Below are 137306 nucleotides of genomic sequence, written 5' to 3'. Positions count from 1 at the left end.
AGCATCCAAACAAGTCGTAATTCATTTGGTGGGAGAGAATTCACTTCTCAGCACAAATACATTGCATGTGAGTTTCCTTTATGTGTATTATCACATACACAAACCTCCCACATTTCTCTCATGAAATAAAACTGTTTTCCATTGACCCACCCCGACTCCTATCATTTTGCTCCTCACCTTTTCTTTCCTCTCATTTATTTTCTCTACTTTTTTTTTCCCTATCTCATAGAATTTGCATGTGGGTTTCTGTTTTTGTTGATAAAGCTCTGTATGAAGAGATTTTGACCGTTGTCTTCTTTGGTTTTCTCTTTTTTGCTCTGTTTGGAGGGTTTTCTGATGGAAAATGGTGCGGATTCAACCTCTCGGGATTTTTTCAGTTGTATCCATGTCTAACATCTTCGGTTTCAGTGGTAAACTCTCGATTGCTTTAGAAAAACATAAATGATATACTTTAAGTGTTCTTCTAAATAACATACTTAGTAAAGAATTCATCAAAATTAAGCCGTTAACCTCTTTCACTCTCTCTCTCTTTTTCAACAAAAACGGTGACTCTCTGTTTTAGACCAGACAATTCTGATCTGTAAGATTTTTACAGGTCTTCTGTAGCTGTCAGGCGCTGCAGCTATGATACTACATCGCTCTTCTGTATCTATCAGGCGCCGCAGTTATGATGCTACATCTCTTGTCTCTTGTAGAGAGATGCTTCATGAAAGATATTATGAAGCAATAGAGAGATACTTTGTCATAATTTTCTCTATAAAAGAATTATTTAGCTCATCTTCTTTTACATCTCATCTTCTTCACTTTTCAGAATTTAGTCTGCATTCTTACTCTGCAATCTCTTTCTGTATTCTCACTCTGCAATAGCTCAGCAATCTTCTCATAACTAATATATGAGGTATTCTGCACCTCGTTCACCAATTGTTTTTGCTTCTACCATAGGTGCTATAATGTAATACAATAATGATTTGACTCATAAGTCAGATGATGAAATTATCTACAAGCTTGTGAGTCTTGGTACTCGATACTCATCAACCATTGTCGCATTTTCTCAGCGACTACAATCCAAGACTGGTGGGGTTAACAAACTCAACGAGAATATTTCTATCCTTCAGTGGCTTCTTCTGGAGTTCAACATGAAGATAGAAACACTAAAGCAAGAAAATAGAAATTTAAAATCCTTGCTTAAATCTTCTTTTCGAGTGCTTACTCTTTTAGATAGGAGGGGCATGCAAATTTTTGAAGAGCAAGAGCGTTTAAGCAATGAGGCGAAGAGCCTCAAATTTCTATAATTTTGTTTCGAGATAATAAAATAATATTTCACAAATATTCATATTTATGTTTCTATCTTCTGGTAGATGTTCTATGTGTTCTATTTTATTTCTCTTTTAATAATGCACACTTTCTTACAAAACCGTAATATGAATATGAAATACTAATTGTATTTAAGAGATGATATTTTAGATCTAATAATTTCATTCATCATCTCCCCACTGAAGCCGCAAGAGTTTCAAATTTATATTTCAAATATGTGCAGCTTTCATGAGCTCTTTTGGAGCCTCAATGTATGTCATGATCCCATGATCCATACCAATTAAGCTAGATCATGAGTTCATGAGTGATTTCATTTGAGGTCTCTAATTATTTGATACAACCTCATATCGTCTCAGTGCCGTCGAATTCAAGCACGAACTTGGAGAAGGTGAAGAGCGAGCAAGCACGACTCGAACCCCATCCCAGCTCTTGGTTTCTGATCTGACGGTGGATATCAAGAACCAAATGTCGGAGAAGAGGAAGGAGCGGGAGAAGAAGGTAAAATCCAAGGTTTTGTTTTTGTCTTTTTTTTTTTTTAGGGAATTCATTTTCGGTAATTTCCATCACTTCCGTATCTGAACTTGGACCAACTTTCAGCTTTTGGGGGAAAAATTCAGGGCAAACGGTGTACGAAGAAGACCAAGATGGAAATCTCCCAAGATGCTGATAAGCTTCCTTACGTTCACGTTAGAGCTCGTCGCGGTCAAGCTACCAATAGCCATAGCTTGGCAAAGCGAGAATTCTCTTAATTAAAGACTAATTACGACTTAATTATTATTTTGCTTCCGACTTAATTATTATTTTGTTTTCTAAAAATTTAATCACAATTAAAGTCCAAAAACTTTCTCCCTCCATGTGCTAATGATCTTTTCATTATTAAACACTAATATTTAGAAGATGATATTGACAAATCATGATTATCTTGATTTTATCATTATAAAAAATTGCATTGTTTATAGGAAATGTTAAAGCAGTTAACAAGGTCCCTCACTAATTAATCTCTACGATGCTTGTATCAATAATTCACAAAAGATATGCATGAATATAATATAAAGGATACCATATCGACGCATAATATTTGAAAAAAAAAATGCTTTAACTTTTGTGGGTTCGGAAGAAATAAAAAAAATCTGGATCTCACATGTTTGAGTTGCCACTTTGTCGCTAATTACACGAAAGTTAAAGGAAAATTGTGTTTCTATCTAACTAATTTGCTTGGAAAGCTACACTAATTGATGTAGGTAATAAAATACCCTTTGTACTGGAATCCAAGGAGAAAAGAAGAACGATGAAATATGTCTATGGTACAGTTTTTCTTTTCTTTTTTTTTCTTTTTTTTTTTTTTTCTGCGTGCATGTGGGTACGTGTGTTTTGAGAAATCTCTTTATCTTTTCCGCAATATTTGACTTGCTTGATGATTGAGATAAGCTTTGAAAGTTTTATTGTAATATATTGCCATTGTCCAAAACAGCCAAATGCGTATCTTTCAAAAAGGAAAAAGAAAACTCTCCCTTGTGTCCAAAAGCTGAAAGGGACCTCCATACCATTGACATAGACGATTTAACTTTTGACAAATTAATTTTAAGGGAACTAAATAATTATAAAGAGGACAAGGAACTTAAAATATTGGAAATCAGTCGGCAAGAGCAGAAAATAACAACAAATTAGGGAAAAAGTAGACATGATTAAGAATAAAAAATTAAAAAAAAAATCACCTAACCACTATAATGAGTTGATGCCTGCTTGGTTGTCGTTTGGTAGAAATTCTAATAAATATGTTATCCAAAATCATTCTTTAAATCTAATGCGATCTTAAGGTTATATTCTTTTAATAATAACAATTTAATTTAGTCATACAAATATGAGAATTAATTACCAGTTAAATATATTGACACAACTAATTTGTTTATTAAATTATTTTTTTTATAGAAACTAAATTATTTGGAGTGATGGAGTCTGGAAATTGATATATTAAAACTTAGTTCAATAATTTATTTCAAGAAGTTGATGTCTAATGTCAACAACCAAGTTAATTTATATTATATAGATGTATATCTATATATAAAATACATATTTGATGCTTCTATTTTAATTTTTGATGCTGCCTTTATCATTCCCCCTTATCATTATTCTATTCATGTTCTTGCATGTGACTTGGTTCCAGCCTTTGATGTGTCCATTTCCCATCCTCCTTCTTCACCAATAAAAAAAATAAGTTTTCTTTACCTGCAAGTGGAGACCTCGAAGTCAAACTGCCAGGACTGGCTTATTTGTTGTTACATGACTGTCTATCTAGAGTGAGCTAGACAGACACAAACCAGTATACATCTCGATGTCACCCTCTACAGTTCCCACGCCTTTCCTCTAAAATCTTCCGAGACTTCCACTTTTGCATTATTGATATGCCTGTGCTCGAGATCTGTGTGATATCTTCTCTGTCTGATTGAGTTCAATCTTCTTGATCCATTCCAATCTATGTCATAGATTTAAATAAAGAGGCTTTATATAAAACTTCTTTATCTCAATCAATTATAACAATATTAATAATAAAAACACTGTATGTATATTGCCATCTTCCACTAAATTTTGTCTTCTGTAATGAAAATAATGGTGTCAAATAATTGGCTAGACATCATACAAATATGACTAAAGGTATATAGTAATAGATTATAAGTTATCATGAATCTATAGAAAGATTTGGTTGCAGCAGTGGTTTTGATAGGACATTTGGATGATTGAGGATAACGGGCACCTTAAAACGGTCGCTCATTTGTGTTCACTTCTAACTTAGTCTCGTATAGCTGATTCAGATTTTGTTTCAGAAGGTACGTATTTGTTTAGTTTTATTTCTTTCTTCATGGTAAGAAAAATCTGTCTATACATAATCTGCCTGTGTATATATATATATAATACAATTAAAACTTACAACGTCTTTTGTGTCTAAACAGGAATTGTCCTTATCAAGAGATCTAAATGTATAAAAGGCTCTCTATTGTTCATTTCAAAACCTGTAAGTGCCTTTATATATATATATTATATTTCTTTTTGCTGGTCCCTACTTATAACTTTTTTGTGGGTATTTGCTTTAAATGACAAATTAATTTTGAGAAATATTTTATTCGAGAATTTTGATATGTGATATTGATCTATCCTTTTTATAAGTTCCATTTTTATGGTATTTTTTTATTCCATGTGTTATTTTCTTATCTTCATTTCCTTATTGATTTAAAGTATAAATAATTTGGTTGTATGTATTTTTCAACATATGAATCAACGAAATTGTTTATAGCATTTAAAATGCATCATGGAAGTATGAATTTCGCATTAAGCAATTGTTATTTATTCATTTAGTTTTGGTTGTGTGGAACAGTACTCAACTTTTGGAAGAATTATTTGTTTCGTTAACATAATGAGAAGTGGTAAGATTGTGTTAATAAGTTATGTAGCATTTATTTTGAAATAGTAATATTAATTTTGTAAAAGTTAAGTTTGGAGACTATTTTTTGAAGATCATAGAAAACAACAAGCGGAGAATACCCCGTATAAAGATTTACCAGAAGAGAAAAAGAAGAATTCCGTAGAAAACAGAGAGAAAGATATGCTAAAAAAAAGGCATCTAGCAGCAATTCCCCCCAATTAAAAGATTCAACTTCATTTGATGGTAATCAACTGACTACATCAATTGATGAACGTTCAAATGATGATGTCCAACATATAAACATCATTTAAGACTTTACTGTTCTACAAAAGGTGTCAAAGAGACAACGGATTTTCCATGCTGATGTTGACATCGGTGAATTGATTTCATCTCATGAAGTATGTGTTCCTCCTGGTGTAAATGTCTGTGTGGTTGATTCAAAGGCAACTTCATCATTAAACAATGTGACAGATCGTTCTAATTGTCTGAGTGATTCTATGGATTTTCTGACATGTAAATCAGGAAATACATGCATAGATGAAACAACCGTCTCTAATCAGTTTTTTATTCAACAAGTTTTCCTGAAATTATTTTGTCATCTTTCGTATTCAAACATCCTTCTATTCTTTTTCATTGAAATTTGAGAACATTCTATTCAAATAGGCTCCATGTGTTGTTCGAGAACAGTCAAGTTTTGAAACAAGTATACCGCCACCTTGTAGGTGTAAGAAACAAGTATAATTATATTATTCATTCTTCTGATTCCATTGTCAACTCTTGCCACTGTTCCAGTAGTGTCCTTGGTCAAATCATTCAAAGAACAATTGATGAGTTTATACCTATTGTCTTATATTCACTTTTGAACTCAATGGGTGAGGGACATCGCCGCTCAGCTGGACTTAGGCAATTATTACAAATCGTGCCATTTGAAGCATATTCTTTGCCGTATGTGCCTTGTTGTAGACATTGTAAAGCAAAGCGATTCTATCATGAAACAAACGGATTTTGTTGTGCTGATGGGACAACTTCTTTGGCCACAAATGCTGTCCCTGATCAGCTTTATGATCTTTTCACCTCTAACACAGATGAATCTGTGCATTTTAAGACCTATGTTTGGACTTATAATAACAAGTTCACGTTTACATCTTTTGGAGTTAAATTCGATAAAGATCTTTCCAGACGGAATAGAAGAATTTATACCTTTCAAACTCAAGGACAAATCCATCACTATATCAATGATTTAATTCCTTTAAATGGTCGTCCTTCTTATCTTCAACTGTATTTCTATGATACGGAGCATGAATTAGAAAATTACATTTCTGATTCAGACAGAATGAATCCATCAATTATAGCTTAACTCATTGATATTCTTCACATCAATCCATATTCTATGTTCTTCCGATCTCTTGGTGATTTGTCAAATTTGAAAAATCAAGTAATCCATACAAGATCAGATGTTGGTCTAGATTAACGTGTATTCAATGCCCCAACATCTTCAGAAGTTGCAGCAATATGGGTTGAAAATGAAGATGCAGATCAGCTAAGAGGACGAGACATTTGTGTCTTTAGTCATTCTGGTGGAAGTCATATAGTTCAATATTATTTTGGCTGCTATGATCCACTTCAGTATCCATTGTTATTTCCTCTTGGCGATACTGGTTGGCACTAAGGCATTCAAAGGGTCAATAGAGGAAGCACATTAACAAGTAACGAAACAACCCGATCAATAGATCCTCACCGATCAATGTCTGCAGAAGAATTACTTAGAAGAAAACAACGAGGTTATAGTGTAATCTTAATATTCTCATTTTGTACTTAGTTTATAGACATCCAATTTTGTAATATTTCATTCTCCTACAACTTTTGCAGCATTAAATAGAAAAAGGAAGGATTCAATTGTTTCGTGTCGTGAATATTATTGCTACAAATTACAAATTAGAGAAAATGCCAGATCAATTTTGTTATTGTCTGGTTGCCTGTTGCAACAATTTGTTGTCGATATGTATGTAAATATCAAGACGTCAAGATTAGATTATTTCCGTAGCAAACAACAATATATTCGATCTGAGTTATATCAAGGTATTGTTGATACCATTACACTTGGGGAAACTGATGCTTCTAATGTTGGAAAACGGATTATTCTGCCTTCATCATTTATTGGGAGTCCAAGAGATATGCGAAAAAGATATATGGAAGCAATGGCTTTATTCAGCGTTATGGTAAATTAGACATTTTTTTAACAATGACGTGCAATCCAAACTGGCAAGAAATTTCAAATGAATTACGCCTGCATGAGGAGAGTCAAAATCGGCCTGATTTGGTTGCTCGGGTCTTTCGTGCAAAATTAGAAGAATTAAAGGATCGATTATTCAAGCAGCATATATTTAGAAAAGTCTCGGCATATGTTTATGTTATTGATCACAAAAAAAAGGGCTTCCACATGCGCATTTTTTAATTATATTATAGAGAGATTGGAAACTCTATGTGCCTGAATCTTTTGATGAGATTGTATCAGCAAAAATACCTGATAAAAATACAAATTTGCACTTGCATAATGCTGTTATCAAGCATATGATGCATGGATCATGTGGAGTGTTGAATCCAACAAATGTTTGCATGAAAAAAAATGGTTGTTGCAAGAGCCAATATCCAAAAAGTTTTGCATCAGGTACGACAGTTGGAAATGATTGCTTCCCAATATATAAGCGTTCTGACAATGGAATAACTGTCAAACTGAGAGACCATAATTTAGATAACCGTTGGGTCATTCCATATAATCTATATTTGCTTGCAACATTTGACTGTCACATTAATGTCGATATTTGTTCTACGATAAAAGTAGTCAAATATCTTTATAAGTACATTTACAAAGGGTATGATCGTGTTGCTTTCAATTTGGTTTTCAAACAAACCAATCAACAAATTGATGAAATCCAACAATTCCAATCGACCCGATGGATTGCTCCACCTGAAGCTATGTGGAGAATATACGGCTTCATTGTTAATGAAATGTACCCATCAGTATATAACTTACATTTACATATTGAGGATCAACACCAAATAACTTTTCGAGTAAATGAAGACTTAATCAATGTTCTCAACTCTGATCGATCTGGAAAATCAATGTTAACAGAATTCTTTGCATTAAACCGAGTGGATGAAAATGCCAGGATATTGTTGTATAAAGAATTTCCAAAATTTTATGTTTGGAGCCAACAATACAAAGAGTGGACTCGTCGGAAAAAAAAAAAAAAAAAAAAAAACTGTTATAAGTTGAATTGTTACAGCAAATTCATTTGAAGGTGAGAGGTATTATCTGCGGATATGGATAAATCATATAAGAGGACCTTTGTCATTTGAAAATCTTAGGACAGTTGATGGTATCGTGGCTCCAACATTTCGTGAGGCAGCAACTATGCATGGTTTGCTACAAAGAGACAGTAGCTTAGAAGATTGTTTACATGAAGCATCTCTATATCAAATGCCGTCCAGTTTGAGACGACTATTTGCAACTATTTTGGTTTAATGTAATCCAACCAATCTGAGAGAGCTTTGGAAACGTTTTGAGCAAGATATGTCAGTTGATTTTAGGTTGACTGAAGATTCTATATTGAATGTAAGAATGCAAGTTTTGCGCTCAATCTCTTTTACACTTGAATCAATGGGGAAAGACATTAATTCGTTCTATCTTCTTGATGATGACATTTGTTTTGGTGAAGACCAACTCAAATTTAGGAAAATCGATGATGAATTGGCTGTTGAAATTTCAGAAGAAGATATTGTTGCATCAGAAGCCCTTAATAGTAAACAACGACATGTCTATAATTCAGTTTTGGGAAAGGTTTTTTCTAATAAAGCTGCTACATTCTTTGTTGATGGCCCTGCTGGGACGGGGAAGACATTCCTGTACAAGGCACTTCTTGCCGCAGTAAGATCAAGAAAATTAGTCGCAGTTGCAACTGTTTCATCTGGTGTTGCTGCATCAATCCTTCCTGGAGGTCGAACAACACACTCGCGCTTTAAGATTCCACTGGATACTGATGAACATTGTATGTGTTGTGTCAATAAACAAAGTGCCATCGCAAAGTTACTACGTGTGGCAAGGTTAATTATATGGGATGAGGCCCCTATGTTAAAAAAACAACATATTGAAGCATTAGATAAAATGCTACGATACATTAATGATTCAGAGTTAACATTCGGTAGAAAAGTTGTCGTTTTTTATGAAGATTTTCGCCTGGTTTTACCTGTGGTTCGTAAAGGAACAAGACAAGAACATGTTGAAGCCAGTTTAGTTTCTTCTTACTTGTGGCCTACATTAATCAAGTTTCATTTGACTGAAAATATGCGAGCAAGATTGGATCCAGTCTTTTTAGAATATGTGTTAGAATTGGGCAACGGAATGCCACCAATCACAGTTGATGAAACTATAAAAATTCTTGATGGCATGCTTGTTCCGTACAAAAATGACTGTACTTCTTTGGATCATTTAATAGATGCTGTTTTCCATGATATTCATGAATATTCAATAAATATTTTAGTTATGATGAATCGGGTCATATTAACACCAGAGAACAGTTATGTTGATGAAATAAATGCATTACTAATTCATAGATTCCCTGATGAATTTAAGCGATATTATAGCTTTGATAAAGCAATAGATACATCTGAACAGTCAATTATAGAAGATTTTTTAAATACTCTAACCTCAAATGGTCTTCCTCCTCATGAATTGTTACTGAAGATAAACTGTCCTATCATGCTGCTTAGAAACATTAATCTTTCAGAAGGACTATGCAACGGAACATGTCTAATTTGTCGGGCTTTGGATTGAAATATCATTGATGCAAAAATTGCAGTTGGGCACCACAGCGGAAAAATGGTTTTTATTCCGAGGATCCCATTCTTATCAAATGTTGATGAAAATAGTGGCTTCCCATTCAAACGAACTCAGTTCCCTATCAGATTAAGTTTTGCAATGACTATAAATAAGTCACAAGGGCAAACATTGGATTTTATTGGAATATATTTACCTCAACCTGTTTTCTCACATGGTCAATTATATGTGGCTTTCTCAAGGGCAAAGACTGCATCTACAGTAAAGATTTTAATACGGCCAGTGTCAACTGAACGATCAGAAAAAAAAACTGCACAAAAAATATTGTCTATACGGAATTATTAAGATTAGCATCTTTAGATTAATGTTAAATGGGTAATGATTCAATTGTATAATTTCAGTTTAATAGAATTTACAACATTGTGCACTTAATAGAATTTTCTTTTCTGTATATTTTGTATTGTGTTTTTTAATTTATTATACTCTTAAATTTTCTTTGCAATTTTTTTTTTAATTTAGTATTGTGTTTATTATACTTACACATTTAATATCTTTGTATGTGAACAGCTTTAAAGATGCAAACGGTTTATACATCGATAGAAGATATCACTCCAAGTACAAGAGACTGGAAAATCAAAATGATTGTGGCAGAAAAGTCACCCAAACGAACAGGCCAATGCTCACCAGTGAAGTACCAAAGCCTAACATTGATTGATCGAGAGGTATAGTATTTATTTATATCTATTGTCTTATATTTTTTTTAGTGGATTAAAAACTGCTAAATGATTTTGTTATTTTTGCATTCTATCTATTAAGTTTTGTTTTTATTTTTTATTTTTTTACTACTAATTTGTTGGGTCTTTTGATGTTTGACTTTTTAAATCTTTGGTTTCCTTATATAAATGTCGATGATGTTCTATTAATTTAGTTATCTTCCTGTAACATATTTAAAAACAAAAATTTTACACATAACTCAAAATAATTTAAAAGTAAAGAAAATCATTATACTCAATTATTTATTACAATCTATTTTTTGTAAATTATTTGTTACAATTTTTTATATTATACAGGAAAATCAACTGCAAGCTACGATATTTGATAAAGATATTAACTCGCAACAAGATACTTTGCATATTTTTCAGTCATATTACATCAGTAATGATATATGAAGCCATTGGATGCAAAGTATAGAATTGAAACACATGAATATCAATGGATCTTGAATGCTAAAACGATAATTGATGAAGTTCCAAAGGATGAAGGACAATTGGAGCCACCAAAGTACCAACTCATTCCATTCAATGAATTAGATGCTTACAAGAATTCAATTGCAGAAATAGGTAATTCACTCTTTATTTTAGAATATTTAATTATCAATATACTAAAAATTTAAATCTTATTTGTCAGACATTTTAGTTGTTGCAATCCAAATCAAGCCATGTAGAGAGATAACTTTAGCGCATGAACCAACAACTATTCAAGAGATATATGTTATCGATCAAGGGTAAAAATATTTTTTGAATAGTTCACTCTTTTTTAATTATGTTTCAATTTTTATTTCTTGTATATTCTGCTAATTCTTTTATTTTTTTAATTCCAATTTTGTAGCTTAAATCCCATATGTTTAACTATGTGGGGTCGATTCGTGCAAGATGAATGCAAAAAAATTTCGAAAATAATTTAGACGAAACCAATTATACTTGGAACAAAAATAAGAGTTCGTTCTTATAATGGTATTTTTAGTAATTAACAATCTTATATTTTTTTTTTTACATTGTATATGCTTGCATTAATTATGATGCCTATTTCTAATAAAGGATTATCTCTTCTATCACGTCCGAAAAGTAAATTTATGATCAATCATGTTATTCCTGAGGCAACTTCATTGCAAGAGTGGTAATCATTACAAATAAGTTATTATTTGTTTCATACAATTTGAATATTGAAATTTTCATATTTTTATTTCTTATGTTGTATTTGTTTTTATGAATTTTAAGGACGGCAATTAATAATTTATTACTCAAGAGTATTATTGCAAAAAGCTTGACATACCCATCTGCATTTCTATCTTCTGTCGACATTCAGAAAATAATCAAGAATTGTGATGTTGCTAAATTTATCAAAAATTTGCAACCCATGGCAATAAAATCCTATTCTTAGTAACAGATTTAAATATTTATACAATCAATTCTTCTAAAAAATTGTCTCTAATGTGATGCAGAAAAAAAAATTTTGGATAAAGGCGAAAATAATTGTGGTTGATTTGCGCCAGATATTTTTTTACATGTCATGTATTGGCTGTAATAAAGGAATTGGATATGATAATGATACATTCATTTGTTACCATTGCAAACACCAAAGTATTTCCCAACCATGGTATGTATCTTTCAAATCTTTTGTTTGATAATTTATGTAATAGATTTAATGTATAGTTTTTATTGATTCTAACCTAAAATGATATTTCCAACAAATTTATAGCTGCCGAGCATATGTTGAACTCGACGATAGTACAGGAAGATTATCTGCTGTTATGTTTGGTGAAGTTGTAGAAGAAGCATTCGGTTGTTCAGCAGTTGAGTTTATGAATCATACTGGAGATGTACGCCTTCTTATTTTCCATTTGCTTTATTGTTGCGAGTAGAAAAGTCTATCTCAAAATTTTTAATATATTTAATACATTATCTATAAATACATTGAGGTTTATATTAAAAAACTTTTAAAAGTAAATTATAACAAAAATTGTTGAAATTGATTTTTATATACTTCTTTATTACTTCAATTTTATTTTTATTTATAACATGCACAGTAATTTAATTAAAAATATTGCATTCAAAAATTTGTGTTAATTTAGAATACATAAATTTTCAGCATATAAGGTATTTAAATTTTTATTAATTGTGCAATTATAATTAAAAATTCTCTTTGCAGGAACATTTGTCATATATAAAAAATCTTGTGGCACAAGTTTCACAAAAAGAGTGGAGGATTGAACTTTTAGTAGACCTTGATCGACTCAACCAAAAGCAGTACAAGAATTTCAATGTCGTCTCTATTGATGCTGTACAGGATGATACAAAATGATGGATCAGACTAAAAACATCAAAGGACTCATATTTTGAACTGATGTTTTTGTTAGGCTCGTATTAAACTTATCACATGTGTTGCACTAAGTTATGTTTTGAACTGATGTTTTTGTTGGGCTTGTAATAAACTTATGACATGAAACTTTGCTAAAACTATCGATGTTATAAATATCTGTAACTGTTAGGCGCCACACTTATGATACTACATCGCTCTTATGTAACTCTCAGGCGCCGCAGCTATGATACTATATCACTCTTCTGTAACTGTTAGGCGATGCAGAATTATGATGTTACATCTCTTGTCTCTTGTAGAGAGATGCTTCAAGAGAGATGCTTCAGTTTTCCATCAGGTTGAAATAATCGACTTACTTGTTTATTTTCTAGGCACCAAAGCTCTTCTTTACTTTTCAAAATAGTACCTGCCACAGTTGTAACTAGGTTTTGCAGATCTTCCATGTATCCAAGCACAAAATTACGAACAAAATAAAACTTTCCATGATTGTATTTTTAAAGTAATAAGTAAAAATATAATTGAATATAAATTGATAACTATTTGCATAGTATGCAAGGAGATCTGCTTAAAATAAAGGAATTTCCTATGCTTTAAGTTATTACAACTTTAATACCAAAACCTTTATATTATATTGTAATGAATATATATGTATATATATATTTTTTATCATTTTGTGTTGATTTAGCAGTGAAGATTGTACATCAGGCTTTCGACTATGGTCTATGTCTTTGGGTGCCACAATCTATTATTATTGTAGAAGACAACTTATTATGTTCCAATTTCTCAGACTTACAGTTGTTTTAATACAATTGCTGTATTTTTCTTTTATACTATTATTTACTTTCATGAGAAAGTTTTACATTTATATTTTGCCTCCACTAGGCAAATGTCCCTTGGACGTTTTGATTCTACTAGTATATATATATATATGTATATATGCATAAATAAAGAATATATTACTCTTATTTAAGAAAAAGATGGAGATGGTGCACTACTAATCTTTGCTTCGTGACTGGTGAGGAATTAATTAGATTATTTTGATAATTTCATTTGTCAAAAATAATGTAAAGTACTGATTAGAATATTTCATATTTTATACTGAATTAATGCCAGAAGCTGATTCTTTTCCAACTATTTATCCTATATCCGCTAATTATTCGTTCTTTTCTTTCCATGGCGCTCACGGCCGCTCAATCACTTGCAGAGCCCTTTTATCATCCAGTGCATGTATTTTGAATTAATAACTATATATGTTTAGTAAGTTCTCTTGACACAATCGGGCTAATTTACCATAGACAACGTTCAATATCGATCCAAAGATTTTTTTTTTTTTTTAGAAGAGCCGGCAGCCACCCACATAGCAGCCCCGTCCCAAATTTATTAATAAACCCTCACTTATGGTGGAGGAAAACCGTGATTACAACCCGAGGCCTGAGGGATACAAAAAACCAAAACCCAGGCCTTAAAACACCAACCAAAAACCATAACTAAAGTTTATACAAAACAAAGAACCAACACAAGAAAACCTGCACCTGCAAAAACAACAAACCAACCACACAAACAAAAATATAGCACTTCGAGAATAGAGAGAAGAAAACCAACTTACCAAGATCAAAAACTACGAGATGCGTAAATAAAGAAGACCAAGCCTGTCCGTCCAAATAAGACCTCTTAGTTGAGTAGGAATATCATCATCATCAGCCCAGTTTGTAGTTAGGCCCCTAGCACCTCGCTTAGCAAGATAATCAGCCACAACATTTCCTTCATGAAAAATATGACGAACACGATACTCCATGCACATAAGGTATGCATTTAATTCATCCCAGAAATCCTCTAAATACCAGATATTACAAGAACCTTTAGTAATCCAACTAACCAGAAGCTGAGAATCAGTCTCAATCTCAACGTGAAAAAAGCCAAGATGGAAGCACCTGCGAACCCCTTCCAACACACTACGTAACTCAGCATAATTATTAGACCCATGACCTAGCGACACAGAATACGCCATACAAAGCTTGCCACCATGATCACGAATAACACCCCCAGCACCAGCCGGCCCCGGATTTCCTAAACTGCTACCGTCAGTATTAAGCTTCACCCAACCAAATTGAGGCCTAGACCATCTCACCACACGAACCTTCTTAGGCTTAGGAGCTAAAATAGGAATATCAAGCCTATTCAAAATAGCAACATCCTGAGTAGAAAGCTTGGAAACTTTCATGATCAAGTGCAGAATTCTACGGATCCAAATTTTAATAGCTTGCCAAACTGACTCAGCGTTAAAAATCTTATCTTCATAACGTGCTTTGCACAGCCAATCCCAAAGTTTCCAAGAAACAATAGAATGAAGAAGGCCAAAAATATTCCTAATTTGTGAAGACTTACTCGCACGACGAAACCAAAAATTAATCTGATCCTGCCAGGTATGAAAAACCCCCATGTGAACACCTAACTGAATTGCAGCCATACGCCAGATCTAACGAGCAAAGTCTCCAGTACAAAGCACATGATTTAAGTCCTCAGCGTGGCCTCGAGTGCAACAATGACATTTAGAAACCAAAGGAACCTAACAGTTTTAATCTTCTCATCAACACTCAAGCAATTATGAAAAGCCTTCCACATCATAATAGAAATTTTCTTAGGAAGATTATGATGTCAAATCCAGTTAGCCCAAGGTAGAGGAGACGCCCTGATCCTTATATAGTCCCAAGCACTCTTAGTAGTAAAATTACCGTTTGTGTCCTTTAACCAAATTAAAACATCCTACCCATCCCTCCTCCTAGCCAACAACTGACATAAATCATAAGCTTTTTGAGGTCCCACAAGCCCTTCCAAAAGAGAAACATCCCAACCATTATCAAGGCGACACTCTTTGATCTTCAAAAGGGGTTGGTCTATAACCTGATAATGAACACTAAGCGGACCACCCTCCGCCCAATTATCATACCAAAAATAGATATTACCCTCTCGAACAAGCCAATTTGAGTTATTTAAAATGTCGGGAATACATTTAACAATAGATTTCCAAAACCGAGTGCCCTTGTCTGGCTGCAAAAGAGAAATATGATTACCTCTAATATATTTGCCCAGAAAAAACTCTGCCCATAAAGACTGGCCCTTAAGAAGCCAAGTGAGTTTCAAATGTAAAGCTTTCTGAATATCACCAAAGTCACGAATACCCAATCCCCCCTCCTCAATAGGCCTACAAATATTTTTCCAAGCAACCCATTTCCTCTTACGTTTACCTTCAACATCACCCCAGAAGAAAGAACTCAAGATCCTGTTCAAGGCTGTAAGAACAGATTTAGGAACATTTAAAACAGCCAATAGATGAGTAGCCATACTAGACAAAACATGATGAAGAAGGATGGTACGACCACCACCAGAGAGCATCTTCATCTTCCAACCCGCTATCTTCCTTTGAACCTTACCGAGCAACTCACCAAAGTCCCCAACTTTAAGCCTTCCATCAACAATAGTAACACCCAAATATTTAAAAGGAAACGTACCTTCAGGAAAACCAGTGATACGAAGAATAGAAGTTTTCCTAGCAAGGGGAATTCTTTTAGAGATATACATAGCACTTTTATCTTTGCTTAGAACTTGCCCCGTCCAATCTTCATAAAGATTCAAAACCTGCATCAAACCCTTCATGGACCTCTTACCACCATTAGCAAAAATAACAATATCATCCACATACATAAGGTGAGAAATGAGAGGGGTACCTCTAGCTTGAACAAAAGAACCAATTTTTCCATTTCCAAAAAAATTCTTAAGAAGGAGGGAAAGCACCTCTTGCATAATGATAAATAAGTAAGGAGAAAGCGGATCCTCTTGCCTCAACCCGTGCTTACCCTTAAAGAAACCCAAAGAGGTGCCATTCATTATAACAGAGAACCATGGTGTGGAAATACAAGATTTTATCAACCTATATGATTGAGGGGAAAAACCAAAAGCACCCAAGACATGTAAAAGGAAATTCCAATCTACCCTATCATAAGCCTTGGACATGTCAAGCTTGACCAAAACATTCCCCCCATTAATATTTTTATGAATAGAGTGGACCATCTCTTGGGTAAGGCTAATATTTTCAAAAATACTCCGGCCAGGAATAAAAGCCCCTTGCTCTTGAGGGATAAACTTACCAAGTAAGCTCGTCAAAAGGCCCACAAGAATTTTTGCACAAATCTTATACACCACTGAACAAAGACTAATAGGCCTAAATTTATCAAAGCCAGACGGTTTATCCACTTTAGGAATCAAGACAATAAAGGAAGCCGTATAAAATCTAGGAAACTCATTATTCTAGAAGAAATCAGATATAGCATCTAATAAATCCTCTTTAACCACATTCCAACAGACCCTATAAAAACCAGAGCCAAAACCATCCAGACCGAGACTATTATCAATGGGAATACTAAAGAGAGCCTCCTTAAGTTCCTCAAAAAATGGGACTCTGCAGAGATCCGCATTCTCCTCAGCAGTAATCACAGGATAAATTAAATAAGTAAGATCAGGCAAATCCCTAGTACCTTGAACCCCCAAAAAATTCTTAAAGTACTCAATAACCGCTTGATGAATCTCCAGAGGGGAATTAAGAGAGGTACCATCCAACAGACACATCTCAGTAACTCTTTTATTATTCTTGACATTCAAATAAGAATGAAAAAATTTTGAATTCTGGTCCCCATCTTTAAGCCAGCTTTTCTTAACCATATGAGAGGCGAGTGTCCTCTCTATTCATCCAGGTTAGAAGATCCATTTTAGAGCTCAAGAGATCAGTCTCATCCTCAATATTAAAACAAGTTTGCAGCCTATTTTCCAACCTCTCAATACGATATTCTAAATCTTTAATCATCACCTCCGTTCTACCAAAAACAATCCGATTCCAATCCCTTAACGCCACCCTTACCCGTTTCAATTTAAGAGAAGATTTAAAAGCCCAGAACCAGTTCCCCCTATACTCCACACACTCTCTACAAGACGAAGGAAGTCAGGATGATCCGTCCACATAAATTGAAACCGGAAGGGGCTAGGACCATTCCTGAAAGGATCCTCTCCCATTTGGATAACCAACGGAGAATGATCAGAAGTAGTGCGGGCTAAACTTGAAAAAACACGTTAGGAAAATAGTTAAGAAAATTTGAATCAATAAAACACCGATCTAACCTTGCCCATTTGCAAGCCAAACCGCCTTGGCCGTTACACCAAGTCATCTTCGGGCCTTTTGAGCACATATCTAGCCAACCATTGTTGTGAATGCACAATTTGAAATCTTCCATAGCAGAAAACGAACGTGGATGACCTCCTCGTCTTTCCGAATCATCCTTGATAATGTTAAAATCCCCACAAATAACCCAAGGAAGGCCACTACATCCTAAAACCTCAAGAGCCTCCCAAAGCATCTTTCTCTCAAGTTGATTGCACTTAGCATAGACAACAGTAAGAACAAACACGTGACCATTCTCCTCAACTTTAACAGACACAAATTGAATAGATGCAGCCAACCATTGAACCGAAACATTCGAATCCCACAATATCCAAATTTTCCCTTCTTGTGCTTCATTAGTGATAAAACACTCACAATGAAGATGCCCCAAAAGTCTAGGAATATTCTCTTCCATAAAAAACGGTTCGGCCAAAGCAATTATATTAGGCTGAAATTTTTTTATAATTTTTTTCAAATGCATAAGAGAAGTACCAACACCTCTAATATTCCAAAAAATAATTGGACTTATCGTAAGTTTAATTTAGAGGGACGAGTAACCACCCGGGTGGAATTTCTTTTTTTCAACTTACCAACAACAATTTTTGCTCCTTCTGATTCAGAACGATAATCTTTTTCCATATCATCTTTAATCGTATCCCTTTCAATGCCACAATCAGATTGAGTATCAATAGCCATATCAGACTCAACAACAATCACGCACCCATCTTGGACAGCTTCTTCCCCACACCCATCCTCCATTTCCTCATTTTGCATATGTTCTTGGTAATTCGTCAAACTGGGCCCTGCCTCTCCAAGACCCAAAACATCACCCGTAGGCCCAACTACCTCCACCATTTTTAGACCCAACATAAGACCTTTCTCCACCGAACCCACTCCGTCAGCACACTCCTCATGCTGGACCCCATCACTGTCAGGCGCACCAGACCCCTCACACGTCCCACCACTAATTTTACACCCAACCTCAGCATGCACAAAAGCAGCGTCAGCTTCCTCCCTTTGCAGTGTATCAATCAGTTGCAGGTCTTGAGAAACAACCCTCTCATCTTCACACTCTTTCGTAACAGGACCTACTATAGTCAAAGGCTCTTGGTCTGAATTCCGTTGTACCTCCTTCATAGCTCCATCAGGTTGCTCTCCGGGTTTTACAACAAGGTCAGAATTCGGTAAACTGGTGTCCATCATGGCCGCTCCTTCTGCATGCACTTCCAAATCGTTGTCTCCCTTTTTAACCACCCACTTCTTTCCTCCTTGACCCTTCTGTAGTTGATCACAGCCCCGTCTACAAGTTTTATGGTTATGTCCCTGGCACTTACAGGTGGTGCAATACACAGGTAAAGTTTCAAAGACAATTTCTTGTTTTCGGCTATGTGGCAAACCTGGTTTTCCAATCCAGAAGTGGGAGATCGGCTCTTTAGAGGAATCAATCTCAAGACAAATCCTTGCTCCATCGGTTCGAGTCGCACAGGTTGTGGAGTTATCACAGCGAATAAAGTTTCCAATCGGGGCTGTAAGCATCTTCAAAATAGAGGCATGATAGAAATTCAATGGAAGGCCAAGCAAGAAAACCCACACCGGTACTCTAGGCGGTTCAAAGTCTTCATCAAAATCTGGAGTCCATGCGAACGATCGATAAGAGATGCCATTTACTTCACATGACTCTCTGGACAAAGATTGATGGAAGTCATTTTCATTGGACATCCGAATAAAAACATGCAGAGGCTTGCGCATGGCAGAAACGACTGGCATACAAGACAACCCCCAACAACAATGGATAAATGCTCTGATGGCGTCCAAGGATGGCCACTGCCGTAAGAATTTAAGCACCATAGAATATCTAAAAGGTTCAGCAGTTTTCTCTAACTCCTCCACTGAGAACGTAAAGAATAGTTCTCCATCAATAGTTTTTGGTTGACGGAAAGGAACAGCCATCTCCGGCAGGGGTTGAGGAACCACCGAGACCAGATCTGCAAACGACCAAGGATTGACAGATGGCGGTGCACCAACGGAAGAATACAATTATGTGAATTGGACATCATCAACACATGGGCACACATGGGGTGGACCCTTAACAATCACCTCCTCTACCCAAGTGTGCCATACTAGGATACTACATATTATATCCTTCTAATGATTGCATCCCTTTATCGAAATGTTCATTTGCCATGAGAGATCTCCACTATCAAATGTGCCCTAAGGCGCCAATGCACCCGTAGGTGCTTAGAAGTGTAAGATATTAATCAAGTCCAAACAGTGTTGGAACTTGATCCCAGTGACGACTTTCGTCAACATATTTGCTAGTATCTTCAGTGCCAATCTTTTGAAATAGAATGTCTCATTCTTCCAATATCTCACGTACGAAGTGGAAACAGAGATCTATATGTTTTGTTCGAGAGTGATACACTTGATTCTTGGCCAAATGAATTGTACTTTGACTGTCATAGTAAATAGTAACCTCTTGCTGCTTAAAACTCAAATCTGTTACCAATCCCTATAACCAAATATCTTCTTTCACGACTTCTGTTACAGCCATGTATTCAGCCTCAGTAGATGATAGTGCAATTGTCGACTGCAAAGTTGATCGTCAACTGACTGGTTCTCTAGCCATAGTGAACACATATCCAGTTGTCGATCAGCGTTTGTCAAGATCACCTGCATAGTCTGAGTCAACATATCCAGTTACTAGACTATCTTCACTCTTCTCAAACTTTAAACCAATATCTACGATTCCTAAAATATACCGTAGAATCCACTTAGCTGCATGCCAATGAACCTTTCCAAGATTATGCATATAGTGACTAACTAAGCTAACAGTCTGGGAGATATCAGGTCGTGTACACTCCATGACACACATTAAGCTTCCAACAATACTTGCATATGGGACATTTCTCATGTAGTCCCACTCTTCATTATCTTTAGGAGATTGCAATGCACTAAGCTTGAAATATAGGGCCATAGGAGTACTCACCAGCTTCATCTTCGAGTCGATGTTGAAGTATTGTAGTATTCTCTTTTGATACTGCTTCTGAGTAAGGTGAACTGTACCTTTCACCCTATCTCTGCTGATCTCCATCCCCAATATTCTCCGTGTTTCTCCTAGATCTTTTATTTCAAACTCATGACTTAACTAAGTTTTTAAACGATTTATCTCCCCCTTGCTTTTACATGCAATTAACATATTATCTACATATAAAAACAAATAAACGAAAGATCCATTTGCAAGTTTTCTGAAATACACACAGTGATCGTATTGGCAACAAGTGTATTTCAGATCCATCATAAAGCGGTCAAACAGCTTATACCATTGCCGAGGTGACTGCTTTAAGCCATAGAGAGACTTCTTAAGATTGAATACCCAATTTTCTTTTCTAGCTTCCTTAAAACCTTCTAGTTGTGATAGATAAATCTCCTCTTCTAGATCACCATATAAGAAATTTGTTTTCACATCAAGCTGTGTTAACTCAAGATCATATTGTGCAATCAAAGCTACCAATATCCGAATGGATGAATGCTTCACAACAGGAGAGAATACTTCACTATAGTCAATTCCCTCTGTCTGAGTGTAGCCCTTGGCTACCAACCTAGCTTTGTATCACATTCCATTTTTAGCAGCTTGATCATCTTTCTGATTGAAGATCCACTTAAAGCCAATTGTCTTATTTCCTTTTGGAAGCGGCATAAGCTCCCAAGTCTGGTTCTGCTGAAGAGACTGCATCTCTTCATTCATCGCCTTTGTCCATTCAACTTGTTCACTGGACTGTATGACTTCTCTGTAAGTGGTTAGGATCTCACCCCTTTCAGCTGGTAATGCATATATCATATAGTCTGTAAAACGTGTCGATACACGTTTCTCTCGTCTCGGTTTGTTGGTTGCAATTGATTCAGGTTGACATGGAGGTATTGTGACTGGACTATCAACCTCATCTTGTCCGTGCTCTCCATTTGTTTCTCCAGAATCATTTTGAGTGGAAAACTCCAGCTTTTGCGAATCACCTGGTGTTTCGCTATCATAGCTGCCTTCATTGGAATCTTTATACTTATGTGACTTAAGCATCTCAGATTCGTTGAATGTAACATCTCTACTGATGATCACCTTTTTAGACTTTATGCACCAGAGTCTATACCCTTTTACACCAGTACTAAAGCCCAAGAATTTTGCTTTCTTGACTTTAGGATCAAGTTTACTTTCTTTAACATGATAATAAGTAGGACATCCGAAAACGTGTAAAGAGTTATAATCAGTAGCATGTGTACCTCTCCACATTTCATTAGGTGTCTTACCGTCATTGGCAGTTATGGGTAGTCGGTTGATGAGGTGGCAGGCGTATGTCACAGTTTTAGCCCAAAATTATTTACTGAATCCAGCATCTAGTAACCTACATCGCACTTTTTCTAGTAAAGCACGATTCATTCATTCTGCCACATTGTTCTGCTGCAGTGTACCTCATACTGTGAAGAGTCTAACAATTTCCTCTCTCCAGCATACTTCCACAAAGGGGTCTGGAGTGTACTCACCTCCATTATCAGATCTAAGCCGCTTAATCTTTCTGCCGGTCTGAGTCTCAACCATTTTCTTCCAATTAAGGAAGATTTTCAGCAGTTCATCTTTATTTTTCATCGTATACACCCACACATGATAAGAATAATCATCCACAAAAGTTACAAACCAATGCTTACCTCCCAAAAATGCATTTTGGGTAGGTCCCCAAACATCGAAGTGTACATAGTCAAGTATTTCTTATGTATTGTGTACAGCGGTTTCGAACTTGATCCGCCTCTGCTTTCCTAATACACAGTGCTCACAAAAAGACAGTTTACCAGTCTTGGCACCTTTGAGTAAGCCTTACTTCACCAGTGTTTACAAAAAATTTTCTCCAACGTGTCCCATACGCATATGCCAAAGACTGGCGGTGTCGGCATCAGTCTCATCTAGATTCTCACAGCATGTGGAAGCTCTTCCATTGATAGTACTTCCTTGCAAGAAGTACAAGTTTCCTCGCCTCAAACCCTTCATTACCACCTGAAATCCTATTAGTACTTTGAGAGTTTTTTCTTCAATAGTGATTCTGAATACCTTTTAATCCAGAGATCTCAGTGAGATGAGATTCTTTCACAAGTCTAGAATGTACCGAACTTCTGTCAGAGTCTTGACGCTGCCATCGTGCAGCTTTAACCGAATGCTACTTATTCCCCGAATCGTACAGGCACTGTCATTGCCCATAAGTACTACTCCACCATCAATCTTTGTGAAGTCAGTAAACCAGTCCCGATTGAGACACATGTGATAGGTACATCCAGAATCCATAATCCATTCATCAGAATGACAAATGGATGGTGAACTTGTCAAGGCAAAATCTGAATTATCATCTATGTCCATGACATTGGCTGTGGTGGGTTCATTATGATGTTGTCCCTTCAGTTTGGGACAATCCTTCTTCCAGTATCCTTTGTTGTGACAAAGGAACACTCGTCTCGGCGATTTTTCTTCCAACTGATGAACCACGTGATGTGGCCCGGGTTTTCGATAGAAAATCTTTTTTCTTTCTAAAATACCTTGACTATGGTCTCCCTCTTGCTGTTAGCGTTTCACTTGATGTATCTAGTTGTACCTACTTATCTTTTTTACGGTACTTATTGCTAATTAAAGAACTAGATACATCGTCAAACCTAATCTTTTCCTTCCTATACAGTAAAGTAGTAATTAAATACTCATATGCATCAGGTAAGGAATTTAACAAAAGTAAAGGTTTATCTTCATTTTAGATTTTAACATCTAAGTTTAACAAATCAGTAAGAATTTTGTTATAACTATTTAGATGTTCAAACATAGAATTACCTGCACGAAATTTGAATCTGAAGAGTTTTTTCTTCAAGTGCAAACGGCTCTCAATGCTCTTCTTCATGAACTTATCCTTCAATTTTTGTCAAAGTTTCTTAGCATTTGTCTCTCTCATGATAAAATACTTCTGTTCTTTGGTAAGGCATAACCGGATTGTATTACAAGCTTGGGTATTAAGCTTCTTCCAATCTTGTTCAGTTATATCATCTGGTTTATTGTCCAACACAATATCCAACTCTTGTTGGATCAAAACATCCATGACTTCACATTGCCAGATGTCAAAGTTGTTAGTTCCATCGAACTTTTCAACTTCAAACTTACCATTTGACACTGTGGACCTAGGCCCAGAACTACTGGGATTTCCATAGTTCCTATATCTTCCACCTTCCATATGAATTTAGAAAAAATTTTAACAAAAAATTTTAAAATTCTAACCATACGGATGAGTCCGGAATGATCTAAATAGTTGAAAAGCGCTATTTGATCGTTGAAATCGGACTCCAAATGACTTAGATCAAGCCCAACAAGGTTCTGAAAAAAGGACAGTGCAAATCACTGGCGCGTGGGATACACATGCTAAGCAACAGCTCCTTTGTGCGAGTGAGGCACATGTAGAACATGCACAAGAGCTCTGTAGGGCGCGTGGGGGCATGTAACTCATGTGTCTTCAACCTCTGATGTGCATGGTGGCGCGTGGGCGAGTGGACTCAGTCGTCTTCTTCCTCTAACTGCGATTGAGGCGTGTGAATCACACTCTCCAACTTCTAGAGGCACATGTGGGCATCTCCGGTGTTCGTTTTCGATTCACACTATTTATAGGAGAGGTTGACCTCCTCTCCCTTCACACTACATGAGCTGGATACGTGCTGGAGATTAGGACTATTCATTCGACCTGATCCGAACCGAGAAACAGTGTTCCGACCTGACCTGAAATCATCTAATTTTGAAAAAGGGAATTTTCGATTTCCACCGTTACCCGATTAACCGAATCCGAAATTGATTCGGAAGAAAGCGGCTATTCCGACCTCAAGCATCATTAAATAATTTAATAAATAATAAAGAACACTCTCCATGAAAAATAGTTGAGATTCGAGTGGATCTTTTACTGGGTCAATAAAAGGAAGCCATAGTTACCAGAGATTTTCAGGATCAGAAGCTCTTTGGGTCCAAGAGACTCGATCGTCTCCGGAGGAACCTGTAGGTATGGATTTTCCAAAAATGATAATGCGATCGAAGGGAAATAGTTGTGTTGTATCATGAGTTGCTGACTTCGAATGAGACTAGTTCGGCAAAAGGCATCAAAGACTTTCACATAAAGAAGGCACTCAACTCGATATTTTGGAAGAGAAGCACATCACAGATTCACCATGGAAGACCCATACTTTGTGGTGACATCTGAAATCGAGGGAGATAGGACGTTGAAGAGGGAAAAGATTGAAAAGTAAGTGCAGGACAGAGCTAAGAGCCTAAGAGTCCACCTTTTTGTCTTTTCTGCTACTTTTTCAATTTTTATCAATTTTTTATATCCAATTCCGTATAAAAACAAACTACAATCATGCTAGTTGATTTCTCTCAAGTCAATTTTTTTTTTTTTTAACTTCTATTCAATTAATGAAGCCAATTCAGCTAATGGGTAATTACCTGAACCGACCCAGTATCAAACAGTTAGAAAATGAAATTACCTGTTTCTGATCCATTTTGTTTCGGGGTCGGATGGCCGGGTTAAATGTTCACCCCTGCTGGAGATGCTCAATGTCCAATTCAAGTAGAAGCACATCTGAGGAATACAATCATGTGAATTGGACATCATCAACACATGGGCACATATGGGGTGGACCCTCAACAGAACCAAGAGCTAACTTTGCTCGCCGCGAGATTCATGTGCCAATGAAATTGACTACATTATGCACACTCTTTGTTTGTTTTCCCAAGTTGTCATTGGCCTCCTAGGCATCGGGTAGTCTTTGTATATTTCTCTCGGGATTAGAGCACTAAACCAAATTGTTCCTCTAAACAAGAGTCAAGCTGCAACATGATCCGACCAATTTCATTAGGGGTATGAAACTTTTGGTGATCCGACTCGGATCATCCGAGATGGGCTTTTCATGACCAGGAGCTCCCACGTAATCCAATCGAGTTGTTTACCTCTAATTGGGAGAACGAGCTCCAACATGGGTTTAGCCCAACTAATCCGGCCTAGGATCTGAGCACTGATGGAATTGATCGGATCACACAGGTGGCTTGTGTGTTATTTTGGGCCCGATAGCCGATACATAGACGAAGGCTTGCGTTATGCTTATTCTGAAATAGAGCTCCTTGCATAAATTCCATACCATTAAGAGATTTTCCTAAAAAGTACCTGGATGTTTTCTTGTTGCCCATGAGAAAAAAGAGAGGGCATTGTCTGGAGAAAATGAAAAAGAGAATATCAAGTTGGAAATACTTCGTAATTTATCTGTAATTTGTAATATCCTCTGAATCTATCACAGTAATTAATTTTACTGTAATTTCATGAAGATGGAGAATTTCTAGATGAAATAAAAGCGATAAAATTACACTAGTTTCAGAAGATTAACAAATGATGATATTACTTTAAAAATTATATCTTTTAAAAAAAAAAAATGGAAAATCCCAGAACCCTTATATCAAGTTGCGGTTGTAAGTATCATTCCACCTTTCATCGGATCGGGTCAGAACGTGAAAACCTTTAGGGTCAAATCGAAAGAACAAACTTAGTATGCATAGCCAAACTGATTATGCATGCTTTCTGATCATCTCCTTAATTTCATCGTTTTATTTTTACTTTAATCTGCCTTATAATTAATCCAATATTACTCTGTCATGAGCATAATATAAATTAAGAGTTCGTCTACACATTATATATCCATACATGATCATACATCAGTTACGAGAAAAATAAAAATAAATATATGATATAGAGATGATGAGTAAAATTTTTCATAAATAGCTAGTAATTGATTTTGACCCCATGAGAATATCCATTGCATGTTTAATTTCATAATTGACACATGGGTCCATATTTCTCGCAGCAATTACCGGACCAATCAGAAATTAATAGCTTTCGACTTTGTTAGTAGTAGTTATCCTAAGGAAGCCATGCATGCGTGGAAATGTTTAATTATCGCGCGCTTCGCTTGTGGAAATTAACCACGAGGTTTTGAAGAGATCAGATCAACCAGAGACAATTTGGAAACTGTACAAGATTTATTCATGTTGCTTAGTTATTTTTGCATATTATTTATGTATATCATTAATGTGATTGGTTCAAATAATTATTTTATATTAAAAAAATAATATAGTCAATTACATCAATAAAATACGTAAAAAATATGTAAAAATAACTGCATATAAAATTTTTTATTTTTAAAATGGATGCAAGGACGACGTGATACCACAACCGACCGACACTTTGTACACATAGCATTAAAGCCAATTTTTTTTTTCAAAAGCATTTTTTTGTTTATTTAAATAAATAACACACTATTAAAAAATAAACAAATATTAATATTAAAAAAATACATTTCAATTATATGAATAATCAGTCGGTGGATTTATCATTTTCTTTTTAAAATACTACATAATTAGGAAGCGTAATTTTCTCTGAGCATATCGCTACTCTATAAATCGGGCCGTTTGACTTACCCACATATATGTATTAATATTTATTATATAGTATCGATACTTAGGGCTGATCATCATGAAGGCAGCTTTAAAGTAAAATAAGAGTGTGCTGAGTCTGAGACCACTGCTAGATGGTCCACTGTAGAAAAAAAATACAATAACAAACACTGATCATGCACGGCTAACTACGCCTAAAATTGAAAATAATATATTCGAGCTGCATGACGTTTATATCTATGTATGGAATTGGATTACCTAATCAATTAGAGATGATTTATATATATATTTGTCTTTGTTTGTCTTGTTTTATGCCTGTGATTTTGATTTGATCTGATTCCTTATCTTGGGCCCTATGTATCAGGTTAACGATTTGCTTTTTAAGCGACTTTTTGGAAACATCTATAACTAGACTTCTTTGAATGCAAGAATATGTAAGTGGTCCTATTAATTAATGTAATGCAACATCTTTTTTGACTACTAACTTTGCTTTAAATTTTGAATCAATCTTTGCATCATCACAACTTTTTATTATCTTATCTTTGTTGTCAAGACAAAATTCAGACAACTCACATATCTTGACATTTATAGTATTTATTTGTTGGCTTAACTTTTGGACTCGATTTCCAAATATCTTAACCTTTGTTTTTATTTTTATTTTACCTATATTTTTTTGTACTTTACTCAAATTAAAACAATCTGGCCTTATATGATCAAAAGTATCACCATGATGACAAATAGGTACAAATTTACCTCCAACCTTACCTTGACTTGGCTTGTTTGAGGTTGATGTTTCATGTACTTTTTCAAAATGATTTGCTTTTGAAGCGACTTATTTTGGAACATCCACAACTTAATTTACTTTGACAAAGACAGTACCCTTCGAGATAATGGTAGCAAATGATGAGGTTTGAGGATATTTGTCTTTGAAGTTTGAATACCCAAACCCAGTATTTGAATGTATCTCTTCCAATCTCTGAATTGCTGATTTTTGTTGATTATCTTGAGAACTCTTCAACTCCTTGTTTAATGCATCCTTTTGATTAGTCTTTAGTCTAGAGATCTCAACTTCAGAAATTCTTAGTGCCTCCAAAATATTATTCTTTTCATTCTCCACTGTTATGAATTTGATGTAAAATTTCTTGTTAAGCTTTTTCTGTTTGACCACTTCTTTACATAAATCATTATAAGTTTCCTGTATGCTTGGCTCATGGTCAGCATCACCATGAGCTATATTTGAGTTACTATCATCAAATTCACTTTCAGATTTTGTTAGCACAATTTCAAAAAAATCATCAACAATAGTGCTAAAAGCCATAAAAGAATTTTCATAATCAAATGATGAACTAGAAATTTTAGATTTTGAACTATCACTAAGTGTGACATTTAATAATTTTTCTTTATTTTTCTTAAAGGTTGGGCACTCCACTCTAATGTGACCATAATCGGAGCACTAGTAGCACTTTAATTTATCATTTTTTTTTTCCAGATTTTTCTTTATTCCAGTGGCAGTTGCTGATCTCATCTCTAGACCAAGTGTCTCACTACAACAAATATGGCTTTTAGTGACAGATTATAAATAGTGACGGTTTCCAAACTGTGACTAAAACGTATTTACTGTGATGGTTTGTGAGAACTGTCACTAAATGTTGGGCAAGAATTTCAAAACGTTCGGACGTTTCCCATAATACGTTCGAACGTCACAGTAACGTTCGAATGTTATGTATATTTACGTGCGAACGTAAAAAAATTAGCGCGAACGTTCGAACGTTTTAACTATTTACGTGCGAACGTGAATATATTAGCGCCAATGTTCGAACGTTAATGTGATAAAGTTCAAACGTTATATGTAAAATTACATAAATTAACCATAATATATATTTTTTTTAATAGTAAGGTTGAGTAACGTTATATTAAAAAAAATTAAGAGTAGAAATTAAGCTACACAATACATACATTAAATATTTGTGTCCATTACATATGTCGAAAATAAAAAACGTTCGAATGATAAATTTTTACAAATCACTTTCAGAACTGCTGGTTTACAAAAGATCGAAACTCCTCAGTCAATGTCTCAACCTTATTGTTTAGCACATCTACATGATGTGCAAGATGTGCGACAGCCTGATCTATATGTGCAATCTGTCTATCGATCTGTCGGTCTATATGCGCCTTCATATCTGTCATCATTGTATCAACCCAAGCAGGTCGCACATCCCCAGCAGATGTAACTCCCGGCTGCTGACTAGTACTCGCCGACGGGCGAGCAACATCGGCCCCAGACTCAGTCGGGGGAACAAGATCTGGCGTAGGACCAGACTGACGCCGAGCTGAGCCTCTTCCCTGTCCAATGCTCCGGCGGTGTGTGGTTATGTCGATAGGGCTCATCTGGTTTATCACCATCTCCTCCGCCTGGAGTGGCACTCCCCGGGCTAGTAATAAGCGGCTGATGATGACTCCGTATGGGAGATTATCCGTGGTAACGATGCTGGCCTCGTAACGGATCCACTCAAATATAACAAGGGGCAAGTCAATGGACTCACCACGTGCCAAGCCAATCAGGAACTGTGCACGAGCCCGACTGAATGTGCTCTTATGTGCCCTTATGTGCCACCGGGTCTACATTTGTTGCAACAAAAATGTGCAACATGCGAAAGAAAGGCAGCAGCTGATTCTGGCTGAAGGAGTTCGGCCTATCGAGCTTTGTGCGGTCCGTGCCAGTGAGGATGTAGAAATCCTGGTCCCGCTCATCGTCACCAACCTCAGCAGCAATAGGATCGCCCTCGGGTCGATCTTCTTCATGACTGGGCATAAACTCAACAGGGCCCGAAGATGAAGCAGAAGCAGCTGGATCTGCCTCGAATATGCCCGGGGAAAATGCAGCTGCTATGTCATCAGCCTGAGCAGCTGTCGACTCAGGTAGCAGACGCGGAATCTGGAGCAAGTCAGCGAGAACATCCGCCGAGAACTGAAACTGTACACCGCGTACACTGAGAGTATGGGATGATGCATCGTTAGGCATGGTGGCCATCCCAATGTAAAACTCTCGAACCATTGTGGGGTAAATCTTTCCCCTCAATGTGCATATGGGGCCCCAGCCTCTGGTGACGAAGACGTCTCTCAGCGTCTTTTGCTCCTAGCTGAGCTCATCAAACTCATTAATGAGGATTTCTCGTTCCCCCATAACAGTTCGTGCCCCCAGTCGAGCGATGTCCGGATTGCCTCCATCCCTCCCTCGCTTCCTTGTCGTCATATACTGAGCCATATCCTGAAAATAAAAAAAATATATATATATAAGTTATAACATTTTAAAAAAATGATTATAATCACAGATACATACGTATTATGACATATATGGATTATACTAAAAATTAAAATATCATCCTTATAAATTTACATAATTTTGCGAGTAAAACTTTTAAAGAAACTCACTTTTTCAATATATAAAATAATAATACCTAAAAGAAACAATATAAAAAAATTTTATATTGTAAACGTTCGAACGTTAATACAATGTACGTTCGCACGTTAAAATACGTCCGAATATACAAAGATGAAACGTTCGGACGTTTTTATCGAACGTTTCATTCAAACGTTCGATAAAAACGTGCGAATAAGTTCATTACGTCCGAACGTATTACCTAAACGTTCGGACGTAATGAATTTGAATCGTCATACGTTAGGACGTTCTTACTAGCCGAAGAAGACCAACGGATTACGTTCGAACGTTTTATCCAACGTTACGTTAAGGCGTTGGATAAAAACGTTCGCACGTAAAACTAATACGTTCGCACGTAACAATATAACGTGCGAACGTATTGAATACAAAAGGTCACACGTTCGGACGTTGTGTCGTGACGTCCGAACGTTACGACACGGAATCGCTAAGTCGACTCAGCCATTACCGAAAGCTTCGAAACGCATGTTTCGAAGCCACAAACAACCAAAATATGAATTTCAAAAGATGAGAAATGTTTCTACGGTCCTATTCTATCATTTTACTGCGAATGGTGGCCGGAAATGCAAGTTTTATAACCGGGCTACGGTGGGTTTCGAATTTTTGAAACCCACCAATTAAAAGCAAGGAAATAGAAGAGGGAGAGGGCACATTACCTTTTAGTGACGGTTGTGGTGGCGGATGGCGACGGTTGCGGCGGCGTGCGTGGCGGACAGGATGAGAGAGTTTGAGTTTCCGGACCGGTTTCGTACAAGTTATGGCCTGGAAACCGTCGTGCCTGGCCTTATATACAGTTAACGTCTGAACGTTAATTAATTAACGTTCGGACGTTAACTCCACATGCGAACGTTATGTATATCACGTTCGGACTTAAAAGCATACGTGCGAACGTATAACTTTTACGTTCGGACGTTGTGTTAACATGCGAACGTGCGTCTATTATGTTCGGACGTCAATCAGAACGTCCGAACGTTTTGGTTATAACATTCGAACATTGTTACACTATATATTATATTATATATATTATATAATATATATAATGTAATATATATTATATTACCTATATATTACTATATAATATGATATATAATATATAATATTATATATTATATAATGTATAATATTATATACGTATAATATACGTATATTATATACTATATAGTGTTATAATATATAGTATATAGTATATTACACTTATGTTCTATATAGTGTATACTATATAGTGTTATAGTGTATGTAGTTTTAATACGTATATAGTGTTATATACGTATTATTGAAACCGTTATTATATAGTATATATTATATAGTAGTATATAATGTTAATATATATAGTATATATTATATAGTAGTATTATATAGTTATTTATATATCCAATACTATAGTGTATATACTATAGTATCTATATAATAACTATAGTATATTATATAGTAATTATATAGTCTATAATATATATATAGTATATACATATAAAGTATATGTATAGTATACTAAGTATTACACTATATTTGTAGTATATATACTATATTATATACAAGTAGTATATATAACATGGTACTAGTACTATATTATATCTATAATATATTTACTATATAATATATTATACGATATTATATAGTTATTATATATAGATAACATACTATATAATACTTATACTATATTATAGACTATAATATAGATAATATAGTATATAATACTTATATTATATTATAGACTATAATATAGATAATATATTATATAATATTTATACTACATTAGTATATAACTATATTACTTTAATATAGTTATTAGATATACTATATTAAAGTATACTATACTAGGATAATATACAATTTTTCCAATATAATATATTATAATATACTTGTTATAACTATAATATATAATAAGTATATTATATATTATAGTTATAATATAATATATATTTTATATATATTATATAATTGGTACAAATTATATATTAATTAATATTGTATAATTTATAATTTAATATATAAGTATATTATGAGGAATATACTAAATATATAATATGTAAATAATAATATTAACGTTCGAACTTAAATTCGGACGTTCGGACGTTATAATAAATTCGGAGGGAAATTTCCCGCTTAAACCAAATTTGCACAGTACGTTCTAACGTACTATATTAACGTTCGAACGTTACTGACGAATACGTTGGATGGACGTACATACGTGCGAACGTACTGTATAATTATAGGGCGGGATAATTTTACGTTCGAACGTTAATGCTTAAACGTTCGAACGTAAAATCAAACGTCCGAACGTTCATTAATGAACGTCCGAACGTTAATTGCATAACAAGCAGAAAATAAAACTTTCACGCACGGGAAAGCAGATTCATTTCTGCTTTCCTCCGTGCGTGTTAGAGTGAGAGACAAAGAGAGTTTTAGAGAGACGGAGTACTAAAGGAAGTGGAAAGCAGTGGGGAGAGAGAGAGTTTTAGAGAGAGGAAGAGAAGAAGTGGAGGGTTATAGTGAGTATATGTTTGCAAAGGTATTTTTTTAAGCATTAAGGTAAATGGTTTTTCTCATTTTTTATTTGTAATATACATGATAATTATCAATGTTTTATTTCATATATATTTAACTAACTAGTATTGTGTATTTTTTGAAGGATCATTTGTTGTGAATTGTTGAGAAGTTGTGATGTTTGAAGAAGAATTTATTTAAAGCACAAGGTATATATACTAAACTCTATTGTTATATTTTATTGTGGATATAATTTGTGATTAAGTTTGTGTTGTTTGGATGAATTAAAAAGAAAAATTATTGTTATTGAATATGTTTATTCTTAATGTGATAATGTTTTAGTATAGTGTATGTTTTTGAATAATAATTATTTGTTAGTTTATGTGTCTATTTTAGTAATTTGTTGTTATAAAAGAATATATATAACAATTTATTTAATAAATAAATTGTTATATTATTTGTGTAAGAATAACAATTTTGGTATATAATTTATTGGATGATCATAATTATAAATTATAATATTACAATTATAACTATTATATATATAATTAGTTAAATAACTAATATAATAAATTATCACATGACCCTAAGTGTCAATTATAAGGCATAACTATTTAGTATATATAAAAAATCGTATTACTAAAATTATAATATAAATAAGTATTATAAAATAATAATACTTATTTATCTAATAGCTCAATAATCCTAAATATTTTATCTAATAATATATAGTATAGAGTATATTAGTATTAATCCATAATAATAATTATCATGTAATGTATAGTATAAAAAAATGATTAATAAGAAATAGATAAGTAATTATAATAATAGTTACTTATTTAATAACTATATTTTATTATAATAATTATAATAATTTTGGCAATAATAGTAATAATTATATAATAATTGATATTGTTTAAGTGTTATCAATAATAATTTTGGCAATAATAGTAATAATTATATAATAAGTGTTATTAGTAACTTATATTTGTAATTATAAGATATTTTATAGTAGTGTTATATATTATATAGCTGATAAATGACATATAATATAATAAATAAGGAATTATATAAGTCTACAAATAATTTCTAAGTGTTATCAATCATTAATAATATAAATATTATTAGTACATCGGTATAATTCAAACAATGTGCGCTAATTTATTTGTAGACTTTTTTGTTAGATATTGTATAACATTGCATAAATAACCTTAGACTCCTTTGGGAATTAGTGTACATTTAGGTGTACATTAATTCCTGAATTGTCCAGTGTGGACAGTTTGAGATTATATTATCTGTATTGCACATAAACGTTATTCATACTTTGAACGTTTAGTATGAAATTTCGGTGTCTTCCTCATTTGTTCTTTGGGTATACTGTTCTTAGGGTCATAATCCCTATATGTGAACATGTATACTTGGAGAACTATGGGGAAGTGCTGCCGAAATTTTTACTAACGTTCAAAGTAGTAGAGTGACGGGAATTGTGCAATATGGAGAATATAATCTCGAATGGGATAGGACCAACTACCTTGAGAAATAGTACTTTGAACATGATGTATCATGACATGCATGTGTATTTAACTTTACCTTAATTACTAAAAAATTAGATGTTTTTAGAAATGGATAAAAGTTGGATGCGTCTACGTGATAGACTTGGAAAAGATTACATACCCTATGCGCGTGGAGTAAGGGCTTTCATTGATTTTGCAAAGGCGTCTGCTGATAGTCGTGGTTACATTAAGTGTCCATGTCGAGGTTGTAAAAATTTGTGTGCGATCGGATTGGATGAAGCTGAAAGTCATATATTTGTGAATGGTATGGATTTGGGCTATACTCAATGGGTACTGCATGGTGAGCCGTATGCTGAATCAGAGGATGACTTATTCAGTCAGCGGGAAAATTTGCACAACGTGGATGATGATTATGAGCGAGATGAGATGGAGGAGATGTTGAGTGACATTGGAGCTGGGATGTTTATGGATGAGGTTGACGACAATGGCTCAAGTGGGCGACGGAATGATTCAGATAATTTTCCAGAAATGTGGGAAGATGCAAAGCATGAGCTTTATCCAGGTTGTACAAAACATTCTAAAATGTCGTTTATTGTGCGGTTGCTTCACATAAAATCATTGTGTGGAATGTCAACCAAAGCAATTAATATGGTATTAGACTTATTTAACGAAGTGCTTCCCGAAGGATCTGCATTGCCGAAGAACTTTTATGAAGCGAAACAGTTGAGAAAGGGATTAGGATTTGAGTATAAGTCCATACATGCGTGCAAGAATGATTGTGTTTTATTTTGGAATGAGAACGAGGAGAAACAAGCATGTCCTGTATGCGGAGAGTCGAGGTGGAAGGATAAGAAAAGCGTTCCGGTTAAAGTATTGCGATATTTCCCATTGAAACCCCGGTTGCAAAGATTATACATGTGTAAGAAAATAGCTCACGATATGAAGTGGCACAAAGAGAAAAGAGTTCAAAATGATGGATTTATGAGGCACCCTGCTGACTCACTTGCGTGGCAATCTTTCGATAATCAGTATCCAGAGTTTGGGATAGAAGCAAGGAACGTGCATCTCGGACTCACAACTGATGGATTCAACCCTTTTGGAAATATGAGTACAAGTTATAGCACTTGGCCTGTAGTGTTGATTCCGTACAATCTTCCACCATGGAGGTGCATGAAGGCGCCCAACTTTTTGTTAACTTTGCTTATCCCCGGCCTGAGATCACCTGGGAATGACATTGACGTATATTTGCAGCCGTTGATTGAAGAGTTGAAAGAGTTATGGGAAGCAGGCGTCAGAACTTATGATGCATCCACATCAACAACTTTTCAGATGCATGCTGCGGTAATGTGGACGATAAATGACTTTCCCGCATATGGGAATTTTTCTGGCTGGAGTACTAAAGGAAAGTTAGCGTGTCCGACGTGTAATAAAGAAACTACTAGTGAGTGGTTAAAATATTCTCAAAAGTTGTGTTTCATGGGTCATCGATGTTATCTATCAACTAATCATGCATGGAGAACAGAATCCGCTAAGTTTGATGGACGCGTAGAAGATAGAATTGCGCCAAATGAGTTGTTTGGGGAAGAGATCCTGGAACAATTGGTACATGTGGCAGCGAACAATTTTGGCAAAGGTCGGGGAAAGAATAAGAGAAAACGAGGCGTAGCAGAATTGAATTGGACAAAGCGTAGTATTTTTTTTGAGTTGCCGTATTGTTCGTCCTGCATGTTGCGACATAGTTTGGATGTAATGCATATTGAGAAGAATATTTGTGATAATATACTGGGTACATTGATGAGCATCAATAAAAAGACGAAAGATACGATTAAGACAAGGAAAGATCTTGAGAGAATGGGAATTAAACATAATTTGCATTTACGAGTGGATGGTGATAGGGTGGTCATGCCGCATGCATGTTTTACAATGACAAGGGAGGAGAGGATGGACTTCTGCAAATGGTTGCAAGGTGTGAAGTTGCCAGATGGTTATGCTTCAAATATCAGTAGATGCGTAAGTCATGATGACTGGAAAATTGGTGGATTGAAAAGTCATGACTGTCACGTATTTTTACAGAAGTTATTACCGGTGGGAATTCGTGGGAAGCTAACATCTCCTGTACGTGTTGCCATAACTGAATTGTGTATGTTTTTTAAGGATTTGTGTGCTCGGGTAGTGAAGCGAGATATGTTGCAGAAACTGGAAGAAGACATTGCTATTATACTATGTAAATTTGAGCAAATCTTTCCACCGTCATTTTTTGATGTCATGGTCCATTTAGCAATACATTTACCTCGGGAGATCATGTTGGGTGGACCAGTACAGTTCCGTTGGATGTATCCAGTTGAAAGATATTTAGGTCGACTGAAGCGCACTGTTGGGAATAAAGCCAGAGCTGAGGGTTCAATAGCAGAGGCCTATATACACGATGAATGGTTAACATTTTGCTCTTTATATCTTCGTGGTGTTGAGACACGATTTATTCGTCAAGAACGAAATGCTGATCTTGCTGCTCCGCCTTCTCGTGAGCTATCAGTGTTTTCTCAGAATGTACGACCTTTGGGTGCACAAACGGGTTACGATTTACTTGATACAGAGTTGGGTAAAGTTCAGTGGTACGTACTAAATAATTGTCAGGAGATTGATCACTATCTCAGGTATGTCGTTGTACAAGGTTTAAATAATTCTAAAGATTATATACAACTTTAACTATTGTTATGTAAAATAATATGATAATATATACTATACAGTGAGCACATGGACAAACTTAAGATGGAAGGCGTCGAGGATATAGTGGCAAGACACGAGTCAGAATTTTCTGGATGGTTTGAACAACGTGTATGAACTAAACTCTATACTATATGTTACATGATGAAAGTTTTAACTCTAGCTAATATTTAATAAATGGCATTATTTAAATTGTTAGATATTGGAACAACGTGCTTGTGATCCCGAATCAGTCTCTTTTGAATTGTATGCATTGGCCCGTGGTCCATCAAACAGAGCACTTCAATACACTACATGCACAGTTCGAGGTTATAGATTCCATACTCTGGACCGTGAAAGTAATAGAAAAACTCAAAATTGTGGTGTCTTGGTCGAGGGGAGTCATGGAACAGATGATATTGATTATTATGGTGTCATTCGTGATATTATCGGATTGAAATATCTGGGTGGGTCTATAACATATGTCTTCAAATGTGATTGGTGGGATCTAGGCGGTGGTCGGGATTCGATATATAGGGATAATCATTTTACGAGTGTCAATACTGCATCTAAATGGTACGAAGATGATCCATTCGTACTGGCTTGTCAAGCTACTCAAATCTATTACTTGATTGATCCAATGAAAAGTGCTGATGAAGATAGTGGAGAGATAACTTGGCGAGTTGTACAAAAATTTGTCCCTCGAAATATATATGAAGTAGGAACGAGTGCAGATTACGATAATAGTGGAGATGAAGATGACACTCTAAATGTAGAGGCCTACCAGGAAGATGGAGGAGGGGGTATTAACTTATTTGTTGACCTCGGTGCACTCGAGTTGCTCCCCTTATGTAGAGATGACGTCCCACTCATCCATCTCGACCCGTCTTCATTAAATTATCACTCAATTGAAGAAAGTGAGAAAAGTACAGAAGAAGAGTCAGAAGAAGAAGACGAACAAGAATCCGGGGGGGAAGTGGATAAGGATGACGAACAAGAGCTTGATGATGATGACGAAGATGTTATACAGAGACATTCTGAAACAAACATGGAAAATACATCCGAAGATGAAGACTAAAAGTACTAAAAAGTTTATTCATATACAGCCATTATAGAATTTTATAATAAATATAAATTTATTCTAATAATATTTTTTTGTTATATATAATCATTTCCAAGTATGCCGCCAAAAAGACAAAGGAGAAATGTGCCTCCTTCACCGAGTCCAAGTCCTGAACCCATTGAGGACTCCCCACCTGAGGAGTCTGTTCCCGAAGATGAAGTTAACATTACAGAGAACGATGCACAGTCGACACCTACCGGTAAGGAATGTTTACGTTAATACTATATATACTTGAAGATGTTTGTTTCAATAAATAATATATATAACCTTCAAAATTATACTATCATCTATTAGTTGATGAACAATTGGCTCGTCGCGGTCGTGGCTATACACGCGGCATCTCACTTGAGAAAAATCGAAGGCATGGTAAATTGAAAATCACAATTCCTGATAATTCCACTGGAGGAGTGAATGATAGTGCAGCAGCGCTTTCCTCCTATATTGGCACAGTAATTCGAGCTTACGCTCCATTTTATGTGCGCTCCTGGAGAGATGTGCCGAATGAGATTAAGGAACACATTCGGAGTCGTGTGCTGGTGAGTTTACTTATTATATCATTTTTTTCACCTACATTAGTTTATTATATTTTTAACGTTCCTAATTTATAATTAGGATGAATTTGACCTCGACTTTGGTCGTAGCGAGGATTTGAGAACTGTGAATGAGTTAATGGCTACACTATTCCGACGTCACAAGGGACGATGTCACGACCATTTCAAGAAATTTGAGACGTTTGAAGAGGCTGCACAGTCCCCGTTCCAGCAGATGAAATTAGACGACTGGATAAAGTGTTGTGATCTTTTTGCCTCTCCAGAATATCAAGTATTCTAGAATTATTTTCTATAATTATTTACATTTATATTTGTTGTTTATATTATATGTATGTACATATATTACAATTAACGGTGAGAATTATTTTTGTAGCACTTAAGTTCTACAAATGCAAATAATAGATCTGCTCTGACTATTCACCATCGTGCTGGTTCAAGATCATTCCATCGTCTTGCTGAAAAAATGGTAATTAATAAACGTAATAATTCATATTTTTTCTTATTATTCTTTTATATAAGTACTAATATTGTCTTTTTCAAATTGCTAATGTCATTTTCTTAGAAACGTGATGATCCTGAAAACTTTTCCCTCATTCATGTCTATGCTGCTGCTCACACTAATGAGCATAGTGAGTGGATGGATCCTGCAGCTGCAATTAATTATGTAAGCGGTGTTCCTTTTGTTGAATAAATTATGTAACATGTGATTAAATTATTTTTTATTCGTATTTCTTTTAATATGTTACTTATTGTGTGTTTTGATCTTTAAAACTGCAGGGAAAAATGATGGAGATGCAGTCAGCTTCTGGGGATTCCTCTCCTAGTGACTTGGACATTTTTTCACAGGTGCTTGGGCCCAACTCTAGTATGGCAAGAGGTTTGGGACGATCTTTCAAGCATTCCGGTTCATCTTCCTCAACCTCATCGACATCACAAATTAATAATCTTACCAAAGATTTAGAAGCTGCACGACGCGAGAATGAGTATATGAGGTCTAGACAGCAAGAGTTGGAGTCCCTCTTAGAGCGACAGTCTCATTTAGAGACGCGTTTGCAGGACCAACAAAGAGAACATGAGGAAAGAATCCGTAGTGAGGTCCAAGAGCAAGTGCAGCGGGAGATGATGCTGCAAATGGAGCGTGTTATGTCATTGCAATAGAATCATGCTGGGCGAGGAAAGAAAAAGAAATGAATCTTATTTCTGTATTACGTTTTTTACATCTAATTTGAAAACAGTTTCAAACAATATTGGTTGTGAAATATGTACTGTAATGTGAAACAATTGGTTTGTTTATTAAGTGGATGAGTTTAGCATTTCTGATATGTACGTTCGAATGTAAAAAAAATACGTTTCAACAGTATTAAACGTTCGAAAATACGTTCGAACGTAACCTTACAAAATAGTAACAAAACATTCGAACGTTTAACCCAATTTAAAAAAGCGTTCGAATGTCAAAAAAGTTTAACGTTACAAACATCCGAACGTACACTTTACATTCGAACTCTACTCACTTAACATTCGAATTAACGTCCGAACGTCATGATACAAACGTTCGGACATTATTTCATTTTCGTTGGATTCGAGATTCGAACGTAACGTTCGCACGTATAAACGTTCGAACGTTTACATTATACGTCCGAACTATAATCAACTAACGTTAGCTTTTCTCGTTCGGATGTCAGCTCCTCCTTTTTACGTTCGAACGTATAATTTTAAGTTCGAACGTTATATTCTGTGACGGATTCTAACCGTCACAGAAAATCATACGTTCGAACATTATTTCAAACGGCACATCTCCAACCGTCACTAAAAATATTTTTAGTGATGCTTGTACAGTAAACTGTCACCAAATGTAATCCATGACGCACATTACGTGACAGTTGTTGTGACGGTCAGAAACCGTCACCAAATATATTTCGTGACGTTTTTTGCATTTCTTGTGACAGTTTTATCTGTCACTAAAACCTATTTTTGTTGTAGTGTCTAGACTTATCTCGGGTTTAGTCCATCATTTTTTAATTGCATACCATACACGTTCATCTAGAGATTCAAGAAATTTTATTGTACAAACTTTCCAATAAGCATAGTTGTTCCCATCAAAATGTGGTGGAATTAATGACAACATGATCTATAGCGACATATATCACACTCAAATGAGTGAACCACTTTCTGATACCAATTAAAATTACCCAAATGTTCATGTATTATAATAATAAGATCCACCAATTCACTCAAAAAACTAGTTAGTCATCAATCGTTCAATTATTTAATAATAAAGTAATAACATAAAGTAAATAAATTGCATGATATCAAGCTTGCTAACGAAGGAAAACCTTTCAAATAACTCTTTAAAGGTAAAAACCTTACGGGACAACCAAATCCAAAAAAATCAATTTTATTATTTAAAAATCAATTACAATTAAGTTTCAATTACAAAACTTTTATCAATTGACACTGTTACTTGATCAGACAAATAACCTATTTGTTTTTACCACAACAGCAGCGAGAACTTCTAACAATCTTCAAATATTGACTTTTCTTTTGAAACTTTAGTGGCTGAATCAAGATCGCTCAATCTTAATCTTAGATCAATGATCACACTCTTTGAGAGAAACAATATAAAAATTCTTCATAGAGTTTTCTCTCCAAAATAAGCACTAGGAAAGTGCTCTAAAAATTATCCAAAATTGAGTTTTTACAAATCCTAACCAATAGGATCCCATAAGTAAACAAGCTAAAAACAGTTTGAATTACAGTAGAATTCTGTTGACGGAGTGACTTTGTTGCGATGGACTCTTCTGATAAGATACTGACACCTGTTACTTAATCTTCTCAACAATAGCAATTTCCTATTCAAACTCTTCTCTGGATAATTATAGAATTCTTGTAACTCAGTTTACTCTCTCTTGGCTTATTTAAAACAATTCTTAATAACTTTTAGATAAATTCAAACTAGTTATAGATAAAGTCAAAGTGTTTTACAATTTTTTATCAAATTACAAAACTAAAAATAAGATGAAGTCTATCATTTTAGTCACTTAGTCCTATCCAAACCTATCAACTTAGTCAAACAGTCTTAACCAAACTCTTGCATCTATAATCTCTCATTATGGTAGATTGGTGACAAACTCTTGCATCTACATATATCCATGCACATAGATATAATCCTCATGATCGATAACCGAATTAATGCCATTCGACTTTCGATTGATCATCTTTACTTGTAAAAACGAATATATATATATATATATATAACTTGCGCTTACGAGTTTTTAATTAATTTTCGACCCACAAATTAAGTTAATTCATGTTCACGTACGGCATGCATGCATGCATCGAGATAGCAGTGCTCGTCTGGTCATGACCAGTAGTAATGTTCAATAATGCAATTTTAGATCTTTCACCATATATAATTAGCTAGGACCACCCGATCGAGTTCACCAAGAGTTCGCAATCAACTTAAGTTACATTGGACATTATATAGCATACTCAATTCTCTTGATGACTTACAGCTAAGTGCATGATCGACATATATCTAATTAATTAGTTGCTTTCATAGTTTGAATAACAATAACATGATCAATACGGTACTTAATTGATACCTAGTTATGGTACTGTATAGAACTTTTTCAATAAAAAATTAAATCTTTCTTAGAAACTGAAATTATACCTAAAAATTTCTGTTATATAATTATGAAAGTACTTGAACCTAGCATTTAATATTTCATTATTTTCAATAGAGTTCTTTCAACCACTTACTGTTATTATCTTATAGAATATATTTTCAACTATAATTAAAGCTAGCTAAACATGTTAGTACATGACACTTTGCCATTTTCCTTCATGAGTAAATTTCTTTTAACATTTTTCTTGTAATTAAAGCTAGCTAAACATGTTAGTTTTCTGCTGGCTAGAGAGAAAACACTTGCCTATCTTTGATTCTTATAAACGCGTGTCATAGATATTATATAATCCCAAAATCCATGACATAATTTCCACACAGCACTAATGGTGGCTAGGAAATGATAAAATTACTGAATTTCGTGTCCATACCCTAATTACTTATTTGCATATTGCCCCAGGCATTTATAATTTCCCTATATATCATGCATTCCTCTGGCTCTACCGTCATGCAAGCTAATTAGCTTTTACTTTGCATTACATACGAGAAACCAATATGCAGGGACTCATGATCATGAGAAACATTTCCCCAGCAATAATATTTGTTTTTGTCCTGACCTTTGCCTTCGTCCATGAATCCAGCGCCCAAAATTCACCACAAGACTACGTCAACGCTCACAACGCAGCTCGAGCACAGGTTGGAGTCGGACCTATTACTTGGGATACTACCCTTGTGGCATACGCACAGAATTATGCTAATCAACGTAAGGGTGATTGCAGACTCGTGCACTCGGGGGGCCGTTACGGTGAGAATCTTGCATGGAGCAGTGGTGACCTCTCGGGAACGGCTGCCGTTAACCTTTGGGTAGCAGAGAAGGCCGACTACAACTACAACTCTAACTCATGTGCTGCCGCCCGCCAGTGCGGCCACTATACTCAGGTGGTTTGGCGCAATTCTGTGCGCCTTGGCTGTGTTAAAGTCAGATGCAACAGTGGCGGAACCTTCATCATTTGTAGCTATGACCCCCCAGGCAACTATGTCGGGCGGCGGCCTTACTAATTGCAAGCATGCATGCATTTACGAGTTTAATTTTAGAGGGTGACCTTAAATAAGTGATCATGTAATATCAATGGCACCAAATTACTCTGAATAAATAAAGTGAAACTCGTGAAGTAATATTATATATGAGGAGGTCATGCATCGACTTAATTCGTTTGCCCCGCGCCCCCCGCCCCCCCCCCCAAAAAACAGCACCAAACAAAACAACCAACTTTTGGCTTCTTTCCGACTATACATGGATATTGCGACATCTTAATTTATACGCCACAAAGTGCTTAGTTCCACGTCAAAATAATACTATACAGTATACCACTATTTTCCTTGCATCTCATTATATATAAATGATGTGTCGCATTTATTACTATTTGATAATAAAGAAATACGTAATAAATTATGATCATTTAATAATAATAAATATATAATATCTTACTTAATGAGATGCAAGTAAGATAATAATATGGTATATAAAATTTTTCATTTTGAGTTTATCACTGTTATATGCATCATGTTGATCATTGATTTACCACATTGATTTCGGCCAATAGACAGTTGAAGTCCGATTAATCCAGTTTGTTGGGATTAGAATAGTTGGTCATGGTCTCGACTCAGAGCCCAAAAACTGTCTAAAGTCCGCTTCTTAGATAATAGCCACTGAGCGCTCCACTTTTAAGAAATAACCACTCACTGATCATAACTATCTAACCTATCTTAACACATAGTAAGTATATACCAATGTTCTCTGAAAATCTTATAAAAAGTCACTCTGTAAGATGGAAATAGGATTGATGAAGCGAAGAAAATACTCTCTCACTCTCTCTTAAATTTCACTAGAGATAAGAAAAGAGTCATGGCTAACTTAATTATTGGAGTTGTCCGGTCTGGTCCTTCAAGATCCGTTACGGTCCGGCAACAATTTACTTGTTTTACAGGAGGAGTTCAAACAGAACGTGAGAAATGAAATGGTCAATATCCGACCATATTCATGTTGACATTGATCTCCTTTAACCGAATAACGGAAAAATGAATGAACAGTGATTGAATTCATAATGGTATCCCTTTCTCTATTTTATAACTCTATACTTGAAAACAAACATGTATTTGTTATTGACAATCATAGCCCTGCACATCAACTTGAAACCATTTTTTTTTTAAATTTTATGTGTAATTATTTTTAAATATTCTTTGTACATTCCATTATTATGATTGGATGTATAATTTTTTTATATAAAATAAATATTTTAACCAATTATATTAAGAGATTGTGTAAAAAATATGAAACAATGACTGTACGAAATATAACTCAATTCTTTTTGCTCCACTTAGACCAAATATATGCATGTTTGACGAATTGAGGTATTAACACAAATTATCATGTAAGATTTTAACATGATAAAAAATATGAAAAAATAACTGTACGTAATAAAATTCAATTCTTTTTATTCCACTTAGACAAAATATATGCATGTTTGACTAATTCAGGTATTAACACAAATTATCACGTAGGATTTTAACATAATTTGTGGCCCTCAATTGTAGGCTCATTGTCTTGGCTAATTGATTTGATCTACCTGTGAGAGAAAAGTACTGTTGTAAGACATGATGGATTTGTATTTGTTTTGGTAAAACATAGAAAAACTTTAGATGGCGGGTACGTTGTGATAATTTATTTAAATATTCCTTAAATTATGTGGAAGGATGGCTATATTTAATTATAGCTATCGCCCGGCCTATATATCCTGCTCTAGCTCCGCATGAGTACTTTATTAACTTCAGGGAAAATCGAGAGGTCAATCGATCTATAGCGTGATCACAGGCCTATTAGAAGGCGTAATTAACACGATCATGAAATTAATTGGCACGTAAAAAAAAAAACTAAGCAAGAAGTTTTCCTGAAAAATGGGGGGAATTAATTGTAATCCTCTCAAATTAATTATAATAGGCCGCCGGAGATCCCAATTAGTGGTAATTAGCTATAGTGTCACCCTTGGTCATTCTTTTTTAGACAATTTTCTTTTCTTTAAAAGAATCTATATATCTTTATATACTAGTAGAGGAGCAACGTGCGATGCACGTTTGCTTAATTGGGTTTGTTATTATTTTAGACAAAAATAATATTTTTTATAAAAAATTGATGGTAATAAAAAATTTGCTATGGATGGAAGGAATAATAAATTTTACAAAATTTTTTAAGATAAGTACAGTGAATTGGAGGATATTAATTAGATGATAGCACAAATAAGAAAAAGTAAAAGATTAATTTCCAATACAACAAAGGGATTTGATTCTATTTGTAGATTTGCCAAATTTGTTCAGAGCAAGCTTAATTGAAGTTGAGCAAAAAAAAATTAGACATTGTATCACATAAAACGACATAAACAGGGTGCAAAACAACCCTACACCAACATCCACTGCACTAAGAACCAAGTGTGTCTACTTACAAAACCACTCTGTAAATTTACTCCATCCAGACAATACAACAAGCCAACCATACTAAAAATTTTAGAAAACCAAACTTCTTCATCACAGATACCAAAAGTTCGACCATCAATCATATCATATTATTATATCCATCCAATCTAAGTAATATACATAGCAGCCGGTTGGAGGAATAAAATAATTCTATAGAAATTATTTTTGCAAAAACAGATAACAGTAACATCTTTGAAATGGAAGATGACATTATCATTTCATAACAATATGCACTAAAACTTGGAATAGATTCATGAAAGTTAAGTTGAAAACGTTGAATTGATGATAAAAACCAAGACAAAAGCTCTTCAAAGATACATTCTAAACAACACAAAATAAAACACATTCTTTACAAAAATTGAACATACAAAATCACTATTCAATTTGCAAGCTCTTACCGTGAGAATTGCACAGCACATCCAAAATGACAATTTTATAAACACCATTCTTTACATAAATATTATAAGGTTTGACATCTAGGTGAGAAATTTCTCTTTCATGTATAAACTGCAACGATTTCTGAATGCAATCCTGTGCAATCTTGTGACCTATACATATGAAGAGAATAATAAAATACTCATAAAGAGCAGGAAAAATCTATCATAATATGAAAAAGAAAAATTGTCGTGAAAATAAAAAACTTACCAAAAATAACAAATTGGCTAAATAACAAAAATTTCACTATCTCATTTATTTATTTCTATAAGTACTTATATATCATTTATTATTTATAAAGACAGAAAATCATATCTTTTCTGAATAAAAAAAATCATCCACACAAAATCATATCTAATCATGAAAAATATTAGCATATTACTTACTTCCACATCTCTTCCATCATAACTCGACCTTCTCAATGGTTGGCAATAACCTCTCATCAACAAATTATTACGCAGATGAACTTTTTGATGAAAATTGATTAATAGACTGTAATGCATATAAACAGAAATCTTGACGCCAATAGGCATTAATTCAAATTCAATAAAGTGCCTAGAAATATATGTGGATGTAGAAACTGGATAAATTAGATAGGATAGCAAAGTAAAGACTCAAAAGTAATTAGAATTTGTTGCTAAACTACCAACTGAAACAGCACAATGTTAAAGACATATCATGAATTCATACAAGTAAACTTTCACCCTTTAAGCAGTCAATAGCATCCCCAAGAATAGAAACTCTATCCAGTTTTGGGAAGCACGACCGTTTGCTCTGAAAGCCAGAAACAATGAGATATTTCAAAAACATGGTGAAGATTTGAGGCTATCAAGGCATTCATTGGCCTCTTTTATCATAATCTTAAATAATTTACGGATAATTATTGAAGTTAACAACAGCAATACCTCAATAAAAATGTCACCAACTCAAGATTTAATGAGCTTGGTTAAGAAATCTAATATGAACCCACTTCATGTCATGCCTATGGAAGTCCGCAATTAAAACTTATTAACTGGATGTTTGCTATATTCTTGACATAGAACATACAAGTGTGCAGAATATTCTCTAATGAGAAGATAAAAAACAGTTTTAAAACACATTAAACAAAGAAGAGTACCATATATTGCATGAAAGGATTCTGATCTACCTTATAACTATAATTTTGAAATTTATCAAAAAAAAAAAAAAACATTAAACAAAGAAGTGTTTACCAACAGCAATTTGTGAGCTTCACGAAATCTATAGCCCTGAACCAAGAACATGTATGCCAACTGAAATTCAAAACAAAATCTTCAGAACAATAAGAATGAAAAATCAATCATGGATCGGTACAGATGCAGAGATAATATGGGTAGCCCTTCATGAATGTGATGATGAGTATTTAAAATTAAATATTAGAAACACATTCCTTCTGCACCAAGGTGGATGACACATTCCTTTTCTGAAGTTTCTGTCGCAATACTTTTGGAGATATGGTAAATGGGCCTGCCTAAAATGAAGTTAGATCCTCAATATGGTTATTGTTGTTATCTGTTTGTTAGGCCAAACAAAACAGTGTGAAGAAAAGGTATAAACACAAACAATTGCCAAACTAACTCTCTAGGAAGTAATTAAATGGAATAGGCAATGTGTCTTCCTAAATAGAGCTGCAGCATCATGGTTCTCATCTTGATAATCCTTAAATCCTCTCTGCATCCCCTCTCGCCCCAACACACATGCTAAAGTGGAAGACTGAGTGGATAAAGTTAGTAAATGGAAGCCGAATGACTTAAGAGTTGTGAAAGACCAAGTACATCACCACATGGTCAAGCTAGTATAAAGTAACCCAAACTTATGCTGAAACTTCTTCGTTTATAAAATGAGGGAACCTCACTCACTCTTGTTACCTACCAGAAACAACAGAGCATATTTTGGAAATCAACCAAAAAATAAAATATTTCCCTTGCATAACCATCTAGGTTAACTTACAAACGTTGCGTCCCATTTAACTACACGTAGGACATTAATGGAGCTAATAAAATAATTCGATCATGATTTTGTCTTTTCCCTCAAAACCCATTTATGGCATATTATAGAAGCTTTCGAATAGAAGATCACCGAGCAATAAATTTTACCTTTTTTTAATCTCTCTGAATTTTTAGAGAAGAATATAGCAGCATGGGTTACTTTAAAAAATTAGGATATGGTCAAACTCACACGGTATATTGGTGGCACCTGTGAAATACAAAACCAACTTTGTTGGGCCACTGGCGCAACACCCTCTGCCTGTAAACCAGTAATATATAAATATAGTATAAGAGTGAAAAAGGGAAGCTTTAATTAAATAAAGCGCACACAAAGAAGGAAGAGGCTCGTGAGAAATGTTCTCAATTTAATTTTTTGTACCTGGCCATTAACAACGGCTCCAATGGTCAAATACCAAGCAGTTTAGGTGGTCATTCCCAGCCCAAGGAAGGACCAAATCCTGTAGTTGTGGAATGAGGGTATGAACACAATGGTGGCACAGCAAGTTCCAAAGATATATGTCCATGTTCTCTTGTCCAAATGGTCGTCTATGTAGTATATATTACTGTATAATTAATCCCACGTAAAAGCACAAATTTTTAGTCATAAACATAACCCAAATCTTATTATCGCCTTGAAACTACAAATCCAAAGGCAAAGATGGAAAGCCAAGTTTGAGAGAAGAATACCTTGCACAAGCTATGAGCTGGATAACAGATCCAAAGAGGAGGAAGGTACAGTTGAAGGCCAACCCAACGGCTTTCCAGTACAGGCCAAGTAAACCATAGAGCACTTCAAACCACTGTCCATAGATACACAAAAGAACAATTCATTTTTTTTTTTTTTGATACTCAAATTCAAATAAATTTGAGTTGTATGAAATTGTACAGTGTGACGGTGTTCTTGAAATGCTTACCTGGATGACATGGTTCTTCAAGCTAGGATTCATTTTCTCCTTTCGGCTTCGGTACTCGACGTATAGAATACTGATAAGATAAGCAGTCCAGCTTCCAAGCAGACCAAAAAAGACCTGCAGTATAATCCCTGAAAGCATACCCATTTGAGAGAAAGAGTATGGCAGCGTTAACAGAATGTGAGCCACCTGTAAAACCAAAATCAAAACCAAAAACCAAAATCAGTAAAATCTTTCTCTGATAAAACTGATTGAAAAAATATTTTTATGAATCCAACTTATGACTTGAATTTTTTTTCCCCAGCTGAACCATGCATCATAGACAGACCCACCATGCCAGATAAAGCTTTTGAGGCCCAAACCCGACTCGTCTACCTTCTCTTCCTCTCTGTCATCACGCTCAGTCAAGTTGAAGCTCGAGACCATGGCCTCCTCCGCTTGTTTCTGAGGTAACATTTCTTATAGACGAAGGGAAACTTTGAGTTGGACTCCGCGTAGAAGAACAAGAGCCAGTAGTTGTTTCTTGGGGCTTGATTCCTGGGCTTTGAGAGTCGAGATCTGACAAAAAAGAGCACCTCTTGTAAGGGGGAATTAAGGAGGAACTTTTGCAGGACAGTGAGCACTGGAAATTGCAGAGGCTGTGGTCGAGACGATGGAAACAGAGGGAGAAAGAGGCGTTGGGTCCAGGTCTCACAGCTTCGATGCTTTGGATTTCAGCTAAACGAAGAGAAATGGAGGGTTGCGAGTTACAGAAAGAAAAGAGAGAGAGTTGCGAGGTAGACGAATAAAGCTTGAGAATGGATTTGTGTGGTCTAAAATTATTCTGTAAAAATATCACTGACATAACGTCACACCACGTGACAGTAAAACATCTCACCCATTCCCAAAAACAAATAAAACCCAACTGCACGGCAACAAATCGATATAAATCAAAGGCAGAAAAGTCAGAGAACAAATACACGGAAACAAAAAATGAAAAGTAAAAAAATTACTGTTTCTAACACTGTAGCACGCCCATCCGCACTTTTAATATATAAGAGATATATATATATAACGTGGATATCAAATAAAAAATCTTATTTTAATGATTTTTTATTATTTTTTATTAAATTTAACGCTGTTCATTACATAAATCATAATAAAATTAACGTTTATTGCTTTCTTGTGTGATCTCGGCCACTAACTTTTATTTTAGTATGCGTGCATGAATCATTACTCATGTAATTACTCTACCATCCTAAGGCCAAACAGGTACTTTACGAACGACACGAATCACTAAGCTTTGAAATCACTCTACAGCTGCATCGTACTTGTCGAGATCCCACGCGACGTGGAAAAGACGATCCAATCATAAACTATTTTAAAATCCATCTCAACCAATTGCTTTCTTCCACACCTTCCTACGAAATGGTGCAATTGCCGCCTCCTAGCCGTTACCACTTTTTTTCGCCATTTAGCCCACTTTCTTCCCCTCGAAAAATTTCTAACTCCGCTAGTCATACATCCCCCTCCCTCTCTCTCCCCTTAAAATTTCTTATTTTTTTAATTTTTTTATCTCCCTGATCAATTATAAATAAATTCATAAATTTTAAAAAATTTATGCACCATGCATCAATTTTGAAATTTCTATATTAATGATAATTTATTTATAAGGCATATTATATATATATATATATTCTATTATAATAAAGTATTACTTAATTGTGAATAGTAATTTTTTTCCGTTAACTCCAAAGCCTTAAAGACTTTAGACCATTTAACGTGTAGATTCAATGTAAAATTTAATAAAAGATTATTTTGTTATTATTACGTGTGTATGTATATATATATATATATATATAATACCACTTAGTGTTTAAGACATAGCTGAATTGCTTCTGGACTTAACGTGGGCTTGATTTGTTTGATGAGCTTAAATTTTTACAAAATTAATAAGTGATTTTATGTTGGAACCGAATTCACGTGAGCTTTATTTTTATTGGACTTATTTTAAGTTAGTTTTATTCCGTTGTAGGCCTTGTCTTAAGTCTCAATATTTGTATTTGCATAAATAATAGTTTTATTTAAGTTATATTATTAATTATTATCCTACTGCAACTAAATTTAGTAATAATGATAGTAAGAAATTAAAAATTATTTAAATGAATTAGTCTATTTTGTTAAAAACTAAAAATTACTTAAGTCAATTAAATAAACGTGATTTGTATGTTGATCATATCCTAGCATATGTATATATATATACACATATACTAGATAATGGTGCAATGTTCGAGGCACGTTTGCATGGTTGTATGAGAATAACTTAAAAATAACATCTAGATAAAATAAATAATCTGATCTTCAAAAATAAAAACTATAATATAACATTTGAAATCTTAGAATGTTATCAAATAAAAATAATCCATTCTAAAAAATATATAGAAATATAGAAAAATTTGTAGTCTTTATATTTAATAGTTAAAATTTGATAAGAAGTATCACATCTCATTTGGTATCATTCTAATGCCTCTAAAAATCAACAAAACTCACCTTAACAGAAGCAGATAAAATAAACTAATACATCATTTACGAACATAGAAAAGTGTCACACTGCATTACATGATAGCAATAGAAAAGACAAAAAGTTCAATAAAAGTGCATAATTTTGAGGACTTTTAGCATTGGAATATCCTTTCTCTGATCAACTTGATCAAAGACGCAAACATCTCCTTCATTTAATTGATTGTCCTTGCAATACGTTCAAAATGAAATAAATGAAACAAACAAATAACTAACATAGCAATTTCTGCAATCAACTATAAATATAAATGAAAAAAAAATGGATCATAGTAATATCGATAAATATCATCAAACTTGTATATGGAAAATGGATAAACAAACGGAATGAACTATAAAGATAAATAACGAAAATTAACACAGGTTCACTTTTTTATAAGCACATGCTGCATTCAAGCAAATTATTGTAAGATCCAAAACTGGTGAGGCCTTGCCATCATGGGAGAGCAGAGAATCTGCATGGAATAATGAAAAGAATAGTAGTAAGATATTTTTGGCCCTAAGAAGGTAAAAGTTTCAAGCAACAGCGGACAGAATTCAAGTAAGCCTTACTTCACCAGTGTTTACAAAAAATTTTCTCCAACGTGTCCCATACGCATATGCCAAAGACTGGTGGTGTCAGCATCAGTCTCATCTAGATTCTCACAGCATGTGGAAGCTCTTCCATTGATAGTACTTCCTTGCAAGAAGTACAAGTTTCCTCGCCTCAAACCCTTCATTACCACCTGAAGTCCTATTAGTACTTTGAGAGTTTTTTCTTCAATAGTGATTCTGAATACCTTTTAATCTAGAGATCTCAGTGAGATGAGATTCTTTCGCAAGTCTAGAATGTACCGAACTTCTGTCAGAGTCTTGACGCTGCCATCGTGCAGCTTTAACCGAATGCTACTTATTCCCCGAATCGTACAGGCACTGTCATTGCCCATAAGTACTACTCCACCATCAATCTTTGTGAAGTCAGTAAACCAGTCCCGATTGAGACACATGTGATAGGTACATCCAGAATCCATTCATCAGAATGACAAATGGATGGTGAACTTGTCAAGGCAAAATCTGAATTATCATCTATGTCCATGACATTGGCTGTGGTGGGTTCATTATGATGTTGTCCCTTCAGTTTGGGACAATCCTTCTTCCAGTATCCTTTGTTGTGACAAAGGAACACTCGTCTCGGCGATTTTTCTTCCAACTGATGAACCACGTGATGTGGCCCGGGTTTTCGATAGAAAATCTTTCTTCTTTCTAAAATACCTTGACTATGGTCTCCCTCTTGCTGTTAGCGTTTCACTTGATGTATCTAGTTGTACCTACTTATCTTTTTTACGGTACTTATTGCTAATTAAAGAACTAGATACATCGTCAAACCTAATCTTTTCCTTCCTATACAGTAAAGTAGTAATTAAATACTCATATGTATCAGGTAAGGAATTTAACAAAAGTAAAGGTTTATCTTCATTTTAGATTTTAACATCTAAGTTTAACAAATCAGTAAGAATTTTGTTATAACTATTTAGATGTTCAAACATAGAATTACCTGCACGAAATTTGAATCTGAAGAGTTTTTTCTTCAAGTGCAAACGGCTCTCAATGCTCTTCTTCATGAACTTATCCTTCAATTTTTGTCAAAGTTTCTTAGCATTTGTCTCTCTCATGATAAAATACTTCTGTTCTTTGGTAAGGCATAACCGGATTGTATTACAAGCTTGGGTATTAAGCTTCTTCCAATCTTGTTCAGTTATATCATCTGGTTTATTGTCCAACACAATATCCAACTCTTGTTGGATCAAAACATCCATGACTTCACATTGCCAGATGTCAAAGTTGTTAGTTCCATCGAACTTTTCAACTTCAAACTTACCATTTGACACTGTGGACCTAGGCCCAGAACTACTGGGATTTCCATAGTTCCTATATCTTCCACCTTCCATATGAATTTAGAAAAAATTTTAACAAAAAATTTCAAAATTCTAACCATACGGATGAGTCCGGAATGATCTAAATAGTTGAAAAGCGCTATTTGATCGTTGAAATCGGACTCCAAATGACTTAGATCAAGCCCAACAAGGTTCTGAAAAAAGGACAGTGCAAATCACTGGCGCGTGGGATACACATGCTAAGCAACAGCTCCTTTGTGCGAGTGAGGCACATGTAGAACATGCACAAGAGCTCTGTAGGGCGCGTGGGGGCATGTAACTCATGTGTCTTCAACCTCTGATGTGCATGGTGGCGCGTGGGCGAGTGGACTCAGTCGTCTTCTTCCTCTAACTGCGATTGAGGCGTGTGAATCACACTCTCCAACTTCTAGAGGCACATGTGGGCATCTCCGGTGTTCGTTTTCGATTCACACTATTTATAGGAGAGGTTGACCTCCTCTCCCTTCACACTACATGAGCTGGATACGTGCTGGAGATTAGGACTATTCATTCGACCTGATCCGAACCGAGAAACAGTGTTCCGACCTGACCTGAAATCATCTAATTTTGAAAAAGGGAATTTTCGATTTCCACCGTTACCCGATTAACCGAATCCGAAATTGATTCGGAAGAAAGCGGCTATTCCGACCTCAAGCATCATTAAATAATTTAATAAATAATAAAGAACACTCTCCATGAAAAATAGTTGAGATTCGAGTGGATCTTTTACTGGGTCAATAAAAGGAAGCCATAGTTACCAGAGATTTTCAGGATCAGAAGCTCTTTGGGTCCAAGAGACTCGATCGTCTCCGGAGGAACCTGTAGGTATGGATTTTCCAAAAATGATAATGCGATCGAAGGGAAATAGTTGTGTTGTATCATGAGTTGCTGACTTCGAATGAGACTAGTTCGGCAAAAGGCATCAAAGACTTTCACATAAAGAAGGCACTCAACTCGATATTTTGGAAGAGAAGCACATCACAGATTCACCATGGAAGACCCATACTTTGTGGTGACATCTGAAATCGAGGGAGATAGGACGTTGAAGAGGGAAAAGATTGAAAAGTAAGTGCAGGACAGAGCTAAGAGCCTAAGAGTCCACCTTTTTGTCTTTTCTGCTACTTTTTCAATTTTTATCAATTTTTTATATCCAATTCCGTATAAAAACAAACTACAATCATGCTAGTTGATTTCTCTCAAGTCAATTTTTTTTTTTTTTAACTTCTATTCAATTAATGAAGCCAATTCAGCTAATGGGTAATTACCTGAACCGACCCAGTATCAAACAGTTAGAAAATGAAATTACCTGTTTCTGATCCATTTTGTTTCGGGGTCGGATGGCCGGGTTAAATGTTCACCCCTGCTGGAGATGCTCAATGTCCAATTCAAGTAGAAGCACATCTGAGGAATACAATCATGTGAATTGGACATCATCAACACATGGGCACATATGGGGTGGACCCTCAACAGAACCAAGAGCTAACTTTGCTCGCCGCGAGATTCATGTGCCAATGAAATTGACTACATTATGCACACTCTTTGTTTGTTTTCCCAAGTTGTCATTGGCCTCCTAGGCATCGGGTAGTCTTTGTATATTTCTCTCGGGATTAGAGCACTAAACCAAATTGTTCCTCTAAACAAGAGTCAAGCTGCAACATGATCCGACCAATTTCATTAGGGGTATGAAACTTTTGGTGATCCGACTCGGATCATCCGAGATGGGCTTTTCATGACCAGGAGCTCCCACGTAATCCAATCGAGTTGTTTACCTCTAATTGGGAGAACGAGCTCCAACATGGGTTTAGCCCAACTAATCCGGCCTAGGATCTGAGCACTGATGGAATTGATCGGATCACACAGGTGGCTTGTGTGTTATTTTGGGCCCGATAGCCGATACATAGACGAAGGCTTGCGTTATGCTTATTCTGAAATAGAGCTCCTTGCATAAATTCCATACCATTAAGAGATTTTCCTAAAAAGTACCTGGATGTTTTCTTGTTGCCCACGAGAAAAAAGAGAGGGCATTGTCTGGAGAAAATGAAAAAGAGAATATCAAGTTGGAAATACTTCGTAATTTATCTGTAATTTGTAATATCCTCTGAATCTATCACAGTAATTAATTTTACTGTAATTTCATGAAGATGGAGAATTTCTAGATGAAATAAAAGCGATAAAATTACACTAGTTTCAGAAGATTAACAAATGATGATATTACTTTAAAAATTATATCTTTTAAAAAAAAAAAATGGAAAATCCCAGAACCCTTATATCAAGTTGCGGTTGTAAGTATCATTCCACCTTTCATCGGATCGGGTCAGAACGTGAAAACCTTTAGGGTCAAATCGAAAGAACAAACTTAGTATGCATAGCCAAACTGATTATGCATGCTTTCTGATCATCTCCTTAATTTCATCGTTTTATTTTTACTTTAATCTGCCTTATAATTAATCCAATATTACTCTGTCATGAGCATAATATAAATTAAGAGTTCGTCTACACATTATATATCCATACATGATCATACATCAGTTACGAGAAAAATAAAAATAAATATATGATATAGAGATGATGAGTAAAATTTTTCATAAATAGCTAGTAATTGATTTTGACCCCATGAGAATATCCATTGCATGTTTAATTTCATAATTGACACATGGGTCCATATTTCTCGCAGCAATTACCGGACCAATCAGAAATTAATAGCTTTCGACTTTGTTAGTAGTAGTTATCCTAAGGAAGCCATGCATGCGTGGAAATGTTTAATTATCGCGCGCTTCGCTTGTGGAAATTAACCACGAGGTTTTGAAGAGATCAGATCAACCAGAGACAATTTGGAAACTGTACAAGATTTATTCATGTTGCTTAGTTATTTTTGCATATTATTTATGTATATCATTAATGTGATTGGTTCAAATAATTATTTTATATTAAAAAAATAATATAGTCAATTACATCAATAAAATACGTAAAAAATATGTAAAAATAACTGCATATAAAATTTTTTATTTTTAAAATGGATGCAAGGACGACGTGATACCACAACCGACCGACACTTTGTACACATAGCATTAAAGCCAATTTTTTTTTTCAAAAGCATTTTTTTGTTTATTTAAATAAATAACACACTATTAAAAAATAAACAAATATTAATATTAAAAAAATACATTTCAATTATATGAATAATCAGTCGGTGGATTTATCATTTTCTTTTTAAAATACTACATAATTAGGAAGCGTAATTTTCTCTGAGCATATCGCTACTCTATAAATCGGGCCGTTTGACTTACCCACATATATGTATTAATATTTATTATATAGTATCGATACTTAGGGCTGATCATCATGAAGGCAGCTTTAAAGTAAAATAAGAGTGTGCTGAGTCTGAGACCACTGCTAGATGGTCCACTGTAGAAAAAAAATACAATAACAAACACTGATCATGCACGGCTAACTACGCCTAAAATTGAAAATAATATATTCGAGCTGCATGACGTTTATATCTATGTATGGAATTGGATTACCTAATCAATTAGAGATGATTTATATATATATTTGTCTTTGTTTGTCTTGTTTTATGCCTGTGATTTTGATTTGATCTGATTCCTTATCTTGGGCCCTATGTATCAGGTTAACGATTTGCTTTTTAAGCGACTTTTTGGAAACATCTATAACTAGACTTCTTTGAATGCAAGAATATGTAAGTGGTCCTATTAATTAATGTAATGCAACATCTTTTTTGACTACTAACTTTGCTTTAAATTTTGAATCAATCTTTGCATCATCACAACTTTTTATTATCTTATCTTTGTTGTCAAGACAAAATTCAGACAACTCACATATCTTGACATTTATAGTATTTATTTGTTGGCTTAACTTTTGGACTCGATTTCCAAATATCTTAACCTTTGTTTTTATTTTTATTTTACCTATATTTTTTTGTACTTTACTCAAATTAAAACAATCTGGCCTTATATGATCAAAAGTATCACCATGATGACAAATAGGTACAAATTTACCTCCAACCTTACCTTGACTTGGCTTGTTTGAGGTTGATGTTTCATGTACTTTTTCAAAATGATTTGCTTTTGAAGCGACTTATTTTGGAACATCCACAACTTAATTTACTTTGACAAAGACAGTACCCTTCGAGATAATGGTAGCAAATGATGAGGTTTGAGGATATTTGTCTTTGAAGTTTGAATACCCAAACCCAGTATTTGAATGTATCTCTTCCAATCTCTGAATTGCTGATTTTTGTTGATTATCTTGAGAACTCTTCAACTCCTTGTTTAATGCATCCTTTTGATTAGTCTTTAGTCTAGAGATCTCAACTTCAGAAATTCTTAGTGCCTCCAAAATATTATTCTTTTCATTCTCCACTGTTATGAATTTGATGTAAAATTTCTTGTTAAGCTTTTTCTGTTTGACCACTTCTTTACATAAATCATTATAAGTTTCCTGTATGCTTGGCTCATGGTCAGCATCACCATGAGCTATATTTGAGTTACTATCATCAAATTCACTTTCAGATTTTGTTAGCACAATTTCAAAAAAATCATCAACAATAGTGCTAAAAGCCATAAAAGAATTTTCATAATCAAATGATGAACTAGAAATTTTAGATTTTGAACTATCACTAAGTGTGACATTTAATAATTTTTCTTTATTTTTCTTAAAGGTTGGGCACTCCACTCTAATGTGACCATAATCGGAGCACTAGTAGCACTTTAATTTATCATTTTTTTTTTCCAGATTTTTCTTTATTCCAGTGGCAGTTGCTGATCTCATCTCTAGACCAAGTGTCTAGACTTATCTCGGGTTTAGTCCATCATTTTTTAATTGCATACCATACACGTTCATCTAGAGATTCAAGAAATTTTATTGTACAAACTTTCCAATAAGCATAGTTGTTCCCATCAAAATGTGGTGGAATTAATGACAACATGATCTATAGCGACATATATCACACTCAAATGAGTGAACCACTTTCTGATACCAATTAAAATTACCCAAATGTTCATGTATTATAATAATAAGATCCACCAATTCACTCAAAAAACTAGTTAGTCATCAATCGTTCAATTATTTAATAATAAAGTAATAACATAAAGTAAATAAATTGCATGATATCAAGCTTGCTAACGAAGGAAAACCTTTCAAATAACTCTTTAAAGGTAAAAACCTTACGGGACAACCAAATCCAAAAAAATCAATTTTATTATTTAAAAATCAATTACAATTAAGTTTCAATTACAAAACTTTTATCAATTGACACTGTTACTTGATCAGACAAATAACCTATTTGTTTTTACCACAACAGCAGCGAGAACTTCTAACAATCTTCAAATATTGACTTTTCTTTTGAAACTTTAGTGGCTGAATCAAGATCGCTCAATCTTAATCTTAGATCAATGATCACACTCTTTGAGAGAAACAATATAAAAATTCTTCATAGAGTTTTCTCTCCAAAATAAGCACTAGGAAAGTGCTCTAAAAATTATCCAAAATTGAGTTTTTACAAATCCTAACCAATAGGATCCCATAAGTAAACAAGCTAAAAACAGTTTGAATTACAGTAGAATTCTGTTGACGGAGTGACTTTGTTGCGATGGACTCTTCTGATAAGATACTGACACCTGTTACTTAATCTTCTCAACAATAGCAATTTCCTATTCAAACTCTTCTCTGGATAATTATAGAATTCTTGTAACTCAGTTTACTCTCTCTTGGCTTATTTAAAACAATTCTTAATAACTTTTAGATAAATTCAAACTAGTTATAGATAAAGTCAAAGTGTTTTACAATTTTTTATCAAATTACAAAACTAAAAATAAGATGAAGTCTATCATTTTAGTCACTTAGTCCTATCCAAACCTATCAACTTAGTCAAACAGTCTTAACCAAACTCTTGCATCTATAATCTCTCATTATGGTAGATTGGTGACAAACTCTTGCATCTACATATATCCATGCACATAGATATAATCCTCATGATCGATAACCGAATTAATGCCATTCGACTTTCGATTGATCATCTTTACTTGTAAAAACGAATATATATATATATATATATAACTTGCGCTTACGAGTTTTTAATTAATTTTCGACCCACAAATTAAGTTAATTCATGTTCACGTACGGCATGCATGCATGCATCGAGATAGCAGTGCTCGTCTGGTCATGACCAGTAGTAATGTTCAATAATGCAATTTTAGATCTTTCACCATATATAATTAGCTAGGACCACCCGATCGAGTTCACCAAGAGTTCGCAATCAACTTAAGTTACATTGGACATTATATAGCATACTCAATTCTCTTGATGACTTACAGCTAAGTGCATGATCGACATATATCTAATTAATTAGTTGCTTTCATAGTTTGAATAACAATAACATGATCAATACGGTACTTAATTGATACCTAGTTATGGTACTGTATAGAACTTTTTCAATAAAAAATTAAATCTTTCTTAGAAACTGAAATTATACCTAAAAATTTCTGTTATATAATTATGAAAGTACTTGAACCTAGCATTTAATATTTCATTATTTTCAATAGAGTTCTTTCAACCACTTACTGTTATTATCTTATAGAATATATTTTCAACTATAATTAAAGCTAGCTAAACATGTTAGTACATGACACTTTGCCATTTTCCTTCATGAGTAAATTTCTTTTAACATTTTTCTTGTAATTAAAGCTAGCTAAACATGTTAGTTTTCTGCTGGCTAGAGAGAAAACACTTGCCTATCTTTGATTCTTATAAACGCGTGTCATAGATATTATATAATCCCAAAATCCATGACATAATTTCCACACAGCACTAATGGTGGCTAGGAAATGATAAAATTACTGAATTTCGTGTCCATACCCTAATTACTTATTTGCATATTGCCCCAGGCATTTATAATTTCCCTATATATCATGCATTCCTCTGGCTCTACCGTCATGCAAGCTAATTAGCTTTTACTTTGCATTACATACGAGAAACCAATATGCAGGGACTCATGATCATGAGAAACATTTCCCCAGCAATAATATTTGTTTTTGTCCTGACCTTTGCCTTCGTCCATGAATCCAGCGCCCAAAATTCACCACAAGACTACGTCAACGCTCACAACGCAGCTCGAGCACAGGTTGGAGTCGGACCTATTACTTGGGATACTACCCTTGTGGCATACGCACAGAATTATGCTAATCAACGTAAGGGTGATTGCAGACTCGTGCACTCGGGGGGCCGTTACGGTGAGAATCTTGCATGGAGCAGTGGTGACCTCTCGGGAACGGCTGCCGTTAACCTTTGGGTAGCAGAGAAGGCCGACTACAACTACAACTCTAACTCATGTGCTGCCGCCCGCCAGTGCGGCCACTATACTCAGGTGGTTTGGCGCAATTCTGTGCGCCTTGGCTGTGTTAAAGTCAGATGCAACAGTGGCGGAACCTTCATCATTTGTAGCTATGACCCCCCAGGCAACTATGTCGGGCGGCGGCCTTACTAATTGCAAGCATGCATGCATTTACGAGTTTAATTTTAGAGGGTGACCTTAAATAAGTGATCATGTAATATCAATGGCACCAAATTACTCTGAATAAATAAAGTGAAACTCGTGAAGTAATATTATATATGAGGAGGTCATGCATCGACTTAATTCGTTTGCCCCGCGCCCCCCGCCCCCCCCCCCCCCCAAAAAACAGCACCAAACAAAACAACCAACTTTTGGCTTCTTTCCGACTATACATGGATATTGCGACATCTTAATTTATACGCCACAAAGTGCTTAGTTCCACGTCAAAATAATACTATACAGTATACCACTATTTTCCTTGCATCTCATTATATATAAATGATGTGTCGCATTTATTACTATTTGATAATAAAGAAATACGTAATAAATTATGATCATTTAATAATAATAAATATATAATATCTTACTTAATGAGATGCAAGTAAGATAATAATATGGTATATAAAATTTTTCATTTTGAGTTTATCACTGTTATATGCATCATGTTGATCATTGATTTACCACATTGATTTCGGCCAATAGACAGTTGAAGTCCGATTAATCCAGTTTGTTGGGATTAGAATAGTTGGTCATGGTCTCGACTCAGAGCCCAAAAACTGTCTAAAGTCCGCTTCTTAGATAATAGCCACTGAGCGCTCCACTTTTAAGAAATAACCACTCACTGATCATAACTATCTAACCTATCTTAACACATAGTAAGTATATACCAATGTTCTCTGAAAATCTTATAAAAAGTCACTCTGTAAGATGGAAATAGGATTGATGAAGCGAAGAAAATACTCTCTCACTCTCTCTTAAATTTCACTAGAGATAAGAAAAGAGTCATGGCTAACTTAATTATTGGAGTTGTCCGGTCTGGTCCTTCAAGATCCGTTACGGTCCGGCAACAATTTACTTGTTTTACAGGAGGAGTTCAAACAGAACGTGAGAAATGAAATGGTCAATATCCGACCATATTCATGTTGACATTGATCTCCTTTAACCGAATAACGGAAAAATGAATGAACAGTGATTGAATTCATAATGGTATCCCTTTCTCTATTTTATAACTCTATACTTGAAAACAAACATGTATTTGTTATTGACAATCATAGCCCTGCACATCAACTTGAAACCATTTTTTTTTTAATTTTATGTGTAATTATTTTTAAATATTCTTTGTACATTCCATTATTATGATTGGATGTATAATTTTTTTATATAAAATAAATATTTTAACCAATTATATTAAGAGATTGTGTAAAGAATATGAAACAATGACTGTACGAAATATAACTCAATTCTTTTTGCTCCACTTAGACCAAATATATGCATGTTTGACGAATTGAGGTATTAACACAAATTATCATGTAAGATTTTAACATGATAAAAAATATGAAAAAATAACTGTACGTAATAAAATTCAATTCTTTTTATTCCACTTAGACAAAATATATGCATGTTTGACTAATTCAGGTATTAACACAAATTATCACGTAGGATTTTAACATAATTTGTGGCCCTCAATTGTAGGCTCATTGTCTTGGCTAATTGATTTGATCTACCTGTGAGAGAAAAGTACTGTTGTAAGACATGATGGATTTGTATTTGTTTTGGTAAAACATAGAAAAACTTTAGATGGCGGGTACGTTGTGATAATTTATTTAAATATTCCTTAAATTATGTGGAAGGATGGCTATATTTAATTATAGCTATCGCCCGGCCTATATATCCTGCTCTAGCTCCGCATGAGTACTTTATTAACTTCAGGGAAAATCGAGAGGTCAATCGATCTATAGCGTGATCACAGGCCTATTAGAAGGCGTAATTAACACGATCATGAAATTAATTGGCACGTAAAAAAAAAAACTAAGCAAGAAGTTTTCCTGAAAAATGGGGGGAATTAATTGTAATCCTCTCAAATTAATTATAATAGGCCGCCGGAGATCCCAATTAGTGGTAATTAGCTATAGTGTCACCCTTGGTCATTCTTTTTTAGACAATTTTCTTTTCTTTAAAAGAATCTATATATCTTTATATATATACTAGGTGGAAGTAACGTGCAAATTAAACACGTTTGTCTAATTTTATGAAATGATTATTTGTAAAAAATAATATATATTTTATAAAAATTATTGATGTCACTTAATAATTTAAGGCATATTGGAGAAAATAAAAAAATTAGTTCAAAGTATTATATAATCCAATACATGTTTATAACATCTATAATTTTAACAAAGATGAATACGAAAAATTTAATAAAAGTCTAACACAAACGGTAGTTCAAAATATGTGTCGTTTGATGTTTGTATTATAATTCATCAATTTATGTCATCCTGTAGACAATCAATAGAGACAACATTGAAATTCTTATTTTACTGTTGGTTGAGTCGATCAGGGACAACATAAAGTTAAAACATAATTTTTTTATAAAATTTGTGGTATAGTTTTTTCTATATATAGCATATATATAAATCATAAAATATATTTTGAAATTGTTGGCCGAATTTACTCTTTCTTGATTAGCTCAAGGATCACGGCCTTTGTCACGTGCCTATCATAGCAAGCCCACGTATGGAATATGACTTAGCGGAACCTACGTCCTACTACCATGGGAAAAAAAAACACTTTGATTAAACACAATTGTATTATATATTATATGAGATTTTTAAATTTGGAATACTCAATAATCTGAGTTAATGAAACGTATAATACACGTATATTATACTTAGGGATTCACATCTTATGCACCTAATACACGTGTATATGTTAAGGAGAAAGAGAAAAATATAATAACTAATCTTTAATTACTTATTATATAAACTATTAAATATTATAATTATTGAGATTAATAAATCATATAACAATATTGAATGCTATCTCTCTCAACATTTATGTCTTCATTTTATGTGTCAAACCGTTAAAACAAACGGTGTTAACTTTAACGGAAAAACAAGAAAAACCGTTAAAACAAGATTTTCCGTTTCATACACACTTTTTATATATATACTAGGTGGGAGTAACGTGCAAAGCACGTTTGTCTAATTTTATGAAATGATTATTTGTAAAAAATAATATATATTTTATAAAAATTATTGATGTCACTTAATAATTTAAGGCATATTAGAGAAAATAAAAAAATTAGTTCAAAATATCATATAATCCAATACATATTTATAACATCTATAATTTTAGCAAAGATGTATGCGAAAAATTTAAAAAAAGTCTAACACAAACGGTAGTTCAAAATATGTGTCGTTTGATGTTTATATTATAATTCATCAATTTATATCATCCTGTAGACAATCAATAGAGATAACATTAAAATTCTTATTTTGCTGTTGGTTAAGTCGATCAGGGACAACATAAAGTTAAAACATAATCTTTTTATAAAATTTGTGGTATAATATTTTCTATATATAGCATATATATAAATCATAAAATATATTTTGAAATTATTGGCCGAATTTACTCTTTCTTGATTAGCTCAAGGATCACGACCTTTGTCACGTGTCTATCATAGCAAGCCCACGTATGAAATATAACTTAGCGGAAGCTACGCCCTACTACCATGGGGAAAAAAACACTTTGATTAAACACACTTGTATTATATATTATATGAGATTTTTAAATTTGGAATACTCAATAATCTGAGTTAATGAAACGTATAATATACGTATATTATACTTAGAGATTCACGTCTTATGCACCTAATACACGTGTATATGTTAAGGAGAAAGAGAAAAATATAATAACTAATCTTTAATTACTTATTATTATATAAACTATTAAGTATTATAATTATTGAGATTAATAAATCATATAACAACATTGAATGCTATCTATCTCAACATTTATGTCTTCATTTTATGTGCCAAACCGTTAAAACAAACGGTGTTAACTTTAACGGAAAAACAAGAAAAACTGTTAAAACAAGATTTTCCGTTTCATACACACTTTTTATATATAGAAGATATAGAAGATATATATATAACGTGGATATCAAATAAAAAATCTTGTTTTAATGATTTTTTATTATTTTTTATTAAATTTAACGCTGTTCATTACATAAATCATAACAAAATTAACGTTTATTGCTTTCTTGTGTGATCTCGGCCACTAACTCTTATTTTAGTATGCGTGCATGAATCATTACTCATGTAACTACTCTACCATCCTACGGCCAAACAGGTACTTTACGAACGACACGAATCACTAAGCTTTGAAATCACTCTACAGCTGCATCGTACTTGTCGAGATCCCACGCGACGTGGAAAAGACGATCCAATCATAAACTATTTTAAAATCCATCTCAACCAATTGCTTTCTTCCACACCTTCCTACGAAATGGTGCAATTGCCGCCTCCTAGCCGTTACCACTTTTTTTCGCCATTTAGCCCACTTTCTTCCCCTCGAAAAATTTCTAACTCCGCTAGTCATACATCCCCCTCCCTCTCTCTCCCCTTAAAATTTCTTATTTTTTTAATTTTTTTATCTCCCTGATCAATTATAAATAAATTCATAAATTTTAAAAAATTTATGCACCATGCATCAATTTTGAAATTCCTATATTAATGATAATTTATTTATAAGGCATATTATATATATATATATATATATTCTATTATAATAAAGTATTACTTAATTGTGAATAGTAATTTTTTTCCGTTAACTCCAAAGCCTTAAAGACTTTAGACCATTTAACGTGTAGATTCAATGTAAAATTTAATAAAAGATTATTTTGTTATTATTATGTGTGTATGTATATATATATATATATAATACCACTTAGTGTTTAAGACATAGCTGAATTGCTTCTGGACTTAACGTGGGCTTGATTTGTTTGATGAGCTTAAATTTTTACAAAATTAATAAGTGATTTTATGTTGGAACCGAATTCACGTGAGCTTTATTTTTATTGGACTTATTTTAAGTTAGTTTTATTCCGTTGTAGGCCTTGTCTTAAGTCTCAATATTTGTATTTGCATAAATAATAGTTTTATTTAAGTTATATTATTAATTATTATCCTACTGCAACTAAATTTAGTAATAATGATAGTAAGAAATTAAAAATTATTTAAATGAATTAGTCTATTTTGTTAAAAACTAAAAATTACTTAAGTCAATTAAATAAACGTGATTTGTATGTTGATCATATCCTAGCATATGTATATATATATACACATATACTAGATAATGGTGCAATGTTCGAGGCACGTTTGCATGGTTGTATGAGAATAACTTAAAAATAACATCTAGATAAAATAAATAATCTGATCTTCAAAAATAAAAACTATAATATAACATTTGAAATCTTAGAATGTTATCAAATAAAAATAATCCATTCTAAAAAATATATAGAAATATAGAAAAATTTGTAGTCTTTATATTTAATAGTTAAAATTTGATAAGAAGTATCACATCTCATTTGGTATCATTCTAATGTCTCTAAAAATCAACAAAACTCACCTTAACAGAAGCAGATAAAATAAACTAATACATCATTTACGAACATAGAAAAGTGTCACACTGCATTACATGATAGCAATAGAAAAGACAAAAAGTTCAATAAAAGTGCATAATTTTGAGGACTTTTAGCATTGGAATATCCTTTCTCTGATCAGCTTGATCAAAGACGCAAACATCTCCTTCATTTAATTGATTGTCCTTGCAATACGTTCAAAATGAAATAAATGAAACAAACAAATAACTAACATAGCAATTTCTGCAATCAACTATAAATATAAATGAAAAAAAAATGGATCATAGTAATATCGATAAATAGCATCAAACTTGTATATGGAAAATGGATAAACAAAAGGAATGAACTATAAAGATAAATAACGAAAATTAACACAGGTTCACTTTTTTATAAGCACATGCTGCATTCAAGCAAATTATTGTAAGATCCAAAACTGGTGAGGCCTTGCCATCATGGGAGAGCAAAGAATCTGCATGAAATAATGAAAAGAATAGTAGTAAGATATTTTTGGCCCTAAGAAGGTAAAAGTTTCAAGCAACAGCGGACAGAATCCAAGTGACGGCAACCAGAAGACACGAGCAAGTTACTTTGGCGACATGCAAGAACACTCCACGGCAGAACTTAGGCACTAATAAGTTACACTAATACCAATGACATGAGTGGGATCTAAATTATTCACAAACAAATGTCAAGTTCATTCTGATGTGCCACCAACAAAAACTATAAATAAAAATCATTTTTAAAGAAAATTTTATACACAATATTACTATTCTACTTGCATCTTATTAAGTAAGATGTGTCATATTTATCACTATTAAATAATTATTTATTGCATATTTATGTATTATTAAATAATAATAAATACACCACATCTTATATAATAAAATATAAATAAGATAATGATATAATGTATAACATTATTTGAAAAAAATAGGAAAACTTATGCGCACACTTTAGATTTTTCTTTTGCAGAAAATGATTAGCAAGGCAGTCTATACTTGATGCTATGTTTTAGTCATCCAAAGGCAGGATTTCCAAGGTGGCGCATGCAGGAAGTCTTGGCAAATGGCTAAAATTTTCTATCCATCATATATATATATATATATACTAGTAAAGCATCACGTGTTATGCATGTGTGCCTAGTTGATATTTTTCCTACGTCTCATAACTTCAACATTCCCGAGTTTAATTATAAACGGGACAGACTTTCATCTTTATTTTAACACTTTCTTCTTACCTACAAGAAACATGACACATATTATCATCAAAATATCCATAACCATAGCATAGAGCTTTCACATGAAACATATTTACAACTACACATAAATACTTTGTATTTATACATTACAATAACTTAAAAAAAAAATATGCCTGAAACAGTCACCCTACCATTTTCGGCACATTGTTAACAGATAATACATTAAGTTTATTTTTGCATAATCTTCCAAATTCGTTCATGAGTGCACTCAAAACTATCATCCATTCGCTATCTCAAATCTCGTTTGCAACCTTCTTAAGATATGTGAGATGTTCAAGTAACAATGAAAATATATAAAGAGGTAATGTATTAAAAAAAATGGTTTTGTTTCAGTGACATTTTTGTTAACTGCAAAATTTTTGTTAACTGCAAACAGTTTTAATAATTTTTTTAACCACAATACAAATGACCAATTGCAAAAAAGTTTATTACAATTTTTTTAAATTTTTTTAATAAATTATTTCATTTCTCAAAGATACTATAAAAAATAACAAAAATGAAAAAACTAATTGATTTTCATAGTAAATATTAACAATGACATATTATATTTTAAAAACATTATCAAATTAAAATTTAATTCTTTATGAAAATTTTTAATTACACTACCTTGCCTATTATTATTACTCTTAATATTTAGAATTAAATGTATATGTTGTACATTAGTTATTTATAGAATAAACATATAATATTTCAATGTAAAAAATCTAAATTACAGCATTAAGTTTTCGTTTCGATATTTAAAGTGTTTCTTTTAATTTTATTTTATCATTATAACTTTTTCAAATTCACACATAAAATAAAATAAATAATTCAATTTTTTTAATTTTTAAAACAATAATAATATTAAAAAATAATATTTTATTTAATTTTTAAATTTATTTTAACTCTATCTTATCTTTTAACTCATTATCCAAAACGACACATAAGTATTAACTATTTGATTAGATTTTCCAAAGAGTAGTGCTTCGAGGATCTACCGAGAAGGCAAATTTTTTTAATTTTTTTTCTATTTTTTCTTATTAGAATTCAACTGATTTTCACCTTATCTTTCTTTTCCTTCTGAAACGTGAAGTGAAGCAGTTGAATTTTATCATTTTGGCAAATGTGTTGGTTCAAAATCCTCAAGACATTGTTAGTACTGCACCTTTGCTAATTTTGTCCTCTTCCTTCTATGCTATTGCTGCTCACATCTCTAATGGCCGATACTTGAATGATGGCAAAGAAATTCTTAGTAAAAGTAGATTACATCGAAAATTTTCCCCCTTTTTGAATCAAAAGTTAGCCATAATCAATGGGGAGGCATGAAACTAATGACAGGGACCAACTAGAACACAAACAGAGATTGGAACAAGAAGGACCAGCGCATGCACTGGATTGAGAAGATGCCAGAGTTGTGATCGCAGCGACTTCTCTTCGGAAGCTTCACCGAACAATGTTCCTTAAAAAACTCTCCTGGTTACATACCAAAAAATGAAGAAGCAAACCCCATATGAGAAAGCTCCAAACGGCATAAAACACCATTAAACAAAACATCAAAGATGTGATAGGTCCCAACAATTTGCAAATGCCGAAAACAAAGAAACAATTCTCTTCGGGTGAGAATAAACCACAACTTTGAATGAAATACTTGATAATAATTTTACGATGGTACTGGTTGTTTAAATAAACAAGCCATGAACAAACAACCTGAAATACAAGGAAAAATAACAACCAACAAAATGGACTTAGTTCACGTAAAACAGAGTACTTAACAAACTGAAATAAAACAACGTAAAACTCGCAACAGTGCGTAAAACTTGCAACCACTTCTTTCTGCACGTAGAACGGCCAAGACCCAGTCCCTTCCTGCATATTTGTCTCTCTTTTCTACATTGCATGCACCATGCAAAGGTCCCGCCCGTTCTGCACGTTACCTGCTGCTCATCCCAAATACTTGGGATTCGGCTTATGACCTCTCTCAGAACGTCTCAGCCTATCAATGCCCTCCCCATGAAGTGGACGCTTGTCCCTAAGGTCCATCGAAGGAAACCGGTCAAGCAAAGACTGGTTGGTCTCCCACGTGGCATCCTCGACTGGGAGATGCTTCCACTGGACCAGACTTTCCTCTTCAAATTTATTTCCCCGTTTGACCCAACGAGTATCCAGTGTATTTTGGGGTTCAAGCAAAACAGCTCCTTCATCACTTACTAGTGGCAGTTCCTTGGACGGTGTCGCAAGCTCACCCATGAATTTTTTAAAAGCGAGACGTGAAACACGGGATGAATACGGCTCCGTCTGGCAATTGAAGTTTGTATGCAACTGCCCTTATTTTTTTTATCACCAGGTAAGGTCCGTAGAAGCGACTTGCGAGCTTCTGATGGGCACGTTTGAAGGCGGATTGCTGTCTGTAAGGGTGTAACTTGAGGAACACCAGATCTCCCACTTCGAATGAAACGTCTTGACGTTTTTGATCCGCAATTTGCTTCATGCAATTAATGGAAACCTCCAGATTGCTTTTGAGCTGTCGTAGTAGTTCATTGCGAGCCTCTAAACTTTGGTCTACTTCATGCATAGAGGAAAACCCAGTCTGATAAATGGGCATTGGAGGAGGCAAACGTCCGTAAAGTGCCTGAAACGGGGTCATTCCCGTGGACGCATGATATGTGGTATTGTACCAGAGTTCAGCCCACGGAAGATAAGTGCTCCACTTGCGCGGCCATTGGTGAACCATACTCTGGAGATATTGCTCAACACAGCGATTGACGACTTCGGTTTGTCCGTCCGTCTGTGGGTGGTAGGCGGTACTGAGATGTAGCTTGGTACCCGACATCTGAAAAAATTCCTGCCAAAATTTGCTGATAAAAATGGGATCCCAATCGCTGATGATGGACCTTGGTAAGCCGTGCAATTTAATAACCCCTTCGACGAACCTTTCAACCACGATTTTAGCAGTAAAAGGATGAGTTAATGAGAGGAAATGTGCCGACTTACTCAAACGATCGACGATTACTAAAATCGTATCCTTGTCATGGGATATCGGAAGTCTTTCAATAAAGTCCAAGGTGATGTCGTCCCATACTTGACACGGAATGGGTAACGGCTGCAGGAGCCCAGCTGGAGACATCGTTTCAGACTTCACCTTCTGGCAAGTTGGACATTGTTTGATATATTCTTGCACTGCCCGATACATTTTTGGCCAGTAGAACTATTGGGCTAATTTCTTGAATGTCCGTAAGACCCCAGAATGGCCTCCTATGTTCGTATCATGCATTTCGTGGAGCAATTTTATACGTAATGCGGCATGAGCAGGAATGACAACTCTACCTTTAAAGAAGAGCAATTCGTTACACCATGCATACGGCCCCTCCAGTTGATTATTAGCTCGGCTAGTCAAATTCTTGACATACGAATCACTTTTATAAGCTTGTTTAATCTCCTCCCATACGGGTACTGCTGGCACATGAATATGGTGGAGAACTGGGCTGTCAAGCTTGCGTGAGAGGGCGTCCGCTGCTGAATTTTCGCGGCCTGGCCTGTACACAATCTCGTAGTCATAACCCATTAACTTGATCACCCACTTCTGCTGTTCTGGAGTAGCCACACGATAAACGCTTAATGGGTCCAGCAGGTACAGCAGGAGCTATACGGGTGGCTTGCGGAAGAGCTAATGGAGCTCGTGCAGGTGGTAACCACATGAACCTCCTCTGTCGTGCCAATTGATCATCCCTCATCCGTGCTAAATTAATGGCCTCTTTAAGTGACTGCGGCTTAAACATTCGAATGCCATCTGCTATTTCTGCCTTCAACCCACCCATGAAAGTGCCTACTAATGCCTTCTGAGTCCACCCTTGGACCCTGTTGCCAAGTTTTTCAAATTTACGTTGGTAGTCCCTCAAGGTCCCCAGTTGTTTAACACAAGAAAGTGCTTCGTCGAAGTCCTCACACTCCGATGGTCCGAAACGAGCCCAGAGTTCTTCCTCGAATCGTTCCCATGAAAGCTCACGTCCTTCATCTCGAAATGTTCTACGAATCCACTGCCACCATTGGTTGGCTTCTCCTTCCAAATGGTATGCTGCCATGGAAACCTTCTGAATTTCCGCCATGCCTTGTTATTCGAAAAACTGGTGCATCCTGTTGAATCATTCGGTTGGGTCATCCCCCGAAAATCGTGGAAATTCCAGTTTCGCCGTTTTCAAAGAAACGATCTGTCGACCCCCATCGTGGCCGTCTCGATTTGGGTTGCCGTGGTTGGGGTTCTCCTGGTTTACGATCAACATACTCGAAATGCGATTGAGAGCTTCCTCCATCCGCTATAGGCCTCTGGAACGGTACCCAGTCCAAACTCCAAGTGCTCAATACGCTCTTTATTCGTCCCCATTATGAACCTGGCTGCTCTGATGCCAATGATAGGTCCCAACAATTTGCAAATGCCGAAAACAAAGAAACAATTCTCTTCGGGTGAGAATAAACCACAACTTTAAATGAAATACTTGATAATAATTTTACGATAGTACTGGTTGTTTAAATAAACAAGCCATGAACAAACAACCCGAAATACAAGGAAAAATAACAACCAACAAAATGGACTTAGTTCACGTAAAACAGAGTATGAAACAGAGTACTTAACAAAATGAAATAAAACAACGTAAAACTCGCAACACTGCGTAAAACTTGCAACCACTTCTTTCTGAACGTAGAACGGCCAAGACCCAGTCCCTTCCTGCATATTTGTCTCTCTTTTCTATGTTGCATGCACCATGCAAAGGTCCCGCCCGTTCTGCACCTTCCCTGCTGCTTATCCCAAATACTTGGGATTCGGCTTATGGCCTCTCTCAGAACGTCTCGGCCTATCAAGATGCTTCGTGTCCAGCTTTTTTGAGTTTGCAAACATGACTGAACTTGTATCAAGAAAATTCCAAACTCATAGCAAACCAAAATGTGATGATCCATATCCGGTTAAGGAAGAATTAATCAAGTATTGATAGAATTTAAAAAACCGACACTACTCGAAGAAGGATTTGACACACGAAACCAATTCTTCGGTTCGGTCTTTGGATATGATTCTAAGAGATATGGGTAAGGTTAGAAAAGTATATATATATATATATATAAAAAGAAAAGTTAAAAACCACGCGGATATGGTCTGAAAGTGGTACCTTTTGAAGTCGAACTCCGCCAGCTTGTCTATGGTACTGTGAATTGCAACCGTTTTCCTTTCTCTAGCAGCATAAATTGGGAACTACTGCAGTGTAACTCAGTTCACAATCTAAACTGTTTACATCTTTTTTTTATATATATATAAATAAAGTGTTTACATCTTACACCCTAAAGTATAAGACCAATGAGTGAGAGAGAGAGAGAGAGAGAGAGAGAGAGAGAGAAATGAGAGGTAGGGGAAGAGAATTCGGTTCTAGGGGTAGACATTGGAGAGTGGGGTGGTTGGTTTATGGCTCATAGGTAGTGGGTTGGTTGAATAAAAATGCTATGTTTTGGGTGTATAGAAATGGAGGTACAATGGCTGGTGGAACTCACTTGTGGTCACTGGTGGCTTTGGTTAGGACGTGGGGTTGGGCAAACGGACTTAACGGAATTAAAAAATTTAACGAAAAATAAAAAAAATCGTTAGATAGCCACTTTATAATATAGAAAATGACATTTCACTAACAATTAATTGTACGTTAATTAATCGTGTCCTGCATGGATTTTTTGATGGCCTTGTTTGTCGAATATTATCTGATCTCTTGTCGTATGCATGCACGCCAATTAATTAATTCATCACCAAGACTGCTGCCTCAATGCATGCATGCTCAATTGATCATCATTAATAAAATGGGTCCCATGCATGCAGATTTCATTCTTTTTGTATTGTGCAGGTTTTTTCCCTTTGCATGCATTCAATTGTTGCCTTTAATTGGTCCTTAAAACCGAATACTGCTACAATTAACTCATTTGGTCGATGGTGATAATATATTGTAGTATATTATAATATAATATATCAATTTATAATATAATTAATTATATTATAAATTATAATAATATATTATAATATATAATATATATAGTAATATAGTATTAGTATAATTATTAATATGTATTATATAATATTAGTATAATTATTAATACAATAAATAAAAGGATATAAGATTTTAAAATTTAATATTATATTAATTAGTAATTTATTAGATAATACAAAACTATTTTATATATAGTTATATATTATATATAAATATTATATACAATATAAAAAATTAAAATATATATAAACCGGTCTAGTCTAGTTTTAGAAAAAGAAAAACTAGAATCGGACCGATTTTGATCGATTTTAAGAAAAATAAAATTGGTACCGGACCGAACCAAACTCGGAATCGGACCGATCCCACCGGTTTGTTCTAGTCCAGTCTAGTTTATCAATTTTTTTATACCCCTAGTACAAATTTTCTAATGAGCATAGTTAGGACTGTACATTTGGACCGCTCAGCCGAACCGACCCGGAAGTTCCGAATAAATCGACCCGATTTAACCGACCCGAAACAAACACAAACGGAACCGGAACATTTTCGGATTATTTCGACACGGGTCAGTTAATAACCGTTAACCCGTTTGGATTTAACACCAAGCACATCTCGTGCGAATTCGCTGTCGTCCGCCGACACCTGCTTCGCTATCACCGGCGACCTCAGCCCCAGCTCCTGAATCGCATTCGGAGCCAACAGAGTTTCCAACTTGTACACCACCTCAAGCAAGGAGACCCAGTTGTGGAGCTTCTCGATGGCCTCCGGCGGATCGATTACGACGACGGTTGGGTGTTCGACCGAGAACTGGTGCTGCGATGCAGCTGCTGATTCCAATCGCGTCCCATACTTCTTGTGGTTGATGCAATCGAAGGGTCCCTGTTCGGTGATGGGCTTGGTGGGATGGATGCAGACGAGATCGACGCCGCGCTGGTTAGCGTGATCGATGAGAGGCCTCGATGGGTTTGGAGATGGATCGGAACGGAATACCCAAATTGGGCAGCTTACGGAACTCAAAAATTTGGAACGAAAGCCCAATCGGAAGGTGCCATTTCGGGTCGGGTCGGGTCGGAATAGTAGATATCGGGTTGAATGGAATTGGTTGAACAGCCCTAAGCATAGTTATCCCTATCAAAATGTGGCAGAATTGATGACAACATAATCTACAGGGACACATATCACACTTGAATGAGTAAACCACTCTCTGATACTAATTAAAATTATCCAAATGTTCCTGTATCGTAATATAAGGATCTACCAATTCACTCAAAAAACTAGTTAGTCGTCAATTGTGTAATTATTTAATAATAAAACTATAAAATAAAATAAATAAATTGCATAATACCAAAATTAGTAACGAAAGAAAATCATTTAATAAACTCTTTAAAAGTAAAGCCTTACAGGCAGCCAAATTTAGAAAAGTCAATATTAGTATTTGAAAATTAGTTACAGGCAAGTTTCAGTTACAAAATTTTTGTCAATTAACACTCTTACTTGGCCAGACAAATGACCCTGTTTGTCTCTACCGTAGTAGCAACAAGAACTTCTGACCATTTTCAAATATTAACTTTTCTCCTGAAACTTTAGTAACTGAATCACAATCGCTCAATCTCAATCTTGAATCAACAATTACACTCGTTGAGAGAAATAATATTAAAATTTTTCAAAAAGTTTTATCACCAAAATAAGTACTAAGAAAGTGCTAAAAAAAAAATTTCAGAATTGAATCTCTATTGATCCTAACCAATAGAATCTCTTAAATAAACAAGCTTAAAGCAGTTTGAATTGTAGTAAGATTCTACTGAAGGAGTGATTTTGTCGCGACGGACTCTTCTAACAGGATGCTGGCACATGTCACTAAAACTCTTCTCTAAATAATTACAGAATCCTTGAAACTCAATTTTCACACTCTTGACTTATCTAAAACACTTCTTAATAACTTCTAGATAAACTCAAACTAGTTACAGATAAAGTCAAAATATTTTACATTCATTCAAATTACAAAACTAAAAATAAGATAAAGTATATCATCTTAGTCACTTAATTTTATCTAAACTTATTAATTTAGTCACACAGTTTTAGCCAAACTCTTGCATCTACAATCTCTTCTTTTGACAGATTGGTGACAAACTCTTGCCTCTATAGCTACGTACCCATGCACATATATATAATCCTTATGATCGATAACCGAATTAATGCCATTCGACTTTCGATTGATCACATTAATTACTTCTAAAAACGAATATATATATATATATTTATATAACATGCGCTCACGAGTTTTTAATTAATTTTCTACCCACAAATTAAGTTAATTCATATTCACGTACGGCAGCATTCATGCATCGAGATAGCCGTGCTCGTCAGGTCATGACCAGTAGTAATGTTCTTCAATAATGCAATGTTAATGTCATATACCCATGCACATATGTATAATTCTCATGATCGATAACCGATCGAATTAATATCAATCGACTTTCGATTGATCACCTTGACTTGTGAAAACGAATATATATAAATATATGTAACATGCATGCTCTCAAGTTTTAATTTATTTTCTACCCACAAGTTAATTCATGATCACGTACGGCATGCATGGATCGAGATGGCCGTGCTCGTCAGGTCATGACCAGTAGTACTGTTTAATAATGCTATGTTAGATCTATCACCATAATTAGGACCACCCGATCGATGGAGTTCACCCACGCACGAGTTCGCAATCAACTTAACTTACGTTGGTCATCAGCATAATTCTCATGATGACTTACAGATCAGGTACGACTCCCAGCCTGAACGGGAAGCTGCTAGCTAAGTGCATGCGTTGATTTTTAGGCTATATATCGACATATGTCTAATTAGTTAGTTGCTTTCATATTTTGAATAACAATAACATGATCAATACGGTACTTAATTGACTGCTACTGAAACGATAGTTTGGTGTATAGAATATTTTTAATAAAAAATTAAATTTTTCTTAGGAACTTTTACTATATAATTATGAAAATATATACTTGAAGCTAGCATTTAATATTTGTCTATTTTCGTTCGAGTTCTACCAACCTTTTTCTTTTATCATCTTATAGAATATATTTTCTACAGTACATGACACTTTGCCATTTTCCTTCATCATGAGTTAATTTCTTTTATCATTTTTCTTGGAATTAAAGCTAGCTAAACATGTTAGTTTTCTACTAGCTAAAGAGAAAACACTTACCTGTCTTTGATTCTTATAAACGCGTGTGAGATATATATTATATAATCCCAAAATTGATATTAATATACGATAACTGATAGCATTTTTTTCTCTCAGATTATGTGTATAATTGTATTTTTCGAATCATAGATAGTACATACAATTCGCATTATATATATATAAATTAATATCAACATTAATTATTATGGTACTGCATGCAAGTGGTGTTTTGGTCTCTTTAGTTCCACCTAAGTTTTATGCTTCCCACGTTTGAACGTACATTCTACTAAAGATCATTAATAACTCTTCCAAAATCCATGACATAATTTCCACACAGTACTAATGGTGGCAAGGAAAATGATAAAATTCCGGAATTTCGTGTCCATACCCTAACTCATTTGCATATTGCCCAAGCATTTATAATTTCCCTATATATACCACTCATGCCTTCCTCTGGTTCTACCATCCTGCACGCTAATTAGCTTTTGCTTTGCATTACATACGAGAAACCAAAATGCAGGGACTCATGATCGTGAGAAACATTTCCCCAGCAATAATATTTGCTTTTGTCCTGACCTTTGCCTTCGTCCATGAATCCAGCGCCCAAGATTCACCACAAGACTACGTCAATGCTCACAACGCAGCTCGATCACAGGTTGGAGTCGGACCTATTACTTGGAATGCTACCGTTGAGGCATACGCACAGAATTATGCTAATCAACGTAAGGTTGATTGCAGACTAGTGCACTCAGGTGGCCGTTACGGAGAGAATCTTGCATGGAGTAGTGGTGACCTCTCGGGAACGGCTGCCGTTAACCTTTGGGTAGGAGAGAAGGCCTACTACAACTACACCACTAACTCATGTGCTGCCGGCCGCCAGTGCGGCCACTATACTCAGGTGGTTTGGCGCAATTCTGTGCGCCTTGGGTGTGCTAAAGTCAGATGCAACAATGGCGGCACCTTCATCACTTGCAACTATGACCCCCCCGGCAACTATGTCGGGCAACGGCCTTACTAATTGCAAGCATGCATGCATCTACGTACGAGTTTAATTTTAGAAGATGACCTTAAATAAGTGATCATGTAATATTAATGGCACCAAATTACTCTGAATAAATAAAGTGTAACTCGTGAAGTAATATTATATATGAGGAGGTCATACATCGACTTCGTTTGCGTGGGCTGCCTTCCCCCCCACTTTTGGCTTCTTCCCGACTAAACAAGCATATTGCGACATCTAATTAATTTATACGCCACAAATTGCTTAGTTCCACGATCAAATTCTTAATTTCTTGTTCTTATCGAGGATGATGACAAACATATATAATAATAAAGCCATTATGTTTTTTGATTTGATCACCGTTATATGCTTCATGTTGATCATTGATTTACCACATTGATTTCAGCCAATTGACAGTTCAAATAGCCACTGAGCGCTCCATTTTTAAGAAATAACCACTCACGCATAGCTATCTAACCGATCTTAACACATAATAAGTTATATATATCTATGTGTCTGAAAATCTTATAAAAAGTCACTCTGTAAGATGGAAATAGGATTGATGAAGCGAAGAAAATACTCACTCACTCTCTCTTGAATTTCACTAGAGATAAGAAAAGAGACATGGCTAACTTAATTAATATTGGAGTTGTCCGTTCCGGTCCTTCAAGATCCGGCGCAGTCCTGCAACAATTTAATTGTTTTATAGGAGTAGTTCAAACAGAATGCGAGAAATGAAATGGTCATCTGACCATATTCATGTTGACATTCTCCTTTAACTGAAAAATGCATGAACAACGATTGAATTCATAATGGTACCCCTTTCTCTATTTTATAACTCTATATTTGAAATCATTTTCTTTTTGTTCCACTTAGACCAAATATCATGTAGGATTTTAACATAATTTGTGGCCCTCAATTGTAAGCTCATTGTCTTGGCTAATTGATTTGATCTACTTGTGAGAGAATACTACTACGTACGTACTCATGTAAGACATGATGGATTTGTATGTGTTTTGGTCAAACGTAGAAAAACTTTAGATGGAGGGTTGTGATAATTTAATTCCTTAAATTATGTGGAAGGATGGCTATCACGCACCCTATATATATGCATACGTATATATATACTAGTAGAGCAGCAACGTGCAAAGCACGTAGCTAGGTGAATTGATAATTTTTCAAAAATAATATATTATTCATAAAAGAATTGATTTCAATCAATAATTTAATTCATATATTAGAAGATAAAAACATTTAATTCAAACTGCAGCATAGTTTAATACAAAGTTGAGTAAAACAATTTTTTTATAAAAACCTTTACATCTAAATAGCAATCTTGAAACATGCATGGCTCTAAATCCCACTCCTTAAATTCATCTCTGTAAGGCTTTGGTCGATAACTATCAAACTGGTGGAAACACTTTTGGTATGTAGCCTTTGGGAGCATAAGAAACAATCGGGCATAGACAAGCATGCAGATGCAACATGTGAAAAATCACATTCATATCAACTACCCCAAAATGTAACTATACACAATGATGGATTAAATGGGAACTTGATGAATAAGATATGAGACCAACTTTTACACCAATAGAAGCTGAAGGAATAGCAACAGCTGCCCATGACGGTACAACAAAGCCTTTCTTCTTACTTCAAAAGCTTTTCATTTTTTAGGGTTCTGTCCCAAGGTTGCAGTTGCAGACTTATTGTAGTCCGCAAATTCTTTTATGTATGCTTCCATTGCCTCAAGAGCCTTGTCATTTCAAGTTTTTCTCTCTACTTCATTCAATTCCTGTAACCACGCAACATGATATTATTGAAGAAGAATAAAAATGACATAACAAAGTTCATTTAAGAAATAAATAAATACATTCCATTTCACATGAATAAGAGCACAAAGGGTAGAGTTATTAATCCCAGGTCGCTCCTCCAATAGTTATTTACAAAATTTATTTTATTAATTTTATATTTTAAATTTAATAATTTTTAGTATATCCATACGTATTGTTTGAATTATAATATATGAAAAAATAATTATATAAAATGCATTTTACATCATTTAGTAATTTTTTAATATTATTTAAAAACTCACTTTATAGTGTTTTTTCATTCGAGATTTATTTTTTTTGACAAGTGGTTCGATCTCTTTCTGGGGATGATCTTAACGCAGGAAGAGGAGCCTGCAAAACCAAACCAAAGAAAAAGCGTTAAATTTCAGATGAAGATTTTGGTGAAGAAATGGGTCTTTATAAGCTCATCACCATCAGATCTATCCGGTACTTTTCTTCTTGGTGACTCTCAGCCGTATCTCGATCTCATCCTGAGCTGAGGAGGACGACTTGGAAGACGATTTCAACGGCCGTGGCTTGGGACCATTAGGCTTCTACAATGGCAGAAAACCTCGCACGAAACGAATGAAAAAGCATATGAGAATTAAAGGGAAGACTGGAAACCAAGCCCACCATCTTCTTCACTGATGGAGGCGTTGGTGTCTCTGTTTTACTTTGCTAGAGGCGAGGGTGCGGCAGTGAAAAAGAATAAGCGGGGAGAGAGAGAGATAGGGTTTGTGAGAAATGGGTGTGACCGTGTGAGAGTCGGCGTTGAATAAATTTTGAACTACAACTAAAGGCAACATAGAATTTTTAATTATTTTACTGACATCTGACAAATGGTGCCCACATGCACTGACCGAACCATTTCAATACGCATGCACTCATCGAAATTTTGAATTACAACTAAGGGCAAAATAGGATTTTTCAATTTTACCAATGTCTGACAAATTGGTGTGCGCATGCACTCCGAACAATTTCAATACGCATGCCTGATCTGATCAACTGACAGTGCAGTCACAAGTACCATTGCATCCTGCACAAATCACACAAAATAAATCACTGACATAATTTATTATAAAAACAATTTAAAATTTTTTACACGGACAGTAAACACAATAATTTAAAAAAAAAAAAGTGAAGAAATGAAATGCACGGAAACGGAATTAGAAAATACTGTAGCAATGAATAGGCTCTTATTAATATAAAGAGATATCCTGCTCGAGCTCTTCTGACTTTACGACTTCAGGGAAAATCGAGAGATATCTACAGCGTGATCACGGGCCTACTGGAAGGCGTAATTAACAAGGTCATACAATTCATTGGCACGTAAAAAAAATAAGCAAGAAGTTTCCCGAAAAATGGAGAGAATTAATTGTAATCCTCTTAAATAATCCTCTTAAATTAATTATAATAGGCCGGAGTAGATCCCAAGGGGTAATTTGTGTTACCCTTGGACATTCTTTTTGAGAAAATTTTCTTTTCTTTAAAAGAATCTTATTATATATATATATATATATATATATATATTCGGAAGACCACATGCCAATAAAAAATAAAATAAAACAATTCGCAAGGGATATATATCAAGGCCAAGAAAATTAAAGTGATAGATCAATGTCTAAAAATCATATATAGGTATGGTGAAAATTATACGTTCATGTCCTGGTTGCAGGCTAGTTACAAGAAGTAATTTACAAAGAAGAAAGACGAGAATTACCTAAGAACTCAAAGAAAGCCCCTCTGATATTCAATAGAAAATAATCAATCTCAAGAATGGTGAAAATCTACCCACAAGCCGGTCTACAGTAGCTGTAAATAAAAAATATCAGAATTTTGCGAAGAATAACAACATCCTAAAAATCACACCAAAAATAAATATGCAAATAAAAAAGTAATTGGCAAAAATTTGGCCAAGATTGGGTTCAAAAATAATTTCTAAACAAAAATTAAAATATTACCATAAAAAATAAAAAAAAATCTAAATATGGAAATTCGGACGGAAAATTAGTATATTTTGACCTCAAAAATGATGTACACCAAGCATACCTTTGTGAAGACGACATGCGCGCCGGAAATAACTTTTCTGAATTGGGGTACGGTTATATACACAATTCTGATACCCGTAGTCAAAATTATGACTAAAATATCAAAACATGCCCAAAACTGCCCCAAATCAGAAAAATATCACTCTTTCCTACTATTCTTGTGTTGACCTGCCACATTTCAACTACATCAATGTGCAATCTAAAAACTCCACATTATCTAACTTAAGATCCTCCTGGATGATGCATGTCTAGTTACACGGTATTGCGATGTTGCATGGGAGAAGAAACATCAGCTGGTTTCGATTCATTTTATTATGAAATAATACGTAAGTTTCTCTAATATTCTTCTATAAGAAAACTATACTCTAGGAGCTAGTTTTCTTGATTTTGGAAAAGGAGTCCCTTCATTTGAATGTATGCACTGAAAAAATTTATAGGTCTAACTCATATAAAAAAACCGGTTCAAAGAGATATTTTTATTCATAACTTATAAACATGCTCAAGACCTTGTTCACAGGTAATATGAGATTTATTTCTCAACATCCTCCCTCACGTGCAAGCTAGTACTTTTTCTAGTCCTTATCACAGGATAAGTAATATGGGCCTCTATTCATCATATGGTAGGCTCTGATACCATAAAAAAATTCATAGGCCTGCCTCAACTCATAAAGCCGGTTCAAAGAGTGAGATTTACTCATAACTTATAAACACGTCCAAAACTTTGTCTACAGACAATGTGAGATTTATTCTCAATATGCACCGCCTTGATCATCTCTTTTCTCAATTCTAAAACTCATCTGAAACTGACCGCAAAGTGTTAATGCATGTCCAAGGGGGAAGTTTGTAACTTTAAGTTGCGTAAAATGGATGGCGACAAATATTAGTAACTGTAAATGGCATGGCAATTAACATTTATAAATTATAAATTATTATACTTTGTTAATCTGACCTCTCTTGTTTCTATATGTTACAATTGGATGAATGAAATGAAGCTTCTGGATTAATGAAGCCTCATGACCAGCACGTGACTCGTAAGCTACTTCAAACCGAGGCCAAGTTTGAGCCGTAGGATCAGTACACGTGAAGTCATCTGTCATGACATATATATGTATTGTTTCAGCCGTATGTTTTAACCTAATTCATTTTTTGTATCTTGTATTCGACTGATTGAGAGAGGGGGGTTCGAGAGAGAGAGCAGAGAGGGGGAAACTAGGGTTTCATTTTGGGGAGAAAATCTTCGATTTTCTTGAGTGAAAATGAGTGCTCTGTAATAATAGAGAGTTTCTGAGGCTTCTCTGTGATGGACAATGATATCAATAAAGCTCTGAATCCCATTCTTGTCGTGGACGTAGACCATTAGGGTCGAACCACGTAAATCGGTTGTGTTGTTCTCTCTTGCATTATCTTTGATTTATTTCTCTATTTTCTTGATGATTAATATTGCTGTTATTTGATTCTTTGGTTATTATCTGGATCTGTTTGGATATTAGGGTTTAATCACAATCTGTTGGTTCTGTTCTGGTTATATCAATATTTACATTCAATGTCATTACATGTTATACAGTTTGTATATATATATGCTGAAAAGATTATTCTGAACATATCCGTATAGAGTCTTGCATTTGGTTTTGAATCTATAGTATAAACAGAGTGTTGTACTTAAGGAAAGACTCGGGCATATATCTAACAAGTGGTATCTAGAACCTAGGTCGATGGGGACCATGAGATTTGACATTGAAAAGTTCATGGGGGATAATGATTTTGGGTTATGAAGAATAAAGATGAGGGCACTCCTAGTCCAGCATGACTTCAGGATGCCCTCTTGGGTGAAAAAAGGAGAGGTTCCTCTTTAAAAGAGGAAGACAAGGAGACTGTCAAAGATGACATTCTCCATAAAGCACACAGTGCCCTAATCCTCTCTCTCGGGGATAAAGTCCTGAGAGAGGTGGCTAGTGAGGACACTGCTGCAAGAATTTGGTTGAAACTAGAGAATTTGTACATGACAAAATCCCTAGCAAATAGGCTGCACAAGAAAACCAAACTCTATACCTTTAAGATGACCCCAGGAACACAAATAGGACAGCATCTAGATGAGTTTAATAAAATCATTCTAGACCTAGCTAATATTGATATTAAGGTGGAGGATGAGGATCAAGCAATCCTCTTGATGAGTTTTCTGGACTCATCATATCAGAACCTTAAAGAAACCCTAATGTATGGTAGAGACTCATTAACACTAGATGAAGTACAATCTGTACTTCATACTAGGGAATTACAAACTAAAGGAGAAGCAAAACAAGATCATGGGGAAGGGCTATCTGTTAGGGGTAGAACAGAAAAGAGAGAAAGAAAAGGCGAGGGTGAAGCTAAGAAATCTAGGTCTAAATCAAAAGGAAAACATTTTAAATGTTTTCATTGTCACAAGGAAGGGCATTTCAAAAAGAACTGTCCTGATAGAAAAAATAACCTAGGAAATAAGACCAAGGAGGCAGGGGATGCCTCTGTGGTATTAGATGGCTATGAGAGTGCTGAGGTACTCACTGTGAGTGAAGTTGACTCTAAAACAAAGTGGATAATGGACTCTGGTTGCTCTTTTCATATGTGTCCTGTTAGAGATTGGTTTGAAACATTCTCTAAGTTAAATGGGGGGCATGTAATCCTAGGAAACAATAAATCCTGCAAAATCATGGGTATAGGGTCAGTTAGACTGAAGTTACATGATGGTACTGAAAGAATTTTGAAGGAGGTCAGGTTTATACCTGAATTGAAGAGAAATTTAATTTCTCTTGGTACGCTTGATTTATCAGGCTACACCTTCAAGTCTGAAGCAGGAGTACTTAGGGTCACTAAAGGTTCCTTACTTATTATGAAAGGGGTTATTAAAAATGGGTTGTATACCTTGCTTGGGAAAACTGTAGTTAGGGAGGCTTCTTCAGTACAGAACACTGTAGAGAATAAATATGTCTTGTGGCATAGGAGGCTTGGACATGTAAGCCAAAGGGGAATTTTAGAGTTACAGAAACAAGGGTTACTGAATGAACAAAACCTAGGAAATTTTCCTTTCTGTGAAGATTGCATCTATAGAAAGGCAAAGAGGGTTAGTTTCAGGTTAGCAACCCACAACACTGAGCAAACCCTAGACTATGTCCACTCTGACTTATAGGGACCTGCTAGAGTAAATTCACATAGTGGAGGGAGCTATTTTCTGTCCTTAGTAGATGATTACTCTAGGAAGGTCTGGATTTATATTTTGAAGAACAAGAGTGGCACTTTTGAAAAGTTCAAGGAGTGGAAATCCCTAGTTGAAAACCAAGTAGGTAGGAAACTAAAAACTCAAAGGACTGATAATGGTTTAGAATTTCTTTCAAATGAGTTTAACCTATTTTGTCAAAAAGAAGGAATCCTTAGGCATAAGACTGTGAGGGAAACTCCACAACAAAATGGCTTGGTTGAGAGAATGAACAGAACCATCCTAGAAAGGGTTAGGTGTCTACTGTCTAATTCAGAGCTGCCCAAAACCTTTTGGGCAGAAGCTGCCACTACAGCAGTACACCTCATAAATAGATGTCCATCCTCTGCCATAGGATTTAAAACCCCACAGGAGTTATGGTCTGGAAGACCTCCTAGATATGACTACTTAAGAGTTTTTGGATGTGTAACTTATGCACACTCAAAAACTGATAAACTGGAACCTAGGGCACTTAAGTGCATTTTTATAGGATATCCTGAAGGGATAAAGGGATACAAACTTTGGGTAGACGTACCTGGTAGACATAAGTGTATTGTTAGCCGAGATGTGACTTTTAATGAGTCACACATGGCTCGGGTACAAGAAACACAGTCAGACAATAATACTGACAAACAAATAGAAGGATCTCAGGTTGAGGTGGAGCAAGATGACACCCAACCTGAACCTGTAAATGGTGATGACAGTGACTTTGAGGATCAAACCTCAGAAGACACAGGTCAAGGTGGAGCTAGATCTTGGAATCTGGCTAGAGACAGACAGAGGAGGGTAATTAAACCTCCTCAAAGGTTTGGACAGGCTGACCTTACAGCTTTTGCCTTGACAGTGACTGATGATATTGTTTACCAAGAACCTAGGTCTTATAAAGAGGTTATATCTAGTAAAGATTCATCTAAATGGCTCTTAGCCATGCATGAGGAGATGGAGTCAATAAATAAGAACCAAACTTGGGTTCTAGTGCCTAAACCTAAAGGAGTCAGACTCATTGGGTCCAAGTGGATCTTTAAAAGAAAAGATGGTATACCAGGGATAGAAGGGACCAGGTACAAGGCTAGGCTTGTAGCAAAAGGATTTACACAGAGAGAGGGAATCGACTTTAATGAAATTTTCTCACCTGTAGTGAAACATAGCTCAATCAGGCTACTGCTAGCCTATACAGCTTTTGAAAACTTGCATTTAGAACAATTAGATGTTAAAACAGCTTTTCTACATGGTGAAATTGAAGAAGAACTTTATATGCAACCTCCTGAAGGCTTTACTGATAAAATAAATAATAACCTTGTGTGCTTTCTTAAAAAATCTTTATATGATCTTAAACAATCTCCTAGACAATGGTATAAGAGATTTGACACACACATGATTAGTAATAAGTTTAATAGGAGTTGCTATGACAGCTGTGTATATTACAAGGAAGAAAAAGGAATAATGATATATCTTTTACTTTATGTAGATGATATACTTATAGCTTGTAAAGACCTTGATCTAATTGATGAAATTAAATGCATGTTGAAATCTGAGTTTGAAATGAAAGAACTGGGCCCTGCTAAGAAAATATTAGGAATGGAAATAGTAAGGGACAGAAATGCAAAGGTTTTATATCTGTCCCAGAAAACTTATATTTCTAAAGTCCTAAAGAGATTTGGTATGAATCTTTTGAAATCTGTTAACACACCTTTAGGTCAACATTTCAAACTTTTTGTAGATCAGGCTGCTAAAACAGATTCTGATATTGATTTTATGAAACAAATCCCCTATGCTAGCATGGTGGGAAACATAATGTATGCAATGATCTGTTCTAGACCTGATCTAACTTATGCAGTAAGTATAGTTAGTAAGTTTATGGGGAATCCAGGGAAACCCCATTGGCAGGCTATCAAATGGGTACTAAGGTACCTAGTTGGCACTACTAATCTAGGACTTAGTTATGGAAAGGGTGTTGAGAAAGGATGTGAGCTAATTGGTTATGTAGTCTCTGATTTTGCAGGAAATGTAGACATTAGAAAATCCTTAACTGGGTATGTGTTTACTGCTTTTGGAGGGGTTGTTAGCTGGAAGTCACATTTACAATCTGTTATGGCCTTGTCCACAACAGAGGCTGAGTATATAGCATTGACTGAAGCAATAAAAGAGGCCATTTGTCTAAAGGGCATTGCAAATGAGTTAAGTATTTTTAATGGCAATATTTCTGTGCACTGTGACAATCTGAGTGCACTTCACTTAGCTAAAAACCAAGTTTACCATGAAAGGTCTAAGCATATTGATATAAGGCTTCATTTTGTCCGGGATGTTATAGAGTCTAAGGTTGTAGGTGTGGAAAAGGTCTCAACTGAGGATAATCCTTCTGATATGATGACCAAGTCACTCCCAAGGTCTAAGTTCAGACACTGTCTGAACTTAATTAATATGGAGTCTAGAGTCTAACCCCACTAGGGGGTAAGTTGCAGGAATAGGCCAATGATGAGGATTGATAATTTGGCAAATAAATGTTTTGCCAAGGTGGAGATTTGTAAATGGTATGGCAATTAACATTTATAAATTATAAATTATTATACTTTGTTAATCTAACCTCTCTTGTTTCTATGTGTTACGATTGGATGAATGAAATGAAGCTTCTGGATTAATGAAGCCTCATGACCAACACGTGACTCGTAAGCTACTTCAAACCGAGGCCAAGTTTGAGCCGTAGGATCAGTACACGTGGAGCCATCTGTCATGACATATATATGTATCATTTCAGCCATATGTTTTAACCTAATTCATTTTTTGTATCTTGTATTCGGCCGATTGAGAGAGGGGGGTTCGAGAGAGGGAGCAGAGAGGGGGAAACTAGGGTTTCATTTTGGGGAGAAAATCTTCGATTTTCTCGAGTGAAGATGAGTGCTCTGTAATAATAGAGAGTTTCTGAGGCTTCTCTGTGATGGACAATGATATCAATAAAGCTCTGAGGCCCATTCCTACCGTGGACATAGATCATTAGGGTCGAACCACGTAAATCGGTTGTGTTGTTCTCTCTTGCATTATCTTTGATTTATTTCTCTATTTTCTTGATGATTAATATTGCTGTTATTTGATTCTTTGGTTATTATCTGGATGTGTTTGGATATTAGGGTTTAATCACAATCTGTTGGTTCTGTTCTGGTTATATCAATATTTACATTCAATGTCATTACATGTTATACAATTTGTATATATATATGCTGAAAAGATTATTCTGAACATATCCGTATAGAGTCTTACATTTGGTTTTGAATCTATAATATAAACAGAGTGTTGTACTTAAGGAAAGACTCGGGCATATATCTAACAGTAACTTATATAAAGTAGTTAATAGAAAATTCATAATTTTTCCTTGTATATAGCCACTGTAAAGGCACACGCACTACAAGAAAAACCAAGTTTTGCGGGGTGCGACCTCACCGCAATTACCCTGTTTTATCGCAGAGTTAGATGAACTACTGCGAGCTCATTTCACCGCTAATCGGTCGGGAATAATACGTCTGGTCAGACTAATTTCGGTGAATACTTGAAGGTGACCGCAGTTGCTATAGATAAAGCTGCCGATGGTTCCCGCAGCAGAAGACGATGGACACCGAGGGTTTGAAGGGCAATTTCGGTGGAAATTCGTCGGCTTTGAAGGCCAATTTCGGTGATAGTTACGGCCATTTTCTAGCACGGCAATCGTTACGATTCGGCGAATTTGGGCACACCGAAATTCCTCGAGTATGTTGCCGCCGACTGCTCCCGCAGCAATGATTCGATCCCATCTTGGATTGGAGGGCAATTACTGCCAAATATTGGGACGCCGCTGTTTAATGCTTACTACGAATTGTTTGGGTCATCGCAAAAGCTACTTCAGCTTTTTGCTGGAAAATCGGGAAAATATATAAAACAATGGGGATGAGATTGCGGTGAATTTGATCTGGCACTCGATTCGTGGAGTTCGCATATTTCAGGGGAAGTGGTGAAACCGTAGGAAATGCCAATTGCTTGTGGGTAATTGCGATGAATAAATAGAGGCATTTCTTGCGGATTCACGATGAATTTGTTGGGCAGAAGTCTACTGTTTTTTTGAAAGGGTTTTTTCTGAATTCATGATCAGCTACGTATGTTATTATGGCTGGAACTGAATCTCAGAAACCAACCCACAGGTATTTGTTCCTTAATCTCAACTGCTCGTAAACCCATTTGCATTTCATACGTACAATAGTCTACTTCTATTCATAGCCCCTGAACCCATTTTTACAATATTGAGAAATTTGCCCCTGAACCCATTTTTACAATGTGTCAATTTAACAACCTTGTAAATAAATCTCCAAGTACATATTCTTTGAATTGCATTTTTGAACAACCTGAGAACTCGTATCAATCTCTTGTAATACATAGTACTCTGCCAATCCTTGTTTCTAGGACTTTTTGTTTTAGATTTAATGTAGCTTTTTTCACATGTTCAGCAAACTAAAACAGCATATATATTACTCTGTTTTCATTTAGAATATTGCCATCGAGGTTTCATACAAGCTTGAATTAACATCTCATTTACGTTCACAACATTATACATTATACATGATAGAAAGAGGAAATGTCATGCAAAATCAAGCTTATATTCTTAAATACTATCTACCACTGGTGTGCTAGAAATTATATCATGTGCCACTCATGGGATCAGTCCTCAACATGGCTATACATTTAAACCTGGGAGTGAAGTCTATATATAGCATCCTGCAGGCAGGTTCATTAGTGCATCAAAAAATTACAAGCTTCCCTCATATCAACCTGTCATATGTACCTGCATATTACAAAGATGAAAACAATTACAGTCAAAACACACTCTACAGCCTACTCCATACCATTCAACCTGAATTGTTGAACAAAAATCATTCACCAAAACTCCATTACAGTCCAACCTAGACAGAGTTTTATTTTTACCTATTAAGCTATATTCTCTCAAGTATATGTTTAAATATCACAAACATCATGAAACCTTGTCTTACTACTTGTACTTGGCATCTGATTTGTTTTTTGGAATGTAAGAATAATATTGAAAGGTTTTTTAGGAATATGGAAAAATGTTATTTATGAAATTCTATAACTGCATCCAGTATTTATGCATCTATTGCCATCGAGGCTACTAGAGAAGATTGTATAAGTTTAACAAATAACTTGATTGAGAAAAGGGAAATAATTATTTCTAAACCAATAAAATCCTTTAAAAAAACCAGACAACTTGTTTTAGAATGAGACTCCTCTCATACGCTAAGAAATGCATGATTAGAGTAATAGATCATCAAATTTGATGCAGAATCATCACACCAAATATGGAGGGAAATTAACCATAGTCAAAACAATTACATGCTAAAGTCCAGCTATAAACCATCACCTATAGTTCAGTCAACAAGTCTTTACCATTTCAGGAAATTTTGTATTGCCTAGTAAGCTAGATTCTCTCAAGTTCCAGGTGCTAAAACCAGTTAACACCATTTTCTTTTATTAAACTACTACTTGTACTTGGTATCACAAGTATCTTCAAATAGAGAATAAAGCTACAAATCTGATGCAAAAATAATAGATAACAAATATTTCCAGAAATTAACCATTTAAAAAACAGTTACATGCTAAACTCAGCTACTTTAACCATCACCTATGCTCAATCCATTTCAGCATTACCTCAATATAATATTTTATTTCAGCCACTAGACTAGATTCTCTCAAGTTGTAGGTTATAATATCCAGTTAACATCACAAGTCTCTTATTAAACTACTACTTGTACTATGTACCACATGAGTATCTTGATACCAAAGAATAATATTGGACAACATTAGAAAAGAATACGGAGGAATGTTATATATCAAAATATATTTTGCATCTAGTATTAATATTGTTTGTAAGTGCCTGCTAGAGAAGATTGCATATATATAACTAGTCTAATTGATTGAGAAAAGGGAAATAATTATTCTTTGGTATACCAATAGTTTTATTTCAATCTTTCATTCAACTTGTTTAAGCATTATGTATCCTCTCATACACTAAGAAATGCATGATTTATAGAATAGTACTTCAAATCTACTATTTCTTATCACACCAAATATTTTTGGAAATTAACCATTAAAATCCCAATTACATGTTAAAGTCAATTTTAACCATCACCTATACTCAATCCATTACAGCATTACCTCATAAGAAATCTATTATGAAACCTAGTGAGCTAGATTCTCTCAAGTTGCAGGTTCATATATCCAGTTAACTTCATTTAGTATTATCACAAGCTTAACCATTGTCAAACAAGACACAACAGTAGGAAGGGGTAGACTTAAGCACACTTACAAAGGGCCAGACAAACCTTTAACAAACTGTTTCACAGCCCCAGTTCCATGATTTACATGCCCATCACTCTGCTGGGATGCCATTCCAGCAACTAAAACCAACTTCAGAAAACCTGCACCATTTCCCCCACCACAACTATGTAACAAAATATGTTCCTGCCACCAAAAGTTAGTAATACTTAACAAAATATCTCTATTACTGGGGAAAGATAAACTGATTTTCACCAAATATTTAACTAGCTAAATGCATCTATTTTTACATACCAAGATATTGCCATAATCTTAACTGACATCAAGAAAATGCTAGTTTAATTTACTCAGCACACATCACCACATCGTGTGTCTCATATATTGCATATCATTAAAGATAACCAAATAAATAGATCTGCATGAAGTGTTGTCAGACAAAACTTACAAAGGCACTATAGAAGTGAACCATCATGGAGAAGGTACCCGTACAGAGTGGACTAAGGTAAATTCCAAGTTGGTATTCTTTTGCTCTCAACTTTTCTCCACTCTTTTCTAACATTGATTATAACAAAAAATATTCTATTACAATAAATGGAAAGAAAAGTCCTTATATTAAATAATTCTAGGACTTGGGCATATCAACTGCCCTTGGAACTGATTTGAATATATATATAGATAGATATATTTTCCCAATAAATCACTTGATTATGTTTACATTCATTTGCAGATGTAGATTATTACATGGAGGTGAGAAATCACATCTCATCAACTTTGCATAAACATGGAGCAGTTAAAAGAGCTCGAGTTAACAGTTAAGTTAGAGCATGGATTCAAGTTATCAGGTTACTAAACACAATAAGGTGCACCACAGACAAAGTACAATGGGACTTAGCATGTTGGAGTCAACTTACATGGATATCGACAACCTAAATGGAAAGTATTGAAAAATCCAGACAGTGAGAAAGTGACTTTTCAGCAAAATCCAAAACTTTGCCTTTCGAGGTCAGCTGAGTAATATGTGAAAACTGGGGCTGGAAAGTAGTCTACTTTATCTGCTTTAAGACTGAAAAAGGCAACAGTCAACTTTCCCCCCACATTTTGCCGCTTCAAGAAATTTCACACTCCCGCCACATAGTTTTTGCTCCAAGTCTTCTTGTACTTTCTAATTGTACAGTCCATGGGACCCAGTACTTGATCCTGCCTACTTTAGATTTTATTCTTATTCTTATTGTACAAGAAGGCATACAATACAATAAAGAGATGTCGAATTCTTGTCCATTAATACAAGTCTTATTCTTATTGAAATCTGAATATTTTATTTTTTTGCCAAAATATCTTATTGAAAGCTGGAGTTCATGTACAGCCTCCATGCATGAAATGGTCAGCTAGCGAACATTTCTTTTCCTTGTATATAAAAACCACCTATGTCCCATATGTACGTACGATGCTCTTGATACCAAATTACTAGAATTGCAGCTTTTATAGTATATCAAATATTGTTCCCACCTTCATAAATATATATAGCCACGCCGAATTGGCCTTTTTTGAATGATTCAAGTTTTATTAGTCAAAACTTTACCCTTTTGAATGAACTTCACCAAAACAATATCTACATGTGGACCTCACCAACAAATTAAGTGGCACATGTAATTCCTTCTTTATATTTTATTGGTGGCACTGGCTTCCAGGAATCATTAATGGACTTTATTATTATAATATAAAACCCTGTTTGTTGATCCAATCTAATATTTCATCGTTTACCATGTGCAACGAAATAATTATAGTTGAACACAGTACGTAGTCTTATAAAAATAAATATATAGTTGTCGAAGATTGAGAAATCCATTACTCATCCTTCATGAGTAAACCTTTTCAACCACAGCTTTTGAAATATTAATGGTCGGTTTATTACATCCATTACTTGAAGATTTCATTTCCAATCTGCACTCCCGAACATTTGTCTCTATTGAGCATACCATTAATCAAGTAAACGTGTTTATTACATAATAGGCAAAACAATATTTCTTTTATTGTTCTAATATGCCCTGTTTGCATGCACTTAGTATAAACCTTTGTGGGGCAGATCAACCAACAGATTTTCAATAATAAACACTCAAAGATTCTCTCAGTAGACCATACAAGATGGCTGAATTCTGCAATAGATAGTCCCGATACAGAGCTGTAAAATATCTGTACAAACAAATCATCACCTATTGATTTGATCATCAATCGTCCATGAGTATCTCATATTAATGGAAAAAGGCAGTTACATGTATAGTTTGGCAAAATGCTTGGTATTACAGGATCCATGCAGAAATAAATTCATTAATGACAAAGTTCAAGACTGCATTAATTTACAAATTCTCAAAGTCAATCTCTTTATTAGTTACAACTAAAATCTCAGATTCAATAATCTGCAACTTGCCACAAAAATCTGCCTACTAGTTGCACTATGCTCTGTCATTGTACTTTCCCCATCAATTTCTCCAAAATATATCAAGGCACTCGATGCACTGTAGAAAAAAGGTAATGGAAAAGTGTGAATAAATTGAAGTCAATGCAATGAAATAAAAAGGCACAGCACATAACATAATAGGCAAAATATCATTTACATCCATTTAACATGAACAGAGGAACTGGAACAAACACAAGGCCAAACACATAGCAAAGAAAGAACACTATTTCCATTCTGCGGACCTAAATCGGTCGTTAATACGCATCCAGCTTTTGTCCATATCAAAATCACTGTAAGATGAAAATAGAGGAGTTGGATAGTTGTCTATTAAACTGAAGAAATATCATGATTAGAGCACGTCTACTTTGATAGTTTGCGGTCATATTGTAGAAGGATAGTTTGAAGGATGAGAAGAAAGAGAAAAATGAAATAGAGGAAACCAGATCATCAAAGTATATCAAGCATTCATACCATGCCATCATTGTGGCAACAAGAAAAGTATATGGAGAGCAAACTAGATTGCATTTCAACCTCTACATCTAGTACAAGGAACCCAATAAAGAATGAGAGAGAGAGAGAGAGAGAGAGAGAGAGAGAGCACTTAAAATTTCAATCAATACACAGATAGTCAAGGTATTCATGTGAGCCAGCCCCAACCACGAGCGAAAAATGACTCTTTTGAGTTGCTGATTTATCAATTTCCATGGCTAAGGACTAGGCTGGGGGAAACTAAAGCCATCATAACATTCACTGATGCAAGGTTACCAAGTTAAATAAAGCAAAAGACGGAAACAAGTTTTGTCTTGGGTTTTCTTTAATTACTTCTAAGCGAGGGTGAAGATAGAGATAGTCAGAGAAAATGCCTCTTAGTTTATGTCACCTGTTGTGGCTGAATATTTATAGAAGAAAACTTGGGTGCATATCCATAATATTTTGTCAAAGGCATGATCAGGTACGTGTCTTTTATGGCATGAGGGGACAAAAATATTCATCGAGGAAGACTTGCAAACAAGTGACTGACCAGGCTTTTACTTCGATCAGCTATTTGTAATTTATATGAATAAAGACAGCAGCCCATGATTCATGACAATTGTTTAGTTCATACAAGAATTGGATGTTTTTATAAGTATGGTTCATTTCAGTATTCAGGGCAAAAGGTACTGAAAAAACTGAGTTCATATATTCTACATCCACCACAACTAAGCATGCATTCTGCGTAATTAGCTTAACTCACATGAACTAATTCATAGCTAAAGATCAGATAGTTTCTCAAAAGTATATTAATATATATATATATATAAGGTCATGCTAATTACTCGTATCTTGCACCAGAGGGTAAAAGAAAACTATTCATTTCCCTTGATAACAAAGCCATTATAGATTAATCAAGTACCTGTATCACCACCACAATTACCATCTAAGAGTCATTTTTCTAATTAGAAGTTTATCTGAGACAGTACTCCTATTATAAGTATAATTAGATGAACATATATAAATTAACCAATATTGTTGATAATGTAGTACTGGGTGTGTATATATATATAATATATTATATGGGTTTGGAGTTTGGACATGTAAAAAAATTAAAATGCATTGGACAGGTTCTTGAGTTTTAAAAATATATGTTTTACGTGATGATTCCACTATAGGTTGAAGCCATGAAATAGTGCTTAGGCACTATGAAACCCAAATGGGACAGATGAGGGTACGTAGCAGTCAACTAATAAAAAAATAAATGTGGGACAACAAGTAATATATATACGCCTGCAATATTTATAAAGAAAATGAAGTAATTGTAACATCATCTGGATGACCACTACTTATTACTATGAGTTTAAAGAGTGGTAGAGCATCAGCTTGGGTCATAGTGACAGCAGGATGACAATGAAAAGAAGGGAAAGAGAAAATTGGAAGACAAGCGACTTGTAGCTGATCTAGCTAGCAGATCATAAACATGAATTAATAAAGTTATTTCTCAGAACCATACGACCATGTTTTCCATCTGCTGGAAATATTTAATGACACCTTCAAGTGGTATGAATGAAGTTAATAACATCATGTTAATCGAGCATTCATTCTTGTACTAACTGGAGAGCCATAATTCTTTTTACTAAAGCTTAAAAACATATAAGTTTGCACACCAAATTATCAACATCGGCATATTACACTAATAAAAATTAAAACGAACACCACATGTAAAGTACAAATTAATAAAATTTTGCTACATTACCTATTTTCATTTATTATTCAACACCAAGTTTAGAGAGATAGACATGGAATGAAGGAGAGAAATACCACACAGATTGAAAGGAGAGGAGATAGCTTGCTGAAATAGGGACCGAGTGGAGAAGCCGTGAGCGACGGTGGGACACGATTGGGCAGCCTGTAGAGAGAGAGGGACTAAGTGAAAGTTAGAGAGAGAAAGAGAGAGACGGACGGTGAATTGAGCGTAAGCGAGATGGAGGAGACTTACCGCCTAGGTGAGGAGGCGACGGCGTGCGGCACACGACGTTGTTGTTTTCTCAGACCATTTTCGACGTGAAGGCCGTGATGGACTGACGAAGGGGATTTTCCTCTGTTTCGGTGGTGAAGGCAGGATGGCTAGGCACGGCTGGTGATTTATTGGTGGTGGAGGCTCACAATAGATGTAGGAAAAATGGGTGGAAGACACAAAGAGAGGATCGGCGCCTTTGGGTTTCTGAAACAATTACCGCGGGGAGAAAAATAGCGGGACAGTTCGGTAGTTTTATCGCCGCACGGCATATGTTATAAAGCTATCTTAGGCCTGTACTCTGTTTTATTATTTGTGGAGAGAAGATGTCGCCGCAAAAGATGGATTGTCGCCGCAAAAAATATATATGACGGCGAATTCCGCGTGCGCCACTACAAAAATGCGGCTCCAGAAATTATGGGCTGTTGCGGCTCAAATTTACTCGCCCCTTCAGTTTTTGGCAGCAAAAGCTGCTTTTTCTTGTAGTGTGACACGCTCTTGTGCACCTAAATGAGAACCTTTCAAATTCCTGGAGTGAACCCAGAATTGAATGGATCGAAGAATCGGCTACATAGGATCATAATGATCAAGTAGCTCGTGAAATGTCATGTTGCATCTAGAGTATATGGACAGTGGGGAAGTAGTAAAAGCACAAGTAAATATATATATGTTCCATGCATATAGCTGAACTGTCATGTTGCATGCCTAGCTATGTTTTTCCGTCTCATTGAGTCATTATCATTTTTTTCTTTCTATGTTTATTTTTCTGTCGTCGTTGCTCTATTTTTCCCTTCTATCTGTTTTTTTTTTTTCATCCTAACTGCATTTTTCCTTCATATATCCATTTTTCGTCCTATTTTCATTTTTCCATTATATCTCAATTTTTCTATCATATCTATATTTTTTCATCCTGTCTACAATCACTAGTGTTCACCTCCGTAGCTCGACAACCATGGTTTCGAAAGTGCTAGAGCCCAAGGTGAGCAAAGCTCTCTGAACAATGAGCTTGCCCCCAATCAAATGCAAGAAGGCGGGTAATCTTGGTGAGAAGCATAGTGCTCGCTACGTCGGCGAGAACCAAGTAGTAACTTTGCTCGCCCCGAGGTTCATGCACAATGAAATTGACCACATCATGCACACACTCTTTGTATGTTTTTCGTAGTTATGTGTTCAGATCCACCACTACATCCAGCGCGCGTGCTTTTTAATTGATCGAATAAAAAGTTAATATTTTCATATAATATTACAAATTAAAACTTCACATTTATCTTCTTTCTGAAAATATTTAGGAATTTACAACCCCTTATTAAAAAAAAAAAACCGTACACAAGATTCAGATAACAGCTATTAATTTAATAGAGTAGGGTATAGATGTTGTCTGGGACTGGATCAGATCAGCAAAATTGATATTCATAGGCCAGTGTCCTGACATGAATGATATGTCAGCACAATAAATTATATGTTGAACTGAACTGCAGCCTGTGGGGATCTCCATTTTGGTCAATACTTGGGAAGAGAGCACTCTTTGGGAAGCTTGAATTGGAATCTCTTATAGTCATGGCAATAGTCATAAAGAAGGTGGTGCTTCCTCACCCATTTGAGCAAATTCCTTTGCCTAAATGTGAGGGTGCTGAACCTGTTGTTATTCCACCAATTTCCAGGACTATCTACCCTGCAAAACCTTGCGTATCCTTTCCACAAGCAGGCATCGATCTTGTAGTTCCTGAAAGAAACTAAGAAGGGGGCTTTTGACCAATCGATTTTATCACGGCCTCCATTTGTTGCCCAGCTTTCGCCGTTCCATATGCTGGCTTTGATACTCATCGGCCTCCACATTGGAAATGCCACTCCCTTCTCTCCATGATTTCTGTACACTCTTATGGGAATCCCATCCACCATGAACCTTCAAGGATGATCAAGGAAAAGATATTTATGCATGCAAAACCTTAGAAGCCAATGTTATTTTTCCATATGTTAAGAGTACTATCGGATAACCTAGTAATTATGATCCTCATTAATGGTACCATTTTGAAATATTGGTGATTTGATAGCTTTATTTGATGGGAACACGTACATAATCGCCATTAATATTGAAACAGCTAGCAGTGCATGGTGTCATGCATTTAGGAAAATGGCTTACACAATTTGGTGAATGTTCCACAAGATTGAATACGTATGGAAGTGCTTTGCCGGATCAAACCATAGCTTGATCCTTTCTTCACGGTTGTCAAAGCCGTTAATATAAATATTTGTTTGAAGGAGATATGGTTGCCCAACCACATTGCCAAGGAACTCAAAATCTAACTCGTCATGGTTAGGCTGATCAGAAGTCAGCTGCAATTAATACATTTCCAAAAGCATTATTAATGATAATTAAGGAATATTAATTCAAGGAGAACATGAAAAAAAAAAAAAAAAAAAAAAAAAACAAGGCCACTTACGTAATAGGCCACGACTGTGCCTGCCGAACGACCAGGTACTAGTTTAATTTGCATGTCAATTTGTCCAAACAGAAACTTCTGGTTCGAAGAAAATCCAGAACCTAGAAAGAGTTGATCATCACGATCGAATTAATGATCGTCAAGAATTACATAATTGAAAAACTGGAGGGGGATTCGATTAATGTTCGATATCATCATGTAGAACTACACGAATATTTTCTCTCGCGAGCTAGGTACCTGATTCTTGATCGAGCTTCAAACTTCTTGTTCGACCATCACGTGAAGTGCTTACATGGCTAGGAGACCACATAATATAGAAATCCTTATTGAAATCTCCGGTTGAAACAACAGAAGCAACTGAAATTTGAATCAATCCGAGCATTATAAGAAGCCCAACATTAAGGCCGGCCATGATTTTCTGGTAACTGTTCATGAAAATCGTGGCCGGATTGATTCTTAGTTTTCTATTCTTGTGTTATGGAGGATGATAATATGTTCAAGGAAGCTATATATATATATATATAGGTATTGCAACCACCACCACACCCCCCCCCCCCCCCCCCCCCCCCCCAACAACAAAGAGAGAGAGAGAGATGCATGGGACAAATTATGTACAGATTTTGCCTGATGACTTGTACGTGATATAATTTCCCATTTAATCCGTCAGTTTAGCAGAAAGTTTAGGAAAACGTTCAAGATCAGTATTATCTACAGTTCGCTTTCTTTCTTATCTTCTAGCTGTTAATTGTGGCCTTTTCTTTTGAAGATAATTAATTTGGCCATTCAAGCATGCAGCTTCCCGCGGCCTCGATCGATGATCGGAAAACTTTTACGTTGATTCCTTCGATCCTGTTCATGTGGGGCTGTGAATTGAAATGCTTTCAATTGATCATCCATGCACTACAAACTGCATGCATGGTCGACAAGCTGAAATAGTCAAAGTAAATCCGTGGACGTCCTAGCTACTACAAGAACCAAACCATGCATGCCCTATATTTGGTGTGTGCTTGATATAGATAAATACTACTTGATTTGAGAATTAATTAATATAATATATAATACTTATTTTAGAGCTAATATATACAAGCCATTAAAATTTTTAATTAAAATCCTCTCTTCTTTTATATTATTATAAGCTTTAACATGCATGGAACATTTTACTAATTGAAATTATTAATTTCGAGAATAACATGAGATCAAGGCGCTCATTAAGAACGATATGAGAAAGGTAATGCAAAAAATAAAATTAATCACACACAAACACAATATCATTTACATGGTTCGGCAACATATTTACGTCTACAAAGAGTTAAAGTTATAGAGAATTTTATTCAGATGAAAGATCAAAGATATAGTGTGGACATACATACAAAAATAGTGCATATATGGTAAACGGTAATTGGCAGCCATAGAAGGGTTTAATATCTCTCTATAATAATAAGCGCCTATCGCGCTTCTACAGAAATGAACAGGGAATTCACACATTCCGTTTTTTTTCTTCCGTATTTATTGCATAATTACTTTTTTAACCTTTTATTTTCTTCATTTGTGTCCGTTTATATAAGAATGTTTTGGTCTTTAGTAAGGTTGTGTCAGTGATATTTTTTCATTGGTCTCTCTCTCTCTCTCTCTCTCTCTCTCTCTCTCTCTCTCTCTCTCTCTCTCTCTCTCTCTCTCTCTCTCTCTCTCTCTCTCTCTCTTCGTTTATTCCTCTTCGCAGAATCTCCATCAAGTTCTTTATGCTTCAACACTTAATTTCTTACTTATTCCTCTTATTTCCAGGAGGCTACTAGATTTTTGCAATCAAAAAGTGAGTTAATCTCTCTCTCTCTCTCTCTCTCTCTCTCTCTCTCTCTCTCTACCTTGGGTTTCTCAAAGAATTCTTAGCCAGGCTAATGTGTTCTTAAATCAGATAGAGGTATTGATCAGGAGGTCGAATACAAGCCTCTACCTGCAGGCCCAAGCACTAGCACTCGTTCAGAGGCCAAGGAATCAGAAAAAGCAAAGGTTAGAATACTCGGTCAATCCTTACTTGACTCGTGATTTTCATAACTAATATCTGTAACATTCCCAAGTCTCCATTCTTGAGAATATTTACTGGAAGGAAGTTGGTGTACTTTCTGTAGTGTGGATCGTTGTCCTTGGACTGCAGATCGCCAAGGTTTTAATCAGCTTTGTGCATATTTTCTTTCTAGAAGTACTCTATGATTAGTTTTCCTTTGCTTCTCGCATCAATGAGCTAGATTGATGGATTTCTCTTGTGATGGATACAGAATCATACAACTACTTGTTCGGTGCTGTATTGGGTACTAAACAAGCCTCTACCTACAGGCCCAAGCACTAGCACTTGTTCAGAGACCAAGGAATCTGAAAAGGCAAAGGTTAGAATACTCAGTCAATCCTTACTTGACTCGTGATTTTCATAACTGATATCTGTAACATTCCTAGGTCTCTATTCTTAAGAATATTTACTGGAAGGAAGTTGGTGTACTTTCTGCAGTGTGGATCGTTGTCCTTGGACTGCAGATCACCAAGGTTTTAATCAGCTTTGTGCATATTTTCTTTCTAGAAGTACTCTATGATTAGTTTTCCTTTGCTTCTCGCATCAATGAGCTAGATTGATGGATTTTTCTTGTGATGGATACAGAATCATACAACTACTTGTTCGGTGCTGTATTGGTTACTAAACCTATTGCAGGTACCTTTAAACAACTTCAACGAGAATAGAAGAGCTATGGGCTCGGATGCTAAGATTCTTGAAAACTATTGCTTGAGCATCTTGGTGATGGTTTATTTTCCTTTTGTCATCCTCAGATCCCAATAACTGTTGGAGTGACTTCATATGAAGCCGTGAACCTGTACAAAGGGTAGAGAGTGATCGCATCAAAGGGAGAAACATACACAAATTAGCGAGTGCACCAGCTGGTTCTTTATTGTGCATGTGGAATATTAGCCGGCGTAGTCGGAGGGTAGCTTGGTCTTGGTGGAGGATTCATTTTGGGTCCACTTTTTCTGGAGCTGGGAGTCCCTCCTCAGGTGCGTTGGGTGCTTCGAACAGATCTTCATATATTTTGAGAGATCATGTTAGATGTCAGCGTTGTTAATTTTTTTTTTTTTCCCTTTCGGCTGATCATTATTTTTTATTTTTCTTTCACTCTCCTTTTCTCTGTTTTTTTTTTTTTCTCTTTTGTTTGTTTTTTCTTCCATCACGGATCTGCAGGGAAATGAATACATGTTGTTCATTTTCTACAAATCCAAGTTAATGTACCTTTTTTTTTAAAACCTTTTATTTTAGTTGTTAGTTTTCTTCCCCTATATATCCGAACATATGTTGATATATTTGAAGAGATCGTGTTCATATCTCAGTGTGCTTAATTATTATATTTGTTTTACCTTTCCAATTGATCTGCTAAAATTTTGCATTCGCGGGCCGAGCTCGAGTCGAGCTTCGCCATTTGCTGACTCTGGTCTACTACATCTTGATTTTGGCACTTTCAATTATGTTCTTGTGGTCAAACGCATCCACCTTTATCCAAAAGTAAGGCTGCTCTTTGTTGTGGTTGTTTAATTATTTCAATTTCTCTATTTTGAGTCGTTTTGCTCATACATTTATTTGATCATATAGACTTCCACCACACATTCCAAAATTCCATATCCCAGAGGAACCACTTTTAGAGTTTACTGCAGCTCTGAGGATAGAGATCAATCGTGCTTTTGTTGTTCTGTGTGATATTGCGTCAGGAACCATTAACTTCATTCGTTATTTTTTAATCATATCTTTATTTATTATTTATTTGATCAATCGTTAACCTTGATTTCACTACTATTACTACATCACTCTTAATCATCCCCACCCCCGCCGCCCCTTGGCCCCCCTTCAATTTTTTGTTTATGAAAGCATGACATAAGGGTGACTCCATCCATGAATTAATATTGTAATGCATGAAATCGTAATTCGTAAAAGGATGACGAATTTTTTATTTTATTTTTTACATTTTTGGATAATTTAATTAAGATATCTTATTCCTTGAAAGTCGAAGAAAACATTATTACTGTTAGAGAACAATCTATGAAATATTTTAGAGAGCGAGAGAGAGGCTTTTAAAAACTCAAGACATGCTCAAGAGCAGAATCCGAGGATCACTGACCTACTCATATGATGGAAATCTGTGTTCCTCTCGTGCAATATGCACGCAATTTCCCATTTCAGTGCAATTTTTCAATGTCAGTCACATCATGATATATGGGGAATCTTGTGCTTATCCAAAATTATAAATGTAACTTTCTTCTTTCTACTTTTGACTTTTAAGACACCTTTCGTTGGATCATTTGTTTTGTTGTTTATTGTTTTTCAAGCTTTTTGCAGACATGTGGGACAAACTAATTTTTAGGAATAAGTCATGCATTCTTATCACTAAAAATTATTATTTCCTACTAATATACGAATCTATCATTGTAGTGTGGGGACACTCGCAATTTAGATTGCGATCATTTCAGTGAAGATGACAATTTATCTGCTAATTAATTCAAATTTCATATCAATGAGCTATATGTTTTTCAAAAAGCAGTAATCAAATCAACATATATACATATATGATTTCATTGGATCATTACAATCAACTTATAGTAAACCGGATGCTAAATCCAATGTGAGTGGGGGGAAAATGCATAAACCAGAAGTCTCGATTATTCATTGGAGTTGGTTAATAATGTCAAAATTTGGTGGGGTCAACATCTTGTAGAAGGTGCAAAATCATTATCAAAGGCAGATGCTTTTCACGAAGAAAATAACCGCGACCCCATTTTCATTCTTTCCCTTTCTTAATGATGGTGATATGATACCTACAGCAGATCGAATCATTGTTTCAAAACTTATTTAAAAGAGTAATCCTGCGTACATTCGTGAAATGCGTAAGTGTCATGTAATCGTTTTGAAAAAGATTATGATCTATTATTAAAAAATTAATTTTTTTTATATAGATCTCATATTTATTCACTTTTTTAAAATAATTGTGCGGCGTTTACACACTCAAAACTGCAACTATCATTTATCTTAAAAGCTATAAATACTTTAGCCGCAACAAATCTCACAAATATAAATTCAACGTAGTTTTATGAGGTGGATTAGATTATAAAGTTATTTTTATTATAAAATAGATCTAACGTATTATGTAAAATTATATCAATTTGTGAATTTAGATCTTTTTATAGATAAATATTTTTTTAAAAAAAAATAGAAGAGAGAATAGAACGTCAACATGCATTATTTTAAAAAATTGGAAAATAATGCACCTCTTTAACTTCTTCTTCTAAAGACAAGGTTAGCGGCAGGATTAGTTTCATGCTTTATATTTTTTTGGGAGATCTTTTGATAACTTTATTTAATGTAGAGATTATCTTTAGTGGATTGCAAAGATAATGCATGGTTATTGATCGAAACGAATAACTTATAAAAAGAGGGTCCATTAATTAATCTTGTTTGATGAAAAAGAACCGAAAGAAAGAATCTTATAAAATTAATCAAGATTGTAAGGTGATCGAATTTAACAAAAGCACACCAGTTAAATGATGTTGTTTGGCACCGATGATGATCATCGAATATTGCAAAAATATCACAAATAAATAAAACCACCTCAATATGATACATCATCATGTTCATGTTATATATCTGATGGGAAATTATGTTTATCACTCAATTCATGTTGTGTTTCTTTTTCATAATTTGATTAGACCTCATCTCACCCTCACCATAATTTTTCTACGCCATGCAGCGTGGACCCATGATTCAAGGCTAGCTAGGGGTTCTCTAGCTCATGAATTAAGTGCCCTACGCTCTTTTTAAAAAAAATTAATACTGTAATTGAATGATTGATTGATAGTGATTTTGAGTGGGTTAGTGAGTGAGAGTCGCTAGAGTGGTGGATTCAATTATATGGGTGAATTGATTAATTGCATTCATAAATAAAATGAACCAACACCTTTTTGTGTTATTTAAAAATTGCCTAATCACTATAATGAGTTGATGCCTTGGTTGTTGTTAACCTTGATTCCACTACTATTACTACATGACAAACACTATTACTTCATTCATATTAGTTATAGCTAGCTGTCAAACACTATTGTCATGGTTATCATCTCTATTTGCAACGTCTAGCTCGTCATCATCATTACTTACAGATTGGTCTTGAATCTTGATTTAATTGGACATATAGGAAAATAGGATTAAATACCATAATATTTAAACGTTAACACTAATCTCGGGGTTTCCCAATCAAAAGGTTTTTAGGATATAATAATTTCATTTGTAAGGATCGTTCACATATATAAAAGTACTATTTAATTTTAAATTTTCAATTTTTTACCTATTTATTACTTAATCATTATAATTTTTTTAAACTTTCAAACAAAACAAAAAAAATAATAATAATTATTCAAATTTTAAAATAAAAATTATATTAAAAAATTATATGCTTAAAATATTTTTTGAGGAAATTTCCCTACGATGCCGACGTCACCTCAGATCCTCAAGTTCTTAATCAGCCGCTAAGGACCATATATATATATATATATATATATATTGAGGAATACATTATTACTAGCTCCAATTATATAAGCTTTCCACGTGTATATTGACTTGAGGTCTCCTCCACTTTGTCAGTGCTCCTACCATGCATCCACACATTAAACATTTAGAATTAAATATTGTATTATTTTATTATGAACGACTAATTAGTCTTTGCCTCAATTAATTATATATTCATGGGGATACTGTTTTTTAAAAATATACGTGAACAAATGCAGGGATTACACTTACTCTAATCTCTTAATCATCCCCACCCCCGCCGCCCCCTGGCCCCCCCTTGGATTCGTCGATCAGTCTAGGCAATGGCTGCAATGACAGCAGCATCACGGTGATCGAGACCAATAAAACCATTTTTTTGCATCAACTTGGCCAACAATTCCTCACGTCGTTTGGTTCTTGACTCCTGAGACTTGAGAGACCCATTGCAATAATTCAAAACAAATCATGAGTACACCTGACTTAGCCAATATAATATATAAATATATATATTGCCCTTTTAATAAATTAACAATTTTTTGTGTTCGATTTTTTTCTTTTTTTTCAATAAAATAATCTCAACTTCATTATTTTAAATTATTAATTTATTTTTTTAGTGGAATTATTAGCTAACATCATGCGGGATACATCATTAATTAATTAGTAATTACATCAAGGTATGCACTCCACCATAAATTATTTTATATATTATCAATTTATATTAAAGGGAATATAAATCAAAAGGTGCGACGTGTTAGGTACATCATTGCCTAATATATAAATTAAAAATTAGATTTAATTAAATACGTTTCCGGTCAATAAAATATAATTCAGAGTATAGGATTTGGACTCTGTGTTTGGGATTCGAATAATTGAGTGGACCCCACTCGATTAGGAAACGTGCTAGTTGGAGGTTGAAATAATTCAATAATTTTCTCCACTACTCATTTTTTTATTTTCCATCACAAATACATTGCATGTGGGTTTCCCTTGTGTGTATTATCACGTACACAAACTTCCCACATTCCTCTCACAAAATAAAACTGTTCTCCATTGACCCACCCCGACTCCTATCATTTCGCTCCTCACCTTCTCTTTCCTCTCACTTATTTTCTCTCTTTTTTTTTGCCCTATCTCATAGAATTTGCATGTGGGTTTCCGTTTTTGTTGATAAAGCTCTGTATGAAGAGATTTTGGCCATTGTCTTCTTTGGTTTTCTTTTTTTTTTTTTGCTCTGTTTGGAGGGTTTTCTGATGGAAAACGGTGCGGATTTGACCTCCCAGGATTTTTTCAGCTGTACCCATGTCTAACATCTTCGGTTTCAATGGTAAACTCTCGATTGCTTTAGAAAAAAATAAATGATATACTTTAAATGTTCTTCTAAATAACATACTCAGTAAAGAATTCATCAAAATTAAGCCGTTAACCTCTCTCTCTCTCTTTTTCAACAAAAACAGTGACCCTCTGTTTTAGACCAGACAATTCTAATCCGTAAGATTTTTATAGGTCTTCTGTAACTGTCAGGCACCACAGCTATGATATTACATCGCTCTTCTGTATCTGTCAGGCGTCGCAGCTATGATGCTACATCTCTTATCTCTTGTAGAGAGATGCTTCACGAAAGATGTTATAAAGCAATATAGTGATACTTTGTCATAATTTTCTCTATAAAAGAATTATTCAGCTCATCTTTTTTCGCATCTCATCTTTTTCACTTTTCTAAATTTAGTCTGCATTCTTACTCTGTAATCTCTTTCTGCTTTCTCACTTTACAATGGCTCAGCAATCTTCCCATTACCAATATATAAGGTATTCTGCACCTCGTTCACCAGTTGTTTCTACTTCTTCCGTAGGTGCTATAATGCAATCCAATAATGATCTAACTAATAAGTCAGATAATGAAATTATCTACGAGCTTGTGAGTCTCGGTACCTGATACTCATCAACCCTTGTCGCATATTCTCAGCGACTACAATCTAGGACTGGTGGGGTTGACAAACTCCACGAGAATATTTTTATCCTTCAGCGGCTTCTTATGGAGTCCAACATGAAGATAGAAGCACTAAAGCGAGAGAACAGAGATTTAAAATCTTTGCTTAACTCTTCTTTTCGAGTGGCTACTCCTTTAGATAGGAAAGGCATGCAGATTTTTGAAGAGCATGAGCGTTTAAAGATTGAGGCAAAGAGCCTTAAATTTCTATAATTTTGCTTTGTGATAATAAAATAATACTTCACAAATATTCATATTTATGTTTCTATCTTCTGTTAGATCTTCTATGTGTTCCATTTTATTTCTCCTTTAATAATACACAATTTCTTACAAAACCGTAATATGAATCTGAAATACTAATTGTATTTAAGAGATGGTATTTTAGATCTAATAATTTCATTCATCTCCTCCATGAATGTTCTCTAAATCCCAACTGAAACTTCTCATTTTACAAATTTTGTTAGTTACAGTTCACTTGTAAAATCTTTGCTTGTTATTTAGAAAAATTTCACGGGATCAAGATATCAACAATCATGACAGTGCTGCTGTTCTCCTTCTAAACAGGTTGATTTACATGAATAACCTCAGTTGTTTCAGTATACTGAATGAAATGTACTTATTTCTTCTGTTCTTTATTTTAGGGCATTTCACCCCTCTCTTACCTGCTGTTGAGCGGTGCATAGCAGTATTGCTTATTACTGAACGTGTTGCTGATTATTATTATTTACTTTCATGGAAAAATTTTACATTTATATTTTGCCTCCACTAGACAAACGTCCCTTGGACGTTTTAATTCTACTAGTAATATATAGTAAAGCGTAATTAGCAAGTTGGATCAGATTAAAAGCAAAAAAAGGGATCCAACATTCAGCTTGCGCTCTGTGACCCAGCCTCTTTGAAAATCCACACACATACACTACAAAAAAATAAAAATAAAATAAAAATAATTAATTAATTTAATAGAGTATGCATATTATAAAATTAATTTTATTATAAAATAAATATAATATATTAATGAATTCACGTCAATTTTTATATTTATATACGGTATTACTACTTTTTCCGAGAGGGAATCATGCAGGATAGTTTATTAGTTTTTAGTTAAGCGTGGCTTTACTTACCCAATCTCACCTTGTGGCCTGATAATTCTTATCAGCCTTTTGCTGAGGGCTTCATCAATCAGGAATTGGATTGGGTTTCGTTAATGATAAAAAAATGGACCTTGCGTGCTCATTAATGAAGCTCTAGGCGAAACGCTCACTTCTGCAATTAGTCCAGTCGGAAGGTTTTGTTTCCCATGCCTTTCGGCCCAAGCTTTAGTTGGGTCTATTTAATGGGCTTATTATAAGTCTACACCCATTGACTGCCTAATTTCTAGGCCCGACTCAGAAGAGTAATCAACAAAGTTCATAATTTTTGAGATTGTGAAAAATTAATTATATTCACAAATGGGTATGAAAAATATATTCTCAACACATAATTTAAATATGATATAAATCAAAAGTGTAAAATTACTAACTTGTAAAATTTTTACAATGTTAAAAAAGTTGAGTAATATGCTAAATATAGTCGTGGGGTACACAAGTACTATATAATTATTTTAAAAAATAATAAAATTTATTATTAAAAATTAACTTTTTTTACGTGAGTTTCATATATATTTATTTTTTTAAAAAATTTATACGAAATTTACAAATTCTACCCCTAGAAATATCATTACCTATAGTTATATTGGTTGGAGTTGAAAGGAGAAAAAGTATTGCTGAACTTAACGGGCACGTGACATTGAAAGTTCAACACAAAAAAATAAAAAAGGGTAGGGCAAGAAATAGACGCGTGGGGGTAAGCTTCAAATTCGTTCACAAAATGGGTTTTGTCGAATCATCTCATCAAACCTTTCAGAAAAGTGGAACTCACGATTCACCAAGTAGCAATCTGCTTTTCTTCCTCTTTTTTTTTTTTTTTTCATCGCAATCTACGGCCTTTTTAACATCTACTAAAGTTATCGCAGTTAAAAAAAACCAAACCAAATTCGGTTCATTAATACGACACGACACGAAACCCATTTTTTTAATTTTTAAGGTGATAACTCAAATAAGGGGGGGTGTTTGGGGATTGTTGTACGGTTTAATGCTCCTTTTATATAGAGATAATTCCTTATTAAAATAAAAACAGGAGACTTGTGCAATTAAGAACTTCATATTGCGGTTGTAAATGATAATTATACAGAGAGAGTTGCAGATTGGGTTAGGGAATAGCGCACTAGGAAGCTATAACTACAAATATTCGGAACCAGTCTCTATCTAGTAAGGAAAAGGAAAAATTATAGCGTCACACTTCGTACTTGGATCCGGTTATTCTTCGCTTCAGGCTCCTGCTCGCGCTAGACAAGACCGTTCCTTGACGGTCAACAAGTACATGTATAACTTCGCCTTCCTCCTCTTGACTCCCTAACTTTGCTTCTCCGGGTAATATACCACTCTCTCCTGTTTATCAGCTTCATTTGACATTTATTTCTTTTATTAGTTTGCGTGAAATAATTGGTGCAAGAAAGAAGATCCTTTTCGTCTTTGTTGTTTGTGTCTCTGGTTCAGAGTTGTGTGGTGCTTGTAATTAGCCGTTTTTGGAAATAGGTTTGGGTTATCAACGCAAAGTTAAGATTTTGATTGAATTTTGGTGCGACTGGTGTTGGCTTTGCATTGGGGGTTCTAGGGTTTTCTTTGCTTATAGTTTTTTTTTTTTTTTTTAATTTTATGGAATTAGGCGTCAGTGGAATTTTATATTTTACATCTGTATTGTTCTGTTTTCTTTTGTTCATCGTATTGGGATTTCTTTTGTTTCGGAAACTATGCGTATTGTTGTGGGATAGAATATGGGTTTGCTTCCAATTATGGGTTAATGTTTTTGTTTTTTCAAGAATAAATTGTGCTGTGAAGTGATCTAGCGTCGGTTGATGTGTGTTGGATTGCATAAGTTAGTTAGACAAGAACATAAATTTGGAAAGTTGGGACAGTTTATTTGTAGAACCTTACTGAACGGAAGGAACGGATTAAGCAGCTGTTTAATGCTATGTAAATTGAGAACAAAAGGCCTGTTTGGTAACAGTGTTCCTCGTTTCCATTAGACTGAAAATAGAGTTATGCAGAACTCCTGTTTAGCCTGATGAGTTGTGAGAGAGAGAGGCTTTCTCCAGGAAAGATTTAAGAAGTTGTTTTCGTGTTTGGAAATCGGGAACAATTTTGGGTTGGACAACCTGTAAAGTCTCATCTTTAGTACCTTCTTACTTGCTTTGGCTGTTTCTAATGAGATCTTCTGTCAATTAAAAATTTCCAAAGACCTGATGAGCAATAGTGTCTCTAAATCATTTTTTGGTTTGATGTGGTTTGTTGTTTTTTTTTATTTGATTTCATTTTATACCATGTATGAAAAGAGCAGAAAGTTTATCTTGTTGAACTATGAGTTTCCAGTCCACTTAAAACTAATTGTTGTTAAAAGGGGGACACACTCGAGTCTTTTATGGCATTCAACCTGAACCTTGTACCTCACAAGATTGTTCTTAGAGCCGTTGTAGGGAGTGGTATTGTGGGCCCCAATAGGTTTGAATCAACCAAATTTAATAATTGTGTTTGACTTGCTCGAGAAGGCATCTTTTTCTAAAAAATTAGATTTTTATTATCTATGCTTTTCCGGTAGTTTCACAAAGCAAAGGCATAAGAGTAATCTAAATTTCGAATGGGAAAAAAGGAGGGATATTGCCAAATAAATTTACTAACGCTAAACTTCCTGCCACTACTACAACGGAATTAGCCGATTAAAGTTATAAAATACTTCTTTGTGAAATTAGTTTTCCAGACTTAATGAATTGATTGCGTTGTTTATTTCATTAATCTATGTAATTTGTTCTCTGGGCAGGTCATATGACCTGATATTTACTTACAGAGAAGACAAGAGCAGGAAATTTAGGGAATTCCATCATGTTCAAGCAATCTCCAAGCAGAAACCACAGGTCCAAAGGCATCAGGCTAAAGCATGTTCTGCAAATTTGTCTCTTGCTTGGTGTATGCTTCTGGTTAATCTACCAAGTCAAGCATTCCCACGATAAAAGGAAGGCATTTGATGAGAATGATGCAAACCTATCAGCCAAGACACAGAGTGGTGGTGAGCTTCTTAATTTTGGGAGAAAAGATCTCCATCCTTACGAGAAAGAAGTAACAAAGAAAGAGAAGCATGGGGGAGAAGAGGAGGAAGAAACTGAAGTAGAGGAAGAAGAAAGCAAGCATGGCGAAGATGAGCAAGAAGAAGAAGAAGAAGAAGAAAACAAGCATGAACTAAAAGAGCAAGAGGAAGAAGAAAAAAAGAATGAAGTAGATGAGCAAGAGGATGAGGAAAACAAAAGTGAAGAGACAGAAGATGAGGAAAGAGGAGTTGGAGATGATGAGATAGATGAAAATGTTCAAGAGAAATTAGATGGGGAAGCTGATCGTGATGAGGAATCTATAGATGACGAGAAAGAGGGAAAAGAAGATGATAAGAAGAGTGAGGACAAAGACAGTCAAGTAGAAACTTCTTTGGAGGATCAGGACCATGATGATGGTACTGAGAATATTCACGAGGCACGAGAGGAACATTACAAGGGAGATGATGCTTCCAGTGCAGTGACCCATGATACTCAGACTATCATCTCTGAGACTGAGAATTTAAGTTCAGAGAATTCAATTAAGAAATCTGAAATGACTATCGTAGAACAGGAGAACAAATCCAATAGCATTCGGGAAACTGATAGGGATCAGAACAATCCAGAAATAAAGTGGGTAGAAGGTGGAATGCATGAGAATGGCACTTCTTTGAATGTAATTACTGTCAAACAGGAGGGAAATGATAGTTTTTCCAACTCTGTGGATAGCTCCGATCCAAATTCAACAGTGACAAGCCATTCCAATGATCAATCTGAATCAACCAATAACACAAAACTGGTGAGTAACATAGCCAGCAATACCTTCGCCAAGGTAAGTATTGGAGGCAATAACTCGACAGATACAGATATAGGCACTTCTGGTTCTTCCCAGAAGAATGGAACAGCGAGTATATCTGATTCAGCTCTTGCTCAAAATATAACAGTGGATCTCTCAAATACCAGTTACACTAACTCGATTTCTGAGAGCAATCAGTCTGATGGTAATTCAACGGTTTCAATTAAAAATGAAGACGTAGATGCAGGTTCGGGAGAATCTACTTCAGCAAATAATTCTGACTCTGCTCTATCAGAAAAGATCACAACTGTAGCAGAAGATGGTTCTGTGTCTTCAATTTCGAAGGAGAACACTGACGCAAGTGAGAACAAGTTGGATGGTCACGATGAACCTGGTGGAACCAAAAAAGGCTCGGATAATTACTCCAGAGATGAGATAGATGTTAATGTACATGACCCCATTGATGTTTCCGACTCCCATATTGGTCTTGATGAGAAAGAAGTTCGCACAGATCTGGATACGTTGCCGGAGATTACAACAGAATGGGAAAACAGCAGAGACGTTGCGGCAGAATGAGAGGATGAATGGTGATTTGTGCGCTTGGAAGCGCTTTAAGTGAAAGATTCTTATATGGACCTCTGTCTTTATTATACAACTGTTAAGGTATGTTAGAGGATCAACTTAGCAGGAAACGTGTAGGCTGGTGGACATTATCAAAAGATTTAATTTTTATAATTCATTTTAATTCCACTTTATAACTGGTAATATATTTTACCGTTTTTGGTTTCCTTTTGATCTTATTGTGCGTCACGGTTGAATCTTGAAAACTTTTTGTTTCCGAGGAATGGATTGACAATCCGGGATGAAAGGATGTCTAACGAATGAATTGCTTACCATATTGGTCTCGATTATGTTTTGAATGAGATTGTGATTTTGTTTAGGATGAATCATGGAAGACCTGTATTCCAACGTCTTGCTCAACATGAACAACCAACTTGTCTGCCTTGTGCGCATTGTTCAACGATGATATCCTGACCTTAGATGCCCTGCATTTGATCTTTTTCAGGGTGCATTTCAATTAAGGGCAAGATTAGAATAATTTCAGATATTCAGTAAATAAATTGATTCATAATCTCGTGCCAAAACTATCTCATCAGTTGGTTTCACTTCCACGACATTATCACTAACTCAGTAGCAACTGCAAAGCTCCACCACTCGTGCACTTTCACGTTTCAGCCCCCTCTCCGGGTAGTTGCTTAGTAAGGATAAGTACAGTTATTTTTGTATATTTTATTAATGTAATTGACTGTATTAATCTTTTTAATATACAATAAATTACATCAATAAAATATACAAAATAATATACAAAAATGAGTGTACATTAAATTTTTGTAAACAATTATATTGTCATTTATACCAACAACTTTATTTTCTCTTTTATAAAAAAATTAATAATATAAAGATAATGAATGTATGACTGATCCTCTATAACTCAAGAGGCATAGAGAAATGCAAAAAGGAAGAAAAACCTCTACGCCTAGGTAATTCCCGACTGTACAATATTTAATCACCAAAAAAATGCTGCTAGCTCCATTAAAGCAACATAGAATCCATTACTACTGCCTCAGCTCCTTCCGAAGTTTCTTCGAGAATAACCCGCAAGCGTCCATGCTCAGATCCATGGCTGCAGCCAATGCCACGTAAGTCGCTGCGTCCTCCGCGCATGTCACGTGCTGTACACCCACCTCCACCTCCGGCTTGCTGCACTTCCCAGCTCCGTCCACTGTTGAAGACATCACAAATCCTCTGGTCACTGGTGGTGTCAAGGGCCTGTACCAGATGTCCAGCCCAGATCCTGAACCTGAACTTGATCCACGAGTGGACCTTGACCCGGACCCGAGATCGCAGCTGCCGCTGGGGGTGTGCGCTGGTGTCGTGGCAACGCCGGACGTCCTGTCTATGCTGAATTTCCCGCCGCTCCTGGAGCTGATGACGTCGGAGGCGAGTGTGGTGGTTTCGTCGGTACAGGTGAAGAGCTCGAACCGGTATCCGACGGCGTCAGAGCCGCCACTCTCGCGCCACGCCTCCAGGCGGCCCCATGGGTTCCACGCGCCGTCCTCGGGGCGGAGGATGAGCCATGCACCGGGGCTGGATTGGCTCACATGGTGAGAGCCACGGGACGGAACGAACGGGGTGACCATGGAGGCCACGGCGACCACCGAGCCCGAGAGGTCGTGGATGGTTAAGTGCCATCCCTTTCGCTGCTTTCCCGTTTGGTCCTTTTGAGTATGAGAACCCATTAAGCAACTTCTTGGAGTACTGCTAGTTTCGCTCATCGACGGCCTGCATATATTTAGGAGCAGTTAATGCAAGAGTAGTACAGATTTCAACTGGAGCTACCTGAGTTATTGATCTAAAAGAAATCAACTGACATTGGTTGAAAGGGAAATAAAAAGCTTTTGGGTTTAGTCCTAATTTGTAGTGTTCATCACCCTTGGACCGTGCTAAAAAGAATATTGCGGTTTAGATCGAGGATGTATGGCTTTACTTTCTTTTGGAAACAAAACCAAATTGAAAGGAAATATATATTAATGATGTCGATAACGATCGAGACTCACCAAGATTGCAAACTTCGATCATTCATGTTCTTGAAACCGAACTTGCAAGAAAACACGGGCTGCCGAACATCCCCATGGACCTGAAAAACTTGAGGACTGCACTCTGGCTCTCCATCGAACTGGAACACAAATCTTGGATCGGGTTCGGCCCTAACGCTCAAGTACAACTCCGCCGACGAGCCCTTTGTGTTCCCTCCGATACTGACCCAACCCTGGTGAATATTACTAGCCCTCGTCTCTACCGCGCGGAGATCCACCTCAACTGCAACCGTCCCCAACAGCTTCCTACTGTTCAAACCACACGCGATACCTCTCCGCCCCGCGTAGACCTCAATCTGCAAGACTGGGTTGTTCCCCTTATCAACGAGTCTGCCGATGTCGGTTTTGTTCAGAGTGAAGCAAGCGGCCAGGGAGCGATCATGGGAATCAGGTTGGCTTTCTGGAGCGACCAGAGGGACTGTCGCGTACTGGGTGGGAAAGTTCTTGAGTTTAATCTTGCAGAAGCACGGGGAAGTTGAGAGGTGTACGCTATAGAAGGAAGGCTTGGAGGCTATGGGAAAGTTGAGGGCAAGGTTTCCTACGAGGATCCGCACAAAAGAGCACGGATCCATTGGAGATTTCTTGGATCGTTTTTCTTGCACACAAAGGTTGAGTATTGATGTGTCGGGGAGAGATATAAAAAGGAGGAGACAGGGGAAGAGGTCGAGGAGAGGGAGAAGAAAGCGAGAGAGCTGCGAAGGTGCAACAGCCTGTTAAGTACAGCTGTTGTGTAGTAGGCCAAAGTGCCAATTCTCTTATTATGAACGTTCATTTAAGTCCATCTCACCAGTCGGTTTGCCTTTTCTTCTTTTTATTTTCTTTTAATAAACGTTCTTTTAGCTAAAAGTGGAAGAAATTCTCAAACTTAATTTGCAAAAGAAAGAAACAAAGCATGGCGCTACATGTAACTTAGCTTGCGTTTAAATGCTGAAGTAATCTGAATGATTTGATTTGATTTATAAATAATAATATTTTGTAGATTAATGTGTATAAATATAAATATATTGATATATGTGTTTAAATTTTGAAATAGGTTGAGATGAATTTAATTTTTTTTTTTAAATTGAAAAAAAATAATATATCTCATTAATAATTGATTTAGGGCTGATTTAAATTCAGAAATAAAATGAGATGCTTTAAAATAAGAAATGAAAATTAGATAAAATATTATTTTTTAATATTATTATTATTATTATTATTTTAAAAATTAAAAAAAGTTAAAAAATGAAACTTTTTTTTAGTACTTATTCGTTTGAGAATAGAATAATTTTTTAAAAAATAATACTAAATCTTCTATTTAATTAGATCTTGAAACTCCAATATAACTAAATTTCAACACATTGATGAAACTCAATAACGTATCTTGATTTTTTTTTTTTTTTTTAACTTGTTTTGGGGGAAGAAAGCAAAACAGAAAGTTGAAAAAGAATGGTACGTACTAAACTAAGAAAAGGAGGGTGGTGGTGTAGGGTAGCAGGTGGCATTGCCTTTTAGAAAGATAATGATGCATGGCATTCGTGTGGGTGGACGAGTGAGTGAGCTGGAAGATTAATCTCATACCGCACGTCCGCTAATTGCCAGCGTATGCGCATCCATCTCTCTCTCCATTATAATTCCAGCTTTTGGTCGGCTCTCTCATTTGAGAGATTCTAATTGGCCACATGGCCATCTTCTGGAGTTTGGGGGGAATCCCCTCCATTCCGGCTCCACCAACCGAACAGCTGTGCCCATTTCTACTTCTCACTTGTCTCTTTCGCCTTGGACTCTAGTCTGACCTACTCTTCCTCTCTTTGAATTTCCTCAAAAAATATAAACAAAGTGGCCATCACTTATCCTTCCTTATAACTAACACCAGACCCCACCGATCCTGGCCCCTACCATGAACTGCCACCTCATTTTTTCTAAACTTTTTTTGGGCTTTGGCTTTGATGGACTAATATTATGAACTTAGCCCAACAACTTTCAACCTTGTAAATGGGCTCATTATTGGGCTGATTGAACCTTCTTGTTCTTCAAACTCTCGAGTTGAAGGATAAAGATATGAGAATTACTTCATCTACACAACTTTATAAACGTGGTTTTCCATTTTGATGTCTCGTCACTTTTATTTTCGAGTTCAGTCTTTTTTGGATAATGGAATCATCAACTTCATGGTGGCCAAAGGAAAAGCTAGACATTCTCAGCCAACCGGGAGGTCTGATCAAGGTATCCAACAAATTAAGCTTGCAACCCACGAGCCTTTCTAGAAGAGTCCTGAACCACGTTTTGATGTATATAGAATGTAAGTTGTAGACGATTTTTCTAATTTGGCATGTTTGCTGTACGTCAGAATCTTTTGGCAAGCACATACCCATATATACTAGCTACCTTCTGCATGTAATTTCCGGCCTGCCCATGACAAAATTGGTCAGAATTTAAGGCTAAAGATAAGAACATATTTATAGCAAATTCTTGTTTTCGTGGTGTACGTACGTACGTGGCCGGGTTAATTCTTTATGCATGCATGGTTGTAGGTGAAACACATACATGCATTGGATCTATTTAATTATATAGGTTGCACCTAATTAATTCTAAATTACTAATTAATTCGATTAATCTAAGATTTGGAAGTTAAAAAATCTCATTCACTAGAGTTCTTTGGATAGTGAGATGAGATGGTTTTAAATTAAAGTTGAAAGTTAAATAAAATATTATTAGAATGTTATTTTTTAATATTATTATTGTTTTGGGATTTGTAAAAGTTGAATTATTTATTGTATTTTATGTGAAAATTTAAAAAAGTTACATGTAATGATGAGATGGAATAAAATGAGATGGGTTGAGAGTATTTCTCAATCCAAATGGCCTCATGTACCCGTTACCATACGTGAAATTTATAACTAATTATTGACTTTGTAAAAAAATTGTAGAAAAAATCTTGATCCCATATATATATATATATAGATATAGATATAGATAGTTGTTTGTCTCTTAATTACCTTCATGTATATTACTTAATTATCATAATTGAATGTTTTCTATATGTATTGTTAATTATCAGTAAAAGCATTAATAATTATCAAACTCTAGCTTATCTGGAATATTGGAACTCAAGTACTGCACGTATATGTTTTTGTAAGGGAATTAAGCTGGCTGGTTAAGAGTTGGATGCAAAAGACTCTTCTTCGGAGCATGACTGGTCGGCATACATAATTAATAACTCAATTGATTTAAATCAATGGCATTGTAACGTCTCTCCTTGCATATATATTAAATTCATGTTTTAATTTATACTAGTAGTTATAATATTATCAATTAGGTACTCTTAACTGTCTAAGATCTTCAAGAATTATTATCTGAACTACGTTAATTAATAAGATTTAGAGTAGAAAAGACTAAGAGATATATATATATATTAGAAAATAATATATTTAATTTTTAATAATTGGAAATTTGCTTAATCATCAAATTAAACGGTAGGTAGTATTCTTGAACCAAAAAGTCATGACAGAGTTATATAGCATACTGTACAAGCAAGCTCACGTACTTCATTTGAATAAAAATAAAATCTATTATTAAAAAAATATTTTTTTTTTATTTAAATCTTAAATTTATCAAAATTTTTGAAGAGAATATACGAGACTTGTACATTATAGAACTTTACAAACCATTTCTCTTAAGCAAACGATACAGGACATCAATCATATATAGACATATAGTACTGATCATGCAAGGCTAATATATATTAACGTAACAATATGCTGTGGCTAACACAAACACCATGCATAAGATATATTGAATTAATATATAGAGTACTACGTACTGTGGCTAGCTAACTGTACCTCCGGCACCCCCCTATAATTTATATATATATATATATCTTTCAAATACTCCTCCTCCATGTTATTTAAACTAGCTCAGAAAAATCCACGTCCATATCCAAGATTATATACGCGGGGCATGGCATTCCCAGTGAACCCAACATTATTCATATTCTTTGCGTAATAAGGGATATTATTTGTGTCCAAAGGGTTTGGTGACTGGTTTATGGAACTCCCTGCTCCGTAAAACTGAGCAGGAGGAGGATTTGAAGCCTGAAATAGGAGCCTGTCCGACTGCTTTGCCACGTTCTTTTTCAGCCCCTGCAGAGACAACTTCAACTGCTCGAGTTGTGGCAGCCCTAGCTGTTCAATAGGCGCCTCCCACCAGCACTGTGCCTGGCTTGCTTGGCGCATTCGTTTCAGTTCCTCCCCACGCTTCTTCTCGGCCTCCAGTTGGTTGGTGACCTGCGTGAGCTGCATGTTGAGCTCCCGGACGCTGGCGTTTCTATGTGCCTCGATCAACTGGAGTGTGCCGGAGTTTATTTGAGGTGGGTTTCGGGTGAGAAACCGATCAATAATTGGCTCCACCGATGGATGACCAAAGGAGAAGACCTTCTTTCCCGGCGAGAATACGATGATGGCGACCTCGACACCACACAAGGTGCAAAGCTCACTGGCCTTTTTGAAGAGGCCTGAACGGCGTTTCGAGAAAGTCACTTGGAGGTTGCTTTCGCTTTCCATCTTCATCATCTTGATCTTTTGCCGTCCCTTGCTCTTCCTCTCCATCTTCAAAATGAAGTATCAGAATTCCTTCCGGATTGGAAATGTAGAGGACAGAGAGATCAGAGACAGGAAGAGGACGTAGTAATATAATCGGTGGGATATATATTATCAATATATAGACCTGTCATGTACAGGTCTGGTATGCATGGTCGATTGTATAGGGGATTAATTTATAGGGTTTCGATGTAAGTAGTCATTTAAGTCCTACGCTGTCCAAAATCACTGTCATTTGGTTGCCAATGTTTTTTTTACTTAATTAGGATGAACCAACTATTTTACTGGTTTTAGATGTTTTATGAATGGTAATAATCTCCATGAATTATTAACCCACAATGCTTATCCGGCAATCTGTTTACTGTCGTTCATCATTTCCCAAACAACGCAAAAGTGTATTATGAACAGTAATCAATTATGCTAAATACACGGGAAAGACACTGCAAAAATCTGGATTACTGTTCATAATACACTGTTTGCATAAATAGATACAATGTACATCATTTAAATAATAAGATTTAATTTATAAAATTCAAATATAAGATTTATTACTTATTCTATACATTCGACTCGACTCGATAATATAAAGTTTAAGTAGTAAAACTGTTGATACTTCCTTCTTTTATAAAAATTATATGTGCAATCCTGTTTATGTATTCTTTGTACACTATTAATATAATTAACTGCATTATTTATTCATGCATCTGACTCAATTATTAGACTAAAAAACTGGATATTGATGGAAAATTATATGCGGATATTCCACACCCACGAGAAGAAATAGAAAACAATGGATATTGATGAAAAAGTTGCAGATGTATATATAAGTAGGATTATTAATCTCTCTGACACATCAAATTAGGCGTATAAGCATAGCATAGCCTAGAAAAGTGGTGCATAGACTGCTCCACGGCACAAAAACTTCCTCCTAATTATTCTTCCTTGTCAATAAATTTGGGAAAATATAATATATTAATAATTACTTTTTATTTGAAAACATAAAAATTATCCAGTTTCACGTTTAATTATCTCATGAAATATAAGCATTGGAAACAGCAGAATATTAAACGTTTAAAATGGAACGAACATTCATCATGTTCAAACTTTGAAGACATGGCCGGAGCTGCATGGAGAAGATTCTTATATTGTTGCTTAAACATAAGGGAATATGAAACGAGTAACTTCAAATAAATATTTGATGTAGATTAACGACTGAAGAAGAAACTATTGAGTTTGGAAAGACAGATCTTTTAATTGCTGAGGATCCACCTCCGACGGTGCCCGGGTGAGGGCACACTGCGCAGTCGTCGTCTTTGGGAAAGCTATGACATCCCTGATAGAATTAGCACCTGCTAACAACATAACCAATCTATCTAATCCATACGCGATTCCTCCTGCACAGGTAAAATAAGAACTTCCAGTGAATAAATATTCCGAGAACAGACTGGCGGGAAGCTGTTCATAAAAACTACGGTTCCCAATAGGAATGGTTAGATCAATCAGCAGGTTGTATTTGGATAAAATTTCTGTGGGGCCAATTTACTCTACAAGACTCCAGGGCACGTCCATAAAGTCCTAATAAAACAACCCAACGCAAAAAATTACTCATAAATTGTACTACATCTACCATTACTAGTCTTAAGAACCCTACGATGCAGCATACCAATACCCTATTGATTTCATAATTAGTAGATTCGTTCAAGGAAAATGTCCATGTACATAGGTATGTATAGTAACGCAAGTACTGAACTGTTATTTGTTAACAGCATGGAGTCTCATACCATGTGGAGGAGCACCCATGTCTAATGCCTCCAGCAGATAGCCAAACTTTGCATCAGCCTGCAGGAAATTGAAACATTGACACATTATTAGGGGAAAAAAAAAAAGGTGTTCAACACTTCCTCCAAACAAAATTCATCTCCCTTTGTCACCAATGCTGAATTGATTCAACTAATCAGAATTCCAAAAAAGAAAGAAAGAAAGAATCAAAGTCCTCCAGTAACACTCCACTCTTGCCTTCTCTGGCTATTAATATAAACTCGCTTCCTTTTATCACCAATGCTGAATTGATTAACGAGTCACCCCCCCCCCCCCCCCCCAAAAAAAAAACAGAGCTATTCAATAAAACCAGCCTCTTCCAGATGTGCTCTCTTTCCTTCTTTGACTCTTACCAATTTCACCAATTCCTTCAGCCCCACTATCTCCTAGACTTTAAATCCTCCACAAAAATTTTTAACATTCCCCCTTTCCTATTCGATTCCTATTCCAGCAAAGTAACCCAAAAATTTATTTATCATGCGACAAGCGGTTGTCACTTTCATACAAGCACACAGGCATTATGTATATTCTACATACATGGTGATAGAATTGGGAGAAAGGATGCCATGATTAAATGAAACGCCAAGCCTCACAACCCCTACAATAGAGTACTTATAGTATTGCGCTTCTGCCAGTGTTTTTAATGGAAACAGTTTACATGATTGTCTTGTATAACTTTCTAGCTCCTAAATTGTAATTAGGTGTTTGTTGTTGTATAGTTCCCATATACTTGGGCTATGCCTGTTTACTAGTTTCAATAAAATGTTAAATTACTAAAAAAAAAAAAAGTACTTCTACGAAAGCCACAAATTTTACATTGAAATTCCAAAGCACTGAAGGAGTTGATAGAGATATACTTCAATTTTTTTAATTGTATTAGAGTACTAATATCTGCTTAAGAAATGTATTGGACCCTCAAGTTGAATGATAAGAAGTTTAATGAGTAGTACCCCTGTTGAGGTCTTGATCAAACATATATTAACTGTTTAACAAAGTTTTGCATAATATTTAATGAGTAAAGTTGCATTTTTTTGCTGGTTGGTGTCGCTTGAGAAAGTTTTAACTACTGATAATTTGAGGAAGAGGGGTTTATATGTGATGGACTGGTGCTTCATGTGTAAAAACAATGGCAAATCTGTTAATCACCTGTTTCTTCGTTGTGAAATGGCAACAGCTTTGTGGAATGAGTTATTTGCAAAGGTAGGCATCGCTTGAGTGATGCCTTTTCATGTGGTGGAATTTTTGGCTAGCTGGCAAGGTGCAGCAGGAAGTGGAGGCAGTACAAGAGTGGAGAATGATTCCCTTATGTTTATTTTGGTGTTTATGGCTTGAGAGAAATGGGAGGTGTTTCGAGGATCGTGAACGCACAATGATGGAATTTAGGGACTTTTTCTTTAGCACTTTAAATTTTTGGGTGAACAATCTTGTGAGGGATATCAACATTTGTAACGCTTTTACTTAATACTGTTTTGCTTTAGCCTGTACTTGTGTGTATTCTCTTGTATACTTCCTGTGTACTTAGGCTATATCTATTTACTTCGAATAAAATCTCTTATTACCTATAAAAAAAAAAAAAAAAAATGAATCTCGCAATGCAATATTATCAATCCAATTCTGGCCTATTACAATCTTTTTCAATGGTTAGGTTATTTTAGGAAAGTTCAAATTGTAAATAGAATACGCAAAGATCAACAGAAAGCAAAGATCGCTGAGTACATAACACCATTTGATCTTTTGTAAGCAGAAAGAGTACTTTTAAGTGAGTTTGTAGCTAATGCTAATGAGGCTTCATTCACTCATCTGCTTCATGCAGAGAAGAAAAAAGGAGCAATTACAGTATATATATGGAGATATTAACGTGACTATTACAAATATATGTCAAAATATCCATATAAAAGGATCCACTTGCCTGTTCCTGGGAGATGCCAACAATTTCCAAAACCTTTTTTTGTATGTCGCGTTTATATATTCTCAAACTTCCCCCACCAATCTGATAGGAAATATGGTAATAACGGGTTGATATCAGCGGTAGAAGAACTGTAAAAGCTTCAGGTTTGCAGATGTCAGAAAATAAAAGGACAAGAAGAAAATAACAAAGCACCTCTACTCCATTGTAAACCATGTCATAAGCTAACGCACGAGCAGAGGCAACATCATTCATGTCTTCAGGATTGGGAGCAGTGAAGGGATGATGCAAGGCCTGTAGAATTATAATATTATGCATACATATACAGATGCAGAAAATATGCTATGAATGATGACACCCAACTACTTCTGCCAACACGCCCTTCATATCATCTCAACTCACCATCCCAACCACACCTAAATAGGACAAAAATCCTATCTTAAGGAACAACACAAAAATAAAGCAGTCATTGACTAACGCGTACAATACATCTACTCATTTCATCTCACAAGGTAGCCACTAAAATCCTTCAAAATAACATTAGAAAAAAGATGAAAACAACAAAACAAAGTGAACACAGAATGCCATTACTTGAGAGGAGAAAGTATGATCTGCTGATATAGGAACTAAAATAAGTCAGACGCAATCTTAAATTCTCACAGCTTTATCCAATGCCAGGAGTCTGTGATATTAGAATGAAACAGGGTGCTTAACTGGATAAATCACAAAGTGGAAAAGCAAACTTTCTAGTAATAAATAGATAAACAGGAACAAAATGTAGCGATACTTCTTTAAAATATTAATTAGAATCTAGCAATACTTTGTTTTGTGAAGTGAAAAAAAATAAATAAGAATTTATTGTGCCAATAATCATTTGAGCAATGAAATTCAATACCATAACAATTAATCCAGCCAAAACTTATCAAAATAAACAAATAAAAAGAAACGTGGGAAGATTCATAGCGATCATATAAAATCAAGAAACCATCAACAGTGAGGTTTTTCCCAAAGAGAGAATCACTTGAGTAAGAATGAATTACAAATATACTTATAAAAAAAAAGAATGTATTACAAGTATGAAACAGACCTCAAGCCTCTGCTCTGAATCATTCCACTCAAACATAGGGAAATCAGTGACCCACAAAATTGAATGCCTGGACTAAACATCAGCACAAAAAATAAATAAAAATTAAAGAAAATGGGGACACTGTGATCATACATATTATTAAAACTGGAGGGCAGATTGGAAACTTACATGGTCAACCAAGCACAACTCATGAGCCACAAATACCCTCAGACGGTCAAGAGTTCTATTTACTGATGCTTGTTGACCCACTGCAAACAACATAAGGTCACCTGGTCCAGCAGAGCATCGACTCAGCAGTTGCTCTTTGTTTGTAGGATCCAAACTAGATACTAGTGCAGAAATTCCCTCAAGACCCCCTAAATGAGGATGTTAAAACTGTTGTCAAGGGTGGAACTAAAATATCTCTTCACCTTCAAATATACATACCACCGCCTCCAAAAACAATATGTTTACCATCATCCACGACCTTCAAGAAAGGCAAACCCTTAGCTCCAGATTTGATAGCTTCATTGAAAATATCACCTTTCTTAAGGGCTGTATTTGAATAACTTTTAGCACCTGAGGACACGCATAGCACTTTAATAATTCCCCCACTCTTCAAGGTATCTGCAAAAACCCTGAAGGGGGATTCTGAGAAAATATCAGATACCTGCAGCTCCAATCAATAAACACTTTTAATAAAACCCATACAAAGAGGAACAGAGTTCAAGTATGCTACATCTTCTCATAACAAATAATCAACACCCCTTATTACTAATGACGTCCAGTCTTCGCATGGACCTTATGTAAGGAACATTCGAAGTGCATATCAATTCTCATAACAAATCATCAACACCCCTTATAACTATTGATATAGTCATTGCATGAACCTTATGTAAGGAATATTCTACAGCCTAAGGTGCAAACTAGATAACTATTAAAGGTAGTTGGAAGGAGCAACTGCCAATTCTGCAATATCCAGCAATGTATACACAAACAAATCACTTGTAGGTTGTATTTGGATGAGGGGATCTAAAAGCAAGAAGTTTTTTTTTTTATAAGTAAAAAACTTTATTGAACGAATGCAACTAAGCAAAGCCCATGTACACAGGAAGTATACGATAAAAGAAAGAAGTTTGACTAGCCATTATCAGTTTAAATTACTCAATCTGACCCTCTAGATGATGGTTACAAGTTATAAGAGAAAAACAGAGATTTTTCCTCCATCAAAGCACTTGGCTTGTGAATCTGATATAACACGTATACCTGATCATTTTGTCTAGCAACTCCAATCCATCAATGACTTTCATCAGTAAAGAAAAAAGGTACTTTTCATTATACATTCAAGCCATAATGACAGTGAATTTAAGGTAACCATACCCCCAAATCAGTACAAAAGAAAAAGAGATGGAGGATGCATGATGAGCAGAGAACTTCCATAACTGGGTACACTTAACAGATTTTTTTTTTTTTTTTTTAAGTAATCAAGAAGTTTTATTCATAGAAGTAGGCAAAGCAACTGGGTACACTAATAGATTATTACTTTTTTCAATAAGTAGGTACATTAACAAATTATTGAACCCAAGATAATGGGCACACTAATCAATTATTGAACCCAGCATAATGTGTACTATTGCCACATGCAAGCTTGACCTAAGTCGTATTGAAGTGTTACACTTCTTTTTACATTTGACTTTCACTGTATATGTTACATAATACTAGGAGCATCTCAATTTCAAATATATATATATATGTTTTTTACAAGTAAATCTCCATGTCAGATGTAATAAATGTTTCACATTTTTATTTCAAAATTAGGCACCACAAAAATGTTATATGTTACCAGATGAATTATAATGTGCCTATTTATTTAATAAGTAATGTGCCTATTTATGTGAAAGGTCATCAACAGTATTAACAGTCATGAGAACTGTAACTAAGACCAGGAATTGATGATGTGATATTTAAGCAAGTCAGGAAAGAGAAGACTACATCTTTCAACTCAAGATCAAATCTAACATCTGGCCTGTCAGAACCGTATCGACTCATTGCTTCAGCATATGTAAGCCTTGGAAAAGGGTTCGGTAGCTGTCCACCTTTGATCTCTAGAAAAACCTGAAAATATATATAATTTTTAAATAAACCTTGTAATTTGGAATGATGCTATCTTCAATCACGGTTAATAAACAATGTATCATAAAACAAATGACACATGAATATCTAGCATTGGCAATGGCTTATGCATATATTTGCATAATATCTCTCTAAATTGGTCACATTGGATTATACATCTTCAAAATTTTGCATAGCTATGAATAGTATTTCTTCAAGTTTGAAGAAGCACCATTCACTCTCCAAACATTATTTTACTGTTTTTTCTCTCTCCTACCTATTAGAATCAACATTGTGAAATTTGTATTAAGATGATTTCGATATATGAAAATTGTATTAAGTTGATGATACAAAGTGTTTTTTAGTATATATTAATATTTATTGATAAAATTGGTCATTTTGATATATTAAATTGGTAATATTTAGATTTATAGAATTTGTATTTTTGAGCAAATTGTGCTAATTGTAAAATATATAAAAATAATAATTTTAAGAAAATAATAATAATATTTTTTTATTATTTGGTTCAAAGATGCATAATCCAATGTGGGAGTTTTTCTTTATATGCAAAATCAATCTTCAAAAGATGTGATTTTGAAGATGCATATAGAGAAACCAATGCTAGTAACCATAAGATTAGTTGGCTGGACTGTCAAAAACAAATTGAAAAACTATTTGTAAAGATGTTTCACTAGAATTCAAGAAAAGGTGCCAATGAGCCTGGATTGGTTCATTGGCAAGCTTGGCTCATTACAAGATGAACCTGAACACAGTTAGGGAGCTCAAAGGCTAGGGCTTGTTGGTAGACCACAATCAGCTTTCACTCATTGATTACAGATTAATGCTACAGTTTGATAATTAGTTTTCAAATAATTTACTTGATACCATGTGGCCAATTGCTCGAACCCTCTTCTATCCGAAAGCATGACCATTTTCTCAGATAATGAGTGTTTATCTGACCTTTGAATTGAAAAACTCTAGGAATATGAGTTATACCTGATTCTACCCATATTAATATTGACTAAATCAATATTATTATTTTTTATGATGGATCAGCTGGGTTTTACACCCACAATCACACCCTCCATCACATCCTCGTGGGTATTTCGGCAATATTATTTGAGGTCATCTCTCTCCCCATCAATCCCTCAATCCTCCCTCCCTAACTTATATCAGGGTCATTCCCATGCCTATTCAAGAAGTTTCCTTCATAGTCTTCTGATTCAACCGGGTCCCCCCCATCCCTTATGTTCCCCCATTATCTTCTTCTAAACCTTAATCAGAATTGTTCTCATACCCAATCAAGGATGTTTCCATCATCTCCATCAGAATTATTTGCTGAACTTCCCTTGTGGCACTTACAAATATATATATATATATATATATAAATATAGATAGATAGATTTTGGCACTTCTCATAAAGAATGAGGGAGATTTTCTAACCTTTCTGATCAAATCTTCATTAAGCCTCAACATGTCCTCCAAAGGAGTGAAAGCCATTTCAATATCTAGCTGTGTGAATTCAGGTTGTCTATCTGCCCTTAGATCTTCATCTCGAAAACATCTGCAGAGATGAGATAAAAACTTGAATCACAAACTTCATTGAATATCGCTAGAAAATTAAACCAAAGACTTATCTTGAGGACAAAAGGAAAATTTTAGTTCTTAATCAATTTTTATAATTGAAAGCAGAATAAAGTTCAGTTGTTTTTTCTTCCTGTGAGTCTTGGATAAGAATGAACACCGCCAAGAGCACTGATTGTGACAGAAGAAGTCAGAATGCCCATATCACATTTAAAACAAATTATTTAGTCCAGTTCTCAAAGCTAGTAAAAAAAAGCAATTATCGTGTCACTGAAAATACATGATCAGACGCCAAGAGCCTAATGGCCTGATCGCATATGACACGGTTCTCCAAATGGAAAGCCTAGGTTCAAAACTCCCCACCCCTGTTTCCAAAAAAAAATAAAAAATACATGATCAGACAACTGGTTAGGAGAAGTTACCTTGCTATTTGATAATACTTATCAAAACCAGAGACCATTAACATCTGCTTAAACAGTTGCGGACTTTGAGGCAAAGCATAGAATGCTCCTGGCTTCAAAATAGACATTAGTGTGAAGAGGCCTGCAGGCCAATAAGTAAGAAGCACAAGCAAGAGAGATACATGTGAAGATTTATGGTTCTCAACAGAGTTTGCATGTTTAGTCGTTGAAAAGCACTCCGAAATAATCAAAGGCACATGTTAGGCATTAAGTAGCAGATGGGCTAATCTACTTATCAAAAAAAAAAAGTAGCAGATGGGCTAATCTCTTTCACTGTCTAAAATCATTCTATGCCGTTCCTACACCTCATCATCTTGAATACTAAATACTAAACGGTTGTAGTATTTTTTTTATCCCAAATTCAAAGAAAATGTAGCAAAAATGACATGTGAACAGTTTCATACATGAATCAAAGTGATGCTTTCAACGTACAAATCATCCATGAGAAGCCACCATCTCAGAGGTCAGATTTTAAAAAAAATAAAAAACAAAAAGATGCTGCCATAAGTGCCTTATCATCATGCCATTCTAGCTTTCCAAACCACTTAGCCTTCCTGATTCAAAACAAGGCCCTTCTAGGAAAATGGTTATAACGGTATCATCAGGAAGGGGATGCTCTTTGGAGGAACGTCATCGATGTTAAATATGGGAGCATTTGGTGAGGCTGGTGCTCTAATGAAGGAAGAGGGGCTCATGTCGTGGAAGTTTGGAAATTTATCTGTAATGGTTGGGAAGATTTACTCAATAATTTCAGATTTAAGGCGGGGAAGGGGCACACGAATCAGGTTTTGGCATGATATTTGGTGTGGTGATGTTGCTTTGAAAAACGCTTTCCCCTCTCTTTATAGGATCGTGTTAGATAATGGTGCCTCAGTGGCTGATAACATGGACATCTCTATTGATTCATTTCAATGGTCCACGAGATTTATTAGAACTGTACAGGATTGGGAGGTGGGAGACATTGCTGAATTTTACAGCCCGTTGTAGATGCTGAATTTACAGGCTGGAGGGGAGGACAGATTAATTTGGACACTTACAGGGAACAAGAACTTCTTAGTCAGATCCTATAACAAGGTATTGACGACTCACTCTTCCAATGCCTTCCCTTGGAAGTGTAATTGGTAGAGTGATGTTCCCCTCAGGATTGCTTTCTTCTGCTGGCTGGCATCCCATGGGAAAATATTGACTATCGACAAGCTGAAAAAGCGTGGCCTCTACATCATAGATTGGTGCTTCATGCACAAACACAATAATGAATCAGCGGATCATCTCCTTCTTCAATGTGAAGTAGTTAAGGTTTTATGGGATGAAAACTTCACTAGGCTCAGTATTGCATGGGTAATGCCTAGGAGGGTGGTAGATTTATTGTCATGTTGGAGAAGAATTCTGGGCAATCGTCACATCGTGGCTGTTTGGAAGATGGTACCTCTATGCCTAATGCGGTGCACATGGAATGAGAGAAATGGTCGTTGTTTTGACAACAAGGAACGCTCAACGGACAGGTTTAGGGACTTTTTCTTTCATACATTGTTGCTTTGGGCTTCATCTGTTGTATTGAATGGAATGAGTTTTAATGACTTTTATGCTGCTTTTCGCAGCACATAGCTTGTAATTAGGCTCATTCTTGTATGCTTCTTGTGTACTCGAGCATTGCCTAATTACGTGGATTAATAAAATCTCTTTTTACTTATAAAAAATATGGCAGCATCTTATACTTTCACTTAATTTCAACATAATGCACTTATCAAGAAAGGGATAACACCAAAAATGGGAAAAACACATAACACATTTATGCTAGAGTAAATCATAGGTTGATCGTATGTGATGCTTGTTGAGTATAACTGGCAAAAAAAGCATAACCAAATAAACAAGTGGCAGCTGGAAAAGTCTAGATACCTGAACTCTTGATGGTACCAAATAATCCCGTGCACCTTCTGGAGTAGATCTAGAGAGTATTGGAGTCTCAATCTACCTTGTAACCATGAAAAAAATTCAATGACAGATAACAAACCAAAGGTACAGAATTACTGACGAGCATAAAATATAAGTAGTGAAAGATAAACTCTTCCAAGACAAAAATACACTAATTTACAGGATGATACCTCCACAAAACCATGTGTGTCCTCTAGATATCTCCGAATAAGTTTAACCACCTTATGTCGCAGCATTATGTTGAAATTCATTTGCTGCCGCCGAAGATCAAGACATCGATATCTAATAAAATGTAAATAAGTCCTTTTAATTGGTAGAAATTCCAGAAATTTATATCGATTTCAATGACCACATCTGCCTCAGTATGAAAAAAGAATAATAGCACATATTCCTCCTTAGTTCAAAAATCAAACAACAATGTCCTCAGAAAATAAAGGAGTCGACCAGGAACTCCATTATAGTGCTTTATGCTTTGGAAGCAGTCCATAAAATTAAGTCAATCTAATGAACAATGAACAACTGATTAGGGCCCAAGAAATGAGACCGAACACAATTACTTGTGTTAAAATTACAAACAATATGACTAATGCAAGTCAGAAACATCAGAAAAAAAATTAAAGGGCTGGAAATGGCTAGGTTCAGTTGGGTTTTAAAGATCTCCCATCCCCCTGATCACTTTACACAGGCTTTCAGTATGTCATTTTCAGATATTGCTCAGTTTATGCATGACGTCTAACCAAAAAAAAGTTCAGTGAGAATGTGGCAGATGACGGTATGAGATGGTTTTGAATCAGGAAAGCTAAGTGGTTTGGAATCAGGAAAAAAAAAAATGTGAACATATGAGATTTGATATGAGAAACACTAAAAGAGGAAAAGAGAGCGCTCTGAGGTTTGGCTGTTCGGTGGGCCCAATGAAACAGAGGAGATATAGAGAGGCTAGCGGAGTTGGGGAGAAAATTGGTAAGTCGAGAGGGTTCATATGAGAAATGAATCTTTGATAAATGTCTGTAACCTTGTCAACTATAACTAATACTAGGGCACAGGATTTCTCTCTCATACAAACCGATACCCGATCCAAGGTTGTAGGATTGAATTGCTCAAGTTTATCAGGTTGATTAGTTAAATGAACAGTGGTCGGAGGAGTAAAGCATTACAAGTGTAATGTGCATTATAAATGAAAGGCTGATCATAAGTAACAAGAAAACTAGTCATACATCTGGAAGGTATAATTTCCAACATAGATGAGTCAAAAGTTGAGATGAGAAAAGTTTTACTACCTTAATCGGATCTCCTCCTTGACATAATCTTTTGCATCCTCCGCCGTGGTAACTAAGAATGGTAACTTAGACTTCACAGCATTTAATACTTGAACGCACTCTGCTGCAACCTGAATGTATAGAGGATATTCAATCAAACTACTGGAAGGAGACAGTGAATAACATATATGTAAAAATAAGGAAAATGACAACAAATTGGCCTGATCCATGATGATACAAGACGGATTTAACCAAGGGGGAAACAAGTGAGAAGATGCAAGAAACATCCTTTCAAACATTATTTTATGGTTATTCTATTCTCCGGTGTGTAGAGCACACCATCTACATCACTTAAATGGTAAGCTTTCATTTGTAAGATTCAAATTCTAAAATTTCTCTTCCAAATCAAATTATGTCATGTAAGCATTTTACTATGTGTGTTATCCATGCTAGATTATAAATAGAATTTTTATTTTTTTTAATAAGAATAGATTTTAATACAAGGAAAGAGGCATAGCCCAAATACACAAGAATTATAAACGGAATACACCCTAGCATCATCTAGGGACTAGAAATAGATACAATCAAATTGTGAAAACTATCCCCTCAAACGTTATAAGTTGAACTATAAAAATAACCAATTACAAGTACACTTCACTTCCATTTCTTTATCAATTCCAGGCATACTTGTATGACCGTACATTATATTTACATCAAAATGTGGATTGCACCTTATGTAGATTGGATAACCCGTCCCAAAATCACACATTTTCATTTATCTTTAATTGCATAACCACCAAGAATATGCAACATTACATGGAAAGTTCAGCCAAATCAACCTTGATAAATAAGTAACTACACATTTTAAAATTTACCTCTATTGAGCCCGTTTTCATCTTCTTGTTGACCGACTCACTTGGCCGAGACCGAACAATGCCTTCCACGGCAACCACATACTCAAGCCTCAAGTCATTAACAGTCGAATGGGCATTAGGAAACTCATCTGGTAGAGTTGTAACCTACAATTCAATGCAATTAACATCCAAAAAAGAAAAAGACAATTACGCTGACAAAAAACAGAAAATCAAATTAGCGACTGCTCAAATTAAGAACAGAGCTGCTATGTCTACATGTAATTCAGAAAACCTTGTCATCACCAATACCTGCAAAGTCTGCGCCGTATGAGGTTAAATTTCCTTTTATTTCATGATGAAACGCATACCTGAATGATACCAGTATGGTCTCTGAGATTGAGAAAGGTGAGACCACCGTGGACCCTGTGGAGCGCGACCCAGCCGCAGAGCCGAACCCGTTTACCCAAGTCGGCCTCGGATAATTCTCCGCAGAATCCAGTCCGACTGACCCATTCGAGAGAGTTGTTGGGAAGTGATAATGATGATTTGGTGTTGGGAATATGGGTAGAAGCGGAAGCGGAGAAAGCGACTCTATTTCTGGGAAGTGTTTTGGAGAATGGTTTGAGAATAGCACGAAGGAGAGGGAGGGACTTTGAGCGGAGAGATGTAAGAGGGAACGCTCTGAGGAGGAGGGACATGGTGGAGTTACTGAGACTGGGAAAGGTGAGGCTGTTCGCGATGTTTAAGGATTGCACAAGCGAGAGCGCGATACACGAGTGAGCACGTGCAGTGGAGCAAACATGCTGTAAGAGTAATGATACGTACTCGTCATGCAATTTATTGTTAAAAAAAAAAGTAGTCTTTTGTAACGTAAATTTAGTATTTATTCTTTTTTCTAGAAAGATTGTACAATGCTCATGTATTTTGTTATTGTAAATATTATTTTTCTTTAAAAAATAGTCAATACAAATTTTATCGGGGAAGAGATTATCTTACATTCACTAAAAAAGAAATATTGTTATTTATAATTGAAAAATATTAAATTTAGTTAAGAAAAATTTATAAAAAATTTACTTCGACTCATGTCATGTAAAAAATTATCAAATTTTGAATTTAAAAAATAAACTGACAAAAATAATTTTTATAAATAAAATTATAAATACATATAACATTAGTCCATTTAATTTTATCAGTCAACTTCACTTATAATTTGAGTATGAATAAATTCATTTTTTACTTTTAGATTGATGCATTTAAGCTATATGTCTATCAAAGCACTGGAATGTGATTCACAAAAGATTTTTAGGGTTTGTTTGTCAATACAATTGTTCTCGAGTTTTTATAAATATTTTATTATCAAATACAAAATATTTTTTAATTTAAAACTTTTAACATTTTCATTTAATCATTACAAATTTATCAAACTTTAAAACAAAACATAAAAAATAATATTAATTAAACCTAATCATTTTGTGGCTAGAGTATTTCTCTTCAATTTTGTATCTCTTATTTTCTAAAACCTAATAAAACATGTTAACTCTAATTATTTCACTGTCATTCATAGATCTACTAAAATATTCCAAGCAGTAGGGTAAGGGAATTACTACCTGTCACCTAAAATAATATTTCTCAAATACAAATATCATTTCCAAAGGCTCCAAATCATAAAAACATAGATTCATCTATTTAACTTAATACCTAAATTTCTCTACAACATCATCAATGCGAAATATCCAATAAACATAAATTTACGTTTTTACAAACTATCTCAATTTATCTCAACTCAACTTATCTTATCATTACAATTTTTATAAATTTCACTCAAGATAAAATAAACAATTCAATTTTTTCAAATTTTAAAACAAAAATAATATTAAAAAATATATTTTAATAATATTTTATTCAACTTTCAACTTTAATCTCAACTCACCTCATCTCATATATAAAAACAAACAAGGCTAGTTTCATAAATCTCAATAATCCATAACAAATTGAAAACCAATCTACCAAATAAAGTTCTTCTAATCATCAATATTACCCTTAGATACTCAACTTCCTATCCTTGCCTAGTCTTGCTCATAATCATTGTTCCTGATTCCTAGCTGAACCATCAATATCATCTGAAAATATTATGAAAATAAGTAGGTAAGTTATCAATAATTCAATAAGCAATGAAAATATACTAGAATGTAAATATAAGTCTTTTTAAAGAGTTCAAAATGCAGTAACAAATCATTTCAATATCAATATGTAGATCTCAAAATGTGTTATCAGAATTATTAGAGCGACATTTCAAATTGTTTATATTCAAAAACCATTTGGCATAACATGACTGAATATCATCATTTTATTATATCATATCATATTATATAATATCATATCACCATATCATATCATATATCATGTTTGACTCCCATGGCAGGATTGTACTATCTCCGATGGCCAAACCAAACAGTATCAGAATGTGAGACTTTTACTTATTCATTCTCAAAATCTCGAGTGTACATTGGAAAGAACATGCAAAAAAACTACTTTATTTCTAAAATGGATGCACTCATATCAGAGATATTGATTCCAACCATATAATAAGAATTAGAGCCATCGTATCAGAATAATTAGATACAGAATCATAACAGAATTAGAAAGTTATGCCAAATGTTTTTCAGATGTATATCATATCAAACAGAATGCTGAACATATTCATATCATTTTTTACATAATCAAAAATGGATTCAGAACATCTTTATATAATATGTATAAAATTACAATATTTCATATTTGCTCTTTTGCACATTTCAAAAATAGTGTCAAAATATTGCTTGTGTCTACACTAATCATGCCAGAAAATATTTTATTTTTTATACAGATTTCATGATTAATACAGAACATATAATTAAGGTTATTTTTACATATTTTTTTTTCAAAACATATCATGTACATTTTTATAAATTAACTTTAGTTAATTTCTTTTTATGCAAAATCAAATATAGAAACTCTACTTACTTGACTGTTGTAAAGAGTTGCTTAAACTTTAGATTCAAGCTCTATCAATGTCACAACATAAACAGAAAGTTATTCACTAACGTGTTAATAATCTATATTAGCACATAAAACTTAACTAACAAAATTCCACCATCCTAAGGATGGAATAGAACAAGCCTATAAGCAATTCAATTTATAAACGGCCCAACTGAAACACTCCAACATTAGTCATAACGCAAACTTGTATAGCCACTTAACTCAACCTCAAACAACCATCCTATCCAACTTCATATCTAACTTAACTCGCCACCTTTCCAACACATTAAATCTAGGGGTGTTCAGCGGTCGGTTTGGACCTGAGAAACCGACTAGTTAGGTTCTGTCTGGACCGAACCGAAAATTGAGGGGACTAATTTCGATCTAGGGATGGTGAATTTTTTGGTCTTTAGTCCAATCTGAGGGTGGGGTTTCCTGGGATCGAACCGAATCGGACAGATCAAATAGTGAAAATAAATATTCTCTATTTTATATATAATTTTATATAATATTTATATAATTAATTATGTAAGTTTCATCTAATTTATTCCCGTTTACAATATAAAATTTTAAATATGTAATTACAAATTAATATTCTATTAATTAACTAATGCATATTATCAATAAACCTATCACCAATTCACCATAAATTAATTACTAACATTTACGTCTATATCTAATTAAAGTTATTAGATAAATTTTTGTAACAAACCTAAGTTGTAAGTAAATATAAAACAATTAAAAATATTATTGTAAATTGTAATTAACTAATATATGATATAAATTAATTAACTTATCACCAATTCACAATTAACTAATTACTAACATCTACATGTATGACCTAAGTTGCAAGTAAATATAAAGCATGTATGGATGTATGGATAATTAAATTATGTATGCTTATTGCTTCATATGCAAAATATAAAAAGTTGCATATAGGTCATTCCTCATTATGCATTAACTTAGAACTATCATAATACATTTATATACTCTAAATTAGTAACAAAATAACAATTAACATCATCAATATAATTAGGGGTGAGTTCGGTCCGGTCCGGTCCGGTCCGGGGAGGTTTTGTGGACCGGACCGGACCTATTCGGTCCAGGGTTTTCCCACCCTGGACCGGACCGAACTCCATCA

The 137306-nt window shown here is 34.9% G+C and overlaps 8 protein-coding genes, 4 long non-coding RNA genes and 1 pseudogene across 12 annotated transcripts; 6 read left to right on the top strand and 7 right to left on the bottom strand.

Annotated features, from left to right (window-relative positions):
* The first annotated feature begins 43310 nt into the window (after positions 1-43310).
* On the top strand, positions 43311-44007 carry LOC122311033 (pathogenesis-related protein 1-like). The gene has a single exon (XM_043125378.1). It carries the CDS (start codon positions 43380-43382, stop codon positions 43881-43883), a length of 504 nt encoding a protein of 167 aa, XP_042981312.1. The 5' UTR covers positions 43311-43379; the 3' UTR covers positions 43884-44007.
* A 2821-nt stretch (positions 44008-46828) lies between these two features.
* Positions 46829-50276, bottom strand: LOC122309339 (annotated as a pseudogene).
* A 10824-nt stretch (positions 50277-61100) lies between these two features.
* Positions 61101-61798, top strand: LOC122311029 (pathogenesis-related protein 1-like). The gene has a single exon (XM_043125374.1). It carries the CDS (start codon positions 61171-61173, stop codon positions 61672-61674), a length of 504 nt encoding a protein of 167 aa, XP_042981308.1. The 5' UTR covers positions 61101-61170; the 3' UTR covers positions 61675-61798.
* A 16273-nt stretch (positions 61799-78071) lies between these two features.
* Positions 78072-78800, top strand: LOC122311179 (pathogenesis-related protein 1-like). Its single transcript, XM_043125617.1, has one exon. The coding sequence runs from the start codon at positions 78118-78120 to the stop codon at positions 78619-78621; it is 504 nt and encodes a 167-aa protein (XP_042981551.1). The 5' UTR covers positions 78072-78117; the 3' UTR covers positions 78622-78800.
* Positions 78801-80740: 1940 nt separating this feature from the next.
* LOC122311224 lies at positions 80741-81549 on the bottom strand. Its single transcript, XR_006242743.1, has 2 exons — positions 80865-81549; positions 80741-80783 (listed from the first exon to the last, which is right to left on the bottom strand). It is a non-coding gene; the product is annotated as an uncharacterized LOC122311224 (long non-coding RNA).
* Positions 81550-89081: 7532 nt separating this feature from the next.
* On the top strand, positions 89082-93323 carry LOC122311898. Its single transcript, XR_006242905.1, has 2 exons — positions 89082-92520; positions 92746-93323. It is a non-coding gene; the product is annotated as an uncharacterized LOC122311898 (long non-coding RNA).
* An 846-nt stretch (positions 93324-94169) lies between these two features.
* Positions 94170-97231, bottom strand: LOC122309558. The gene is made up of 3 exons (XR_006242454.1): positions 96947-97231; positions 96769-96856; positions 94170-94531 (listed from the first exon to the last, which is right to left on the bottom strand). It is a non-coding gene; the product is annotated as an uncharacterized LOC122309558 (long non-coding RNA).
* Positions 97232-98296: 1065 nt separating this feature from the next.
* LOC122311703 (probable xyloglucan endotransglucosylase/hydrolase protein 10) lies at positions 98297-99915 on the bottom strand. Its single transcript, XM_043126340.1, has 4 exons — positions 99643-99915; positions 99406-99506; positions 99105-99298; positions 98297-98867 (listed from the first exon to the last, which is right to left on the bottom strand). Exons 1-4 carry the CDS (start codon positions 99836-99838, stop codon positions 98465-98467), a joined length of 894 nt encoding a protein of 297 aa, XP_042982274.1. The 5' UTR covers positions 99839-99915; the 3' UTR covers positions 98297-98464.
* A 1939-nt stretch (positions 99916-101854) lies between these two features.
* On the top strand, positions 101855-102798 carry LOC122309246. The gene is made up of 3 exons (XR_006242385.1): positions 101855-101940; positions 102053-102103; positions 102220-102798. It is a non-coding gene; the product is annotated as an uncharacterized LOC122309246 (long non-coding RNA).
* A 7336-nt stretch (positions 102799-110134) lies between these two features.
* LOC122309791 (myb-like protein X) lies at positions 110135-113712 on the top strand. Its single transcript, XM_043123445.1, has 2 exons — positions 110135-110422; positions 111867-113712. Exon 2 carries the CDS (start codon positions 111929-111931, stop codon positions 113498-113500), a length of 1572 nt encoding a protein of 523 aa, XP_042979379.1. The 5' UTR covers positions 110135-110422; positions 111867-111928; the 3' UTR covers positions 113501-113712.
* Positions 113713-114328: 616 nt separating this feature from the next.
* On the bottom strand, positions 114329-116321 carry LOC122309792. The gene is made up of 2 exons (XM_043123446.1): positions 115543-116321; positions 114329-115267 (listed from the first exon to the last, which is right to left on the bottom strand). The coding sequence occupies exons 1-2, from the start codon at positions 116151-116153 to the stop codon at positions 114541-114543; spliced, it is 1338 nt and encodes a 445-aa protein (XP_042979380.1). The 5' UTR covers positions 116154-116321; the 3' UTR covers positions 114329-114540.
* A 3156-nt stretch (positions 116322-119477) lies between these two features.
* LOC122309331 (agamous-like MADS-box protein AGL62) lies at positions 119478-120443 on the bottom strand. Its single transcript, XM_043122788.1, has one exon. It carries the CDS (start codon positions 120165-120167, stop codon positions 119478-119480), a length of 690 nt encoding a protein of 229 aa, XP_042978722.1. The 5' UTR covers positions 120168-120443.
* Positions 120444-121221: 778 nt separating this feature from the next.
* Positions 121222-133900, bottom strand: LOC122311299 (aspartate--tRNA ligase, chloroplastic/mitochondrial-like). The gene is made up of 15 exons (XM_043125807.1): positions 133516-133900; positions 133169-133312; positions 132315-132424; positions 131208-131319; positions 131002-131073; positions 129067-129158; positions 128504-128624; positions 126941-127063; positions 125423-125618; positions 125138-125325; positions 124970-125041; positions 124078-124176; positions 123886-123966; positions 121940-121997; positions 121222-121552 (listed from the first exon to the last, which is right to left on the bottom strand). Exons 1-15 carry the CDS (start codon positions 133843-133845, stop codon positions 121383-121385), a joined length of 1968 nt encoding a protein of 655 aa, XP_042981741.1. The 5' UTR covers positions 133846-133900; the 3' UTR covers positions 121222-121382.
* Between the last annotated feature and the right edge of the window lie 3406 nt (positions 133901-137306).

This window comes from Carya illinoinensis, chromosome 5 (genome assembly GCF_018687715.1).
Source record: "Carya illinoinensis cultivar Pawnee chromosome 5, C.illinoinensisPawnee_v1, whole genome shotgun sequence".
In the NCBI taxonomy this organism is placed as follows: Eukaryota; Viridiplantae; Streptophyta; class Magnoliopsida; order Fagales; family Juglandaceae; genus Carya; species Carya illinoinensis.
This window is presented reverse-complemented; position numbering and strand designations above follow the sequence as displayed.

Excerpts from the sequence above, each read along its gene's own strand:
- LOC122311033 (XM_043125378.1), top strand. The coding sequence starts at position 43,380 with ATGCAGGGACTCATGATCATGAGAAACATTTCCCCAGCAATAATATTT.
- LOC122311029 (XM_043125374.1), top strand. The coding sequence starts at position 61,171 with ATGCAGGGACTCATGATCATGAGAAACATTTCCCCAGCAATAATATTT.
- LOC122311179 (XM_043125617.1), top strand. The coding sequence starts at position 78,118 with ATGCAGGGACTCATGATCGTGAGAAACATTTCCCCAGCAATAATATTT.
- LOC122311703 (XM_043126340.1), bottom strand. The coding sequence starts at position 99,838 with ATGAACAGTTACCAGAAAATCATGGCCGGCCTTAATGTTGGGCTTCTT. Across the intron at positions 99,299-99,405 it reads GCACAGTCGTGGCCTATTAC|CTGACTTCTGATCAGCCTAA; the intron begins GTAAGTGGCCTT and ends TATTAATTGCAG. Across the intron at positions 98,868-99,104 it reads TGGAACATTCACCAAATTGT|GTTCATGGTGGATGGGATTC; the intron begins GTAAGCCATTTT and ends TCATCCTTGAAG.
- LOC122309791 (XM_043123445.1), top strand. The coding sequence starts at position 111,929 with ATGTTCAAGCAATCTCCAAGCAGAAACCACAGGTCCAAAGGCATCAGG.
- LOC122309792 (XM_043123446.1), bottom strand. The coding sequence starts at position 116,153 with ATGGATCCGTGCTCTTTTGTGCGGATCCTCGTAGGAAACCTTGCCCTC. Across the intron at positions 115,268-115,542 it reads GATCGAAGTTTGCAATCTTG|GCCGTCGATGAGCGAAACTA; the intron begins GTGAGTCTCGAT and ends AAATATATGCAG.
- LOC122309331 (XM_043122788.1), bottom strand. The coding sequence starts at position 120,167 with ATGGAGAGGAAGAGCAAGGGACGGCAAAAGATCAAGATGATGAAGATG.
- LOC122311299 (XM_043125807.1), bottom strand. The coding sequence starts at position 133,845 with ATGTCCCTCCTCCTCAGAGCGTTCCCTCTTACATCTCTCCGCTCAAAG. Across the intron at positions 128,625-129,066 it reads AAGTATTATCAAATAGCAAG|ATGTTTTCGAGATGAAGATC; the intron begins GTAACTTCTCCT and ends TCATCTCTGCAG. Across the intron at positions 125,326-125,422 it reads CTTGAAGGTCGTGGATGATG|GGGGTCTTGAGGGAATTTCT; the intron begins GTAAACATATTG and ends ATCCTCATTTAG.